Source organism: Notamacropus eugenii, chromosome 1, assembly GCF_028372415.1.
Source record: "Notamacropus eugenii isolate mMacEug1 chromosome 1, mMacEug1.pri_v2, whole genome shotgun sequence".
NCBI lineage: Eukaryota > Metazoa > Chordata > Mammalia > Diprotodontia > Macropodidae > Notamacropus > Notamacropus eugenii.
Window position 1 is genome coordinate 123,887,798 of NC_092872.1, and position 144,179 is coordinate 124,031,976.

Sequence of the window (144,179 nt, forward strand, 5' to 3'; positions counted from 1 at the left end):
TGAGGTGGGTGTGAGGAGAATATTCAGAGGTCAAGTCACTGGCTGGGAAAATGCCCAGAAAAGGGAAAAGAAATAAGACTATAGAAGGCTACTTTCTTGGTGAACAGGCATTTCCTCCCTTCCTTTCTGATGAGGAAGAACAATGCTTACCATCAGGCAAAGACACAGAAATCAAGGCTTCTGTGTCCCAGCCCACCCAATGGGCTCAGGCCATGGAAGAGCTCAAAAAGAATTTTGAAAATCAAGTTAGAGAGGTGGAGGAAAAGCTGGGAAGACAAATGAGAGACATGAAGTCAAAGCATGAACAGCAGATCAGCTCCCTGCTAAAGGAGACCCAAAAAAATGTTGAAGAAATTAACACCTTGAAAACTAGCCTAACTCAATTGGCAAAAGAGGTTCAAAAAGCCAATGAGGAGAAGAATGCTTTCAAAAGCAGAATTAGCCAAATGGAAAAGGAGATTCAAAAGCTCACTGAAGAAAATAGTTCTTTCAAAATTAGAATGGCACAGATGGAGGCTAAGGACTTTATGTGAAACCAAGAAATCACAGTACAAAGAGAGAAGAATGGAAAAATGGAAGATAATGTGAAATATCTCATTGGAAAAACAACAGACCTGGAAAATAGATCCAGGAGAGACAATTTAAAAATTATGGGACTACCTGAAAGCCATGATCAAAAGAAGAGCCTAGACATCATCTTTCATGAAATTATCAAGGAAAACTGCCCTGAGATTCTAGAACCAGAGGGCAAAATAAATATTCAAGGAATCCACAGAACACCACCTGAAAGAGATCCAAAAAGAGAAACTCCTAGGAACATTGTGGTCAAATTCCAGAGTTCCCAGGTCAAGGAGAAAATATTGCAAGCAGCTAGAAAGAAACAATTCAAGTATTGTGGAAATACAATCAGGATAACACAAGATCTAGCAGCCTCTACATTAAGGGATCGAAGGGCATGGAATAGGATATTCCAGGAGTCAAAGAAACTAGGACTAAAACCAAGAATCACCTACCCAGCAAAACTGAGTATAATACTTCAGGGGAAAAATTGGTCTTTCAATGAAATAGAGGACTTTCAAGTATTCTTGATGAAAAGACCAGAGCTGAAAAGAAAATTTGACTTTCAAACACAAGAATGAAGAGAACCATAAAAAGGTGAACAGCAAAGAGAAGTCATAAGGGACTTACTAAAGCTGAACTGTTTACATTCCTACATGGAAAGACAATATTTGTAACTCTTGAAACATTTCAGTATCTGGGTACTGGGTGGGATTACACACACACACATGCACACACACACACATACATAGAGACAGAGTGCACAGAGTGAATTGAAGAGGATGGGATCATATCTTAAAAAAAAAATGAAATCAAGCAGTGAGAGAGAAATATATTGGGAGGAGAAAGGGAGAAATTGAATGGGGCAAATTATCTCTCATAAAAGAGGTAAGCAAAAGACTCATTAGTGGAGGGATAAAGAGGGGAGGTGAGAGAAAAACATGAAGTCTACTCTCATCACATTCCACTAAAGGAAAGAATAAAATGCACACTCATTTTGGTATGAAAACGTATCTCACAGTACAGGAAAGTGGAGGATAAGGGGACAAGCAGGGTGGGGGTGATGATAGAAGGGAGGATATGGGGAGGAAAGTGCAATTCGAGGTCAACACTCATGGGGAGGGATAGGATCAAAAGAGAATAGAAGTAATGGGGGACAGGATAGGATGGAGGGAAATATAGTTAGTCCTATACAACACAACTATTATGGAAGTCATTTGCAAAACTACACAGATTTGGCCTATATTGAATTGCTTGCCTTCCAAAGGGAAGGGGTGGAGAGGGAGGGAGGTAAAGAAGTTGGAACTCAAAGTGTTAGGATCAACTGTTGAGTAATGTTCTTGCCACTAGGAAATAAGAAATACAGGTAAAGGGGTATAGAAAGCTATCTGGCCCTACAGGACAAAAGAGAAGACGGAGACAAGGGCAGAGAGGGATGATAGAAGAGAGAGCAGATTGGTCATAGGGGCAATTAGAATGCTTGGTGTTTGGGGGGGGAGGGGATAAAAGGGGAGAAAATTTGTAACCCAAAATTTTGTGAAAATGAATGTTAAAAGTTAAATAAATAAATTTAATAAAAAATAAAAATAATAAAAAATTAAAAAAAAAATCTGTTTTGAGGCTGAATTATCTGACCAGTTGTAAACCTAAACTTCATATAATACAGATTCCCACATCATACTTAAGAAATAGTATTTAGCAAGAGATTGTATCATTTTAATTTACCTAGAATATGAAATTATTTCTATTTTTTTGTTTTGTTTTTTAGCGTGAGATGTAATTACATCAAGATCACAAGGCCATCATTAAGAGTTTTCAAGTGTCTCAGGCTACAGATTTGCTTTTGTACAAATAGTTGAAGCTGAACTTGGGAAACCTGAAAAAAGGAGGTAATGGTATGTTTCTCTACAAACATAGTAATAAGTGGTGGCATTTAAGTAGTGCATACTGTGTGTGCCAATCATTATGCTAAGGACTTTACAAATATTATTTCATTTGATCCTTACAACAACCTTGTGAGGTAGATGCTGTTATTATCTTAATTTTATGGGTGAAGAAACTGAGGCAAAAAAAATTTTAATGACTTGCCTAGGCTCACACAACCAGTAAATATCGTTATCATCATTATTTTTGGACCTGATCCTGTGGTTTATTATTGGGGGAAATTCCTGTTGAAAAAAGTGCTTCTACCAAAGCAAATCAGCTCCTGCTATGGAATTTATAATCTTAAAGAGTTGATTGGAATCACTGAGGGGTTAAATAACTTCTCCAAGTTCACACAGTATGGATGTGTCAGAGGTGAAACTTAAACCCAAGTTTTCCTAACTCTGAGGTAAACTCTAGTATCTACTCTTTTCAGGATAATTCTTATTGTTTATATCAAGGAATGTTGATATAAAATAAAGTGCAAGTATTTTATCCAATTTTGATATAATTCCAGTTTGGAATTTGAATCTTTTTTTCTTCTTATTGTTCTTACTTTTTAGTAGACTAACAAAGCTTTTTGTTTGTTTGTTTGCTTGCTTGTCATTTCCATTTTTAAATTTTAGGTCCATCAAATAATGTCTGTTCTTAGGAATGTGGGACCAGAAGCCGCTGATATCAGAAAAGCTATCTGTTCTCTTTCATGTTCAGTGGTGTTGAAAACCTATAAAAGACATGCTAAATGATGTAGAAACTATTGGGAAACAGGGAAGGCACTGAAATAAAGAGTACAAAGGCAGGGTTTCTATTGATTATTCAATAACCTTTATAAATAATGTTTCATAAACATTTAGTTTTTTTAATAATTTATGCCTAGTTTCACAATGTTCCATTTTTATGAAACATTCTGGAATAGTTCTCCAAATGATGTCAGGACTTCCACAAGATGATAAGAAACTACAACTAGTTATATGGTTGTAGTAACATATGGAGTTAGTCATTCTCATCAAGATCTTCCCTAGATTCAACCTCTACTGACTACTCCCATAAAGACCCTCCCTAGAATCCTCTCCTTCCTCCAGATACCCAGACTACTTGACCACTCCTAGATCCCTCCTGCAATCTTTTTTATTTAACATTCATCTTGTTTCTATGAAAGTGCTCAGATTCTCTAGACTGCTTATATTAACATTACAAAGGCTCAGGTTGAATCTAGCTTGCTGGTATTACGAACACAAATGCTCAGATTCCTTAAGAGTCTACCCAATATGACAAATCTTTAATAATACTTTGTTTTTCTTTAACTGAAAGAAGGCTTGGGTTGAATTCGTTTGGGCAGGACTTGGTGTGTTTCTATTTCAGAGTACCAGAACCCATAAATCTCAATAATCACTATGTTAGAGTCAAGATATAATTCATCTGACTGTAATTCATCAGACCAACACAAACTCAGAATGCTCTACCACAGGCCAGGCACAAATAGTCCATGTGAATATTTGGAGTGTGTTCTCTAGATTTGCGAATTTTAAATTTCTTTTGAACTATTTCAATTCTGCTTTGCTCATAAAGCTCTCTCATGAGAGCATACCATGCTGGGTGGTTCTGTGCCAGTGTCTCCCATTTCACTCAATCAATTCCAAAATTCTTCAAAGAGACCCTGTGTGTTCTTGTATTGTTTCTTCTGACCACCATGTGAGTGCTTGCCCTGTGTGCGTTGTCCATAAAATAGACTTTTAGGCCAGCATGATATATATCCACATACCATCAGTTAAGATACTAGTGGATATTGTGGTCTTCAAGTCAGGAGACCCTGGGTTCAAGTTCCACCTCTAACAGATAACTGATTGTGTGACTTTGAGCAAGTCATTTAAATTCTCAGTGCTCCCTGGAAAATCAGTGTATATGTTATAGTTATAATAAGTATATACGTTATAGTTATCAGTGTATAAGTTATAATCAGTGACAGAGGAGTTGTTGGTTTGCATTGGTGGAGATAAAGACCATTTTCATACTAGGAATGCCTCACACAAATGAATTCATGAGTCTGAAACATCACCACTGTTGAGATTTAGGGGTAATGGAGTTTATTAAAGATCCACCATATTGGATAGACTCAAGGAATCTAAGCATTTGTGACATCTGTATTAACAAATGGGACAGATAGAATCCTAGCCCTTGTGATGAGGGCTGGATTTAATCTGAGCACCTTCATGGAGACAAGATGGATCTTATATACAGAAAGATTGTGGGAGGGATCTAGGGGTAGTCAAGTAGTCTGGGGTGACTAGATGAGGGAATTGAGGAGAGTCTTGATGGCCGTGGTCAGTAGGCTAGGGATGACTAGAGGTCAGATGCCAGGAACCAAGAGAATAGAATTTTGATAGGATAAAGTGTAGGAAGTATCTGGAGGCAATCCGATGGTAACAGAGATTTGCATAGCTATAATGAAAGGCTCAGGCAAACTCAGATCAAGTGGAAAGATTCAAGGAGAGTTCAAGGAAGTTCCTAGAGGCACCACCATTACCCTCAAAATTACCAAAAGTACTATTGATGAAAATGATAAAAAATACTTGTAGTATGGACTATTGTATCATTAGGAAAACAAAGAGGCAGAAATAATACTCTTATTTTCTTTATTTTGTATGCAAGCACAGATTTTAAAACTTCATAAATGTCTAAATCATTTAGACAACTGCTTACTGAAACAAGCGGAAATCAAAATAAATATAAAGAATTTATCTTTATTATGCATGAAAATAGTGAAAACTATTGTATATTTTTTCTTTTTTGCTCTAATTTTTTAAAATTGTATTTTAGATTCAAATGCCAGAACACAAATACAGAATAGAGAGAATCAAAAACATATAAAGAACTTAAGTATTGGAACTTAAAAGTTAAAAAGAAAAAAAAAACATGCCATGTACATAGCAGAGAATGAGAGGATTCAAATTATGTAACAATAAATTTTCATTTCAAGAAAGTCTATATGATAAATAATACTTTTATTGAAAAGTGTCCATCTTTTCTTTGATTCTTCGTGAGTTTTCTTTCGTTCTCTGCTGTGTACTTTTTTTACTTTATTCTTTTTTGCCCTATTCCAGCCCCCTAGAAGGTTACAATAAAGTTGAGATATGTTTCTCTATATCTATAGATATATACATACACATAAATACATACATATGTAGACATATACTTTCCCAAATGTATTCTGCTCCGGATCTTTGTTTTTTATGTTTGTGCATATCTCTTATTTCCTATCCCTCCTGCCTTCTCTACTTTACTTCTACTCACTACCTTGCCCTCCTATTACTTGCCTACTCCCCTCCAAGGATCCCTCCCCTATCCTCCTATTCCCATACATCTAAACACTCCCCTATACCCCCTTTTACCTATTCCCTCTCCATCCCATATAAAGATCCCTCCCTTGTCCTTTTCCCCCTCCATATCCCCCACCATGTTATTTCTTTTGAATTTAGAAGACTTTTATAATCTTCTAAATATATATGTATTGTTCCCTCTTAAACTCATTCCCAAAGAAAATATGTTAGCAGAAATATCAGCCGCCTTTTCCCTATCTAATTCTTCCGTATCCATTCTTCCTCTTGCACCTCATTTATATAAAATAATTAATCTTTCTAGCTGTTTCTAAGTGGTTTTACTTTTTAAATTCATATCCTACTAAGGTTTTCCCCAATCTTACTTATGCTACCCAATTATTAATAAAAATCTTTGATATACGTTTTAAATTATATATACATATATAATATATGAAAAAAATTAACAATCTGTCCTTATGAATCCCTTATAATCAATCGGCCTTTGGTATATACCTTGTATTCTCTTGGTCCCCGTATGTCAAATCTTCTATTAAGTTCACGATTTTTTTAAAGAAAATCTTGAAAGTCTGAGAGTTTAGCAAATGTCCATTTTTTTTTTAAATTTCAGAATAATACTTAACCTTGATATACTTGACCAGAGTCCCAGTTTCTTTGCTCTTTGAACTCTGTATTTTCCAGGATTTTGAACCTGAAGAATTCAGTCATTTCAAAAACAAAATGATAAACATGAAGACAGATGCAAAAAACTATGAACAACCACCTAAGGAGGAAATAATAAACTGGACTCACTCAGACACAGAAGAGGTAGTTAAACTTACTGAAAACTATGTTATAAATAAAATCGAATTATGATGCAAGTCTGATCATATGCTCCAGATTTAGGGGGCAATTTCCCAACAATATACTACTATTTTATTTTCAATAATTTTATTTAGGTGAATCAGTTACCAGACTATTTTAAGCATCAAACCTTTGACATTGCAGAAAGGCAAAAACAACATAAGTTTGCAGACTTTGTTGAGAAACTAAAAGTTTCTTAAACTAAAGTTGATAAGCTGGCTGCAATATTTTTATTTGTAAGTACTGTAATAAAACATAGTTCTTTATCAAACTCTTATTTGTATGTATTTGAAGTCCCTTAAGTTATGAACAAAGATGGAAATGGTATCATTTGTAAGAATATTTGTAGCATCACAAATGTTTTTTTCAAGTATGTTTTTTTTTTTTTTTACAGTTGTGGTCAGGCTTTCTATTAGTCATCCCTACAGCACCATGTGAGATAGAAAGAATAAAACAATCTTGCTAGTCAACACACTTAAATTTTACTTTGTCAATAACTAGGTCATGGGGTGAAAATTATCTCAAACCACATGGCTTTAATCCTATTAATCTATAGTTCAGTTGAAACATTGGAGAATTTAAATTTTTAAATTCCCCCTTTAAGATTAACTAATAAATTACTGTAATAATAAATCTGAATAAATTAATAAATTAAGGTTCTTAAATTCTACAGTTTCTATCTTCATCTAAATTCATTATCTGTTATAGACACAGTTATCAACAGGTTGATGGAAGAATCTTTAAAAATATCTATGAGAGGGAGAGGAGCCAGAACCCACAGCCCATAAAATACCTGTAAAGAAGAACTCCCAACATATTCTGGAGCAGAAGGCACAGAACACAGAGTGGAGGAGATTTCTGTTCCAGAGAGACCTGAAAAACTGACCCGAAAGGTCCGTCGCACACCAGACCCAGAGCAGAGCCCAGCCCTGCCTTGGCCTCGTGGCACCGAGAGGAGCAGATCCAAGCAGGCTTTAGGGACAGATTCTCCAGCAGCCGTGCAGGTCACTCCACCCACAGGCACCAAAGGTCATGAGAGAGTCTTTTTGGCTTGCTGAGAGGGGAGCAGGGTGTCCCCATAACTTAGGCCCCCTCGGGAGGCAGCAGTGGAGGCAGCAGCAGACAGGGGCTCCCAAAGCAGGCAGGAGCTAGGATCCATTGTTGAAGGTCTCCTCATAAACCCCCTGAGGGAACTGAGCCCTGTGTGGTGACCCTTCCCCTACCAGAGCAGCTGAACTTAATCCCACACTGAATAACAGCCCCATCCCTGCCAAAAACCCTGAGGGTGGGAAGCAGCATTTGAATCTCAGCCCTGAAGCACTATCTGGGCCTATCTGGAGGTGAGATGGCAGTGGAAAGGACACTCAGAAGTCAAGTCACTGGCTGGGAAAATGCCCAGAAAAGGGAAAAAAAATAAGACCATAGAAGGCTACTTTCTTGGTGAATAGATATATCCTCCCATCCTTTTTGATGAGGAAGAACAATGCTTACCATCAGGGAAAGACATAAACATCAAGGCTTCTGTATCCCAAACATCCATAATTAATATTCAAAGGACTCAGGCCATGGAAGAGCTCAAAAAGGATTTTGAAAATCAAGTTAGAGAGGAGGAGGAAAAATTGGGAAGAGAAATGAGAAAGATGCAAGAAAAGCATCAAAAACAGGTAAACACCCTGCTAAAGGAGACCCAAAAAAAGGCTGAAGAAAATAACCCCTTGAAAAATAGGCTAACTCAATTGACAAAAGAGGTTCAAAAAGCCAATGAGGACAAGAATGCTTTCAAAAGCAGAATTAGCCAAATGGAAAAGGAGGTTCAAAAGCTCACTGAAGGAAACAGTTCTTTCAAAATTAGAATGGAACAGATGGAGGCTAATGACTTTATGAGAAACCAAGAAATCATAAAATAAAACCAAAAGAATGAAAAAATGGAAGATAATGTGAAATATCTCACTGGAAAAACAACTGAGCTAGAAAATAGATCCAGGAGAGACAATTTAAAAATTATGGGACTACCTGAAAGCCATGATCAAAAAAAGAGCCTAGACATCATCTTTCATGAAATTATCAAGGAAAACTTCCCTGAGATTCTAGAACCAGAGGGCAAAGCAAGTATTCAAGGAATCCACTGATCACCTCCTGAAAGAGATCCAAAAAGAGAAACTCCTAGGAACATTGTGACCAAATTCCAGAGTTCCCTGGTCAAGGAGAAAATATTTCAAGCAGCTAGAAAGAAACAATTCAAGTATTGTGGAAATACAATCAGGATAACACAAGATCTAGCAGCTTCTACATTAAGGGATCCAAGGGCATGGAATATGATATTCCACAATTCAAAGGAACTAGGACTAAAACCAAGAATCACTTACCCAGCAAAACTGAGTATAATACTTCAGGGGAAAAAATGGTCTTTCAATGAAATAGAGGACTTTCAAGCATTCTTGATGAAAAGACCAGAGCTGAAAAGAAAATTTGACTTTCAAACACAAGAATGAAGAGAAGCATGAAAAGGTAAACAGCAAAGAGAAGTCATAAGGGACTTTACTAAAGTTGAACTGTTTACATTCCCACATGGAAAGACAATATTTGTAACTCTTGAAACTTTTCAGTATTTAGGCAGTTGGTGGGATTACACACACACACACACACACACACACACACACACAGAGCACAGAGTGAATTGAATAGGATGGGATCATGCCTTAAAAAATGAAATTAAGCAGTGAGAGAGAACTATATTGGGAGGAGAAAGGGAGAAATGGAATGGGGCAAATTATCTCTCATAAAAGAGGCAAGCAAAAGACTTTTTAGTGGAGGGAAAAAGAGGGGAGGTGAGAGAAAAATATGAAGTTTTCTCATCACATTCGACTAAAAGAAGGAATAAAATGCACGCTCATTTTGGTATGAAAACCTATCTTACAATACAGGAAAGTGGGGGATAAGGGGATAAGCAGGGTGGAGGGTATTATGGAAGGGGGGGCATGGGGAGGAGGGAGCAATTTGAGGTCAACACTCATGGGGAGGGACAGCATCAAAAGAGAGAATAGAGCTTGCCTTCCAAAGGGAAGGGGTGGAGAGGGAGGGAGCTAAAGAAGTTGGAACTCAAAGTGTTAGGATCAACTGTAATGTTCTTACCTCTAGGAAATAAGAAATACAGGTAAAGGGGTATAGAAAGCTATCTGGCCCTACAGGACAAAAGAGAAGACAGAGACAAGGGCAGAGAGGGATGATAGAAGAGAGAGCAGATTGGTCATAGGGGCAATTAGAATGCTTGGCATTTGGGGGGGGAGGGGAGAAAAGGGGAAAAATTTGTAACCCAAAATTTTGTGAAAATGAATGTTAAAAGCTAAATAAAAAGAAAAAAAAAGAGAGAGAATAGAAGCAATGGGGGGCAGGATAGGATGGAGGAAAATACAGTTAGTCTTACACAACATGACTATTATGGAAGTCATTTGCCAAACTACACAGATATGGCCTATATTGAATTGCTTGCCTGCCCAAAGGGAATGGGTGGGGAGGGAGGGATGAAGAAAAGCTGGAACTCAAAGTTGTAGGAACAACTGTCGAATACTGTTCTTGCTACTAGGAAATAAGAAATATAGTAATGGAGTATAGAAAGTTATCTGGCTCTACAGGACAAAAGAAAAGATGGGGACAAGGGAAGGGAGGGATGATAGAAGGGAGGGCAGATTGGTAATAGGGGCAATTAGAATGCTTGGTGTTTTGGGGTGGGGGGGAGAAATGGGGAGAAAATTTGGAACCCAAAATTTTGTGAAAATGAATGTTAAAAGTTAAATCAATTTTAAAAAAGATAACAAAATATCTATGAGGAATATGAGTTGTAAAACGAGCACTTCTGGTTGAAGAATTATTTACCAATGTAGACATGTAAGCAAAGATTAGGAATGATTTTCTAAATTGGCATTAACTCCACTATTATTTAACTTCTTAAGGTTGGTGTTCATTTATTTTATTCTTCCCCTCGAATTCAAACCCCCAAAAGTGGAAAACTCTAGCTTTTTTACCTATAACTGCCTTACAGTGTGTTAGAAAATTGTTATGTTGATATGTTTAAGAAATTTAACCAACAACTGAGAAATAAGAAGTTAACCCTTTTAAATTGCTTGGTTTGTGCAAATGATGAGCCATATAATTGTATATATAAAACCCTGAAGTCAATTTTTAGAACTTTTTCTTCTAATATTCTTAAGGCCAGCATATCCTATTAGAATAATTTACATTTGACATATGTAAAATCATCTGATCTTGTTACTTTCTCAAAATTTCCTATTTTTAATTCTCCCATCAGGAGGATGAATACATTAGGTAGCAATACTCGTTCTAAGTAGGTTATTTCTGTGTCTAGGTTCAATGACTAAACAAATGAATTTAACTAACAGATGCTTATTTTATGCCAGTTATAGCTAAAAGAAATGGAATGGGATGTAAAAATATATTAAGTAATAAATTCCAAATTATAGACAGAGAACAGTGTATATGAAGTGAGTTGTCTATAGTAAAACATGTTTAGTTATTAACCATCTTCAAAAGATGTAGATATTACCCACACACACAGAGCAACGATTTTAAATTCCTTAGGACAGATAGGTGGTGAACTGTATATAATGCTTGGTCTGGAGGCAGGAAGACTCATCCTCCTTAGTTCAAATTTGGTCTCAGATACTTATTACCTATGTAACCCTGGGCAAGTCACTTAACCCTGCTTGTCTCAGTTTCCTCATCTATAAAATGGGGTTGAAAAGTATGTTGCAAATCACTCCAGTATCTTTCCCAAGAAAACCTCAAATAGGATCACAAAAAGTCAGAGCTAATTAAAAAAATGACTAAAAAACAACAAACAGTGGGAACACATGTAAGTATTAACTTGTGTACTTTGCTTGTATTTCAGAGCATGCCTTATATATAGGTTTATCTCAAGGACTTAACCTGACACACATACTACTATGCAGGATATGTATGACAAGCCCCAAACTCATTAACTGAGTAGTTTAGGATATAGAAATGAGTGTAATTTCAGATTAAAAACAGTAAGATTTTACATACTTGCATCTTATTATAGTAACTTAGATATTTCATATTAGTCCCTTAAATAATAGAATAAGTACTGTGTTCAGATCTTTTGCTGACCACTTGTCATGATTATAGAATAAAAGGAAAAATAGGGACAAAATTATAGCAAGGTGAAGATACTCTCCTAGCTCTGTGTTAATTCCAGGCAAGAGTCACACAGACAGTCAATTGTATTGACAGGAACATTTCTTGTATTGGAGACTGAGTCAAGAGGGACTTACCTTAGTCTTCCTAAAGTTATTCCTCCCCTCAACTAATCCCCAGGAACAGATAACCACTGATAGCAGTTCACAAATTTTGCTCCTCTTGAACTGCTGACATTATGTGTCATTAGCTCAAGGACATTTCTGTCAGTTGTACCTGAAATTAAACTCAGAAAAATATTAACTACAGTTTCACAAGATTTAACCTTAAACAACAAAGTGTCACTAATCATAGCTTAAGGCTGATTTTGGTTATTATTCCTCTCGTGTTTTGAGAATAATTATTGTCTATTGTTCCCTTAAGTAAAATTAAATTCCTAAAACTGGAGTCTGTTTAGACTAGATTGGTTCAACATGTAACTTCAATATATGCTATTCCAAGGTATAACTTCGTAATTTTCCTAATTACAAAACCACAAACCATTGCACAAATTGTTATTAATTTAAAAATTTTGTCGAGTGTTATAGAAGAGGGGATCTCATTTTCTCAGTAATCCATTTCATAAGTTTCAGTAAAAATATTAACTCTTGTAGGTCTTACTAGCCTAAGTCTATCCAAGAGTAGAAATCAATAATTTAAAAATGAAAGAGTAACCATTTTCTGGAGTTTCATGAGATACAAGACAAGTTCTTGCAGAAGTTACTTCACGCGGAGTAGTAGTAAGTAGTAAGCCATGTGGAAGAGTCTAAAGGGCTAGGCTGAAATGCCTGAGGCCAGCCATCCTCCCCAATCATTTTTGTGAGGCTGTCTGAGATTGTGTTTGAATTCAGGTTCTCCTGACTATAAATCAATATTTAATTCACGGTACCACATAGCTGCCCCCCTCACCTTTGGTCTTGGTTCTTCTCCTATCTATCAGACCACTCCTTTTCTGTGTCTTTGCTGGATCATTATTCAGGTCATGACCACTAACTATGAGTGTCCTACAATGGTTTGTCTTGAGACCTATTCTCTTCACTCAGTGATCTCATCAGCTCCCATGGATGTAATTTTCATCTCTGTGCTATTGATTCTCCAATTGACCTATCCTGTCTTAATTTCTCAGTTAACTTCCAGTCTCACATCTCCAACTGCTTTTCAGACGTTTTGAACTGAATGTTCAATAGGCATCTTAAACTCAACATATCCAAAATTGAAATATTTGTCTTTCTACCCAAGCCTTACCTTATTCCTAATTCCTCTGTTGCTCTTGAGGGCACCACCATCCTCATAATCCCCCAGCCTTACACTCTAGAAGTTATTCTTGACCTCACTCTTTCCCTTTGGCCCCCCGCTCCCACCCATATCCAATCTACTGTCAAGGCCTATCAATTTCATCTTTGTACCATCTCTTAAAAACTCCCCTTTCTTCCTTCTTTTACTACTACCATTCTAATACAGATGCTTATTGCCTCATACTTGGGCCACTACAATAGCCTACTGATGGGTATTCCTGCTATGAGTCTCTCTCCAATCTAGTATCTCTTCCATTCAGCTGCCAAAGTGACTTTCCTAAAGTGAAAGTCTGACCACGTCACTCCCCAACCCATTAGTCAATAAACTCTAATGGTTCTCTACCACATCTGGGATTGAATTAAAAACAAAAAGCCAAAACCTCTCTATTTGACATTCACAGGACTTTATAACCTACTCTCACACCCCTCTTTTCCAGTATTCTTCTACCTTATTCCCTGCTAAGATGACGGCATAGCACACCGAGAAGAACAAGTCTTATGCCTGACCAGCAGGCTGCTCGTCCTCCTGTGGAGCTCGCGAGTAAAAGAATGAGGCAGGAGAGCGGGTCATAAAGCAACTCCGATTTATTCAAGCAACCACTCTGATTATATAGTCTCTGCCAGTCAGCCCAATGAACCATGGTAACACACACAAACAAACCTGAAACTATAGTAATGAACACAAGCTGGAACTATAGTAACAAAACAAAACAAACAAACAAAAAAAAACCAGGGGTGGGGCCATCCATTCCAGCGCTATCTTGTTCACCCTTCCCTCCACCAGACTCAGTTTACCTGATGTCCATCAGTGTGGCATCCCAGATGGCCTGGAGGTCAGTGCCCCTTACAACTCCCCCTTTTTGTTTTAGATCCGATGACCTTCACTGGTTTGTACATCTCTCAATTTGAATTGAATTTCAGTAAGCGTCCACATAGTATCTTTTACAGTTTTTACGGCACATTTGAGACATGCTGGTATAAGACATATAACAATCAAGAGAACAATACCTCCTGATGATAACGGACTTAACCATTTAAACAATGAGGTGGAACGACCAAACAATTGTATCATGTCCCAAACAAAATTCGCAGGTATTGATTTTTTTGTCCCCTGAGTATTTATATCCAATGTCAATTTTTCCAACAGTTTCATTTCACTTGAAACGTTGGTGAGTGTTAAACCATGCAACTGAGCTCTTATTTCTTCCCAATTAAATTCAGTATCATTATACAATTTGTTCATCATGCAAAAATGATGATATCTGTAATCACATCTTAAAGCCAATTGTGTTTCTATGGCCTGCAATTCATCTCCAATAGCTATTATATCATTTTATAACATTAGAATGGCCTGATAGCATTTGTGATCCCTCCTCAATTGGTCCCTAAATCCCACTGATACATTATTTGTAGAAACACCAAGGATAGCCCTTCACCAGTCCTGTAAAGTTGAAATGTCTACTAATGTGCAAAGGTCCAGTACTGGTCCTCAGCCTGGCTCACTGTTAGAAGCAGTAAGATGCAGCTGACTAATTTCATGGCTCAGGTGTTGTAGTTTCTTCTTCTTTCTCTGGCAGAATCCCTGTGATTTCTTCCTGGTGCTGCATGACCCGTAGTCTTTTCACTGGTACCCAAATCTCCTTGTCTCCTGTAAAGATACAAGCATAACCCTTGCCCCAAGTTAATATGGCATCATGTTCTAGTGGTCAGTCTGAGCTGACCATGTATTTAATGACAGACATAAGGTCATGCTTCTCGAATTTTAAAAAATTGATTGAGTAAAGTGCTAATTTCAATTGATTAAAAAATTAAATGCGTATAGTGCCAGTGCCAATTTCCAAAAATTGATTGTGTGCAGTGGACCTGGCTCCCAAAACTCCCTCTTTTTGTTTTTGGACATATTGTTTTGTGGTGCAGTTCGCACTTTCTACTATGGCTTGTCCTGTGGGGTTATAGGGGATCCCGGTCACACGAGAGATTTTGAATTCTGAAAGGAATTTTTGGAAGGCTGAAGCAGTGTATGCTGGGCCATTGTCTGTCTTTAATAGTCGTGGGACACCATGAGTGGCAAAACATTGAAGCATATGCCTACACACATCCTTAACTGCCTCTCCAGTGTGTAGTGCTTTTCCTATATTTTGGGCACAGTATGGTTGGTCTCCTTCTAAAAGATAGTCTATTTCCCTGGACCTGAAATCTCTTTCTCTCCTCTTTGTTGTTTCTACAATCTCTCTTGTAATGTCCTATTTGTTCACATGGAAAGCATCTCACCTTTGGTCTAGCCAGTTTCAGCCTTAAGCTTAGCAATGTGCTCCTTCAGGGTCCTATTCATCCTTTCTACCTGGCCTGAATTCTGGGGTCCAAGTACATGTACTCAAGCATTCCACCCTGTCTCCCTTTAAGCAGATGGGACCCAACATATTTTGGGATAAGGGATGAAGGTCTCGGCTTCTGAAACTGCTTCTTGCTGAGACTGGACGTAGAGCTGACCCTGCCTCACAGGGTCCCAACATTGGAGGGGTTAGGTCTTTAACCAGTATAAGGAATTTGATGATTCAGAGGGTGATAGGTGATGTTACAATTCTGGAGAAAGGGACATCTCTCCACCTGGTGGAGGGAGGCAACTTACAGACCCTAACGCAGAGAATCTAACTTAATTGCTCATGTGGCTTTAGAAAAGAGTGGAGATTTGAGTAACTTTTGGGTATCTTCTAAGTTTCAGCTACAGCCCACATAAGGGGGGGAAAACCAACTGACCGTCCACAAACCCTGGAAACCTGAAACTCAGGTATCCAAGGAGAGAGACCTTATGGAAGAGAAATTTTATTTAGCCACTAGGCAAGTACTATAACAAATCAAATTCTTAGGTATTACAGATTTCCTAAATATAAAACATCTTTGACTCTGTTTGAATTCAGATAGGAGTGAAATTTTCCAATCATGCAGTATCTGTATTATAGCCAGACTCAGGAACAGTCAGGTGGGAAACATTCCTTTATAAAAGGACACAGTGGGGAAACTGACCAGGAGGATCCCATCCTAGATGGAGTCTAGAATTGACCCCTCAGTGTTTCCTCTCCAGATACAAATTTCACCTGAAAACAGTAAAGGATGAAGGATCGCAGTCTCTCTGAGTAACTTCTGGCATATTCTTTCAGATACTGATTTAATGCAGACGACTATGCCCAAATCCAAACTTAAACAAAAATATTTATGGTCCCAAATGCTTTTACCTTAAACAGCAAATTTCGCTAATCCCAACTTAAAGCCAAATACAGTTATTTGTATTCCCATGGAGTTGAAATAAGCAATGAAGATTAACAGGGCTCACATACATAAGATATTTCATTTCAGATCCTTCCTTCTCAAATTTAAAACTTGTCCTGATATAAAAGCCAATTGTTACAACTTTTGAGCAAGTCACATTCATTATTTATGAATTATACAAGCCAAACAATTTTCTTAGGACTGATGACCATGCCCACATGAAAGGAGCCTTGGCAGTTTTACAAGATAAAAGGAATTGGCATGGATCCCATGCCTGCCAACCCCAAACACATAGGAGGACTGTTCTGAATGGGCAGAACCAGTCTAAATAAATTATTACTCCATTCATTTCTTTCCACACATAGTAGTCAATTAACAATTTAAGGTTTAGCATTAAAACAGCAGCTATTTAGCTGTAACTTTTTTAACAGGCAAAGGTGAAAATACCTGGTTTTCTAAATAACATAACTGACTTTACACAACTTTTCCAACATCTTTTAGTTTCAACAAAATTCAGATTACAAATTGCTTTCTCTAACACCATTTCTGGATTATAGAGTAAAATAAAAATCTTGATGGTTCTAACTTTTACTCAAGAAAATTTCTCATCTGTGGCCACTCCTTAAAAATGTTTTTGAAGGAAAAAGTTGTGAAACTGCAAGTGGAAGTGAGGGAGACTCTGGAACAAAGTCCAATGACTCCTAGTCTCCTCCTTTCCACCTGGGGATTCAAAGCTTTATCTCTTAGGTGTCTTTTTTCTTTCCTCAGTAGGTTTCTCAATGTATCAGTTAGCTCTTTAACACTGTCCCGTAAATCCTGCACCATCTGTCTGTTCTTCCATCTCTCTTCTACGTTTGGATATATGGGTGCTGGCTGCCTTTCTGGGCTATTGTCTATTGTACTACTTTCTGACTCTGACGGGGATGTCTGTGAGGATGTGACAAATGTTCTCATTTGCATTGCCTTGCCACCATCTTCCTCTATGAACACATTCTTCAGCATGTTATATAGAAAGAATGTGTACTGACCCTGACTCAACTTTTGTGAGCTTTGCCCCATTTCAGTCTTACTCATGGTTACACCTCGTCTCACTCGAGCTGAATGCCTGTGTCTTCTCCTGCATCCGCTTCTCGGATTTGCTTCCTGGAGGAACTCGGTGAGGCAGACAGGCTATGGTTTCCTGTTGCGCTCAGGTATCTGCTTTTGACCCTGTCCTGATAGCTCCTGTACACTGGACTCTGTGACCCCTGACTGTCTAGGCTTCTGGAGAGCCTGACTCACTCGGGGGGTTACTGAGGGACATGACTTCCTCAGCTGGGGTTCCTGAGGGACCTGACTCCCTTGGCTGAGCTTCCTGCTCCTTCCCCCTGCTTGTGGCCCCAGTTTGGGTGTCAAGTTGCTATGGTGACGGCATAGCACACCGAGAGGAACAAGTCTTATGCCTGACCAGCAGGTTGCTTGTCCTCCTGTGGAGCTCTCGAGTAAAAGAATGAGGCGGGAGAGTGGATCATGAAGCAACTCTGATTTATTCAAGCAAGCGCTCTGATTATATAGTCTCTGCCAGTCAGCCCAATGAACCATGGTAACACACACAAACAAATCTGAAACTATAGTAATGAACACAAGCTGGAACTATAGTAACAAAAAAAAAAAAAAAAACAGGGGTGGGGCCATTCCTTCCAGTGCCATCTTGTTCACCCTTCCCTGTACCAGACTCAGTTTACCTGATGTTCGTCAGTGTGGCATCCGTGATAGCGTGGCGATCAGTGCCCTTTACAATTCCCTATGATGTACTCTTCAATCCAGTGACACTAATTTTTTTGTTTCATTAACAAAACACTCCATCTCTTGGCCATGGGCATTTTTTCTTGCTATCACTCCCAACTAGACTGTTCTCCCTCCTCATATTTGTATCCTGGCTTCCCTGGATTACTTCAGGTCCCAACTAAAACCTTACTTTCTACACAAAGTCTTTCCCAACCTCTCTTCATTTTAGTATCTTTCCTGTTAATTTCTCCAATTCATCCTATACACATATACATCCATATATACAAATATATCTATCTACATACATACATAGACATAGTGGTTTATTTATTGTCTCCTCCATTAGACTGTAAGCTCCTTAAGGGCAATGACTATCTTTTGCCCATTTTTGTATCCTCATTGCTTGGCGCAGTGGCTGGAATATTAATGGAGCTTAATATATGATAAGTGACTGGCTGACTCCATAGACATTTATATATCAACGAATCTAATATATCTCTATATAAAATCTAATATATCTATACATAAAAAGTTATTTGTCATCCTTTGGACATATAGCTATATCAAAATATTCTTTCTGCTCTACATCTAGATTCAACATTCACATGGTAGATAATATTGATAACCAGAAGGCAAATGAGTGAGAATTGCTGAGAACAGAGTTTTATGAAATACCTATATTTAGAAAACAAGAAAAAGCAAAAAGGGGGATTGAAAAAGACAGTGATAGAGTGGACAGAGAACTGGAGAACAGCCAAGAGAGTTCAGTATTATGGAAGTCAAGAGGGTGTAAGAGTTTTGAGTTTTAAAAATTGATAATGGTCACTGAGTTCAGGTGCTAATGAGAGATGAAAGGGAATTTGTTTTATGATGAGAAACTCTCAAAAGCAATTTCAGTAGAGAAGTGAGGAGGGAGACCAGTCAGCAGGGGATTGAAGAAGGAGGGAGAGATGAGAAAGTGAAGTCAGCAAGTTTAGATCACTCTTATTAAAACTGTGATGTAAAAACAAGATGCTATGGTATCTCATGGAGAAAAGGTGCTCTTAAGAAAGGAAAGACAAGTTTGCTTTAGTCTGGAGGGAAAGGAACCAGTGGAAAGGGAGAAAATAAAGGCAAAAGAGGATACATCTGGTCTAAAACAGGAAAGAAGGGTTGGAATGAAAGGGAAAGGTACAGATTTAGCCTTGGTGATGAGGGAGGATATTTATTTCTGAGTCAAGAGAGAAAGAGGAGATTGTTATAAGATAAACAATGTATATTCTATTTGAACCAGATGGCTGCTATATTGACTGGTTAGTTTAGAATCAGTGTATAGAAGTACTTTCTTCTGTACTTTTCACCATTTTCTCCCCTTAACATGCCATTCTGAATTACAGATGGACTTGGAGTCAGGAAGACCTGAATTCAAATCCTACCTTAGACTCTCTCACTGGCAGTATGACCTTAGCCAAGTCATTTAATGCTCTAAGATTCAGTTTCCTCATCTGCAAAATGGGGATAATCATAATACCTATCTCACAAAGTTGTGATGGTTGAATGGAATAACAAATATAAAGCGTTTTGAAAACAAAGCCATTATCTTGCCTGTGTCAAATAAAAAAATGTTTTCTACTGAGGTATGTGCTGTATGAATACATTTTCTCTTCATACTATTCTGCCAAAGTAGTATAGTAGAGTGATGCAAAATTCTACATAGTTTAAATCATAGATAAAGTTTGAGAATTATGTAACAAGGCAAAATGCCTAGTGTGTGTGTATGAATATGTGTGTTCATCTTTTATTGCTGAAGAAGACCTTGCCCTCAGAGAAATAATGACATGACTTGCACTTGTCTTTGTTCTGAGTGAGGGAGGGCTGCGCAGGTCGCCAGCATCACTTCTCCTCCAGAGCCATCTGAATCCACTGACCAGATGTTCATCAGGATGACTGGAGAAAACCCAGGATGAGGCAACTGGGGTTAAGTGACTTGCCCAAGGTCACGCAGCTAGTGAGTGTCACGTGTCTGAGGTGAGATTTGAACTCAGGTCCTCCTGACTCCTGCACTGGTGCTCTATCCACTGCACCACCTAGCTGCCCCTGAAATGCCTAGTAGGCAAATAATGAATTTTTGTAGAATGGTTTAAATTATATAATTCAGTTTAAATTTTTATCCTATCTTTTCTGATTCTATGAAAAATATTCCATAGAATTGGATCTGGAAGAAACTGAACTAAATTGAGAGGACTGGCCTTTAGGGGCATTGGATATCATTATGGTTCAATGAAATATAAAGAAAGATGAGTTGTAAAGATACTATACAGTCTGGGACATATTAAGGTTGGTGAATTTTCTGGTCCTTCCCCTTTCCCTTCTCTTTTCCCTTCCCTTCCTTTCTCCCTTCTCTTTCCCTTCCTTTTCCCTTTCCCTTACCATTGCCTTCCCTTTTCCATTCCTTTCCCTTTCCCTTCTTCTCCTTTCCTTCTCTTCTTTATCCTTTCTCAGACTTGTATCCTATGATTTGTGATTCCATTGGTGTAGACTGTGGGGTGAAATTTCCTTCACCAATATAGATTTGCTACCTGCTCTATAGCTTAAAGAATTACTTTGAGCACTGAATGAGTAAATTATTTTCTCAATGATCTTTGGATTCAGGAAAGGTAGTAGAGGAAAGAGATTTCCTTTGCTTCTCCTGACTTCTGTGATAAGGGTAGTATTGAATTTAAAATATTTCTCCTCAATTGTATCCTGACTCCTGTGTAATGAGATCTAGAAAACCCTTTAAAGGTCTTCTCTGAGCTGTCTTGTGGGAAACTTTGTTAATAATATACTGTAAAAGATCACAATAATATTACTGCAAATTCCCTAGTTTTCTCTTCCCTTCTTCTTTCACATTGGGTGCTTCAGCTTCTCAAATGCTTCAAAGAACAAACACTGTAGTTTTACTCCTGTAGCCAGAGATAAGGTGGCATTACTCTTCCTCTGTGACAAACCATGGAGGACTCTTTGGTTTTCACATAATATAAGTTGATTATAGGCTAAATGTTATTTAAAGCTAAAACCCAGCTTTTTGGTCCCTGTACCTCCATCTTGTTTTACAGCACTCAGTAATTGTGGAATGATTTGTAGAATGAATTGTATGCTACTGACTTTCGTCATCGTTTATTTATAGCTCATGAGGGCTTGTAATCTGATTGATTTGTGAATTCCCTTCAACAATGAAAATTGCAGTCCATCTCTACCTGCACATCTTTTACTATTCTCATCCATTTTCTCCTAAAAGTTCAGCCCAAGGTGTCCACCCAATGCACTTGAAGACTGTCCTTACTTTCTTTTGACATTTCAAGAGTAGAAATGAAGTAGTTTGATTGTCTATCTACCATCCCTTATTCTTATCATGAGACCATCCCATCTTTATTTTTATACAATTTTTTGATTAGGAAACTTCTGTATTTCTCCTGCTCTTCCTTTCTTTTGTATACTATCCATTCTCCAATGTAAACACAACTCTCCCCACCTTTAATGTTAGCCTTCTTTCGCACTTTTTCTGCCTTCTAGACATTAATAGAAATATGGCTCCTTCTGGTGAATGATGCTTCCCTGGTCACCCTCTTCATTAAGAGCTGCTTACATTCTTTTCCCTAAAGACGCTTGCTTACATTGTCTTACATTATCTCATGCCCTCTGGAGCTCTGGGTCAGCAGAGACTTTGGGAAAATTATTATTTGGTTCAAGACTTATAGATCATGCTTTCTTCCATAAATTTCCCACTGGTCCATAAAGCAGTCAATTCAATTCAATTTAACCAGCATTTAATAAGCCACATAACATATTAAGTGCTAGGAATACAAAGACAAAACTGAAAAAATAATAATCCTTATCTTAGTGGACAAAGCACTGAATTTGGAATTAGGAAAACCTAGACTGAAATTCTACCTGAAACACTAACTCTATGATCCTTGACTTCTCTGTGTCTCAGTATTCTCATGTATAAAATAAGGGGGTTGAACTCAACGGTATTTAGGGTCCCTTATAATTCTAAATCTATAATACCATGAACATGGATTTATTCGTTACTTCATTTTTTAAACCAGCCAGTGTCTTGGGGCCTGGGAATGTAAAAACAAAAATGAAATAGTCCCTCCCCTAGGGGCTGTTACAGTCTACAGAGGGAAACAATGACATGTATTTAAATAAGTCAGTACAAAAGGTACTCTAAGCAAATACAAAGAAATTTGTCTCACAAGAACATCAAAACTAGGGGTATTAGGAAAGACTTTAGGAACATGGCAGAGCTTAAGCTGTATTTTGAAGGGAGCTGGAATTTTATTTTATTTTATATTTTTAATTAATTTATTTATTTGACTTTTAACATTCGTTTTAACAAAATTTTGGGTTCCAAATTTTCGCCCCTTTTGTCTCCACCCCCCCAAACACCAAGCATTCTAATTGCCCCTATGACCAATCTGTTCTCTCTTCTGTCATCCCTCTCTGCCCTTGCCTCCATTATCTCTTTTGTCCTGTAGGGCCAGATAACTTTCTATACCCCTTTACCTGTATTTCTTATTTCCTGGTGGCAAGAACAGTACTCGACAGTTGTTTCTAACACTTTGAGTTCCAACTTCTTTACCTCCCTCCCTCCCCAACCCTTCCCTTTGGAAGGCAAGCAATTCAATATAGGCCAAATCTGTGTAGTTTTGCAAATGACTTCCATAATAGTTGTGTTGTATAAGACTAACTATATTTCCCTCCATCCTATCCTGTCCCCCATTACTTCTATTCTCTTTTGATCCTGACCCTCCCCATGAGTGTCGACCTCAAATTGCTCCCTCCTCCCCATGCCCTCCCTTCCATCATCCCCCCCACCCTGCTTATCCCCTTATCCTCCACTTTCCTGTATTGTAAGATAGGTTTTCATACCAAAATGAGTGTGCATTTTATTCCTTCCTTTAGTGGAATGTGATGAGAGTAAACTTCATGTTTTTCTCTCACCTCCCCTCTTTATCCGTCCACTAATAAGTTTTTTGCTTGCCTCTTTTATGAGAGATAATTTGCCCCATTCCATTTCTCCCTTTCTCCTCCCAATATATTTCTCTCTCACTGCTTGATTTCATTTTTTTAAGATATGATCCCATCCTCTTCAATTCACTCTGTGTACTCTGTCTCTATGTGTGTGTGTGCGTGTGTGTGTGCATGTGAGTGTGTGTAATCCCACCCAGTACCCAGATACTGAAAAGTTTCAAGAGTTACAAATATTGTCTTTCCATGTAGGAATGTAAACAGTTCAACTTTAGTAAGTCCCTTATGTCTTCTCTTTGCTGTTCACCTTTTCATGCTTCTCTTCATTCTTGTGTTTGAAAGTCAAATTTTCTTTTCAGCTCTGGTCTTTTCATCAAGAATGCTTGAAAGTCCTCTATTTCATTGAAAGAACAATTTTTCCACTGAAGTATTATACTCAGTTTTGCTGGGTAGGTGATTCTTGGTTATAGTCCTAGTTCCTTTGACTTCTGGAATATCCTATTCCATGCCCTTCAATCCCTTAATGCAGAAGCTGCTAGATCTTGTGTTATCCTGATTGTATTTCCACCATACTTGAATTGCTTCTTTCTAGCTGCTTGCAATATTTTCTCCTTGACCTGGGAACTCTGGAATTTGGCCACAATGTTCCTAGGAGTTTCTCTTTTTGGATCTCTTTCAGGTGGTGTTCTGTGGATTTCTTGAACATTTATTTTGCCCTCTGGTTCTAGAATCTCAGGGAAGTTTTCCTTGATAATTTCATGAAAGATGATGTCTAGGCTCTTTTTTTGATCATGGCTTTCAGGTATTCCCATAATTTTTAAATTGTCTCTCCTGGATCTATTTTCCAGGTCAGTTGTTTTTCCAATGAGATATTTCACATGATCTTCCATTTTTTCATTCTTTTGGTTTTGTTTTGTGATTTCTTGGTTTCTCATAAAGTCATTAGCCTCCATCTGTTCCATTCTAATTTTTAAAGAACTATTTTCTTCAGTGAGCTTTTGAATCTCCTTTTCCATTTGGCTAATTCTGCTTTTGAAAGCATTCTTCTCCTCATTGGCTTTTTGAACCTGTTTTGCCAATTGAGTTAGCCTATTTTTCAAGGTGTTATTTTCTTCAGCATTTTTTTGGGTCTCCTTTAGCAGGGTGCTGACCTGCTGTTCATGCTTTGACTGCATGTCTCTCATTTCTCTTCCCAGCTTTTCCTCCACCTCTCTAACTTGATTTTCAAAATCCTTTTTGAGCTCTTCCATGGTCTGAGCCCATTAAGTAGGCTGGGATACAGAAGCCTTGACTTCTGCGTTTTTCCCTGATGGTAAGCATTGTTCTTCCTCATCAGAAAGGAAGGGAGGAAATGCCTGTTCACCAAGAAAGTAACCTTCTATAGTCTTATTTCTTTTCCCTTTTCTGGGCATTTTTCCAGCCAGTGACTTGACTTCTGAATATTCTCTTCACACCCACTTCGCCTCCTGATCCTCCCAGGCAGGGCTTGGGGTCTGAGATTCAAATGCTGCTTCCCAGCCTCAGGGCTTTTGGCGGGGGCAGGGCTGCTATTCAGTGTGAGATTAAGCTTAGGTGCTCTGGTGGGGGCGTGTTCAGTTCCTTCAGGGGCTTTATGTAGAGACCTTCAACAATGGATCCAGGCTCCTGCCTGCTTGGGGAGCCCTGGTCTGTCGCTGCCTCCGCTGCTGCCTCCCTAGGAGGCCTGAGTTATGGGGCACCCCACTCCCCTCTCGATCCGCCAAAGAGACCCTCTCACTGACCCTTGTCACCTGTGGGTGGAGGGACCTGCTAGGCTGCTGGAGATTCTGTCCCTGAAGCCCGCTCGGATCTGTTCCTCTTGGTGCCGTGGCTGCAGCAGGGCTGTGCTTGGCTCAGTGTCTGCAGCATGACGGACCTTTTGCGAGAGGTTTGCAGGTCCCTCTGGAACAGAAATCTCCTTCACTCCACTGTTCTGTGGCCTCTGTTGCTCCAGAAGTCGCCGTGAGTTCCTTTTTACAGATGGTCTATGGATTGTGGGTTCGGAGCTATGTGTATGTGCGTCTTTCTACTCCGCCATCTTGGCTCCACACCCCGCTAGGAATTTTAAAAGGCAGACATGAGGGGAAAAGGGCAGTCAGTCCAGGCATGAGGGATACTCAATGCAAAGCCACCAAGGTGGGAGATGAAGAGTCATTTACAGTGGAGAGCAAGCCAAGCAACCTTGGTAGAATAAAGAATGTATGAGGGGAAGTGAATGTGAAATCTGTGAAATCAGTCCCTGAGCAAAATGAAGATTATATGAATATGAAATCAGTCTAAAAGGATAGTTCAGAACCAACTAATCAATTAATAATATATATATATATATATATATATATATATATATATATATATATATATATATATATATATATATATATATATATATATATATATATATATATATATATATTAAGCACCTAGTATGAGCCAAGCATTAGGGATACAAAAAGAAGACAAAAGTCAGTTCTTGCCCTCAAGGAGTTTGCAATCTAATGGAGAAGACAACATGCAAAAAAAGCTTTCTGTATACAGTATAAACAGGAAACTATTAACAGAGAGTGGACACTAGAATTACAAGGAGGGGATGGGGAAAGCTATCAGAAAAAGATGGGATTTTAGGTGGGACTTAAAGGAAGTGAGGTAGGTCAGTAGTTGTAGGGGGAGAAAGTGTTCCCGAGGACATTTCAGAGAAAATGTCTGGAGCCAAGAACTAAAGTGTCTTGTTTGGCAACAGCCAGGAGGCCAGTGTCACAGGATCAAAGAGTTTTAAAAAGTTAGTAAGATTTATACCTTAATGGAAGACTAGAAAAAAAGGAGGAAGGAGACTACATTATGAAAGGCTTTGAATGTAAGACAGAACATTTTAGTTTGATTCTGAAATCAATAGGACGCCACTGGAGTTTTTGAGTATTTATGAATGGTGGTGGTATGCTCAGACTTGCACTTGTAGAAATTGGAGTGGGGAAAGACTCGAGGCAGACAGAGCCACCAGCTGGCTTTTGCTATAGTCTGAGAGTGAGCTGATGAGAGCCTTCCCTAGAGTTGTGATAGTGGCAGAAGAAAGGAGGTATATTTGTAAGATACCTCAAAGGAAAATGACTAACTTTGGCAGTAGATTGGATGTGAGAGATGAGGGACAGAAAGAAGTGTAGGATGACTCTGAGGTTGCAAACTGAATTGTGAAAGATTTAATATGCCAAAGAGGAATTGCTATTTTATCCTAGAGAAGACAGGAAACTAGCTAAACTTCTTGAGTATGGTAGTGAGTCAATAAGGCTTGTGTTTTTGGTAGCTGTATACAGGATAAATGGAAGATCATCAACAGAAAGAAGGCACTTGCACTAAGGGGGGGTGAGTAAAGATATCTTAAAAAGTTTGGGATCAAAAGGAAGGTAGAGATGAAGATAGAGAGAATTCCAGACAGGAGGAAAAGCTAATGAAAATGATATATATTTATTTAATCATGTGTTTATTTCATTTTTCTATAGGTAATAACAGCTACTGAATCACTTGCCCTGGGAATAAATATGCTTTGCAAATCTGTTGTTTTCACAGAGGATTCTGTCTTTCTGGTTGCCTTGAATTTTAGGCAAATATTTTGTTATCCTATATTTCCTCCCTACCTATAATCTGGAATTGTCAATCAGGATGTTGTATGACCAAAATTTGAGGAATTTTTAAATATTTAAAGGCATTAGATCATGAATATCTCAATCTATTGACTATGCATAATGATAACTAAATCAAGACTTTTTACATATGACCATGTAAAAGGTAAGGGGGGGGGGGTCTTAAAAAACAACGCTGCTCTGAAGCAAGAAAAGATGTGTTAAAATTGCATATTGTTTTGGTCTCCTTACCACCACCACCCCTTGTAATTAGTACGGTTAAGTACTTTTATAAATAGCCAATATAAAACAATAGTAGGAAGTAAGACTTCAAAGGGGAACCTAGAAGTCACTTCCAAGCTGCCCCATTGATTAAAGGAACGTAATGGTTACTTGCTAACTGTGTCATAAATTAATTAAAAGTCTTATCCTTAGACAATGTGCTAAATTGAGGAAGTCAGATAGGCCTTATTGTAAGGTCCCCTAAGTTCTGCTAACTACTCATGGTTTGAATATCTTAGATAAGCTCCAGACATATTCAGTAAGTTCAACAGAACACAAGCTTTAAACTGGGTATGCCTGCCCCGCCATGATCCATAGGGATTCCCTTGTGATTTCATTTCCTTGGTCACATTAATAAATTAGCAATTCAGAAAGATTTTAAACCAAAGTTAAAACCAATAGATATTTGCCTATAAATACCAATGACTACTTACCCTTAAAGTATTTTGCACAAACCACCCCCCCCCCCCAAAAAAAACTGATGCGATGATGAAATCACAGATGTAGATAGGGATGATGCATGACCACTAGCCCATGGTAAATGTACTGTTATATGAAGAAAAACAAATCTCTTCAGTTCATCATTTTTTTTTTAATTGAAGGTACCAAGATGTTGGTAAGGATGTTTATGCTGAATTCAACAAATATACTTATCAAGTGCTTGCTTTATCTAAGGCATTGAATATTTACAGCAAAATCTCTTGTTTTGGAGACTCTAGACTTATGATTTCAGTGGTATAGGGAACTACAAATGCCAAAACTCCCTCCATCAATGGAGCTCTGCAGTTGTTTTGTAACTTGTACAGTGAGAAGTTAAATGGTTTTTCCATCATCATAATTAATTATATATCAGAAATGGGGCTTAAATCAAGTCTTTCTTACTCTGAATTCACTCTCTAGCCATTAGAGCATGTTGCCTTCTGCCAATAAAATTGGCAATAATTTCAGCAATTCATCAATATACACAGTGTCAAAACCCAGCTTGCAAAATTTTAAACTGCTTATATATGTATACATATGTGTGTTTGCATGTATGTGTGTATGTATATAGAGTATATGCATAAGTATATATATTTATTTATATGAAAATGACTATCTTATATGTCTAGTCATGCTGGAAGACAAGGTAAGGACTTTACAAGAAGTGTATTTTCTACAACATTCCATTATCTGAAGTCCAGAGGTTTTTAAAATCCAGTGTTCCATGATTAAGAGGCCAGTTCTCTTTGAGTATTTCTTTGGTCTTGAGGCTCATACTTTTAGTGACTAAAACTAATGATAAGGAGGATGCTAAAGACACAATACCAAATTTTCAGTTAAAAATCTGCTCACTCCCTAGGGAAGATTTAACTAGAGTTGCATTTTTAAAGCCAGGTAGTAAAATGGGTTTCTTCCAGTGTGATGTACTGCCATCCATATGGTGATATAAATAGATTTATAACTGCATTTGCTATATACACCCTTCAAAATAAGAATCAATTGAATTCAGTCACCATTATATGATTGTTTACATATTTACCCAATCCAAATGTATGCACTTAAACTCTAAGAAATTTTAGGATGTGGGGATAATAATAGCACCTACCTTCCAGAATTGTCATGAAGACCAAATGAGATAATAAATATAGAAAGGCTTTACAAACCTTAAATCACTATGTAAATGCTAAATATTATTATTAACAAAACTCTTTCCTTCAAGTCTTCCACTGGGTCATTTCTTCTAAGAAAAAATGCCTTTTAATAAGGTCTCCTCAGGAATTGAGTAACTAAATTCCTTTTTATGGAGTCCTAGAGGGACTTGTATACCAGTTTCTACACTATAGTTAATAGTGATATAAAGAGATTTCCGTGTATCATCCATGCTCTGTATGAATATTTATTGGGAAATACTTTCCTATGACTACTATTTTCACTATGAGATTTCAATGTATCATCCATGCTCTGTATATATATTTATAGGGAAATACTTTCTTACTAGTAGTTTCACATATATATGCACATACATATTATATATACATGTACATATATATGTATATATACATATGTTCATATGCATGTATATATTTTCTCTCTTATATGGTCAAGTTTTTGTACCTTAATTTTCATCAATATTAAGTCATTTAAATATTGAAGTAAAGAAAAATAAACAATCATGTGCACACTTTCAGTAAGCACTTATTAAATGTCAATTATATGACACCATAAATTACTCTTATACAAGAATTGTCAAAGAAAGGTATTTCATGCAACCAAGATATATGAAGACTAAATTTCTTAGAAAATATGGACATGTATACATGACACCTTACTTGAGAAGGGCTTATCAGTCTCCTTAGTCAATAAGTTTATTAATGCATCAACCCCCCCCCCCAAAACAAACCACTACCAGATTTTTGATCAATCAGGTTTTTTTTGAATTTTGGTATCTGCCTTTTACCAAAAATATTTGCAAAAGGTTCCTCTAAGCTCCTTTCTGTCTTTTAGTTTCCAACTTTCTGACTTTGAAGAGATACTCAGATCTTACCTGTCCTTCCTGGGTCCTCTGAAGATTTTCTGAATACACCTTAATATTGCAGTCTCTCCTTGTCTTTCCTGTTCCCTCTTCTTAAATATTTTCTTTGAAATGGAGAAAAAAATATCTCAGACCTTTTCACCTCAGAATTCTGAGCATATTTCTTCTTTTACAACCTTGACCTACTGTTTTCCTCAACACTTTCATATAGTTGTTCAAAAGGTTCTTCTCAAGTAAGAAGTCATTTATATTTGCCTATGTCCATATTATTAAGCAAATGAACACTAATTCAAAGAAGGCTACCTTTCATCATGGTGGAGTGGAAAGGGCAGTAGATTTGAAGCCACTTAAACTGGATTTGAATTTTATCCTTTATGTGTATCAACCTTGGCATATCATTTAACCTCTGCAGGCATCAGATTCATTATCTTTAAGATGAATGAGTTGGATCAGATTATCTCTAAGATTTTTTTCACTTCTAGATCTGATGGCTAGGCAATGATGCTTCCTGATAGTTTTCTTTATTATTATCAAAATTAACCATTTTCTTATGAAGTGTTATGAGAAATAACATAGCACTTCAATAAATTTCATGGTAACAATAATGAGCCATTTCATATTTCATTCTAATTAGATTTTTCAGATGAAGAATGTGGAAACTGTGAACTGGTGTCCCATTTGATGCCTAGTACTGAGAAAAGAACTGCTGTGTCACCATTTTCTTGCCTTTCTGAAATATTTGGGCTCTTTTTTTGGTCATGGCTTTCAGGTACTCCAGTAAATTTTAAATTATCTCTCCTGAATCTATTTTCCAAGTCAGTTGTTTTTTCAATGAGATATTTCACATCATCTTCTATTTTTTCATTCTTTTGGTTTTGTTTTATAATTTCTTGAATTCTGATAGAGTCTTTAGCTTCCATTTGCTCCATTCTAATTTTTAAGAAATTATTTTCTTCAGTGAGCTTTTGGACCTCCTTTCTGTTTGTCTGATTTTGTTTTTTAAGGCTTTCTTCTCCTTGTTGGCTTTTCAGAACTCTTTTGGCATTTGGGTTAGTCTATTTTAAAGGTGTTATTTTCTTCAGTAGTTTTTTTGAGGAGGGTCTCCATTAACAAGCTGTTGACTCATTTTTTCATGATTTTTTTGAATCACTCTCATTTCTCTTTCCAATTTCTCCTCTTACTTCTCTTACTTGATTTTCAAAATCCTTTTTGAAGTCTTTCATAGCCTGCAATCAATTCATATTTTTCTTGGAGGCTTTGGATGTAGGAGCTATGACTTCATTGTCTTCTACTTGTATGTTTTGGTCTTCCTTGTCACCAAGTAAGATTCTATAGTCTGATTTTTTTCCCCACTGTTGGCTTATTTCCCCAACTAATTACTTGACTTTTTAAAAATTATTTGTCAGGACTCTGCTTCTGGTGTGGTTGGTGTACTATCCCAAGCTTCATGGATTTTGTGCAGCCCTTTTCAGACAGCAGGGCCCCTGCTGTCCCTTTGTGCCCATACTCACAGCATATGTTTTCTCCTCCTCATTTACAGACATAGCCTGAGACCACATTTGGTCAACTCACCTGGGCCCCATGTTCAGTGCCTGCAATCTTCCCCTGGTCAGCTGTCTGACCCCCACATTCTCCATGGGGTGAACATTTATGAGGCTGAGATGAGTTCCCTACACAGCTGCCCCCAGGGCTTATTTGTTGATTCAGTTGTATCTGCCTGGACATATCTGCACTTCAATCAGGACAAACAACTATCCAGGAGGCAAGGTCTTTACTAACATTCTCCCAATATTTTGTAATATTCTTAGGTTGTACAACTGCTTCAGCAACTTTTAATTATGTCTGTCATAATAAGTGAGACATTATTTTAAATTATTTGTGAGGAAATTTGGGAGAGTCAGGTAATTTCCTGTCTTATTCTGCCATCTTTCCAGAATCTTGCAAGGCAGATATATTTTTTAAAGGACTTTATTAGCATGGAAGGAAAAGAAGTCAAAAGAAAACAAACTTCCACAATATAAATTTATCAAGTTACAGAACATAGAAATGTTATCTGAAAAAAAAAAAACTAATTCAGCCTTCAGACTGGTGCAATGTTTTGCTTATATCTGTTATCATTTATGCCCATCTTTGCTACATTCTCTGCCTCATTCATACTCTCAAAATCTAATACTGCACATATTTTATCCAATTGCTGATTGACCAAATTTCCATCTCCTCATGACATTCAAAGTATGACCTTTCCTTTCAGGCTCACTATGTTTCTGGGGAATTACTTCCAACTGCTATTGACCTATTACTTTGATTAAGCTCTACCCACTCCAGTGAGTTGTAACTCAAGTCCATCCTTCAATGCAAAAGTAACATTCACATATAATTTCCAACAATTGTGAAAAAAAGGACCATCTTAATTAGCTCAAGGATCATGTCTAAGGCAATAATGACAAAATTAAAGGAAACAAAATCAAACAAATGAGAAAAATCTTTATTTTTCATAAAATGTCTATTTTTAGTATGTTTTAAATTATATAACAATTTGTAATTTAAGGAAATTTGTATTAGACAATATATAATCCTCCTTTTTTGGATCTGCTCATAGATACTATTTGTATACTTAATGATTAATCTGTGACATTAAACTGAAATATTTACATGTAAATTGAAGTTAATATAATTATTGTAATTGCTTTTAAAATAAATATAATTTATTTGTTGACATTTCTCTACACTGTTATATATTACATTCCATTTCCTTTGAGTTCTTCTTTCTATTTTTAAAAATAATATTTATTTTTAATTTTCAACATTCATTTCCATAAGATTTTAAATTCCAACTTTTCTTCATATCTCTCCCCTGTAACCATCCATCTATCTGTCTGTCTATCTATCTATCTATCTGTCTACCTATCTATCTACCTACCTACCTACCTAGTTATTGCTGTTTGAGGACCAACAAATAAATTTGATGATGATTTTTTTCCAGCCACAGAAACTTATGAAATTATATTGTAAGGTGAAGAGAAGATGTAGTCTTCAACAGTGTAATGAAAGTCATGATCATTATAAAACCGTTGTTATGAAACCATTTATCCAAGATAAAAGATTGGGTGAGATACAAAGTTAGACATGTTTCTTGGGCTGATAAAGTTTAGAGTAAAAAGAAACTTAACATTGTGGAAAGGAGTTTGTATCCATATTTCCCGCAGAGAACATAGACTCCAATGGCTCTATGACATTATGAGAAGACAAACCTAAATTCCAAAGATGGGAGGTACTGCTTCATTTATGCAGCCAATCTAGGCAGATACTGCCTCCTACTGGTTACATAAGGAAAAAAACATTATATGGTCATTCAGGGAGATGAACCTGGTGTCAGGATTTATGTTGGCATACCCTGTTTTGGGAAACAAGGCAGCTTACATGTAGTGAATTAGACATGCAACCATACTAGAAAAAGGTAAGAACTGTTTCAATCCTTTATAGTCTCATTATAAGTATATGTATATATCTGTATACATAGTATGATTAGAGAGCATAAATATTCAATCAGACATTCCATGCATCTTTGAACTGAATGCAGTCTTTTTTGACTGTTTTTCTCCTTTAAATTCCAATTTCATATTCATTTTAACTTGATTTTTTCTATATAAAATGGTTAGAGGGTAGAGATATAAGCCCATAATCTCTGTCATAGGCCCTGAACCCCATCTTGGGATTGCCCTAAACCAAGGGTCATGAACTTGTGGCTTTGAGGCCACCTATGGCCCTCAAGTGTGTCCTTTTGACTGAATCTGAAGTTTATAGAAGGATTCAGTCAAAGGGCCACACTTGAGCACTTAGAGGGCCACATGTGGCTTTGAGGCCACAGGTTCCCCTTACTAATTTAGTGTTGATAAAATAAGTTCAAATAAATGCATTTGAATCTAATAATTTTTTAATTGCTTCATGATTCATAAATTAGTAAAGTACTGTATTTAGAAAATGCCCCTTAAAGGAAATAAGCATCTACCTTGGCAAATACATATTTTTGGTTCAGTAAGAAAGAAAAAGAAAAAAAAGATATGATGCTAATTTAGAGGAGGATCTTGTGATTTTTCCAGCTTCACTTCAGGGATAATCAATAGTCTACATCTGTGAAGAAATGTCAATATTTGGAGGCATCTTTAAAGAAGGGGATGTAGTTTCCTAAATTCATCTGTTTCTTTTAATAGTCTTCAACATCACCAGCACAGATGGCAAGTAAAGCTTTCTCATAATGTCCTGAAGCGAAATTCTGAAATACAAAGCAAAATGTTTATGGGAGAAAAATGTGGCAATATTCCAAAAAAAATTTAATATTCCATTCCCTTATTTTTTCAAATGTAAGGCCAAGAGAGGTTTCAGTATTCTGGAGTTCTCTGTATAAAATAGCCACAAACAATGCTTTTGTAAAAACTTGGAAGAAGTAATAAATCTTGATGCAAATGACAAATTGGAGCAGGAAACCATCTTATCTCCCTCCCCAATCCCACAACTCTATATGTTACAATGATTGAAATATTTAGGCCAGAAAGTACATGTGAATGCAACTACAACCCCTCTATTCTCCATTATTTGTTCATAAATACAATTATGAAAACTCTACATTTAAAAAGCCATTATAAAAATATTGTCTCTTCTGAACTAGTGTCATCACAACTGACTATTTCTAGATGTATAGATACAGCTGTATTAACTGTATGTAGTTATTAATGCACACTAATGAGTTGCTGGATTACAGTGAATGACTCAGAACTAGTTTTACTCACCAAGGAAATATGCCAGGATATTTATTTTCTAACAAGAAAGTCAAAACATAATAACTGAAGTTCAGCTCAATTTAATACACATTTATTAAATGCCCATCAGGCTAATTTCTGGGCTTAGCAAGACAAAGCAAAACTTCAAGAACTTTTTATTCTAGTGAGGGATGGAAGAACAACATATGTACAGAGGAGTGTGTATATATGTGTGTATATATACAAATATATGTATGTCTATATGTATGTATATATACACATATATACATCACTTAATTAATTATAGGAAGTTGGAGGAGAAAATTGCAATTAGAGGAATTAGCAAAGGTGCTAGCATTTGACCTGAGGTTCAGTTCCTGAGCTTGAGGTGAGGAGAGAGAACATTTCAGGTACAGGGGCCACAATGTGTACAAAGACACAGACTAGAGAGAGAAGGCTCAGAACATTAAATTGACCAATGTAAAAAAAAAAAAGTACATGTGTGATTTTTTTTAAACAAAAGATAAGATTTTAAAGAAAATATCTAGTTTTACAACAAACTAGACAAGATGGAATATTTTACTTGTTAACAACTGAATTCAAACATAAAACGGTCTAATAATTCTATTCAACATACATTTATCAAATGTCCACTGTGTATAAAGTATTGTGCTAGGGTTAAATACTTGAAAACAAAACAACATTCCTTGCTCTTGGGCACCTTAGCCTACTAAAGAGTATATACAGTATCTACAAAGGTAAGTAAATATAAGATTATTTTAGGATCAAAGGAGCAGCAAGAACTAAGTGCCATATCATAATTTAGAACTGCAAGAACAGCTAATGAAATTACTTCTTTTTACAAATAAAGAAAATGAGGCCTAGGAAGATTAAGTGACATGTCTACCTTCAGAGAGGTAGTTAGTAGAAAAGATAAGATCTGAACTCAGGTTCTGGGATTACCAAATCTATCAGTCTTTCCCTATACCATACTTCTTCTTCCTCCTTCTCTGTTCATCCTTTGTTTCCAAAGAAGGCCATGCCATGAGAGAAATGATGACATGACTTGCACTTGACTGTTTTGATTGAGGGAGGGCTGTGCAAGGTCACCAGCCTCACTTTCCCCTCCTGAGCCATGTGGATCCAGTGACCAGATATTCATCAAGGTGATTAAAGCAGGCCCAGAATGTACTGAGAGACCTTAACCTATTCAGGAACTCACTTAGAGTGAGGTAATGCCCATTCAGTGACTAGACCTCTTTAAGAAGTAATCAGGGAATGGCCCCTTTAATAAGCAAAAGACAAAAGATAAGCAAATCAAGCTGAGAGAGAAAGAGCAACAGTTTCTATTGGTAATCACTCAGAAGCCAGGAGGGTCCGGAAAAGAGGCATTAAGTGGAGTTTGGGCAGGGACCCATTGTTGTGCAATGTATGGGCTTCAGAATGCACTGGGTTTAAGGTTTTGGGAAAAACAAGAAAGGAAAAAAGAAAGAGAGAAAGAAAGAAAGAGAGAAAGAAAGAAGGAAAGAACGAAAGAAAGAACAGGAAGAAAGAAAGAAAGAAAGAAAGAAAGAAAGAAAGAAAGAAAGAAAGAAAGAAAGAAAGAAAGAAAGAAAGAAAGAAAGAAAGAAAGAAAGAAAGAAAGGAAGAAAGGAAGAAAGAAAGAAAGAAAGAAAGAAAGAAAGAAAGAAAGAAAGAAAGAAAGAAAGAAAGAAAGAAAGAAAGAAAGAAAGGAAGGAAGAAAGGAAGAAAGGAAGAAAGGAAGAAAGGAAGAAAGGAAGAAAGGAAGAAAGGAAGGAAGGAAGGAAGGAAGGAAGGAAGGAAGGAAGGAAGGAAGGAAGGAAGAAAGAAAAAAGAAAGAAAGAAAGAAAGAAAGAAAAAAGAAAGAAAGAACAGTCAGGAAGAAAGAAAGAAAAAAGAAAGAAAGAACAGTCAGGAAGGAAGAAAGAAAGAAAAAAGAAAGAAAGAACAGTCAGGAAGGAAGAAAGAAAGAAAAAAAGAAAGAAAGAACAGTCAGGAAGGAAGAAAGGAAGGAAGGTAGGGAAGGTAGGAAGAAAGAAAAAAGAAAGAAAAATAGAAAAAAGAAAGAAAGAAATCTGGCCTGTAAAACAGTCTTCAAAGAGGAGGTGGTAACTGAGTTGGGAAATTTGGACAAGTTTTAGATGGTGAAGATAATGAGTTCCATTTTAGACATACTCCATTGGAAATATCTTATTAAAGCCTATCAGAAATTTGACTAAACCACAACATCTAGTAAAAAGGCAAGAGACTTACTTTTATGTCATGAAACAGAGATTTTCCATATCTTTCTTTGTATTTTTTTCGTATATTCATCAGGTCTATTTCACTTCTGGCAATTAGAATCCTGATAATGGTTCTGTTATGGAAACCATATTCCTAAGAGAAAAAAAAAGGAGAACATAAGAAAGCCTAAAGTTTTTTCCCTACCACGGATTTTACTGAAAAAAAAAATCTCATGTTAAAATCTGGACCTTGGAAACTTCCCCTTGCCATGGTGGAGATAGAGGTTTTTGTTTTAATTTTTCTTTAAAAAGATAAATAATATCTGAGGAAAGGAAGAAAGGAAAGACACTTTGGGAAAGGAGACAAATAGAGGTAGAGTTGTAGGAAAGGTTTCCTGCCAACCTAAATTAGCAAAATTCAGTACAACGGGAATTAGCATGAAAACTCCCAGCTGATTTTGCAAAGACCAGTGAAAGAATCTGATAGGAAGAGATTTTAGTCTAGGCTAACGTTGGTGAAATTAACCTCAAATGTCCAAGACAAAAGAGATAGGGTAGTGTTGTGAATATCTGAGAGCTGGCCTTGGAACCACAAAGACAATAACCAGGTGGGTTCATATTCCACGTTTCAAACACTATATGAGGAACTCCCCTTCCCTACCCCACCCTCCACCGCAGTCTTCTAGGAAGCACTTAAAAACATTTGAGTTGCAGAGAAGGTGTCGACCTGCATTGATATAGCAGACTCCTCACCAGAACCCTTCAACATCCATGAAACCCCAGCTCGTCCCTATCTCTATCCTTATAAGGAATAAAGACCAAAATGGCCCAATTTAAACCAGGTTCCAATTTTTAACTTAGTAGGGCAATGCTGACATCTAGTGGCCGGAGTCCCTAATCTCAGCTTGAGAATGTGAGGTCTGAAAATGCTAGTGATTTTTACTAATCAATTGTGCGTGTTTTAGGAAGATGAAGGAAAGCCTATTTTCTAAAGTTTTGCCATTGAGAGTCCTACATCATCTGTTGAAATTTACTGGTAGATTTTCTTTAATCCCATGGCAATAGGTACCATTTAAAAAATGTTTCTGCTTTTCAACTTAGTGGAAGAAGTATTTATTAAGCACCTATTGTATGCCAGGCCCTATACTAGATGCAGGAGATACTGAGGCAAAAATGAAATAAATGAAATAACCCTTGACTTTAAAGAACTTTAATTCACCTGAGTGTAGCTATTTGAGTCAGGCATTTATTCTACTTTTCTGCCAAAAAATTAGCAGAAGTCACTTTCCTCATCCTAACTTAACTGAAAATTCTCTTCTTTTCTTCTCTAGGCTCTCTGAAACTCTCTTTTTCTCTGCTCTCTTTTCTTCCCTCTCCCTTTTTCTCTCCTCTCTGTTTCTTCTTTCACTCTTTCTTCTTTTTCTGCCTCTCTTTCTTTGCTTTGTCTTTCTGTTTCTGTTTTGTTTCTTACTCTATCTTTCTTTTCTCTCTTTATTTCCTAGATGTCTGTTACTGTCTCTCCTTTTCCTCTTTGTCTCTGTCTTTTTCTTTCTCCTTTCTCTTACTCTCACCCTCTTTTCTTTGTTTTTCCAACTTTCTATCTCTCTGTCTTTTTCTGTATTCTTTGCCACTCTCATTCTCTGTCTCTCTCTGTTTTTCTCTGTCTCTGTCTCTTCTCTCTCATTCTCAATCCCTAATTCTGTCTTTCTGTCCCTCTGTTTCTGTCTTTCTCTGTATGTCTCTATCACTCAGTCCCTCTCATCAGGTCTTGGAAATTCAGTAGTGTATAGCATTCTCAGTGAGGAAACTCCCTCCACCAGTACAGAGCATTGCCTTGCTTGTAGCTTACAGTGTGGAACTGGGGGTCTAGATGACTAGTCCCACAGCTAGTTAGTGTCATACATATGAGTTGAACTTACATCTTCCTGACTCTAAGGTCCTCTCTGTATCATTCAGACTCAGCACACACTCATCCAGAATCACAAGCAGTCACATATTTATAAGAACACACTACTTCTTAGGATGACCTACCCTGCAGTTCTGCAGTCAATTTAACTCTCAAAACTGGCATGTCTGGGGTTAAGCAACACCAACAAGTGAAGTTTTCTCTTGCTGCAGTGGCTTGTTCTGTGATAGGATTGTTAGAAGTGAGCCTGTCTAAGAAGCCCCCAACAGTGAGAAATACATTCACCTTAAACAAAGAACAATGCCTGTTGTGAAATCAGGAAATCTTTTATTAATCTTTTCATCCATTCCCCCTGAATGGATGGGTAGCCTCCCCTGTAAGGTTACAGGAAGACTACAACACATGCAGAAAGGTGGGGTTTCTTATAATGTTTTCCTAACTATGGATCTTCCACAATACTGCCCCTGGCCATGTGACTCCATATTCTCCTCTCTGATAGGTGGTTTCTCACACAGCTCCTTGGGTCTGCAGATTAGTTTCTGACCTCTAACCTGTCCATGCTATGTCACAACCCTTATCATCTAAGAATGTTGAAAACAGAACTTTCTTGCCTCCCACAAAATCCCCCCTTTTTTCTTTCTTTAGTTTTAGTTTTCCACATTCATTTCAACAAAATTTGAGTTCCAAATTTTCTCCCCATCTTTCCTCTCCTCCCACCTCAAACATCATGCATTCTGATTACCCCTTCCCACAATCTGCCCTCCCTTCTATCACATCCTTCCCTTCCCTTAATCCTTCTTCTCTCTTTTTTTGTAGAGCAAGATGGATTTCTATACCCCATTACCTGTATTTCTTATTTCCCAGTTGTATGCAAAAGCAATTGTCAACATTCATTCCTAATACTTTGAATTCCAACTTCTCTCCCTCCCTCCCTCCCCCCCCCTCCCCAATGACAAGGCAAGCAATTCAATATAGGCTATATATGTGTAGTTTTGCAAAAGACTTCCATAATAGTTATGTTATGGAAGACTAACTATATTTCCTTCCATCCTATCCTGCCCCTCATTTATTCTATTCTCTCTTTTGACCTTGTCCCTCCCCAAAAGTGTTTACTTCTAATTACTCCTTTCTCACATTTGCTCTCCCTTCTATCATCCTTCTCACCCTACTTGTGCCCTTCTCCCCTACTTTCCTATAATGTAAGATAGATTTTCATACCAAATTGAGTGAGCATGTTATTCCTTCTTTAAGCCAAATGTGAAGAGTAAACTTTCCTTTTTCCCCTCTCACCTCCTTCCTTTTCTCTTCCACTGGAAAAACTTTTTCTTGCCTCTTTTATGAGTGATAATTTGCCCCATTCCAATTCTCCCTTTTTTCTTCCAATATACTCTTCTCTCACCACTTAATTTTATTTTTTTAGATATCATCCCTCCTTATTCAACTCACCCTGTGCTCTCTGTCTATGTGTGTGTGTGTGTGTGTGTGTGTGTGTGTGTGTGTGTGTGTATAATCCCTCCAACTACCAAAATACTGAGAAAAATCTCAAGAGTTACAAATATTATCTTTTCATGTAGGAATGTAAACAGTTCACTTTAGGAAGTCCTTTATGATTTCTCTTTTCCTGTTTGCCTTTTCATGCTTCTCTTGATTCTTGTGTTTGAAAGTCAAATTTTCTATTCAGTTCTGGTCTTTTCATCAAGAATGCTTGAAAGTCCTCTATTTCATTGAAAGACCATTTTTTTCACCTGAAGTATTATACTCAGTTTTGCTAGGTAGGTGATTCTTGGTTTTAATCCTACTTCCTTTGACTTCTGGAAAATCACATTCCAAGTCATTCTGTCCCTTAATGTAGAAGTTGCCAGATGCTGTTATCCTTATTGTATTTCCACAGTACTCAAATTTTTTCTTTCTAACTGCTTGCAATATTTTCTTCTTGACCTGGGAACTCTGGAATTTGGCTACAATGTTCCTAGGAGTTTCTCCTTTTGGGTCTTTTTCAGGAGGTGATTGGTGGATTCTTACAGTATTTATTTTGTCCTCTGGTTCTAGAATATCAGGGTAAGTTTTCTTGATAATTTCATGAAAGATGAAGTCTAGCATCTTTTTTTGATCATGACTTTCAGGTAGTCCCATAATTTTTAAATTGGCTCTCTTGAATTTACTTTCCAGGTCAGTTGTTTTCCCAATGAGACATTTTACATTGTCTTTTATTTTTTCATTCTTTTGGTTTTGTTTTGTAATTTCTTGGTTTCTCAAAAAGTCATTAGCTTCTATCTGCTCTATTCTAATTTTTAAAGAACTATTTTCTTCAGTGAGCTTTTGAACCTTCTTTTCCATTTGGCTAATTCTGCTTTTGAAAGCATTCTTCTCTTCATTGGCTTTTTGGACCTCTTTTGCCAATTGAGGTAGCCTATTTTTAAAGGTGTTATTTTCTTCAGCATCTCCTTTATCAAACTGTTGACTCACTTTTCATGATTTTCTTATATCACTCTCATCTCTCTTCCCAATTTTTCCTCCACCTCTCTTACTTGATTTTCAAAATCCTTTTAGAGCTCTTCCATTGCCTGAGACTATTGCATATTTATTTTGGAGGTTTTGGATACAGAAGCCTTGATTTCTTCTGATGTTATGCTTCATTCTTCCTCCTCTGAAAGGATGGAAGGAAATACCTGTTCACCAAGAAAGTAACCTTCTATAGTCTTATTTCTTCTCCCTGGCATCTTCCCAACTTGACTCTTGAATCCTTTGTCAAGAGAAGGGTATACTCTGGGGATCTGTAAGTTCTCAGTTCCTCCAAGGTGGCACAATAATGGCAGCAGAGCTTACTCCTCTCCTGGCCTGCACATTGGCCTGGAAGCAAACAAAAACTTTTCTGCCCAGAATCTGCAATTAGAATTTCCTTACCCCAGTTGCCTCCAGCTCCACCACACCAAAGGTCCTCCTCACCCCAGGGCTGAGCTCAAGGCTGAGATTTAGATCAGTGGCTCAATTCTCCCAGGGGCTTTAGGCAGAAGTCTCCCAAGGCTGCCACTCAGAGCTGAGATTAAGATCACCTGCTCAATTCTCCCAGGGTCTCTAGGTGAAGGGCTCCAAAAATTGAAGGTTGCTGCTAGCAGTCCAAACTGTACTCCTCTCTCCTGGCTGAAGGAGCCCTCCCACTGACCTTTGAAGGTATCTGTGGTGTTTATGGATTGAACAATTTAGGAACTGCTTCTGCCGGTGGTTCCCTGAATCCTGTTCCGGGCCATGTCCCTGCTGGACTGTGCTCTGTGCTGGACTGTGTCTCACACTGGGCTGTGCTGCACTCCTCTTTTTTTCTTTATTAACATTTCTGTTTTCACACCTAAATCCAACCAATACCTCCTCGAATTCTTTCCCCTATGAATTCTTCCCTTCATCTATCTCCTTTCTACATGAATATGGAAAGAGAGCAAAGTTGACCAATGCATTGAGAAATTATAATGGGGCATTCCCCTTTCACAAGTACAGATACAGAGATTCAAAGAAAAAGGGTAAATTCATGAATAGTCTATTTAGAGGTTCCATCTCATACAGCCATCTAGGAAGGAACATCAGTTACATCAGTTTTCTGTTCTGGATGCTCATTCAAGTATCTTTAGGACAGCATCTCAACATCTTCTTTCCTTTATTTTCTTGTAGAAATCTAGATATCCACTCTCTTACAGAACTGACCTTAATACCATTTTAGATGACCATTTCTAAGCTTTATACACTTATCACTCTTACAAAATCAAAATTGGAACTTTGGCCAATGGGTTGTTTAAGAAATTCACATTGGAACCCAGTTTTTACATTTTACATTAATTTACTATTCATTTCTCTCATCAGGAAGATGGAATTTCACTAAGGAGTCAATAACAGGCTCCAATATTTACATAAATACAATAACTGATTATTTTTAACACAGTACATATCACATCATAAAACAATTCCAACTTCTGGTCATGTGATGCTTCTTTTAAAGCATTTACAATATAGACCACAAACTATCTTTCTTTTAACTTTTAGCTTATATGCTAACCTCACAAGCCCTTGACCTGATTGTCTCCATGCTATTACTAATAATTAAAGGAACCTGACTTTTTGCTGTTAAGTCTGAAATTCTAAGCATGATAGTGTAATTTTAGACTTAGCCTCAAATGTTCCCCTACCAACAATCTATTATTTAATAGATCCAGTATTATGCTTACCAAACTTTTGATTATAGGAAATTGCCACTAAGAGCAGGGATACTTCAGGGAAACAGCATCTCCCTAACTTCATTTCAATTCCAGGCAGGAGCAGATTGTCAACTGGCATTCAGCCAGGGTTAAAGTCTGTTAGGTGGCACTGGGGAAATTGAGTCAGGAGAATCCCACCTCAGCCCAGGCTGAACTGCCGCTCTCCCAACTTCCCATGAGATCACCTTTTTGCAGTGCATACCAGCATCTCACAGGCTTACTGGCATCATGTATCAGTGTCTCAGACTACCTTTTTTACTATCCACACCTGGAGTTAGACTCAGAAGAGCAGTCAGTTAATAGTCCCATAAAATCTTAAAATAGCAAGCTCCAATAATCAGTCTCAGATGTGACTATGACTTCACATTGGCTGAGAAACATCATTTGAAGCAAGTATTAAGTAGCTTACATGCTTTTCTATACCTTTTCTAGTTCCTGGTTAAATAACAATCATCATGTTATTGCTCTATTGCATCTGTTTCCCAAGCTTCCCTATAGCTTTCTAACCTTGCTCAATCTAAAAAGAATGAGCTACATGTATAAGTTCAAACACTAACTTCAACTTATTTCATTAAATGAATCCAAATCAAAATAGACATTCAACTTTTCCATCATTGCCAAATATTACCAGAGTATACCTGCCTCTAAGAAGCTTAGACTGAAATTCTTTTCCTCAAAATTAAGATGTCTCTGATTTAGTCTCAGGAACTTCATTCAGTCAATTGTATTTACCCAATTGGTCTTACATCATTTTGTAACAGGTAAAGATTTGATTCCAAGTTGGGACCTTTGTCCTTCACCCCAAAAGAGTTTTAGTCATATTTTTCTAAAAGGGCCCTGGAAAACCTCACTTTGTCCCACGTGAACTGTCCCTCTAGAGGCTCATAAACTTTTCCCTGTCACTATGCCCTGTCAATCCAGTTTTTCAGGTTACTGGCTACTCCCATCAAGACCATTCCTGAAACCCCCAGATGACTGGGGCAAACCTGGACACCTTCCCCAGAGGCCCTCTGTAGATAAAACACACCTTGTTTTAGTGTTACAAATGCTCAGATTCCCTAAAAGTCCACCCAACATTGAGAAATCTCAATAAACTTTGACCTTCTTTGGTTGAAATAAGGCTTGACTTGAATTCATTTGAGCAGGACTCAGCAAGTTGCTATTTTTGGGTCCTCAACAATTCCATACCATTACACTTAACCTTAAATCCCAATTTCGTTTTATGGCACAATGATACAACATCACATTTATACTTTGGTTTCCTTTCTTTACCTAATTATTCCCATTTCATTGAGAAAGAATGTTCCTGGGGATTTTATCTTTTGCAAGGCCATACCAGAGTACCCAGTTAATTGAAAACAGCAGATTCCACTACTTGTATTTTGCTTACATTTTAAATTATCTGCTTTGATTATAGAAACATGCCATGAACATAAAAGCAAGGACTTAATTAGATATCATCTCCACCTTATAACCAGACTCAGAAATAGCCAAGGGGGAAAACATTCCTTTTCAAAGGAACACAATGGGAAACTGAGACACAATTGTCCCCTGAGGCTTGTACATTACATGGCAGGTTTCACTAATCAAAAATTTTGCCAGGACTCACATCTTAAACTTGTCCTAAAAACCACTCACTAGAGATTATTTATCACCAACACAAATGCCTTGTTTAGGAACTCCATATACAAACAGTTTAAACTTTAAATAAGAGATTACAGCTTTAACAAAGTGAGGGGCTACACCACTTGCGTGATCATTTTAGACTCTTCCAAATCTTAGGGGCTATGGGTGGGACTGGCACCACTCCTCTCCTTGACAGTAGGAAATAGTTAACATCTCTTCTCTGAGTATCTGCAGTTCAGATTAGATCTTAAGAAGTCCTTCTGTGATGACTAGACTTCAAAAGGAAAGGAGGATGGGACCAGGAGGCTTTTTGTCTTAAAATTATCACAGAGCTTCCTAGAGCCATAAAATTCCTGGTCGCCCTTATCTTGTCCCTTATCTTCTAACTCCTCGTAAAACCTGAAATTATTACAAATTAATTTACAAATATAAATTAGGTTCATAGGCCTTTCAAAACTCATACAAAAGATTTTACAAAACATTTCTTCACACAACAATTATTTTCCTCTTCTAAGAACAGTTTACAATTTATCATAAAACTCTCATGAACCTAATTGGCAAAAATTACAAGATCTAAAACCAAGGTCTTTTCACATTTGCCCATAAACTTCATTTTACAAACATACTTTTGTAAATGCTCGATTCATAGCAAAAACAATTTTAGTTAAAATTTCCTTTTTAACAGCAGAAATAATCTTTAGATGGAATAGGCTTGAAAATCACACCTATATATCAAAATATATATATATTTTTCCCCAGGATTCTCATTTTCTCAATAGCAATTCTACAACACAGAAACTTACACAGAATTTATGACAACTTTTAAACCAATTCATTATTAATTTAACAATGCAATTCCTAATATGACAACATTTAGATTTACTTAAAAATTTAAAGCTATTTATGTTTACTTAAAACTTTAAATAAGCTATTACCCATTCAGTTCAATATATTTCCACATCACCTTGCACAGTTATTCATCTCCTTAGTACCACCTGGCCATGTTCTATCACCATGATTAAAGTCATCTCAGATTTGATTGAGCTACTAATTATCCAATCAAGTTACATGATTTTTCTGTCTTCTTAAAATACTTCCTCACATCCTCACTACTTACTGAAACCATCTGAAACTGACCCATTCAGAACTATTCAAACCTTATTCATCTTTTCAAGTCTCTCAATCCCATTACTCAAATTATCCAGTTCCTTCATATCTTAACTATAATTGTCTGTACTGGAATCCCTTTCTAGCTTAAGCAAAGAAGTTAACTCTACCATTATATAGCAAACATCAGCATTTTCACTGCTTATTTATAACCAAATATAAATTTCAAATTATCAAATTTCTATCACATCCTTTTAAAACCCCAATCTATATACAACAAACTCCAAATTTAAAAACTGTGTAGTACTGAATCTAACACATACCCATCCTTATACCCATCTTTGTGTTAAGCACTTTACAATCATAAATGCTGAATGGCAATATTTTTCTGCTTAATCCTGACAGGAAGAGCATTCTCAGAGGCTGCTCTGTATTCTTTTAGGTCAGATTTTAACTTGAAATCATATCAAACCTGCATTTGTAATCACTAATGATAAACATTTTTAGCCCTCCTTTTTTCCCCAAATACTCTTGGTACTGAAAGAAAACTTTATTTATAACTTCCCATAATCTCTTCTTACTCTACTTCCTTGACAAGGAAGTAATCTTCCCCTTGTCAACACGGTCTGGGTGCATGGACAGAGTTAATGCTTCTAAAAGAAATCACTGAAATTCTAAAATGAATTTGCAATTTTAAACACATTGTCTTCTGGTATCAGACATATTTGCTTAATTTAAACATAAGGTACAGATTTTAGCTTTGAGATCTCATTAAATCAAAACTTAACTTTTCACACCAGATTGCCAGTCTTTTACTCTGACAATTTCCATTACAAAAGAGATCTTCCTTTAGGTGAGGTCTGCTGCTACCCAGAGGAGGAAAGACCTTCCCAGATTCAAAAAAAAGTTTTGAATCAGAGTAATTAAAGAACCTCCTTGCCCAGGCAAAAGCACCTAAATAATTTAACACTGACAAAGTGTGACTTCCAAGCATGAAGCTTGGGAACTTAATAACTAATAGTAATAATTACAAAGCACAGTAAACAATTTTTAAATCCAATTATCTTCCATAACTTTGTCTATTTGTTTCCCAATCAGGCTAAACATTTTCTTAAGTGAGATATGGGGAAGGAGAACATGTTCTGAGCACATGGATACTCCATCATCTTACCCATAACCTCCCCTCCTTTTATATCTCAAATAAGCCAAATACTCAGCATTTCTTCCAGCTTCTTTGTTCCTTAAAAAGAAACTTAAGAGGTTAAGAGCCTAACAATTTAACTTATCAATAGAGTCACATGTTTTTAAATTGAATAATCTGCAAAGAGCAAAAATCTTTCTTTTCAAAAGTTTTCTAACTCTCTATTAACACCATTTTCAAGCCAAACTGTAAAGCATTTTTTCTCTCTCTCCAGCCCACTCACTCCTCTGAGGCTGCTGTAATCAGCGAGAGAAAGAGTAGGGAAGATTAAGAGATAGCAGAATTTCAAGGGAAAGTCCAGCTACAACCCTAGCTAGTCTGGCTAGATGCATGGCTGTATTTACAATTTAATAAAACACTTCATAAACACATGGACATACACAGAACAGATAGAGCAATACAGTTCCTCTCTTTTTAGGAAATAAACTAATTTCAGATTAGACCCATCAAAATTCAACTATTCATGTCGATTTTTTCTGATCCCAAGCCAAATTCAAAAGAATCCTTCCCAGAATCTAGATTCTCCCTCTCCCCTCTTTCTCTCTGCTCTCTCTCCAGAGCAGACAGTGCAAAGAATATAGCCAGCATTCCTTCAAATGGGCTTCTGAAGGAATACCCAGAGGATTCTTAAGAGTGCTCACTTCCCATCTGAAGACTTATGATAGGAAGGTCCCTGAAGGACTGGTCGTGCATAAGATCCCGAAACAGACAAGGCAGTGCTTAGCCACCGATTTTCAAGCCTTTGCTCAGATCCCTGACTTAATGCTGCTTCTGGCCATTCAGTTCATTGTTTCAGTAGCATTCCTGAGTTCACAACAATCCCAAACAATCCTGGAGAAGTTCGCAGTCAGAAGAGGAGAACTGGATGTTTGGGCCACTGAAAAATCAGTGGGAGTGCTCCCATCCTCCACAAGCAAGATTCCATCCTAACCTTTCTGATGCTAAAGATTCTGCAATGATCCCCCCAAAATTGTTAGAAGTGAGCCCATCTAAAAACCCCCAACAGTGAGAAACATGCTCACCTTAAACAAAGAAAAATGCCTATTGTGAAATCAGGAAAGCTTTTATTAATCTTTACATCCATTCTCTTTGAATGGACAGGTAGCCTCCCCTGAAAGGTTACAGAAAGACTACAACATGTGCAGAAAGATGAGGTTTCTTATACTGTTTTCCTAGCTTTGTATGTCCCATGATACCATCCATGTTCTCATCTCTGATAGGCTGTTCCTCACACAGCTCCTTGGGCCTGCACGTTAGTTTCTGACCTCTAACTTGTCCATGCTAGATCACAACCCTTATCACCTAGGACCGTGGAAAACAGAACTTTCTTGCCTCCCACAGGATCATGAGGATGGACATATTATTCCCTACCCAAGCATCATCTACTGGGTTCTAAATCCAAAGTAAATAGATTTTGCCTTGAGAAGACACTGGGATCTTGGATTTAAAACTTGGAGAGAGAGAGAGCACAAATACCTACTATTTACTAGGCACTGGGCTAAGTGTTTTTACAAATATTATCTCATTTGATCCTCATCACAGCCCTGAAAAGTAGAAGATATTATCTTATATTATGAATGAGCTAACTGAGGCAGGCAGAGGTCAAATAACTTGCCCAGGGTCGTATAGCTAGCAAGTGTCTGAGGCTGTATTTGAACTCTTATTTTCTTGATCTAAGGACTAAAGCTTTATCTGCTGAGACATTATCTAAAGCCAATGTATTATCACGAAAAGAGCACCAGATTTAGAGTGATGAGTCTGGTTCAAATCCTGCATTATAATTATTAGTTGTGTTACCTTGAATAAGCTCCCTAATGGTAAGTTTTCTCATATTTTAAAATTAGGATTTGGAATACTTAAAGTAGCTCTGTGCCTGATAGAGCTATTGTGAGAGAAGCATATTTTACACATTTAAATCACTTTGAAAATCTTAAGGAACATCAGAAATTTGAGTTATTATTATTGTTTTGACTTATTCAAGGTCACACAGTTAGTATCTGTCAAAGACAGAATTTAAAACATCCTTCTGGTTAGCTGTCTATCTACAAGTATCTGGGTAGCTTGACGCATAAAGCAATGGATCTGGAATGAAGAGGATTTAAGTTCCAATATTGCCTCAGATACTTATTAGATGTGTGACCCAGGGCAAGTTATTTAAACTTTTTCTGCCTCAGTTTCCTCATCTGTAAAAAAGAAGACAATAATAGCTCTTACCCCATTGGGTTATTGTGAGGATAAAATGAGATAACATTTGTAAGGTGGTTTGCAGAACTTAAAATGCTTTATAATTCCTAGCTATAATTATTATTTTGAAATTCTGCCTTTTACCCTCATTACTTCAATTATAGCACAGATATGAGCCTATTTCAGTTCTTTGGGTGAAGGGAAGCATCTGTTCTAGTGGGTGAATAATAATTTATATGACCCTTTAGGATTTGTAATATGCTTTTCCCATAGCATCACTCTAGCATTTACATAGAACCTCAAGATTTGCAAAGCACCTTATACATATTTTCCAATTTTAACCTCATATCAACCTGGGAGGGTGGTATTATCATTCTCTCAGATGAAGAAACTGAGGTAGACAGAGGTTAATGACTTACCAGGGGCCATGCAGCAAATAAGTGCCTGAAGCTGAATTTGAACTCAGGTCTTTCTCAATTCTTTATCCACTAAACCACCTTTATCATAAGGTGGAAGTATTAGTCTTCCCATTTGACAGATGAGAAGCCTGAAGTTCAGACATGTTAACCAACTCACTTAACAGTTATATTCAACTTGAATCTGGCTTTTCTAACTCCAAGTCCAGGTGCTATCTATTGCACTACAATGCATTCTGTAGAAAAATAATGCTCATGGGGGCGGAGACAAGATGGCGGAGTGAAAGCAACGACTCACCTAAGCTCCTGGAAAAACTCCTCTGGATATCTCTGGGGGGAGAGTCTGACCAGACTTTGGAGGTGTAAAATCCAGTGGGTGACAGACTTTGACGGATTCGGAGCCCAGGCTGGACCGGAGGGTCCACGGGAGGGATCTGTTCCGCGGGGGTAAGACCCCGGCGCACAGCGCAGCGCGGTCGGCGCGGCAGGGCGGAGGGGACCAGAGGAGCCCGAGAGTGGCGGGTGAGACCAGCGGAGCAGGAGATAAGCCAGGCCGAGCCGGTGAGAGCCGCTGAGTGCCAGACATCACCACAGCAGCCCTTGAAATATTCAGCCTGAAGACGGACTTCGGTGGGTCACTACTTGAACTTCCAGGAACTGGGATGGCAGAGTGATCAGTAAGTGCTCTCTCCTCCCCCCTGATGACCGTGAGGGAACCATAAAATTCTTCCCCAGATTAATCCTGGATCAGCGGGAACAGCAGAAGGGGGAGGGTGGTCTCATAACACCAGAGGCTGGAAAAGTGGCAAAGGGGGATTCTTCCTACTGTGGTGGAGGCGATCTGGAGGGACAGACGACCCAGGGCAGAGAAAATTCGCACTGAGACCCAGGCAAGCCTCAGAGCCAGGAGACGAGCCCCAGGAGGGGCGGGAACACGCGTTAGCTTCTAGGCGTGCCCCAGCTCTCCAGGGGAAAAGGGAAGACAATAGGGAAGCTGGGATTACCATCCCCTGACCTTGCCTTTGCCTCAAGTCAGCTGAGGAGATAGCCTGAGACCAGACCACACCTCCCACACACCTAACAAGCTAACCCCAGGGTTGATCGGGGAAACAAAAAACAAAAGCCTGCTTTTAGCCCAGACACACATCAGCTCAACCTAAAGATCTGTACCTTCTGACTGAAAGAACCAAAAGCTACAACACTCAGCCAACATCATGAATCGGAAAAAGCAGATGAAAAGTGAAAAAACCATAGAATCTTTCTATGGGGATAAGGACCAAAACACAAACACCAAAGAGGTTAGGGCTGAGACTGTACTTCCATCTGAAACCTCAGATGGGACTATGAATTTCTCGCAAGCACAACTAGATTACCTGGAACGTCTGAAGAAGGATATAAAAGAAAAACTGGCCAATGATTTTAAAACTATAAAAAAAGAATTCACTGATGAGAACATCACCCTGAAAAAGAAAATTGAAGAAATGGAAAAGGAAGTTCAAAAATTAACTGGAGAGAATAATTCCCTAAAAGGAAGAGCTAATCAAATGGAAAAGGAAACCCAAAACCTAATTGGGAAAATTGATCAGATGGAAAAGGAAACCCAAAACCTAACTGGGAAAATTGGTCGATTGGAAAAAGAAGTACAAAAATTAAATGGAGAAAATAGCTCCCTAAAGGGAAAAATTGGTCAGATGGAAAAGGAGATGGAAAAGCTAACTGAAGAAAACACTACGATGAAGATTAGAATTGGGCAAGTAGAAACTAATGACTCAATGAGGCAACAAGAATCAGTCAAACAAAATCTAACGAATGAAAAGATAGAAGAAAATGTAAAATATTTAATTGGAAAAACAACTGACCTGGAAAATAGATCCAGGAGAGAAAATCTAAGAATTATTGGCCTGCCAGAAACCCATGATGAAGAAAAGAGTCTGGACAATATCTTCCAGGAAATCATCAAGGAAAACTGTCCAGAAGTACTAGACTCAGAGGGCAAAATAGTCATCAAAAGAATCCACCGTTCCCCTCCCGAAAGGGATCCCAAACTCAAAACCCCAAGAAATATAGTTGCCAAATTCCAGAGCTATCAAGTGAAGGAGAAAATACTACAAGCAGCCAGAAAGAAACAATTCAAATATCAAGGACACACAGTCAGGATCACACAGGACCTTGCAGCTTCTACATTAAAAGATCGAAAGAATTGGAACCCAATATTCCGTAAGGCAAAGGAGTTGGGACTTCAACCAAGGATCAACTACCCAGCAAAGTTCAGCATAACATTTCAGGCAAGGAGAAAGTCATTCAACGAAATAAGGGATTTCCAGAGCTTCCTGACCAAAACACCAGAACTCAATAGACAATTTGATCTTCAAATGCAGGTCTCCAGAGAATCATAAAAAGGTAAACAGAGGGGAAAAAACAAAAACAAAAACTTGCTACTCAATTAGGGCAAACTGTTTACCTCCCTATAAGGGAAGATGATACCTGTTAATCTTGAGAACTGTGCAGCTATTATGATAAAAGGGATATAGGTAGAGGGAACGGGCATAAAGTAAATGATGTCATGTCAAAAATATGATTTAAGTATGAGAAGGGAATGTAATAGGAGGTGTGGAAAGGGGGAAGCAGAAAATGGCAAATTATATCACAGGAAGAAGTACAAAACTATAGTAGAGGGAAGGAGGGGAGGGAGATGAGCATTGTTTGAGAGGTACTCTCATCTGATTTGTTCAAAGGAGGGAACAATAATCTTAAGTAGATAAGCCTAACTAGCTCTATAGGTAGTAGGAGGGGAAGGGGGAAGAAAGGGGAGGGTGGCTAAAAGGGAGGAAAGAAGCAATAAGAGTAAAGGGAACTAAAAGGGAGGGGGGTCAAAAGAAGGAGGGGAAGGCTGCAGGAGGAGGGGGAGAAAAGTGAATACTATTGAGGAGGGGAAGGGAGACGGGAGAGCTAAAAGCACAAATGGTGGGAAAGAGGTTGGAGGGAAATGCACAGATTGTAATCATAACTGTGAATGTGAATGGAATGAACTCTCCCATAAAACGGAGACGGATAGCAGAATGGATTAAAAGCCATAATCCAACAATATGCTGCTTACAAGAAATACATTTGCAACGGGGGGATACACATAGGATAAAGGTCAAAGGATGGAGCAGAATATATTGTGCTTCAGCTCATGTAAGAAAGGCAGGAGTAGCAATCCTAATCTCAGACAAAGTGAAAGCAGAAATAGATCTAATCAAAAGGGATAAAGATGGAAACTATATCCTGCTAAAAGCCACCATAGACAATGAAGCAATATCATTACTAAACATGTATGCTCCAAGTGGTATAGCATCCAGATTCTTAGAGGAGAGGTTGGGGGAGTTGAAGGAAGAAATTGATAGCAAAACTATACTAGTGGGGGACCTCAACCTCCCCCTCTCTGACCTCGATAAATCCAACCTCAAAATAAACAAGAAAGAGGTTAAGGAGGTAAATAAAACTCTGGATAAGGTAGATATGATAGATCTTTGGAGAAAATTAAATGGGAATAGAAAGGAATATACCCTTTTCTCAACGGTACATGGAACATTTACAAAAATTGACCATGTACTAGGACATAAAAATCTCACAATCCAGTGCAGAAAGGTAGAGATAATCAATGCATCCTTTTCAGATCATAATGCATTAAAAATTACATGTAATAAAAGGCCATGGAAAGAGAAACCAAAAATCAATTGGAAACTAAATAATCTAATTCTAAAGAAGGGTTGGGTTAAAGAAGAAATCATAGAAACAATCAACAATTTCATTCGAGAGAATGACAATAGTGAGATAATGGGATACTGCAAAAGCAGTTATTAGGGGAAGTTTTATATCTCTGAATGCTTACATAAATAAAATAGAGAAAGAGGAGATCAATGACTTAGGCTTGCAGTCGAAAAAGCTAGAAAAAGAACAAATTGAAAATCCCCAAGTAAATACCAAATTAGAAATACTGAAAACCAAAGGAGAGATTAATAAAATTGAAATTAAGAAAACTATTGAATTAATAAATAAAACCAATAGTTGGTTTTATGAAAAAACTAATAAAATTGATAAGCCTTTGATCAATCTGATTAAAAAAAAGAAAGAAGAAAACCAAATTACTAATATTAAAAATTAAAGGGGTGAACTCACCTCCAATGAGGAGGAAATTAAAACAATAATTAGAAACTACTTTGCCCAACTTTATGCCCACAAATTCGATAATCTAAATGAGATGGATGAATACTTTAAAAAATACAAATTGCCCAGATTAACAGAAGAGGAAGTTGAATACTTAAACAACCCCATCTCAGAAAAAGAAATTGAACAAGCCATCAATGAACTCCCTAGGAAAAAATCTCCAGGGCCAGATGGATTCACAAGTGAATTCTATGAAACATTTAAAGAACAGTTAATTCCAATACTACATACACTATTCTTGAAAATTGGGGAAGAAGGAGTCCTCCCAAATTCTTTCTATGATACAAATATGGTTTTGATACCCAAACCAGGAAGAGACAAAACAGAGAAAGAAAATTATAGACCAATTTCCCTAATGAATATAGATGCAAAAATTTTAAATAAGATTCTAGCAAAACGAATACAGCATCTTATCATGAGATTAATACATTATGATCAGGTAGGATTCATACCAGGACTACAGGGCTGGTTCAATATTAGGAAAACTATTAGCATTATCGATCACATCAACAACAAAGCTAACAAAAACCACATGATTATCTCAATAGATGCAGAAAAAGCTTTTGACAAAATACAACATCCATTCCTACTAAAAACGTTGGAGAATGTAGGAATAAAGGGAACTTTCCATAAAATAATAAGCAGTATCTATCTAAAACCTTCAGCAAGCATTATATGCAATGGGGATAAGCTAGATGCATTCCCAATAAGATCAGGGGTGAAACAAGGTTGTCCATTATCACCACTATTATTTAATATGGTACTAGAAATGTTAGCTGTAGCAATTAGACAAGATAAAGATTTCCAAGGAATTAAAATAGCCAAAGAAGAAACTAAGTTATCACTCTTTGCAGATGATATGATGATTTACCTAGAGAATCCCAGAGATTCAAGTAAAAAATTACTAGAATTAATAAACAACTTTGGCAAAGTTGCAGGGTACAAAATAAACCCACACAAATCTTCTGCATTCCTATATATTAGCAACAAAGTCCAACAGCAAGAGATAGAAAGAGAAATCCCATTTAAAGTTAGGGTAGACAGTATAAAATACTTAGGAGTCTATCTGCCAAAACAAACCCAGGGATTATATGAACACAATTACAAGACACTTTTTGCACAAATAAAGTCAGATTTAAGTAAATGGAAAAACATTAGTTGCTCATGGGTAGGCCGGGCTAATATAATAAAAATGACAATTCTACCCAAATTAATATACCTATTTAGTGCCATACCAATTAAACTATCAGACAATTACTTTCTAGAGCTGGACAAAATAATATCAAAATTCATTTGGAAAAACAAAAGGTCCAGAATATCAAAGGGACTAATGAAAAGAAATGCTTGGGAAGGTGGCCTAGCGCTACCAGACCTCAAACTGTACTATAAAGCAGCAATTATCAAAACCACTTGGTATTGGCTAAGAAACAGAGAGGCAGACAAGTGGAATAGACTTGGCACTCAAGATGCAATAGGCAAAAAATATAGCAACCTTCTGTTTGATAAACCCAAGGACCCCAGCTTCTGGGATAAGAACTCATTGTTTAACAAAAATTGCTGGGAAAACTGGATAACAGTGTGGCGGAAATTAGGCATAGACCCATACCTGACACCGTACACAAGAATAAAGTCCAAATGGGTACATGATTTAGGTATAAACACTGATACCATGAATAAACTGGAGAAGCAAGGAATAGTGTATTTATCAGATCTATGGAGAAGGGAAGAATTCTTTACTAAAGGAGAGATAGAATGCATTATGAAATGCAAAATGGATAACTTTGATTACATTAAACTGAGAAGTTTTTGCACAACCAAACCCAATGCAACCAAAATCCGGAGGGATGTAGTAAATTGGGAAAGAATTTTTACAGCTAAGCTCGGGGATAAAGGCCTCATTTCTAGAATATATAGAGAACTGATCCAAATGTATAATCATACAAGTCATTCCCCAATTGATAAATGGTCAAAGGATATGAACAGGCAATTTTCAGAGGAAGAAATTAAAGCTATCTATAATCATATGAAAAAATGCTCTAAATCACTATTGATTAGAGAGATGCAAATCAAAACAACTCTGAGGTACCACATCACACCTATAAGATTGGCAAACATGACAGAACAAGAAAATGATAAATGCTGGAGAGGATGTGGGAAAGTTGGAACACTAATTCATTGTTGGTGGAGCTCCGAGCGCATCCAACCATTCTGGAGAGCAATTTGGAACTATGCCCAAAGGGCTACAAAAATGTGCATACCCTTTGACCCAGCAATATCGTTACTAGGACTATATCCCCAAGAGATCATAAAAATGGGAAAGGGTCCCACATGTACAAAAATATTTATAGCAGCACTCTATGTAGTTGCCAAAAACTGGAAGTCAAGGGGATGTCCATCAATTGGGGAATGGCTGAATAAATTATGGTATATGAATGTAATGGAGTACTATTGTGCCATAAGAAATGATGAACAAGAAGACTTCAGAGAGGCCTGGAAGGACTTATATGACCTGATGCTGAGTGAAAGGAGCAGAACCAGGAGAACTTTATGCACAGCAACAACCACAGTGTGTGAGAGTTTTTTCTGGTAGACTTAGATTTGTGTAATAACACAAGAACTTCTTACCAAAAAAAAAAAAAAAATCCCAATGGAGGATCTCAAGGCAAAATGCCTGCCACACTCAGAGAGAGAAATATGGAAGTCACTCACATATTGTAGCAGATCATGTTTGTGTATGTGTATGTGTTTGTGTATCATGTTCTGATTTGTTATACGATTTCTTTCATTTATCTTAGTCTGACTACGTAGCATGACTATAGTGAAAATATACTCAATAGGAAAGTATATGTAGAATCTATACAGAATTGTATGCAGTCGTGGGGAGGGAGGGGGGGAGTGGGGGGTAGGTGGGGGGATAAAATCACAATTGTATGGCAGTGATTGTTAAACATTACAAAATAAAAAAAAATAAATAAAAAATAAATAAATAAAAAAAATAAAAATAAAAAATAAAAATAAAAAAAATAAAAAAAAAATAATGCTCATTATGTTAGCATAAAAATTTGATTCTCAAGATAGATGGGCATGCTGGAAGTTTAATCACTACTTAGGAAGAGTTGATGGCTTGTGAAAAATGACTTCTATTTCAATACAAGCTTTAATCTCTTGAGAACACTAATAGATTTACTCTCCATGTTTTTCTTGTTCTTGAGCCTGTGACACTTGTACAACAGAAAACAGGATGACATGCAGCATTTCCACTTGCATTTAAAAGCCTTGTTACTATTAACCCTGTTTCACCAAGCAGATACTGTTCAAAACATGAGTAGCATAACTCCATATAATTTGACAATGCTTTTTGAGGCTTTGCTTTAGAAGACAGAAAGCTGGCTCAATCAACGAAGTGTTAGACTTGAGGGTAAAAAGACTTCAAATCCATCCTCACTTATGTGACCCTGGAAGAGTTGCTTAAACTGTGCTTGCCTCAATTACCTCATCTGTAAAATGCGAATAATACTAACACCTACTTCCTAGGCTTCTTATAAGGATAAAATGAGATAATATTTACAAAGCACTTTGTAAACTTTAAAAAGCTATGTAAATACTAGTTATTAATTTTATTAAGACAAGATTAAACTAGCATGTGGTTTCATAAAAAGGAGAGGGAAACATTTCAGAAATTGGATAAGCTTCACATTTATCAAGAGAATTCTCATTGTGTCTAATGTTGGAGGGATATCTAGAAAGATATTATTGCTTTGAAGTAAGCATATTAGTGAGCAGCCAAGACTGAACTGACTGATGGCTATGAGTTCCTCATCAATTTACAATGTGTTATGTTCTTTATGGGACAGCTAGGTGAATGCAGTGGATAGAAGGCTGGGCTATGTCAGGAAGATCTGAGTTCAAATCAGGCCTCAGACACTTACTAGCTGTGTGACCCTAGGCACGTAACTTAACTCCTATTTTCCTGTTTCTCATCTGTAAAATGGGAAAAAACTGGAGAAGGAAGTGGCAAACCACTCTAGTATCTTTGCCAAGAAAATCACATGAAAAAGTCCATGGGTCACACAGAAAAACATTCTTTATGTCATGTCTTATGTTTGATCAATTTTCTTTTGATGTGAAGGTTTGGACCATCAAAATCAAGAAGGTAGTTAGAGGCCTACCAACACTACAGCTGTAGATTAGCTTTAAAACATCTGAGGTCAATCCAGTCCTCAGAAAATACTACTTCTGCAATATGATATTGTAAACAGATGTGAAACGAGAAAGATTTTTGTATTAAATTTGGGATTTTTCAGCATCAAGAAGTCCTTCAGGGATGGGGTGTTATGATCTTTGAAACTGATATGATTTCATAGATGATCTATTACAGATGAATATCATTTTAATTAAGGAGAATTGCTAGCTAGTTCTTTGGAGATGGGGACTTGGTTCATGTAGATAACTACTTAAGTACATAGAGAATAGTACTTACATGGATTGCACTGTACAGCTTATAAGCAAAGTAGGCAGGCTTGTCCCGGACACAGAGAACTATAGGAAACAAAAGAAGAAACGCTTTGTTTGATATTTGCGAAAGATACTTGTATTCATTTTCTTCCACATTTCTGATGGGTGGATGATCAATTTATGGATAAAGTCCTGGCATAGTTGAGCCTGATTATCATTAGAGAGTACTGATGAGTGATGTTCTTTGAAGACATATTTATTTTGAAAATTTTAAGCAAGCCTATAGAGGTGGTCAAGCTAAGACCCACTGAAACTCGCACAAGGGTGGGAGAGTCAATCCCTTGGCGATGTCCTCACTGAGTTTCTCTTCCAAAATTGCACTCAAAGTTCTGTGTATAGAATGGTTAAAGTTGAAAGAAAACTGAGATTCCCCCTTTCTCTTCTCATCCTTAAGATAACCCTCATTTCAGCTCTGAAGTCTTTCACCTCTACAAATGCAAGAATTATGGAAATCAAAATGAACCTGAGCAAACACAAGAGGTCACCACTGTTACAGAAATGAACTTAAAAATACACATGGCAGTGCTCCATGTGCATATTGAGACTACTGTCTCACATTCCAGTCAGTTCTAGGCTTGTCTCACCTCCATCTTTCCACCTGACATAGTGAATAGAAAGTTAGCTTTGGAATCAGGAAGGTTACATTTAAAGTCTACTTTTGACATACTCTTGTGAGTTATCCTTACCAAGTTATTTAAGCTTTTTGTGTCCCAGGCAACTTTCTAAGACTGTGAGTGGCAGAGAGTACAAATTCACGTTGTTAGAGGAATTTAACTCATCCTGAAGATCTCTAAATCAATAGAATCACAAACCGAGTCCAAAAAAATAAACTTTATCATGTATCTCACAAATAGACCTTGAAATTGAGAGAAGTTACTGACCTCTGCTTCTTCATCAATAAATTGAGGGCCCTGGATTAGATTATCTCTAAATTGTCTTCAGTCTCTACACCGCTGATTCTATGAATGGTCACAAACTAGTTATGTAGCAGATAGTATAGTCTAGACCTCAAGTTATAGGATAAACTATTCATATAGCTAAACCTCTCAGACTCTAGAAACTACACCATTTTGAGCACCAAATTCTTGTCATTGCTATTGAATACTTGTGTATTTGGAAAAGGAAAAAAAAGTATTGTGTTTCTGCTTTTTCTCCCCTAAGGGTCAGATTCAATAAAATCTTTGGGACAATAAAACCTTTCCATTTCACCTTACTTAACTTTTGGACTACAGTTTGGGGCAGGGATGGAGAGGTGGGAGGGGTGGAGGGAGAGAGAAAATTAAATTATAAGATCAGGCTACATAATATTAGAACAATTTCAGTACTCATTAAGATATACAGTTTTCTGGGTGTTGCATTATCTATTTGTGTGTGTGTGTGTGTACGTGCTTATGTGAGTGTGCTGATGTATATGGTAAGTTAGCCTGTGTGTCACATAATATTTCAAGTATGGTGGCATAATGAACATTTTCACCCATTTTTTTTCTCTTGAAAGTGGAAATAACTTCAATATTTAAGATGATCTATTCTGATTTTTTTTAATGGATAGAGTAATAAATTGTATTTTGATAAAGCTTCTAATTCTTCCCCCTTCCTCACACCTGTGAGTTCATTAGAATGAAGCTGTAAGTCCACTGGAGTGACAAATTTCCAGTGTGGAAAATTCCCTCCAATAATGCTGATTGTGCATTCATCTATCACTTATAGTTTTAAAGATCTGACTGGGGCTCTAAGAGTGTAAATGACTTGCCTTGGTAATACCACTTGTGTGTATCAGAGATAAGACTTTAACCCAAGTTTTTTTTCTGATTGCAAGACTTGCTGTCTCTTCATTCTGCCATATTGTTTCTTATACAGAGTTTTATGTTTTACAAAGTGCTTTTCTCTGGACAGTTGTTTAAGGTAGTCATTGAAAGAATGATTATATTCATTTTACAGATGAAGAAATGAGACTCAGAGACTTCTTTAAGATCACATAACTATTGTTAGAGCTGAGGCTTGAACTCAGGTCTCTCTTGTCACCAAATTCAGTGCTAGTTCCACTCAACCTCATACTCAGAGGTATGTTGGTAAATATTTAACAACCGTCTCTTCAAAAAAAAAAAAGAACATAGGTCACACTTTTAAGTATAATTTGTGTTATTAATAAGCTTGATTTGTATTATTAATGTTTTTCTATTACTTTATGAAGTCTAGACAATGAACAGAACAGTAATTCAAGCCTCAATTTATCATATTTGTAAATTACTGAGATGTAAATACTCAAACGGAAAACTTGACAATCAGCTCTTGGGAGCCATTCCAAACTGACTACAGCATACCTCCATGCCGTGCTGATTACATGATAAACAAAATTTTACCCTCCTGGGACCTTCTTCCATTTGAAAAATCTAGTTGGCCTTCTGGCATATAACAGTTCTTTGAAACTGAGGCTAGAAATGTTTGTTTTGTCTTCTGGAAGAAAAGGAGTGCATTGGGAGTGAATGACCCTGGGTTCTTACTCTATCATTCACATTATCTATCCAGTTCTGAGGTGCTGAGTAAAGAACTAATGTTTTTAGCTATAAAATGAGCAGCTTGGGCTCTTCAACCCCTAACATTCTATGACTATGCCATTCTACTCATAGCAATGTACATTTGACTAATTATGTCTATTTAATTAATAATTAATTAATTAATATTGTATATTTATTTATACATTTTAGCGATTCATTCATCAGATCAACACGTATTGTCTTCAATATACCTACTAATTGCATTTTGAGAATCTCTCATAGTCTTACTTCAAATTATGTGGGTATCTTGACCTTTCCAATGTAAATATGAGGCAAGTCCCAAAATAATATAAGGATGAATTAGGCCATTTTGTAGTTTTAAATGCACAGCAGCTGTGTGTCCATAGCTGCTTTATTTTTGTTGTACTTGAATGGAGTAGTTATGTTCCCTGGGATATGGTAATGAATATTTCTCTTTTTCCAAGCAGGCTATTTGGAACATGGCTAGGGACTGTTTGATGACTATTTTCTTTTAATTCCAGCAGCACTTCCCAGGATAAAGACAAAGTTTTAAGAGAGAAGCTGAAAAGAGCTCTTGGCTTAATTAAATGAGGTCATATTAGAAGCATTTTTCTGCCCTTGAATGGATTAAAAGAGTATGAAAATAAGCTGAATAGGATAGTGGGTATAATTACCTATGACAGAGGTTTCAGTGGTTAATATTCATCCTTGTGAAGATGAGCTAAGTGCATTAACTGTTTGAGGTCATAAAACTAATTTTGTATATCCTTGTTACACATAGCCACAAAATTTAAGAGTTGACTATGACTGCAGTAGACATTTATACTAAGCATCAAAAAATTAGAGTTGTAAGGGACTCTTGAGGTCACCTAATCCAGTGCCTTCACTTTGCAAAAGAAAATTGCAGTCCATAGTAGTGAATAATTTCTCTAATATCACAAGTAGTGATTGGCAGAGCCAGAATTTGAACTCAGTTCCCATGGCTCCAAATTCAATTTTCTTACACTTGTACATGGACTGGTATCCCCTCTACAATGTCTTGCATGAACAGTCATGTATCACTACTATCCTATACTTAACGATTTTCCACTTACCTATTGCCACGAGTAGCTCCCGAAAGTATCCATCATAGCATTCATTAATGGCATCTACCATATCTTGTCCAGAAATATTTTGAAATTCCTGAAAAACTTCAAAAAAATTTGAATACTTTACATATAAGTTTGGAAAAACTGAATATATCAAAATTAATATTAGTGGAAGGATTTTGGTGATATACATATTTTCTTTAAAAGAACCTTTAAAATTTATTTAATATTGGCATTGATCCATACTCTCATTATAGGTGGGTGTTCTCCTAATTGTTGTAGATACCAATTCTCTGTGCCCTGTTATTCTATATAATTCTTACATGTATTCTCTCATAGATCCTCAACAGTGGATTTATCTTTTGTGCTAGAGGTCTTTTTCTAAGTATTTTTACTTTTTTCTATGTACCACCAGAGAAAGTCCTGGAGCTGTCCATCTGTTATCCCTCATTCTTGTCACATACTTGTAATTATTCTGCTCTCTATTTGTTCTCACTGTGTATCCAGCCTTATTGAGTAACGCCACTGTCTTTCCCTCCTGAAACAGTCCTTTCCATTTTTTGGACAGCCCCAGTGATAGGAAAGATGAGTCAACTACAAATCTAATTCTTTGGAGATTGTACTATTCTAAGGTTAAGAATTCTATAGATTCACTGGAAGAATATTTGAGTCAATTTTAAAAAAAGATGAATTTTTGTGTCAGGGAGTCTCTTGGAATCATTAAAAGCACAGGATAATTTCAAACACAATCCTACCAGCTTTTTATTTCTCCTATTCATTTCTGGGTTTGTCTCACTATTCATTTTCATCACCTTTTAAGACATATATGCTAATGTAATAACTCAGCATCTTGCCCATCAAAGTATATGTCATAGTCTTGATCACAGGTATTTTCCATAAATTGATTTTTTTCTTTTTATTGTTAGGCTGGCTGCTTTTAAGTGATTACCATTAAATAAGCTCTGTAGAATATTACAGACCTTGATTATTGTAGACCTTGATTCTAACAACACAACATAATCTACACATGGAAGCATCTGTAGGACCTCACCACCTATACAGAATTCCTTTTCTATTTAGATCTTGTTTGGACATTCTGCTCAAGAATGTAGAATACATTTGGAAAGCAAGTATTTCCTCCTGCTTTATGTCTCACTTGGCAATAATAGCCAGAGGACGAGTGAGCAGTATCCTTCTATCAAAATATCTTAGTTTCACCTTAACATATCCATAAGATACACCTTGTTGAGAGCCTTCTAAGGTTGTTTTTTGCTTTCCTGAATAATTTTCTTCTTATTAGGAAATAACTAATGTAGCACGATATTATATTCCCTAGTTGCTAGTCAATTGCAACAATAAAAGCATGATTTACTATGAAAAATAATTGATCAAAATATGTGTACTTCATATTTTCATGTATTAATTCTATAATGATCTTTTTAAAATGAGAAAGCAGGCTTATAGATGAGCAATTATTGATCTCATGATTCTGGATAGTAATATCTTTCATGATTTTCCCTCATTCTTTTGATATCTTCCCCTGAAATAGTTTATAAAGTGATTCCTTGGTGTTTTCATTATTGTGTCACTTTCAACACAAATTTTCCTCCATCTATATTTGGTCGTTCCATTCAATCTTCTTAATGGAATCCTATTAAGTATCATTTCTACTTTGTCATGTATCATATGGTAGGTGTAGAGTGGCTTATATATTAGAGTCACAACGTGGTAGTTTTACCATTATTGAAGATAAACTAGAAATGTGGACACAATCTACTTTCTAATATTTAACCTATGGTTTACATTTATGAATGTTCTTAAGATTCATTTCAAGTTGTCTGCAGAATTTTCACTGGCCTGGTTTTTTCTGTCTTCTATGAGGCAAAACTTCTAATATACCATCTTAATGTTTTACAAATATTTGTATTTTAAACTGGCACTTCCTTCACCTGATATGTGTCTCTTCAGTAAAGAGATCAAATGTGCATCATTAAAACAATTTTGGGGTTCTTTTGATCTACCTGTGATGGTGGATGACTTTTGCTGGCTAAACTTTTGTAGAAAGTGGTGATTTTCAAGGTCAATATCTTCAATTTTTTCCATTTCTCATTTTAAGGACATAGAAAGTTTGTTTGAATATGGCATCTTAAATTTTTCCTAATTGTATACAATATCTGCTTGCTGTTATCCTTCTAATTCCACATTGGTTTTGACCTTAGCTAGCTGATCATCTATAGTTAATTATACCATGGCTTCCAAATCAGTAATCAATCATTTTCTATCTGTCAAAGTAGAGAATAAATTTCAATTTGGGGGATGATTTCTTATATTCAGTATATTTAGAACCTTCCAATTGTCTTTTGGAAGATGATAATATAGTGGGGTGGAGGTGATCCTGACCTCTCAAAGAGTATGCCTGGGGAAAGGGGTGAAAAACAAAACAAAAGTAAACAAAATTCTGGCATATCCTAACACCCTAGGAAGATATTGGTCATGGACCAGGTGATGGTCTGCATACCTGGTCTCTGAGGACTATGGTAGCTTTGTACAAAATGAGGTTCTTTGACAGAAGGGTGACCACTAGGTCATGAAAATTTTGGGACAATAAAATTCATTAAAATCATTCACTAAGCCTTGGAAAAATTTCAATCTTTATTAGTAGAGGGTGTGCACAGAATGATCAAGTCACAAAACTTTTAAAGTATAGGAATAGCAAATGGAACTGAGATTTCTTTGGTATGGGCAACTCCCGCATGAGGAAACTCTGTCTTCTAATACAAGTCTGCAACTTCTCTACAAATAAAAGTCTTAGTTGCTCAAAACACTGAGAAGTTAAATGACTTGTCTAGGGTCACACAGTCAGTATATATCAGCAGTGAGACATGAACACAAATATCCTGCTTTTAAGAATACCTCTCTATTCACTATTCCAAGTTGCCTTTCATTTGAACTATATTCTTTTTAAAAAGGCAAGAAGGGTTTTTAATGGATTGTTTAAAAATTCCCACCAGAAATATTTAAAGCTTTTAAACAAAAAATATTTTTAATGCCTTTATCAATCAAAGTAATCTAATCAATAAACATTTGTTAAGTGTCTATTATGTATCAGGAACTGTACTAGGCACTGTATACATTTCTAGGAGTTGAACTATAGAGTTTAGTTTCAGTTTATCTGAAATATTCACTGACATGAAAGATCGTCTCTGCTGGTGCTGGAAAAATAAGGCTTGCGACATATAAATAAGTTAAATTGATTTATTGCCTCAGGGTTAAGTGGTGACTACCCTTTTTATGTTTTCCGTTCATATTTTCTTGTTTTTTCAATTAGCATCTGTTCTTTTATTACACACTTGGATAAGGAGCAAGAAATAAAAATGATTAATAATTACCCATCCACAACTGCTGGTAGCTCTTGTTACAGAGGATCATTTGTAGCATAGTTTTATGTTCTCCTGTCTTTTGTTGACAAGCTTCCCACAGAACCTGGAACATTATGAGACCAGAAAGGGTCTTCAGAACAATCCCAAACCACAAGGAAAGATATCCCCAAGGAAAAAGCTAGTTTGGAATTTTGGCATTTCAACTGCTTGATTAGACTTACCATTGCATCTTGGGCAACCATAGCAGGATTGGTATAACCTTCCTCCCTGGTTCCCTGTAAAGAGAAACACAACGTTTGTCTCTTTGTTGTTGTTCTAACTATACTTACCATAAACTAAATGACAGGAATACCTCATAAGATGGAGTATTAGAAGCACTGGTAATTCCCATGAATACTCCCACAGCACTGTGAGAGACTGATGTCTTTAAAGCACAGATCCAATCATGTTACTCATTTGTTTAAGACACTTCAGAGGCTACCTACTGCCTCTATGATAAAATGTCAGTTCTTCAATTTGGCCTTTAAAGACCATCACAATCTGAGTTCAAGCTATCTTTTTGGTCTGATTAAATATTACTCTCCCCTCCCTCCCACGTTCTCCATCTTCTAGATGAACTAGATTTCTGGAAGTTGCCCATAGATAGCAATCCAATTCCCACATTTGCACTTTCCATTCTTGGAATCCTTTTATTCCTCATTTCCATCTTTTGGAACTTTTAGGTCATGGTAATGTGCCGCTCAAGTGCTACACATTGAAAAAAAAAGTCTGAATTTAAAATCCAAACAACTCTGACTCACTTCTCACACACAGAGCAAGGCTGAAATTTGATAAATGGTTCATCTGACCATGAATGAATGAGATTTGATTTGATAGTTAGAAAAAAAGCTTGGTTATAAGCTGGTATAGTAGAGAAAACATTAGGAGATCTGAACTTGTTCCAGTTCAGTACACAAACTAACCGTCCATGGAGTATAGGGGTTATGTTTTATTTGGAGTTTATACCCAGCCCTACAAGGGCCCATAGAGTACGTTGTACAAAGTTGAGGATTCAAAACTGTTTGTCAAATGAATGAATTGATAATGGGTAACCTAGGCTCTTTGTAATATGTAAGCTAATTCATATGTTTTTATGTTTTAGGTAGGAATGTTATAAATTATAATGGTGAATTAAGTAAAATGACTTTTAAATTCTTTTAAATAAAGAGCTTGCTATTACTCTACCTTTACTTTGAAGATTCCTATAATGAACCCATAATGATTATAGCTGAAAGATGACAAAAAATATTTTGTCAAAAAAAAAGTTTGTAATGCTTCAAAGATAAAATGTTCAAACTAGAGGGAAACTGAACTTAGGGAGAAACATTTTGTTCTGTTGAATTTCAGACATCAACTAATGGTGAAAAAATGAGAGGTTTAAGTGGTAGAAGTGTTGACATTACTAAAGCATGTGGATTAAATATTGTATATAATTCTTTGGAAAATCATTAATTGGTGAGAAAGGAACACCAATGAAAATAGGATTACTTACCCCTACTGAATCTAGGAAAACAGTTCTTGTACTAAAGTAAAACTTGTCATTGTGAGTTATAATTTTTAAAAAGATCTCTTTTTTCTAATTCTTTCCTTCTTTTTTCTTCTACTTCTTCCCTCTCTCTCCCCCTTGACTTCCTTCCTTTCATCTTTTCTTCCTTCCATCTTTTTTCTCCTCCCTCCTTCTGAGAAAAATATACAGAGACATAATATACAGAGATTTAAAAAAAAATCAACTTCTGACCTTAAACTTTTAGAGGACAATCTGCTGATCCATTTAGAGTTGAGTTAGTTTTGCAAGGACACTAAGGAGCCATTTCTATCTGATCTCATCCAGTTCACTAAATGACTTTCTGTTGCCTTGGGAGAATTTGACTGAATTAAACTCAAGCATAAAAACAACAAAACTAATGAAGCAGCTTAACAATAAAATATGAAAAACAAACCCAAGCATGAGGACCTTATATTGTCCTTTGGTAGGAGATTAGAGGATGAGAAAGTATAGTGAATATTATAGTAATAGAAATTTGACTGGAAACTAAATCTAGTGGCCTAATAATAAGTGATTTTTAAGAAATAATTAGAAATTAATAAAGGATATAATTATAGATTTAAGTTGGAAAGGTCCTCAGATCTCCTTGAGTCCATCTCTCATTTTATAGATAGTGAAACTGAACCCAGGGGGAGTTGACTCAAGGTTATAAGTGTAACCTTGCATCAGTGACATGGAGTGAACTCACATCTTCTGGTTTGTGTGATAGTGGTTTTTCCACTTTGGCACATTTTCTTCTAAGTATGTGGTTTACCATGAAAAAAAAATGAGATTAGCTTGTGGTCATACAGCAAAAGTGAAGGACAGCCATTAGATAGCCCAAGTACTTCACTTTGATCCATGGAATATTTGAAGACTGAGAGAAATGCCTCCAACTTTTTGGGCAGAGCCTTTTTGAAACATTTATGAGAAGATAAAGGCTAGAATTCCTTGGAATGAATGGGCATGGATGGGCTGTGATTAGAACAGGTGTAGGTAGTACCACATTGATAGGATCTTAGCTCCATTGAGGACTGAAGTTTGTTAGAAGGTGAAGCAAACTTTAATTTGCTTCCTTTGTTCAGGTCCCAGGAACTTTCAGAGTGTGTAGTTGGGAGAAATCACATTTAATTCCTACAGTTGTAGACATTTCGTAGTCTAGCCATCAGTGGACATTAATTACATGTAGCTGAATGCTAGGGAAGCAATAGATTGTTAAAGATGAAGATAATGATAATAGCTAGCAATTATTTAACAGTTTAGTTTGCAAAACACTGCAAATATTATGTCATTTAATCCCCTCAACAATCTTGGGAAGTAGGTGAAATTATTATTCCCATTTTACTGATGAGGAAGTTGAGTTAAATGGAGGTTAAATGAGTTGCTCTTGCTCACATAGTGAAGCTGAATTCGAACTCAAGTCTTCCTGATTCCAGGTCCAGTGCTCAATCCATTGCACCACTCAAGTGTGTGGATTTGTCGAGAGGAATAACAAGTTGTACCTAAAAGATTTGCAGTTTCATGTTCAAACATTTTAAAAAATTATGCTGTCATAGAATTGCTTATTTTATTCCATAAATTAAAAATGAAATAAATTTAAAAAAGACATCCTATAGGATATGATGCTTGTACATCAAGAACATTGTCTTAGGCATTGGTATTCTCTTAACATTTATCATTAGACATTTATCATTAATTTAGAGTGACTTATTACATGAATGATTTTTATTGGCATTGTGGGATAGAGGAAGGCATGTGATTTTATGGCTGACAGAAAAGTTATGTTGTCATTTAATGTTGAGCTTATTCAAAAAAAAGCTATATCCAAATGGTATAATATTGTGTATAATTTGTTGCTTTAGTAGATTCATGACATCAATCAGTGAAGATACTCCTATCTTTCATGGGTACCATTCTTTTTCATCTTGTGGCTCCTCATCTCATTCTGTTCTATGTGCCAAGGATTGAGGAATTTCATCACTGACATTTTTCACCTTCTTAGAGAATTGCCTGAGGATCTGAAAGGTTAGGTGCTTGGTCAGTGGTCACACAGAAAGTAAGTGCCAGAAGTGACATCTGAACCCAGGTCTTTATGACTTTGCATCCATTGCTTAAAGTAACACTGACTATCTAGGTTCTTGTCCATGTTATCCCTTATATCCTCCCTTTAAATGCCATCCAATGTGTTAGAGGCCTTCCTTTTTGTCTTTAACATCTCATGAGTACCAGATAGGCCTTGTATTTCCAGTGATTCTTAATTCTTTCTACTTGATTAACCCTCCTTCTTTTCTAAGCATAAGATTGTAGAATCATGATCCAAGAATTGTAAAGGAACTCAGAAGCCATTGGATCCAATCCCATAATTTTACAGATGAGGAAACCAAGGCCTAGGGAAATTAAATGACTTGCTCAAGTCAAAGAAAAGACGGATACTTCAAAGGAACTATGGTGGTAGACATGTTCTATGGTTCCTGGGATGATATATATTTGCCCACCATTTCTTGCACATCTTTGGTAACATGTTGCAGCTTACTTCTTGGACTTACGATCAATCTCTCCATTGCCTTTCTGATCACCCACAATCTTGATCCTTCAGCTATTGATTTGATATGATAATTTTAAAGTTTAGTTATGTCCTGAATCATAACTCTAGGAAATAGATGATTCAGGACCCTAATCTCTACTTGTGATTTTAAATAGTTTCTTTCTACCTTTGTAGCTTCCTTATAGCAAACTCAAGTTAATCTGTGAAATATATACTTGTCTTAAAAAAATAGTTTTGATATCCTTAATAATTAAGTTTCCTGGATTCAAAACCAGGGGACAGGTTAGAGGATATAGAATGAAGTGTTCCACTAACTTTCCACACAGTTCCAAAAAACATAAGTTTGCTTATAAACTGACAAGATCTGATTTGGGAGCATTACATGAAAATATGGGCATTAATATTTTTTCTTTCCACCATCAATGATGCCTGAAAGATTCCAATCAACCCAATCATTAGACCCTCCTCAATCTCATGAGACATTTAATAATTGGCTACCTCAGCAGTATATTTTTAAAAGGCTGTTTATCTTTAGTTGACAATTATTTTGACATAAAAATGAAAGAAAGAATTAAAAGTAAATATTGCTTGGCAAATGCTAGAATAATTAGTTTGCTTTTCCTGTTGAGAAAATATGTTAATTCCCACCTTAGTTGTATTCTCAAGAATTTGTGTCAAGTATGAAGGTTTTAGTCACAACATTCCTACTTCAGGGGGACCTGCTCTGAAATATCTGTGGCTGACCGAATGGGAATCTCTGTCAAATGAGAAAAATGGAAAATGGAAGGATAATAATCTGCTTTAAATTTGTAATAGGCTATTCCAAGAAAAATAATTTATTGTTTTATTCCCTTTCCCACTCTAAGTTCCTGCTACTGACTCATTTTTTTTTTCTCAACACACCAAGAGTACCCTGGTTGATCTTCTTTCTCTCCTATGTAAAAATACAATTTTTTCCTCTTCATTTTTTAGAGATATAGTTTTCCATTTAAAGGAAATTTAATTGATACAAGGAGAACAAAAATAGATTTTGAGGGAAAAAAAACAAAATTCTTTCTAGTTGGCCTCAGGAATATTTCTTATAGCTAAAGGGTTTTAATTTTCCACCTTAAAGTCAGGAGAAAACATACAATTAACTCCCATCTACAAAAAATGGCTGGGGAATCTACCACCTCAATACTTCATATTATGTTTCATGAAGCCACAATTATCATGCACAAAGCTGATGGTTTAATGAGAAGATTGGTCATTTGTAGGGCACATTAGGATTTTGCTGTATCTTGGTCATCATCACAGTTCTAGAGCAGGGAGGAGTCTCAGAAGTTATCTATTCAAATATGCAGATGAGAAAATTAAGTTTTCAGTCTTTAAGGGAAGTGCTTGTTTCACCATACTGTTACTTCATTGAGGTAGAGAGATGCCATGCCTTTGACCCTTCTACTCACTACTATTATAACTCCAACATCTTTACCTTTAAATTTTCCTTCCCAAGTACAATCATCTGACCTTACCACCATTTGCTCATGTCTATTCCTATGGAACTTGTTTTGTTTTTTGTTCTCTTCACCTTTTGTCCCATAATCTTTGTGAATTCCTTTAATCCATTATTCCTATTGTAGCTTCATTTGCCCTTCTACCTAGTCTTGAACTTCTCTTCCACTCCTAATGAAATAATTTCAGGAACACTTGGAATTTTGCCTTTAAGATCTGTCCTTTGACCTTCCATTGTTTCTACCCCAGTCCTGTTGAGTAACTACATCTTTTCTTTCCATTTCTACTCTTCCTTAGCCAAGTACAGCTAGAGAAAGTCATAAACCTTTTTGATTGGTATCTGCTATAAGTTTATTCTATTTCAACTCACTTTGACTTTCACTGTTGCATGGTAATACATTTAATAATCTTTTAATGACATCCTATTGCCTCCTCTAGGGAATTAAACCTCTTTCTCTACTCCTCCTGCAGTGATACCAGTGGATAATATCATATCCTATTTTCCTAAGAAACTTGAAGATGCCAAATGGCAGGGTTTCATTTGCTTCACCTCCAAGCTTCGCAGCTTCCTATTCATTCAATCTCTCCTCACTTTCATTGCAGAGGAAAGGGTAGATATTGCCAAAGGCAAATCCTTCCCTGAAATCTTTTATACTATTGTTTCCTATGTGACTTTGTTTAACCAGTCCCACTCTTTCTTGAATCTTTAGATGTATTTGATTCATTCCCTTTTTCCCCTCCTATATCAAACACTTTGAGATTTCCTTTACCTGAATCTAAAAGAAAAACAAACAACAAAAACTCCAAAGACCAGTCCTTGGAATCTGCTATCCCTGTCAAATTGTTATCATATATTGCTCCTTTCATTATTAAATTTTTAGGAGACTTGGAGACTCTCCTTAATCATCCTCTTACTACTCTTCAATTCTTTGCAGCCTAATTTCTACTCTATTTGTCCATTTCCAAATAGTCAACAAATCTTATAGAATTGTAGTACTTAGAATTGGATGGAGATTTAAAGATCATCTAATTCAACTCCCCTCCCCCATTTTATAAATGAAGAAACCAAGGCCTATGGGAGTGAAGTGACTTGCCCAAGGTCATATAACTAGTAATGTGGTTATGATTATAGTCACATTATAGTTATAGAACTAATATAATCGTTATTGTTATAGTAGCTAATATAGAAGTGACTAGCTGCGTATTAATTATATCACATTATATTAGTATTAAATTATATATAGTATACTAATTATATACATTGCATAATATAGTTAATATATATTATATAATTATTTACATGTAGATACATGATAAATATATTAGTACATAGTTTATAATATATAACTACATGTAGAGTTTATAATTGTATACACAATTAATAAATAACACTAAACATACTCATTATATATTTAGTAATATAACTAATTGTAACTAATAAAAGTGAAGATTTAAGCCCAGATTCACTGAATTCAAATTCAGTACCTTTTCCACTTCTCTACATTGCCTCTTTTTTTTTTAATCTCAGTTCTAATGCTCCTTGTCCTCTCTGGAGCACTTGACACCACTGATTACCCTGTTCCTTAATATTCTTTGTCCTCGGGGATGGAGCCAAGGTGGCAGAGTACAAAGACACACATACGGAGGCTCTCCCCACACAGCCCATAGAATACCTGTAGAGAGGTTCTCTCAACAAATTTTGGAGCAGCAGAAGTGGAGAACAACAGAGTGGAGGAGATTTCCAGCCTAGGGTGACCTGAAAGGTCCATGGGAAACATCGGTTGCATGGGACCTGGAGCAGAGCCCAGTTCAGCCTTGGCCACGGCGCACCATGACTCTGGGAGGAGGACACATCAGCGGTGGAATCTCCAGTTGTGGAATCTCCAGTTGCAGCAGCAGCAGTTCTCAGATCCCTCAACCTACAGGCACCAAAGGTCAATGACGGGGTTTTTTCAGCTGTCTGGGAAGGGAGAAAGGCTTTCCCATAGCTCCGGCTGCCTAGTGGCCACAGAGGCTACACAGCAGCCTGTACAGCTACCCACATCCATTGTTGGAGCATAAAAACCCCTGGGGGCACTGGGGAGCTAAATATTACCTCAGTCCTGTGTAGAGGTCCTGAGGGAGCTGGTCTTTGTCTCTCACTGAATGGTGGCCCTGCCGCCACAGCTTAACTGAAAATCAGCCCCCAGTGCTGACTTGGTGAAACTGGAGACCAGGTGGCTGTGGAGAGGTAACTGCTAAGTTTCTGGGCACAAAAATCTCTTGCTGCCCCCAGACCAATGTACACACTTGATTGTGCCACCTTGGAGGAACTGAGATCTTACAGATTCCCAGAGTATACCCTACTCTTGACAAAGGACCCAAAAGTCAAGTAACTGGTTGAGAAAATGCCCCAAAAAGGAAAAAAAAAAATAAGGTTACTTTCTGGTGAACAGATATCTTCTCCCATCCTTTCAGAGGAGGAAGAACAATGCTTACCATCAGGGAAAGACATGAAAGTCAAGGCTTCTGTATCCCAAACATCCAAAATAAATATTCAATGGTCTCAGGCCATGGAAGAGATCAAAAAGGATTTTGAAAATCAAGTAAGAGAGCTAGAGAAAAAACTGGGAAAAGAAATGAGAGAAATGGAAGAAAAGCATGAAAAGCTGGTCAACATCTTACTAAAGGAGACCCCAAAAAATGCTGAAGAAAATAACACCTTTAAAAATAGGCTTACTCAATTGGCAAAAGAGATTCAAAAAGCCAATGAGGAGAAGAATGCTTTCAAAAGCAGAATTAGCCAAATGGAAAAGGAGGTTCAAAAGCTCACTGAAGAGAATAGTTCTTTAAAAATTAGAATGGAACAGATGGAGGCTAATGACTTTATGAGAAACCAAGAAATCACAAAACAAAACCAAAAGAATGAAAAAATGGAAGATAATGTGAAATATCTCATGGGAAAAACAACTGACCTGGAAAATAGATCCAGGAGAGACAACTTAAAATTTATGGGAATACCTGAAAGCCATGATCAAAAATAAAGCCTAGACATCATCTTTTGTGAAATTATCAAGGAAAACTGGATAATTTTTCTAGAAAAAACAGATATTCTAGAACCAGGGGGCAAAATAAATATTGAAAGGATCCACTGATCACCTCCTGAAAAAGATCCAAAAAAAGAAACTCCTAGGAACATTGTAGACAAATTCCATAATTCCCAGGTCAAGGACAAAATATTGCAAACAGCTAGAAAGAAACAATTCAAGTATTTTGGAAATACAATCAGGATAACACAAGATCTAGCAGCTTCTACATTAAGGGATCAAAGGGCATGGAATATGATATTCCAGAAGTCAAAGGAACTAGAACTAAAACCAAGAATCACTTACCCAGCAAAACTGAGTATAATACTTCAGAGGAAAAAATGGTCTTTTAATGAAATAGAAGACTTTCAAGCATTGTTGATGAAAAAACCAAAGCTGAAAAGAAAATTTGACTTTCAAACACAAGAATCAAGAGAAGCATGAAAAGGTAAACAGCAAAGAGAAAGCATAAGGGACTTTTATAAGACAATCCTTGATTGCAGTAAGCTTTCCCATGTACACAGCCATCATCTCTCATAAAAAAGGGACAAGTAAAAGACTTTTCAATGGAGGGAAAAGGGGGAGAGGTAAGAGAAAAAACATACAGCTTACTCTCATCACGTTCAACTAAAGGAAGGAATAAAATGCACACTGATTGTGGTGTGAAAACCTATCTTACAATACAGGAGAGTGAGGGAGAAGTGGATAAGCACGGTGGGGGGGGGGGATGATGGAAAGAAGGGCAATGGGAGAAGGGAGCAATTAGAAGTCAACACTCTTGGGGAGGGACAGGGTCAAAAGAGAGAGCAGAAGAAATGGGGGGCAGGATAGGATGGAGGGAAATATAGTTAGTCTTACACAACATGACTATTATGGAAGTCATTTGCAAAACTACACAGATATGGCCTATATGGAATTGCTTGCCTTCCCAAAGGGAATGGGTGGGGAGGGAGGGAGGGAGGAAGAGAAGTTGAAACTCAAAGTTTTAGAAACAATTGTTGAGTATTATTCTTGCAACTAGGAAATAAGGAATACAGATAATGGGGTATAGAAAATTATCTTACCCTACAGGACAAAAGACAAGATGAGAATAAGGGAAGGGAGGGATGTTAGAAGGGAGGGCAGGTTTGTGATAGGGGCAATTAGAATGGGATGATAGAGGGGAGAAATGGGGAGAAAATTTGGAACCCAAAATTTTGTGGAAATGAAAGTTGAAAACTTAAATAAATTAATTTTAAAAAAAGACTTAAAGAAAGTTGAAAAAAATCAAAGGAATAAATCGGAATAAAGGAAGTTTTCTATTTCCTTTTAAATTAAAAAAAAATATATTCTCTCTCCTCTTAGTTTATAGTACTCTTTCCTAGTTCTCCTTCTACCACAATTATATAGCTTCTATTATGACTGTTTTGCTGATTCCTCTTCTGTCTCTGACTCCCTTTTTCTAAGAGAAAAAAAGACTTTTTGATCTTTCTCTTTCTCCCTTCCCCCCTTTTCCTCTATGCTCCCTCTCTCCTTCTCTCTCTGCCTCTTTCTCTCTCTCTCTCCCCCTCACTCTTTCTCCTTCTCTCTCTTTTTTTGTCTCCCTCTCTCTTTTTCTCTCTTTCCCTCTCTGACTGCTTTCTTTTTCCCTTTCTCCTCTCGCCTTTAGCACTCAAATACCTTAAAAAAAGTTTAAACTTGCTTTTTAAAATATGTCTAACATTGTACCCTCCATGCGCTTTGGGTGCACACACAAAATGGTATCACTCAATATTCCCTGATTATGTCCCACCACTTTCTGTCTCCACATGTTTTTCTTATATGGCTGGAATGGTTTCCTCAGGCCCAAGAATGTATAAGTACTTATACATACCGAGTGTTTAATAACAGCTTGGTGAATTGATAGCATATATATATATTTAAGGTGCTTTATAGGATATGGAGGTGGAAGGAACTTTAAATATCATTTCATGTACTTTTTAAAGAAAGAAAACTAGAGACTCAGACACCAGATGGCAAGCAGCAAAGCTATGATGGGAACCCAGTTTTTCTAAGGCCAAATATACATGGATCCTATTATATATGCTAGAGATGGGCTTAACACACAAAAAGATATCAAGGAAAATTTATAAAGGTAGAGTTCAGAGTAATTGAACACTTTGGTGAAAGCTGACTCCATCACTCTTTGGGAAGAGAGAGTACCTTCTACTTTCATTATGAACAGGTAGCTTCCAAGTAAGGCTACAGGAAGACTACAACTTGTTCAGACCGATTTAAGCCCCTTGATACTTTTCTGAATTTTGCACTCCACATCCCACCATCCACTGACCATGTGACTTCATGATTTCCTCTCTGATAGGCTTTCTCTCAAACAGTTCATCAAACTTATGCACAAGTTTCTGACCTCTAACCTGACTGTGCTAGGTCACAACTCTGTGGAAACAGAATTTTTTCCTAATTTCCCACATATATGATATATTTTATAAGTTATAGCTATTTACATAAAGGAACAAATACATATCAATATGGTTGTGTGACCAACAATAAGTCATTTAACCCCAAAGTATCCCAGGCAGCTCTCTAAGACCAGAAATTATTGAACATGTGCAGATCTGCTTTGGTAGAGGGAGATTCCTCTTTGGGAGTTCATTTTACAAATGGATTCTTGCGTTCAGCTAAGAAAAAAAAATCTGACAAATATAGTCAAAACTTGACTTAATTATGGAATATATTTCTAGTGCAGCCCATTTCCTTTTTTCTAATTCTGTCCGTATTTTAAAGCAATTATTTTTCTTAGATCACTCTTACTCCTTCTTAATTCTGGAATCTTGGATTATATGTCTCATTTCTTTCTTTTACTTTGTAATGTAACAAAAAGATGGGTACAGCAGTATGACTTTGATGGAGTTATGGCACCTGGACCCTAAAAGGAAAAGACCATGTCTCTAGAAACAACCTAATTTCTGAATTTTCCCACACATTTCAGCAGCCCAGATCACTGGCCCACCCTATTTGATCACTTACTTAGCTTGCTTGACATTCCTTTCGCTATCATAGTTGGCCCATTCCAGACTTTTTGAACTCCTTAATCTCACTGAGATCATCTAATTAGCCTACTTGATATTCCTTTGACTGTTGTACTTGGCCCACCCTAGATTACTTGCCATCCAGATACTATCACTGTCTCTTTTGTATATTGTAATAGTAATTTAAATGGAAAGATCTTTCTCATTCATTGATAGGTCCATATAAATCATATTAACCTTAAATCACTTGGAAGCCCAAGTCACATGTGGTGGGAAGAACTTGCTGAATAGGGGGAACAGAAAGTGTGGAGGAAGTGAGTGAGTATGCTAGCTTGGGGTAGGGGAGAGAGGACACAGGCAGGCACATGCTGCAGGGCTCAGGTTCATGAGTGTTTATTTGTGAGAAGGTCCTGGCTGAGGGGGGAGACTTGGGAATGGCTTTGCCCTTGCAGCGATAATGTTTATTAACTTCTTGGTCACCATGACAGATTTTGCTTTCTGGTTCTGAGATTTGACTTCCTGGTGCCTAAATAAATGTTTTTCTTCTGCCTTCTATACTAAAGAGTCTTTTATATTTAGTGATTGAGAACTATGCTGACATATACATAGTCAACATTAGTGCTATGAATACATATACATATATTCATAAATATGAATACATATATAAGTTGTAGTTTCCCTAAGAAGTTTGTCTGCTTTATTGGCATTACAATAAACCTTGTCACTGGACTGGAAGATGATTTGAGTGTCTGAATTCATTTCAAGGGGATGCCACCCTGTACCCTGACATTTCATGGTCCTCAGCAATCCCAAACTGAGTCAACTTGATTATTAAAAGCCCAATTAGAAATAGGAAACTGCCTCAATATCCCAGGTTAGAGGACAAAAAAGAGACCAGCAAGAAGAAATGAGCTTTGGATAAAATCTTTTGTGCTATTTTTGTTGACAGGGTGGAAAGATGTGCAGTAGGTGATTGTTAAGTTAGGTAGGTTTATAATTCATTGAATAACTGGGCCCAATGTATAACTAATGATTCAATGTCAGCTTCTAGGAAGGTGATGAGTTCTAAATTCACCTAACTGAACTATTGTCAAGCCTATATCTTTTCACCTTGTCCACAAAAATAACTTGAAATACTTGGTCAGATACTTTGCTGAAAGCTGTCTATAGCATGCTCCTGTTAACAGTGTCTATAGTATACCCTTGATCTAATAGTTTAATAGCCCCATTCAAAAAAAGAAAGGAAGGAAGTAAAAAAGAAAGAAAAGAAGTAAAGAAGCATAAAATAAAATGATATTCTATTCTAAAATGGTATTGGGCACGTAGAGGGATGGATTAAAAGTGCAATGATTCTTTATTTGTTGAAAGTAATGATTCTAAATGCAAAATTTTAAAAGCAACTAATGGGGTATAAGCTCTGGGAATCTCCTTGAACTCTACTTCCCACTTGATTTGGGAGCTTGCCTGAGGCTGTAAGTCTTTTATTATCCTTAACTGAGCCTAGCCCTCCATTGTCTGTTACCTTCTATTGCCTTCCCACCCTTGATCTCATTAAAATTCCACTCTCTTGGTTCTGACTTCAAGTCATCCCAGTCCCATTAAGTTTCTCCTTAGAGCTCTCCTCAAGACTACTAGACCAGCCCTAAATCTCTCCCACAGTCCTTCTGTATATAAACTCAAATTAGCTTAGATTCTATCTGATTTGCTTTCAATACAAACCTCACAAATGATGTGACTTCTTAAGAGTCAAACCAATATGAAGGATCTTAAATAAACCTTGTTTTTCTTTGTCTAAAAGAAGGCTTGAGTTTTATTCATTCTGGCAGCACTCAGAGAGTTGCTATTTTGGGGTCCTGAGCACCCCAAACTTCAATGCAACTACAATAATAATTGCTAGCATTCATTTGCTCCTTTAAGGTTTGCAAAACATTTTATAAACATTGTCTCATTTAAACCTCATAATAACTCTGGGAAGTAGGTACTATACTTCCTTTTTCCATTTTTTTTTTTTTTTTACAAATGTGGAAGTTGAAACATATAAAAGTTAAGGAACTTGCCAAAACTGTACAATTAATAAGTGTCTCATCTCAGATTTAAACTCAGGTCTTCCTGATTCCAGGCCCAGAACTCTATCTGTTGCATCACCTACAAACTGTAGCTTGTATTAATGTTTAATTTAGAATTTCCAATAAAACTAGTAATCTAAAAAACTATTCATAATTGAAAATAAGAACTGTACAGAGCATTAATTTCAAATCTCTTAATCCTTTTAGGAAATTATCTTACTCTCTATACCAAACAATTCCTCTGAGTGTGATTGAGTGTTGAATAGTAAGTTAGAAGCCAGTGCTTCCTACTTTAATTGTGAACATAAGTTTGACTCATGTTTCTGAACAGTGTGCTTCATGTTTGAGTTTGGGATTATAGTACCTGGACCAGATTCATAAGTGTGTCTCTGAAGTGTCCAGAAGTCTCTGAATAAATGTCTTGCTGAAGGTCACTATTGTATTCTGCAGAAGAAAAAGGCTATGTTAAAAGGAATGATTTATTATAGGCCTATACATGTGATGTGCTTGGAATACTCTAGTGATAATTCTCTAGAAGTAATAGGTTCAAAGCTCAGAAAATACATCCTGGCAGTTGACATTTATGTCTTTTAACACCTTCTCCTCAGAAGTCATCATTAAGGATCACAAAAAAGAAACAACCAGTTTGCTTTTCCTGCTCACTCATAAACACTGATAAACACCACTGGCAGCTATTTTGTAATGGCTTATTTCATAATTAAATTTCATAATTAAAAAGGAACTTAGATCCTTGAGATATAAAGAAAGAGAGATGCCGTTGCCTCCCAGAGGACCTCCCTGAAAATATTTGGAATGCTTTGTATTATTTTAAATTTTCCAAGTGATGGTGCCTCCTAGAAATTTCAAGGATGATACAGCAGGTTCCACAGCATTCAAGCTTGTTGGAAAGAAAAGATAGCTTATATTTTTATGTTGAAATTTTGTAGAAAATCTGATTTTTGGGTGAATTGGGGTGACATATAGATTATTGATGTATAAATAAATCAAAATGATGAGTTGAGGCAATTGTGCAGATAATTATTAGAGATATCAAAAGGAAAAGCATTCACTGATGTGAATTATTTTATTGGTTGTCTATCACTGTAGTGAATTCCACTAGGTAAATTGTTAAATTTCCCTTTATTTTGTCTATGCAGGAAACATCCCTTTTCCCTTTGGTTAGCATGTGAACACATGCCTGTAAGATTTAAAGTTGAAGGGATCTTAGATACTATCTAGTCTATGATCTCTACTTTGCAAATGACTAAAATAAGGCTTAAAAGATAAAGTGACTTGCCCATTGTCACAGTTAGTAAGTAGCAGAATCAGATTTTTAACTCAGTTTCCAAATCCATTGTACTACTCTGCCTCCCAAGGATAAAGTGTCTCAGGGTATCATAAACTGTCTGATAAGTTTCCTGACTTGGGAAGAATTTGCCTATCAGGCACTAGCTATTCCCAGAGAATCTTTTATTTAGCCTACTTCTCCATGGAACCAAGTCAGGTTCATGTCATCACCATACCTTAATACTGATTGAGAGGCCACTTTCAAAGACATTTAAAGGAGCAGAGTATTTTCATGGTATACTCTATGTACTTAGCACATAGTAGGTGCTTAATAAATTCTTGTTGGCTAGACCTAAACTGGAGGTTCTGTTTGCTTTATTCATAGCAAAGTCTGACATGCACATGTGATTATACATACATGTGTATATATACACACATATACATATATGTATATGTGTGTATATCTATCTATAAATATATAATAAGCATTATGCAAGTAGTATGCTTCTTTCATCTGGAAAATTTCTCCATTTGTTCTTGATGCTAATATATCAATGAGGCAATTCTCTTCTGTGCCTGCTCCCTAGAAAGAAAACAAAACAAAACAGAAGGAGACACATACCACATACTGTGGATTAATGGTTCAGAAGGTATTTAAATAAGGAGATATTTACATAGAATTGAATGACAAATATTTATCACTACAACTACATTACAAGAATTCTTCTTGACTGATGCTGGAAGAGGCATGCTGAGATCACTGAGACACTAAAACTGTAGGATATTTTACAGTGTGGAAATAAAGGTAAATCAATATTAGTAGCTGAATAAATTTAATTTATAGGGGTGGGATTTTGGGAACCAGCTCCTAGAGAGAGATTAAGTAGTTTCTGATTCAGTGTCTGGGTGACCTCTAAGGTTATGTGTATTTGTCTGGTGGATTCAATTCAATATAATTCAATTCTACAAACATTTATTCAGCTCTGCCAGATTCCATGTGAAAGAAAATGTAGTTGGTGGTGTGCATTCAAAGGAAAAATACATAAATAAATGAAAAAATTCAATAAAACTTGAATAGTCATAGGATCAAAAATTTAGAATTGGAAGGGACTTAGAGGTCATTAAGTCCTAACTTCCTTATCTTATGTGTAAGGAACTGAGTCCCAGAGAGTTTAAGTAGCTTTCCTACTCCAGGTCATTCAGCTATTAAGTGTCTGAGGCAAGATTCAAACTCAGGACTCCCAAGTTCAGCACTTTACCACTACATCTGTCTGTCTCAATGAGCTTACATCTTATTGTGACTTTGACAGAGCCCAGATCATTTTATCTATGATTCAATGATTAGCACTAGAAGACAGAAAATTCACTGTCACTTCCTTTACATGGGCTTGTCAGGACACCTGGCACTGATTCTTTACAAAGGATTTAATGAGTGTCCATAGGGACAGAAACATTTGCATTTTTCAGGGGGTTGTTTTCTCTTCGCTTCTCACTTGGAGGTGGACACCATTTCTTAGATAGCCAAGCTGAAGTAGAAGAATCTACTGGGTCAGAAAACAATATAAAAACACACAATCTTATAGAATTGTAGAATTCAAAGCAGTAAGGGGCAGCATTAGAGAATATCTAGCCCAATGGCTAGATGATCAAATAGAAATAGTGTCATTCATCCATACATAAAGGCACATATTGATTTAGTTTGAAAATCTGGTATTTTCCATGTCTTATTATATTTTTGCTCACTGTGCTAAATATTTTCTAATTATATTTTAATCTTGTTAAGGCTTGACACTTGTGGGTTGTGTGTCTGACACCTCTCATCTAGCTGAATTCCTTTCTTTTTTTTAAACATTTTAACAAATTGACCCCCAGAGAAATTTTAACTTGCCTAAGATCATGCAAGTAGTAAGAAGCACAGAGGGAATTCAAACCCGGTTCTCTTGTTCTAAAGCAGCAACCTGCAATAGAACAGCAGGTAACAGTTACTAAAACTAGGATCTGATTGTATTTTGGTTGCAGGGAGTAACTGAGCATAATTCTAACCAAGGCCATCTGCAGGTGTTTAGATCAAAGAAAATGGAATAATGCTCCTTGGGCTAAGTGAAGAATTTAATCCTATGGAAGAAATCATAAGTTTTATCTTCTTCAGTGGTCTGCTAGATCTTAAGATAAATAGCTTTCTTTCTTTTTTTTTAATTTATTTGACATTCATTTTAACAAAATTTGGGGTTAGAAATGTTCTCCCATTTTATCCCCTCCCCCCCCCAAACACCAAGCATTCTAATTGCCCCTATCACCAATCTGCTCTCTCTTCTATCATCCCTCTCTGCCCTTGTCTCCATCTTCTCTTTTGTCCTGTAGGGCCAGATAACTTTCTATACCCCTTTACCTGTATTTCTTATCTCCTAGTGGCAAGAACAGTACTCGACAGTTGTTCCTAACACTTTGAGTTCCAACTTCTTTACCTCCCTCCCTCCCCAACCCTTCCCTTTGGAAGGCAAGCAATGCAATATAGACCAAATCTGTGTAGGTTTGCAAATGACTTCCATAATAGTTGTGTTGTATAAGACTAACTATATTTCCCTCCATCCTATCCTGTCCTCCATTACTTCTATTCTCTTTTGATCCTGTCCCTCCCCATGAGTGTCGACCTCAAATTGCTCCCTCCTCCCCATGCCCTCCCTTCCATCATCCCCCCCACCCTGCTTATCCCCTTATCCTCCACTTTCCTGTATTGTAAGATAGGTTTTCATACCAAAATGAGTGTGCATTTTATTCCTTCCTTTAGTGGAATGTGATGAGAGTAAACTTCATGTTTTTCTCTCACCTCCCCTCTTTATCCCTCCACTAATAAGTCTTTTGCTTCCCTCTTTTATGAGGGATAATTTGCCCCATTCCATTTCTCCCTTTCTCCTCCCAATATATTTCTCTCTCAATGCTTGATTTCATTTTTTTAAGATATGATCCCATCCTCTTCAATTCACTCTGTGCACTCTGTCTCTATGTGTGTGTGCATGTGTGTGTGCATGTGAGTGTGTGTAATCCCACCCAGTACCCAGATACTGAAAAGTTTCAAGAGTTACAAATATTGTCTTTCCATGTAGGAATGTAAACAGTTCAACTTTAGTAAGTCCCTTATGACTTCTCTTTGCTGTTTACCTTTTCATGCTTCTCTTCATTCTTGTGTTTGAAAGTCAAATTTTCTTTTCAGCTCTGGTCTTTTCATCAAGAATGCTTGAAAGTCCTCTATTTCATTGAAAGACCAATTTTTCCCCTGAAGTATTATACTCAGTTTTGCTGGGTAGGTGATTCTTGGTTTTAGTGCTAGTTCCTTTGACTTCTGGAATATCCTATTCCATGCCCTTCAATCCCTTAATGTAGAAGCTGCTAGATCTTGTGTTATCCTGATTGTATTTCCACCATACTTGAATTGTTTCTTTCTAGCTGCTTGCAATATTTTCTCCTTGACCTGGGAACTCTGGAATTTGGCCACAATGTTCCTAGGAGTTTCTCTTTTTGGATCTCTTTCAGGCGGTGTTCTGTGGATTCCTTGAATATTTATTTTGCCCTCTGGTTCTAGAATCTCAGGGCAGTTTTCCTTGATAATTTCATGAAAGATGATGTCTAGGCTCTTTTTTTGATCATGGCTTTCAGGTATTCCCATAATTTTTAAATTGTCTCTCCTGGATCTATTTTCCAGGTCAGTTGTTTTCCCAATGAGATATTTCACATGATCTTCCATTTTTTCATTCTTTTGGTTTTGTTTTGTGATTTCTTGGTTTCTCATAAAGTCATTAGCCTCCATCTGTTCCATTCTAATTTTGAAAGAACTATTTTCTTCAGTGAGCTTTTGAATCTCCTTTTCCATTTGGCTAATTCTGCTTTTAAAAGCATTCTTCTCCTCATTGGCTTTTTGAACCTCTTTTGCCAATTGAGTTAGCCTATTTTTCAAGGGGTTATTTTCTTCAGCATTTTTTTGGGTCTCCTTTAGCAGGGTGCTGACCTGCTGTTCATGCTTTGACTTCATGTCTCTCATTTCTCTTCCCAGCTTTTCCTCCACCTCTCTAACTTGATTTTCAAAATTCTTTTTGAGCTCTTCCATGGCGGGCTGGGATACAGAAGCCTTAACTTCTGTGTCTGTGCCTGATGGTAAGCATTGCTCTTCCTCATCAGAAAGGAAGGGAGGAAATGCCTGTTCACCAAGAAAGTAACTTTCTATAGTTTTATTTCTTTTCCCTTTTCTGGGCATTTTCCCAGCCAGTGACTTGACCTCTGAATATTCTCCTCACACCCACCTCACCTCCTGATCCTCCCAGCCAGTTCTTGGGGTCTGAGATTCAAATGCTGCTTCCCAGCCTCAGGGCTTCTGCAGTGGTGAGGCTGCTATTCAGTGTGAGATTAAGCTTAGGTGCTCAGGTGGGGGCAGGGCTGCCTCACAGGCTCAGTTCCCTCAGGGGGTTTATGCAGAGACCTTCAACAATGGATCCAGGCTCCTGCCTGCTTGGGGAGCCCTGGTCTGACGCTGCCTCAGCTGCTGCCTCCCGAGGGGGCCTGAGTTATGGGGGCACCCCACTCCCCTCTCGACCCACCAAAGAGACCCTCTCACCGCCCCCCATCACCTGTGGGTGGAGGGACCCGCGCCGCCGCTGGAGATCCCGTCCCTGAAGCCTGCTCGGATCTGTTCCTCTTGGTGCCGCGGGCGCGGCAGGGCCGTACTCTGCTCCCAGTCCCGGCGCCCAGTCCACGGTGCGAAGGACCTTTTATGAGAAGTTTGCAGGTCCCTCTGGAACAGAAATCTCCTTCACTCCACTGTTCTGTAGCCTCTACTGCTCCAGAATTCGCCGTGAGTTCCTTTTTACAGATGTTCTATGGCTTGTGGGTTCAGAGCTATGTGTATGTGCGTCTTTCTACTCCGCCATCTTGGCTCCACCCCCCAATAAATAACTTTCTTGTATCGAGGTGAGTAATTTCCTTTTCATATTATCACTGAGGCCTAGATAGTTTATCTTAAAATAAAATGGATTTGAACAGCAATATTTCCTACAAAAAGTCTTTCCATATTTGCCATTGAAAGTTTGGTACATAGAAATCCATCTTTAAAAAATAGTAATCAGAACTATAACCAATGTCTCTGGCACTGGGTGTTAAAAAAGTCAGTCCTAGCCATATTTTTTCTGCTAATTCTTTATGATCAATCTTTGATGCTAATAATAATGATACTAATAATAATAGCAATTATATAGGATTTTTAAAATGTCAAAATCTGAAGGTTTCTTCCTTATAAAATGAATGGGTTCATTTTGTGTACCTACAGTATTTGAATGGCTCTGTATTATCCCCCTTTTAGGTCTAAGAGTTTTTGACAGTGTTTTTTAAATGTGACCACAGGAGGATCTGAGTTCTTATTTTTGTAGGAAATTCGTTCTTTTCATGCAGCTCATTAAAAAAATATAACCCAAGTAGTCATCTGAGGTTCTCAGGACTTGACTTGCCCAGGGTTACAGTTAGTAATAAATAGTATAAGAAGTGGAGATTTGAACTCAGAGTTTCTTATCTAGCAATCTAACCACAACTCATTGTCTTTCCATTTTGTTTAACTATCTAATTTTTAAAGAAAACAGCTAGCAATATTTTCTGTTCCTTGGAATTCATTTCTCAGAATTACAGTGCATTAAACTGTGAGCTCCTGGAGGGCAGGGACTTTTTGCCTTTTTTTTTTTTAATCCCCAGAGCTATGTGCCATTGCCTGGTACATAGTAGGTACTTAATAAATGTTTATTGACTGACTGATTGGAATAGTGATCAATAAAAAGTTATGATTATAAATCAATGGTAAGCTTTGAGTTCGCTGATTATCTTTGATTCCAGATGTATTTTATAGGTCTTAGTCAAATCCCTGAGATAGATAGAATTGACATGTATTTTAATAAAACAAAAGTAGTTCCAAATATAGGAAAGACTTTAGTGATGTTTATTCTGGCTCTAAATAATAACTACCAACTGGTCTTGCCCCCATGCCCTCTGTTCACAGACTGTGATAATCTTCTCTGCCAACTAATTTTGGAAAGATTTCAAAAAGTCCTGCTGGTGTTTGAGTAGAGGCATTAAAAGTAAGAAGGAATGTACCAATCTCCAAGCAACAGCAACAGCAAAAAAAACCTTAACACAATCTATAATTATTTCAGTTTTAGGAAATGAGTTTTTTGTAAGAAAAAAATCATCTTTTTTTTCAAAATGGAAATTCAACTACATGGGAGAGGATATTATTTCATAAAGGAGAAACTTAAGGTCTTATCAAAATAAATAGAAAAAATAGTACAAACATTTCATCTCTGATTCTATTTCTTATTTGTACTTGATGTGCTAAAGTGATTACCGACTTTTTAAAGAGCAGAATTGCCCTCCTTAATATGACAACAAATATAAATCACATTGCACAATGTAATTATCATTTCTCATTAAGGATCACTTAGAAATGGCCTTTACCACATTTGAGAATCCTGTTGAATGTCAGAAAGCAAGAGAAATAAATAGGCAAAACAGTATCTGAGAATAGTTCCTAGGGTTTAGGGGATTGGAGAAGTACCTTCATGGCATGCCAGAGCTCATGAGCATCATAAGATGGTGGTGGATACATCAGACCAACCATAACATCCTTAAAATGTCCTGAAAGATTCTCCTTCAGGTCTGCAATCAAATCCTACAAAGAAAAACAAATCAGCAAATCCATATGGTATCCATATCATGACATATCTACATCAGAGGTACCTACATAAGAGGTTCAGAAGACATAGGTCTAAGTCCTGCCTCTGATTTTGTGTGACTTTAGGTATTTAATTATATAACAATTATAATCTCTCAGAGCATCAAGAAAGTCCCTAAGACTATAAATTGCAGAAAAAATGCTGGTATACACTAAGCATGTATCTTACATTGATTGACACATAGGTTTAGAGCTAGAAGGGACTTAATATACCAATTAGTCTAACTCACTCATTTTACAGATGAGGAAACTGAGATCCAAAGAAGTCCAGTACAGGATTTAAAATAAGTCCTCTCTCTCTAAATACAAAGTCTTTCCACTGTAGCATGCACTCTCTGTATTAGACCAAAATTTTGTGACCTTAACTCTACCTGTACAAATCATGGAATAGTAGAAGATGCATTTTATAGCCTGAAATAGTACCTCATCTCCAATCCTTCCACAAAGTAGGTACCTTCCTGTTAAAAAGCATGAGTGATTTGGGAACAAACAAATTTTACCCCATTTCTCTATGAAAAAATATTTTAGCATATGCAGCAATATATAGACAGGATGACATTGTACCTTCCTCTATCCAACCCTCCAAACACACACACTGCTTTTGTCTTACTGTAAATATGAATAACAGTTGAAAACTAGGCACACTTTACTTGGACTTGTTTACCCAGTGTCCTTAAAACTTGTTGGTGGGGGCTATGTTTCATTCTTTCTTTGTATCTCTGATGAATAATATTAAGCATAACACTGGTTTTTAGTTGTGTTTTGTCCTTTGTTTTTCAAAAAGGATCATGACATCAGGGAAATGATAAGATGACTTGCAGTTGACTTTGATTTGAGAGAGGGAGGGCTGTGCAAGGTCACCAGCCTCACTTTGTTCTAGGCTCTCAAAGAAGCTCCATCTTATGTACAACTTGTATACAAGTAAGTAAATGCATACATAAGATGCACAAGGAAATAAGAAATAATATCAGGTGGCACTAGCCACCAGGGAGATCAAGAAAAGTTTCATATAAGGGATGTTACAAAAACTATACCTGGAAGGAAATCAGAGATTCTATCATTTTGAAGCAAGATAGGAAGGTTATTTCAGATGCCAATGTGAGAAATTTACCAGGGGAGATAGCTGAGAATAACATCTTTGAGGGGCTCAGGCAATAAACACAAAATGCCAGTGGTTTGGTTGTGGGGAGGAATGTTGAATTGGGTATAGTAGCTGTGTTGGAAATACATCTCCATTTAGGGGAGAGTAAAGAAAAAAGGTAGGAAGTGGCCCATTTTTCCACCCCTCCACTCCCTTGAGGGACCATTGTTATTGGGACCAAGTACTCATATTGGAGACCACTGCATTAGAAGAATCACATCTCTCCTACAGTCTCCAGCACCCCCAGAACCTTCTCTAAGACAGGAAGCAGCTCACATCTCTGTCTTTATTCAATCATACCAGGGATTCTCCCTAACCAAGACACAGGCCAGGCTTTGCTCCAGGAGAACCATTCGAGCTCTTCGTTGGATTTGCTCATTGGTACTTGATTGAGGTGCTATTTCCACTTCCTACCTATTCTTCACTGATGAAATTGTGCCTCAAAATCCTTTCTTGCTTATCTTGAGACTCTGGACCTACATTCCAAATCTTACCTATTTTCTCCAATTTGGTCAATTGATCTTAACTTTGATCTCAGCTTTGTCTTTAGGATTCACAAGCTAGCATATCTCCTTGGCCATAATTCCTACCTTTTATGCTCCTCTAGTCATTTTCTCTGATATCATGTTCCAGCTCCCTGTCCTGACCCCTCATAGTCCCAGAGTCAGTCTTTTCCCAAGGCCGAAAGTTTAGTAGTTTATGTGGTACGCATCATAAATAGCTCCTCAACTACAATTTGTATTTTGAGTTTGATTGTGAATTAGGGAAAGTTTCATTTCAATGAAAGACCACAGCAAATGGAAATAAACTTATAAACTCAACAAGAGTTCAGTTTCAATAAAAACCTGATTCCCTGAAGGAGAAAAAAAAAGTAATTGAATTTATCCACAGGATACTGAGTATAATTAACATGGTAGATGAAACAGCAACAAAGGAGAAGCCTTAGAAGTTTTGTAAAAAAGGAATTTTATGGTCAAGAAGCAATTAGCAATGTTCACTGAAATCACATTAGCTACTTCTGACAACTACTAAATCGCAAATGGAAAGGAAATAAATTCATTAACACATTTCAGTACTGACACAATGCCAGTGGGAAAATGGATTAATAGTTGGAATGAAGACTAATTAAAAATTGCCCCCTGTGATCTGAAACAGGATTAATGGAGAGTATTGAGAGACAAAAAGCTAAATTGTCACTGTTAATTGTGTTTTTTTCTAATTGCTCCATGATATAATTGGAAGAAGGCATTTTAGACTCCTTGCATGTCTAACCAACTTAATAGGAATTTACTTGAGTTCTTTCTTTTCCCCAAATCTTTATTTTTTTTTTCTTTCTACACTCATATCCAATTTGATATTCCTACAAAAGCCAGGCTAAGCATGTTTCTGAGTTAAAATTTATTTTTTCTTTTACATTTACACTACCACAGTATACTCTACCTGGATCAGGACTAAAGGTTTCATATTACTACAGTATAGTAATTTAGTGTTAACTTAAGTAGTAACTTTTTTGTGTGATAAGGATCACAAAAGATTTCACCTCAAAATATGCATACATTATTCTGTTCTGTGATTTGCCTAAATTGTCAAAGGTGCTGGTCTTTTATATCCTTAAATCTGAAATTAAATACTGCTATAATTTTGGGTTACTCCTGAAGCAGCTAAAAAACTGTATTTATTATAAATTAAAAATAGATTGATGCCAGTGCCTTAGAGTTGCTATAATTTGTGCTGCAATGATTTTAGGATGGCTGTGGACATGGGAAAGCTTACAGCAATCAAAGATTGTCTTATAAAAGTCCATTTTCTCTTTCACCTGATCCTTGTGTTTTTCTTTCCACCAACATTACATCTTTTCTGATGGTGAGGATGAGTTAATTTTCAGTCTGGACAAGAGCATGCCATATACATTCACTCACAAGCTGTCCTGATAAGCAAGTGAATTTTTTCTCCTTATTGGGACTTCAGCATTACCTGTACTAAAGATTTTCTTTTTTTTGCATACTGATTACTTTGATGTCAATCAACTTGCTTTCTGATGTTTCTAAGCTGAAGTTTATTCAGTTTTTAAACCAACAAAATGGGGGACCCAATTCCCTAAACAGAATATTGATGTGCATCTACGGCATCTACTGATGCTGAGAACTGAACTTTTGCCACATTAAGGTAGCTCACCATCACTGTTTCACCTATGAAGCCTGAGGTATTTGGTGAACTTGTGATGCTATTAATGAATACTTCCTAAAAGCTGGTTTTATAAACCACTTATTAACTGTGTGACTCTAGGCAAGTCACTTAACCTCTTCATGTCTCAGTTTCCTCAAGTGTAAAATGAGGATAATAATAGCACCCTTCTCCCAGGGTTGTTGAGTGGATTAAGTGAGATAACATGCTTAGCATGATATCTGACACATAGTAGTTGCTTAGTAAATGTTTATTTCCTTTTCCCTAATTTTAGAATTTTGCTTATTGATTTTGTTTTCTTTTATTAAATGATTACCAATTCTTTCCTTCTGCTTTCTTTTAACCCTGTTGGTTGTAGTAAATTCAAACTCCACTCCCTTCTCCTACACTCCAATTTATTTTGTTTCCTTGTCTTTAAAAATCTTTTATCTTTACACTTTCTTAAAACAGATTTCTTTACCTTTGATTTCTTCATTAATTTTCTTCCAAACCTGTCTAGTTTATTCAGAAAATTTATTCTTTATTTTTTATTCTTTCATTCCTGGTAGGTATACTTATTTATTCCTTCTTTTTCTTCATGGTATTCCTCATAAAATAAAAGCTTCCAAAATGTTTGAGTTACCTTTTATAACCAACTTCTATTGTTATTGCCTTCATAATCTACCCCCTCATCTAAAGGTCCTCTACCTTTGTTGCATAATTCCTCCTTTTTCTTTTGAGAATTATTGGGAATTGGATAAAATGTCTAGTCTTTCTCTTGTTGGTTACATTAGCCAGAAGTAACAATTGCTTGCTATTTTTTATTTGAATGAAATCAATTGCTCGGAGATATTGCTCACAGCATAGAATATAGCATCTGTTACCACATTGCTGTCTGAGGGAATTGTTTAGATGACTGATTTATGGAAAGTATAGTAAAGAATGAAATCTTGAACGGAGCATGCCTAGTGACCAAATAGATTGACCATTCATAATTGTCTCAGACAATATTAAAGAAGCAACATGGAAGGAATGAAAAGATCTTGGAGCCAGGAAGATCAGAATTTAAATCTTGCTATGGTTACTGGCCAGATGACTCTTGACAATCAATTCATTCTTCATAATTCAAACAATTCTATAAGAATGAAGAAATGGGTTAATAAAGCATTTCTTAGGCACTAACTATGTGCAAAACTGTGCTTAGGGCTAAGTGTTCAAATTAGGACTAAAAGAAAAACACTTTCTGTCCACAAAGAGCTTACAATATAATGAGGAAGAATGATTATAAACTATAGAAGCAAAAACTAGGACTAATGTTAGGGGAAAATATTCTAATAACTAGAGTTTATTGTATAATGAACTGCTTCAAGAGTTGATGGGCTCCCCTTCCTCTTCAACCAAAACCTGGGTGGCTCTTTGTTGGAGAGTGTACCATATTTTTATTGTTGTTCAACTATGACTTGATGGCCTCTTTCTATTCTAACTTAAAGATTCTGTGACTCTGAATATTTGTTCTATTAGGAGAAAGAGTGTCTTGATGAGACTGTGAGATTCATAAGCCAACAGAATAAACCCATGAGCTATTAAAACAAGTTGCATCACTTGACTTCAGATAATCTTGATTTACTGCTTCCAGAAGATAGTGAAATCTGGGAGTTAAATCATTTCCTAAAGGCTTCATGAGAAGATTCTTCAAAAATTGCAGTATTTACTGTGAACCTCATAAGACCCCATGAATTTAAGTATGAGACCATGGAAATTGACTGTGGTTCTGATATATTAATAATTGATAAATGTATCTTCCACAATATATCTTTACTTCAGAAGGGGACTCAAACAAGACAATTTTATTACCATATTTTTGAATATGCATATAAAAATTTGTTCATAATAGAAATTCAGACTTCATATAGAATCTTTTTTTGTTTTTTGTATATTGAATTTTTGCATATTGCTTTCCAAAAAGACCACTGAGAATCATTACTTCTCCAACAGTATGTATGCTTATATCCCCAGGCCTCACCAACAATAAATTTTTTCATTTATGACTATTTTCAATTCAATAGGCATAAGGTGATCTCTAATAGTTTTAACTGCATTCGTTTGACCATTAGAAGACTTGGGATAATTTGTGAGTTACCTTTTGTTTGTTTTTCTTTTGAAACTTGCCTATTCATGTTCTCTAGCACTTCCTCTTTGATAGTAGGTTGATTTTACTCTTCAAAATTTGAGGTAATTCCAAGTAGACTTTGGAATGTCAGATTTTTATCAAGACTTTTCTCCTCAATCTTATTTCTTTCTTTTTCGGATAAACTTTTTTCTTTTAACAAAATTATTTTTCTATAAATTAACCACTCTACTTTGTCTCCCATAATTTCGTTGATCTTTCACAAGGTGTTCTTTAGTGAAATATAAATTCCTTAAGAGCAGGGACTGTTTGTCTTTTTTGTCTTTGTATCCTCAGGACCTACGTAGAGGCTAGAACATAGTAGGTGCTTGGCATATCTTAACTGTACCGAATAATTTTCACCGTTGATGTTGATGAATTACAGATTGCAAAAGCACAGAATGACTTTTTCATGGAGAAACTTGAATGTTTGAAGTTACTCTGCTCATCTTTTACAATAGAAATTAGTCTATGTTAGGTCAATGTTGGACTGTGATGGATACCTGTCACTGAAGTAAGTCACTAAACCAATGTAGCAAACTCTAAAATTCAAATCAGCCTGTGTAGCATTGGTATGTCAATTAACGATGAAATGATCTCTACCAGAATAACTCAACAGTAATAAAATCATTAGAAGCAGATATTCTTGAGGTGGCTATGTTTTTTTTTTTTTTTTTTTTTTGGCTATTACCACCTGAAAGTTTTCCAGGATTACAAGTAAAGTCAGCAATTCTTTACTATACGTTGCAACTTCTGATGTTTTTATATCCATATATATGTGTGTGTGTGTGTGTGTGTGTATACACACATAATGTACATATATTTGTATTTATCAACTTTGTATTTGTTCTACATGTATTTGATATATATGTGTGTGTGTGTGTGTGTGCGTATAGGTATGTGCATGTGTGTGTATACATACTTGTCTCTTCTATTAGAATATGAGTTCCTTTTGAATGAAAATTGTTTTCTTCTTTGTACTTGTATCCCTAGAGCTTAGCTCAGCGTCTGGCACATAACAAATACTTATTAAATACTTGTGGATTGAGCAATTGTTATCTATTTATTTAGTGGCATATCATAGAAAGAGACTTAGCAAAGTACTCTTCCAGACTCTCTTTCTTGAATTGAAAAAAATGTTTTTAAGGGGAAAAAGATGTGGTGTATGTCAGGGAGTCCTATGGTGTAACATTAGTGTTTTTATTTGTTTTAGTTCTTGCTAATGACATATGATTATTGAATTACCTTTGTTGTGGTTAATGATCACTTCTTTTTAATTTCTGAGGCAATCAGGGGTAAGTCACTTGCCTAGGGTCACACAGATAACAAGTTTTAAGTGTCTGAGACCAAATTTGAACTCAGGTCCTCCTGACTCTAAGTCTGATGCTCTATCCACTCTGCCACCTAGTTGTGCCGCCTGGTAATGATCACTTCTAAGATGGAGAATTTACCCAGAAATTTTGAAATAGTCAAAGGACTGTCAAATGAAGCCTGGATGTGCCTAGCCTTTTTGCAGATACCTGATGGATGTCAGTTCCTTGGGGTAGGAGGCTGCAATTTTTTACCTTTCTATCACCAATACTTTGAGTTTATTTGGTTCTGGGTATTTAACTATTTGCTAAATGAATGAATGAGCCCAATGCAAGATTCAGACTGTTACTAGAAATGGATTTGGTGATGGGCCATGAATAATGATGAAGATATTTGATTTATTTCTCATGGGCTAATGGTAATATGTGTTTATCAGTAGTTTGTTAAACTGAACAATTTAAAGCAAAAAATATACTAAATTCCTTCTATAAGAAAACACAGTATTATCTTTAATAGAACTATTCAAAGTAGATCATCATCTACATCTAAATTCAAATGGCTATTATTTCTACAAATGTAGGATTTAAAATATTATGGAAGGTTTATTTTCACAATTCAATAAATTACATAATGCATAAAGATTTTACAGTATCTTTATTTCTTAATGTGAATTATCTGTCTTTGAAAAACAAGAGAATGAGTTGGAAAAAAGTTTGCTTTCAGAGGAAAACAACTTTCAAGGGTATTGCCCTTTGGTAAATAAAATGCATTTCAACACTTGAAAAGAAAGTTGTCTGTAGTTTTATAAAGGAATGTACTTCTGGATTAAAAAGAATTTTAAATGGTTATACTCCTGGATGAGTCCTAGTAAACTGTCTATACTTGCTATGGTGTTTAAAGTAGATAATACACTAATACTATTTAAATTACATCTAATCATCATTTGTAACATTGCTTCTATGGAAAAAATTGAGGGCATTAAAAGTACTTAGCAATTTCCCAAATTCAGTCCAGTCTGTTTTCCTTCTGTTCAATTTGGGGCCCAATTCAGTGTTTCCAATATGCATAAACTGATATGCTAAATATATAGTTACACATGCAAATATATATTGTAATTTGGACAGTAGATTTTTTTTTCATCTGCTTGGTTTGTCTTGTGTGGATAGTTAAGCCAAAGTTCTTATATTATTACAGATTTCCTTAGAAGTCTCTTTCATGACTTGATGAAAAGAACACAATGCCATCCACAAACAGGAACACTTGACAGATCTCTGGATTGGATTAAGGAATTTGCAGTGTTTTCAACCATTCTAAACTTTTCCATGAAAGATATGTAAAATTCTCCTATCTGTTTCTGTAGGGGTCTTCATAGTTTGAGTATTTTCTTATTGATTGGTGCTTGAGTGTATGTGTTTGTACCCCAAGCACATGTTTCTCTCTAAAAATCATATTTCTCCCTAGCCTCAAAGCACAATCCCAGGCAGTTTCTCCCCAGTCCAAGGATACAGCCTGCCCCAGCAACAACCATTATCTCCCTTCCTTCTACAGTAACAAGCTGCACCTATAGAACTTATTAGTCTGAACCAGCTGTGTACTGGCTGAATGGCCTATGTACTGGGTCATAACAACATTTACTACTCACTGACCAATCATATGTAGCCTACATATTTACATATTTACATATTTAGATGTACATATATTCCCTTACATTTATCTTGTCTACCAAGACATTGATGAGAGCATCCTGGTATTTCTTAGTTGACTTAGTGACATTTTAGCAATGAACTCTGGCAGTGGATACCAAAAGTGCATGTTCCTTTAAGAACTAATCACTCCTTAAGTACTCCCTAATCTCTCCCAGAATCACCTAGTTAGCATATTTGGCACATGTTTTACTATAGAATATCCTATATAAACTTTGCCTGTACCCCTGTAAGGTTGCAGGTTTCTCAAGAACTCTTGCCCACTGAAAAGTGTAATAAATCTTTACCTTGACCTCAAAAATGCTTGAGTCCATAAATTCATTTCAGGTGACCTGCCCCTGTACTCTGGACTTTCTGGGGCTTTCACCCACCCCTCTTTCCAGCCCTCATCAGTATAAGAGATTGTCTTTATTACATTCAGTCAATGTGTCAAAAAACATTATATGCTTATATTAAATAAAGGCAAAGAATGGTCCCTTTTCTGAAGGAACTCAGTTAATGGGAGAATAATAGGTAGTATTTCAATAACATTTGAAAGTTCACAAAATAAATATTTTCTCATTTTATCCTCAAACTTCTAGGAAAGGGTAGATGTGATTATTACCTTCCTTTTACAGATGAGGAAAAGGAACCAAACAGAGGCTAAATAACTTGCCCAAGGTCACACAACTAGTAATTTTGAGGCTGGAATTAGAGTTTTTGATTCTAGGTTCAGCACTCTATCCACTTCACCAATTAGCTGCCTTTACGTAGAGCAATATTGAGAAGGAGCATGGAAAATTAAATCACGAGCCTTGATGCCAGGAAAACTTGAGTTTAAGTCCTGTCTTTGACATATACCCCATGACCCTGTTCAAATTAACATTTCGGTTATTTAGTGGTGTGACTCTTTGTAACTCTGTGCACCATAGGACACCAATACTGTCTATGTGGTTTTATTGGCAAAGAAACTACAATGTTTTGCTATGTCCTTCTCTAGTTGATTTAGGCAAACAGAGGTTAAGTGGGTTGCCCGGGGTTATACAGCTAAATAAGTGTCTGAGGCCACATTTGAACTCAGGCCTTCTTGACTCCAGGTCCAGTGTTCTGTCTACTGAGCCACTTGGCTGCTAACATTTCAATATTCTGGGCAACTCTGCAAGACCATAAATTGCAGGAAATCTGGCAACCTGTATTTGTAGAGGGAATTTACTTAGGAGTTTGCTATAATAATAAAGTTATAGGCTCAGTCTCTATTCCTTATCTCAAAATAAATGTTCATTCCTGGGCATTAGGCCAATGACAGATCCTAGAATTTTAGATAAGAAAATAGTTTACTATGTTGTTAAAACTTGATCTCTTCTTAGCGAAATGATATCTGATTGACAAGTGTTGTGTATTAACCTCCAGAGGCATCTTGATGATATATTAATTTCACCATAAAATAAATAGTGCTATACTTATGTTAGGTAGAAGATCCAGAGTGATTTCATAATTAAAAGGTCAGAACATGTCAATTATAAGATCTCCAAAATGCTTTGTGGTTTATTTTTCACTTCTTTACCACTCACTAATTCCCTGCATAACTCCCCATGCTACTTTAGAAGTTTATCAATGACCTTATTCTCCAAAACTCATTGTTATTTTTTGAGTCTTTATCTTGTTTTATCTTTCTAAAACATCTGAGATGGTGGATCACTTAGTACATCTTAACCTTGGAAAAGAGGCCAACGATGAATAGAGAGATTTGGTAATGATGGTTGGAATCATAGAAATGAATGTAGATCACCAAGGGAATGAGTACATAGAGAAAAGAGAAACAGATTATGGACATAGTTAGGAAAAGGACAAATTAAAGAAAAAGCAGTTAGAAAGAGTTTGAATATCCTTAAATTATATCAGCCTAAGATACTGGTCAATTTCTAAAATGAACAATTTAGTTGCATATATTTACATTCCCATTTAAGTTAAAACAACACAAAGACCTCTTTGTAAACTTTATCTGTATTTCAAATTCATGGGTTCTCTTTGGCACCCATAACTCAGTTTTGAGAATCCTTCCCTTGCAGAGACTGTTTTACGACTTAGGACTTAGACAAGGTCCTTTATTTCAATCCTTGTCCTCCCTGACTACTTTGAAGCAATTGGCATTGTGGATCAACCCATTCTGACTCAGTTATACAACTAATCTTCTTAAAGAGCAGATCTGACCATGTCACTCCTGTCTATTTAATAAATTTTAGTAGCTTCCTATTCACTCCAAGATCAAATAGAACAACTTCTGTTTGGTTTTGAAAGTCTTTTTTTAAACTAGACCCCTCCGACCTTTCTAGACCTTACTTTTCCCACTCACCCAACATGCTCTGTATCTAACTATGGGTGTTGTCACTGGCTACTCTCCATGCTGAAATTTCCTTCATTCTTCTTCCATCACCTGACTTCCCTGGCTTCCTTCTTTGGTTTCTTGTTAATGCTCTGTCTTCTACAAGAAACCTTTGCAGATTCATTGTTAGTGCCTTACATCTATTGATTATCTCCAATTTATCCTGTATATATTTTGTCTGTGACATTTTCATATCACTCCCTTTAGATAGTGGACTGCTTGAGAACAGGGATTATCTTTTGTCTTTTTTTTTTTTTTTTTTTTTGCATCCTAAGCAGTTATCACAGTATCTTGCACATAGTAGCTATTTAATAAATTCTTGTTGACTTGACAAGGGATTGTAATAATAGTTACAGTAATAATGGTAATGATAATAATAATACCATTCAATATAGCAAAGATTGCAAAGCACTATACTGTACTATACATTTCTATTCTCAATTATTGGCTTAGATTAATTACAAAATAGACTATTTGGTAAGGCATATTTTGAATGCTTAATGTAATTGTTTTAAAATGTTATTAATAATATATCTAGAGCAATTTTTAAGCTGCAGATTAGCTTCTACTTCTTAATGGTTTTTAATAATACTAAATACTAAATATAAATAAATAAATAATAAAACATAAGGAGAAAGGCAGGAAGGAGTTTACTTTGGCTAAGAATGAGGTAAGGATGGCAGAGATGGGGATAGTACTAAAACAAAAATAATCACTATTTCTCAACCATGTAGTTATTACTGCTGTTCTACACCTCCCCAAACTCTACATTTCTAGTATAATAGTTTTTAATTTAATTTTTTATTTAAATTTAAATACTAAGACTTAAATACACAATAAGAAAAAAACCAGCCATGTGCACAGCAGAACGTAAGAGAGGATTTAAAATATACAGCAATATATTTCCATTTCAAGAAAGCCTATGTAATGCATACTAAGCATTTTGTTCAGAGCTGTCCATTTCTTCTTTGCTTCCTTGTAATTTTCTTTTATTTTCTGCTGTGTACTTTGCTCTTTTTTCCCCTTTTCTTCCCCTCTTCCCTCACACACATATACACACACATATACATATATTCCCATACATACATGTAAGTATGCATATGTAAATATATACAAATATATACATAAATACACATACATACATACATATACATATATACACTTATATATCTATAATCATACTCATATGTGGACATATGCATTCGTATGCATCTATGTAAGAACGTATTATAGTTATTTGTCCTCTGTTTCTCTGATAGTGGATAACCTCTTCCTTCATAAGTCCAAGTCTTTCCATAATTTTCTAAGTCCACCAACTTGTCATTTCCCAACACTGCAGCAATATTAAAACCTTTACTGCTTAGATATTTTAAATAGTCTAAAACAATAGTAATATGACTGACACATAGTGTAGTTTCTTTATTTTCTTTTTATGATTAAATCTATTTTAACTTTAACTTGGTTTAAGATCATGATTGCTACTTCTACTTTTTTGTCTAATAAATTCTACTCCTGATCTTTATCTTACATTTGTATATTTCTTATTTCTTATCCTTCCTGACTCCTCTACTTAACTTCTATCCACTACCTGCCCTCTTGCCTACCCCCTCGAAGGATCCTTCCCTTATCTTCCATTATTCCAAATACCCTTCTGTAGCCCCCTATAACTGATTCCCTTACACTCCCCTCTAGAGATCCCTCCCCTGTTCTCTTCCCCCCATTCCCTTACCATTTTATTTCTTCTGAATTTAGAAGACTTTTATACTCTTCTAGATATATACATGTTGTTCCTTTTTAAACCCATTCCCCATGAAAGTAAGTTGCCAGAACTTCCAACCTTCCTCCCTTGTCTAATTCCTCTGTATTGATTCTCCCTCTTATACCTCTTTTGTATAAAATAATTACTCTTTTTACTTGTTCCTAAAACTGTCCTTTAAGAGAATTGCTTTACTTTTTAAAGCCATATCAGTCTGCCCCAATCTTTCCTATGATAATCTTAGACATATGTTTTACATTTTACATATTGTAATGGTAATTTAGATGGGAAAATTTTTCCCATTCATTAATGGGTCCATGTGACCTGCTTAAACCACATGGAAGCCTAAGTCACATGTGGTAGGAGGAGCTTACTGAACAGGTGGAACAGGAAAGGCAGAGTAAAGATAGGAGGAAGTTGGTCAGGCTGGTCAGATCCGGGAAGGACACAAGCAAGCAGTCTAGGCTTGGTTGTTGACTGTTTGTTTGTGGGAAGGCCCCAGCAGTGGGGGAGGCTTGGAAATGCCTTTCTCTCCTACAATGATAATCTGTATTGACTTCTTGGTTACTATGACTGATTTGGCTTTGTGGTTTTGAGATTTGGCTTTCTGGTATAATCCTTTCTGAATAAATGCTTTTTTTTCTGCCTTCTATATAGAAAATCTGTTCTACTTTGTGACTGAGCATTATGCTGGCATATTCATAGTCACCACCAAATGGCCTGTCCTAATTGAATCCTTTGTAATCAGTTTTTGGTAAGTACCTTATGTTGCTCCTGGCTCTTGTATGTCAAATCTTCTATTAAGTTCATGTTTTTTTTTTTTTTTAGCAAAATTTGAAATTCTGACAGTTGATGAAATGTCCTTTTTTGAAAATTCAGTATTATACTTAACTTTGCTGGGTATGATATTTCTGGCTTGAGCCCCCATTCTTTTGCTCTAAAGAACCTGTGGTTCTTTAGTATCATTGTTCCTAGGTCTTGTGTGATTCTAACTGTGGCACTATCATGTTTAAATTGATTTTTTCTTGTTGCTTTTGATATTTTATCCTTGAGTTGGGTGTATCTAAATTTGACTATAATATTGTTATAAGTTTTTCTTATAGGATCTCTGTCAAGTGATGTTTGATGGATGTTTTTTTCTATTTCTACTTTCCCTCCTTGTTTTAATGCTTCAGGACAATTTTCTTTAATTATTTATTGTATTATATCAAGATTCTTTTTTTTGAATAGTGGCCAAGATGGCGTAGTAGAAAGACGCACATACACATAGCTCCGAACCCACAACCCATAGAACAACTACAAAGAAGTAACTCACGGCGAAGTCTGCACCCAGAGGCCACAGAACATTGGAGCGAGGGAGATTTCTGTTCCGGAGAGACCTGCAAACCTCTCGTAAAAGGTCCTTCGTGCTGCGGACTGGGCTCCGGGACTGAGAGCTGAGTACAGCCCTGCCGTGGCCGCGGCACCGAGAGGAACAGATCCGAGCGGGCTTCAGGGACGGGATCTCCAGCGGCCGCACAAGTACCTCCACCCACAGGTGACGGGGGTCGGTGAGAGAGTCCCTTTGGCGGTCGAGGGGGGAGTGGGGTGCCCCCATGGCTCGGGTCCCCTCGGGAGACAGAAGCTGAGGGGCAGCGGCAGACCAGGGCTCTCCAAGCAGGCAGGAGCCTGGATCCATTGTTGAAGGTCTGTGCATAAACTCCCTGAGGGAACTGAGCCTGAGAGGCAGCCCTGCCCTCACCTGAGCATCTGAATTTAATCTCACACTGAATAGCAGCCCTGCCCCCGCCCAAAGCCCTGAGGCTGGAAGCAGCATTTGAATCTCAGACCCCAAACACTGGCTGGGAGGATCAGGAGGTGAGGTGGGTGTGAGGAAAATATTCAGAGGTCAAGTCACTGGCTGGGAAAATGCCCAGAAAAGGGAAAAGAAATAAGACTATAGAAGGTTACTTTCTTGGGGAACAGGCATTTCCTCCCTTCCTTTCTGATGAGGAAGAACAATGTTTACCATCAGGCAAAGACACAGAAATCAAGGCTTCTGTGTCCCAGCCCACTCAATGGGCTCAGGCCATGGAAGAGCTCAAAAAGAATTTTGAAAATGAAGTTAGAGAGGTGGAGGAAAAGCTGGGAAGAGAAATGAGAGACATGAAGTCAAAGCATGAACAGCAAATCAGCTCCCTGCTAAAGGAGACCCAAAAAAATGTTGAAGAAAATAACACCTTGAAAACTAGCCTAACTCAATTGGCAAAAGAGGTTCAAAAAGCCAATGAGGAGAAGAATGCTTTCAAAATCAGAATTAGCCAAATGGAAAAGGAGATTCAAAAGCTCACTGAAGAAAATAGTTCTTTCAAAATTAGAATGGCACAGATGGAGGCTAAGGACTTTATGAGAAAGCAAGAAATCACAGAACAAAGCCAGAGGAATGGAAAAATGGATGATAATGTGAAATATCTCATTGGAAAAACAACTGACCTTGAAAATAGATCCAGGAGAGACAATTTAAAAATTATGGGACTATCTGAAAGCCATGATCAAAAGAAGAGCCTAGACATCATCTTTCATGAAATTATCAATGAAAACTGCCCTGAGATTCTAGAACCAGAGGGCAAAATAAATATTCAAGGAATCCACAGAACACCTCCTGAAAGAGATCCAAAAAGAGAAACTCCTAGGAACATTGTGGCCAAATTCCAGAACTCCCAGGTGAAAGAGAAAATATTGCAAGCAGCTAGAAAGAAACAATTCAAGTATTGTGGAAATACAATCAGGATAACACAAGATCTAGCAGCTTCTACATTAAGGGATCGAAGGGCATGGAATAGGATATTCCAGAAGTCAAAGGAACTAGGACTAAAACCAAGAATCACCTACCCAGCAAAACTGAGTATAATACCTCAGGGGAAAAATTGGTCTTTCAATGAAATAGAGGATTTTCAAGCATTCTTGATGAAAAGACCAGAGCTGAAAAGAAAATTTGACTTCCAAACACAAGAATGAAGAGAACCATGAAAAGGTGAACAGCAAAGAGAAGTCATAAGGGACTTACTAAAGTTGAACTGTTTACATTCCTACATGGAAAGACAATATTTGTAACTCTTGAAACATTTCAGTATCTGGGTACTGGGTGGGATTTCACACACACACATGCACACACGCACACACACATAGAGACAGAGTGCACAGAGTGAATTGAAGAGGATGGGATCATATCTTAAAAAAAAAATGAAATCAAGCAGTGAGAGAGAAAGATATTGGGAGGAGAAAGGGAGAATTGAATGGGGCAAATTATCTCTCATAAAAGAGGCAAGCAAAAGACTCATTAGTGGAGGGATAAAGAGGGGAGGTGAGAGAAAAACATGAAGTCTACTCTCATCACATTCCACTAAAGGAAAGAATAAAATGCCTACTCATTTTGGCATGAAAACTTATCTTACAATACAGGAAAGTGGAGGATAAGGGGATAAGCAGAGTGGGGGGGGATGATAGAAAGGAGGGCATGGGGAGGAGAGTGCAATTTGAGGTCAACACTCATGGGGAGGGCTTCCCCTTGTCTCCCCGATCCTGGTGGCGGTCTCTGTCTTTCTGTCTCACATGTATGTATCAGTTTCTCTTTCCTGCTGTTTCCCTCTCTCTTCCTCTGTCTCCTTTTTTCTGGATCTCTTTCTCTCGGTGACTGTCCCTCTCTGTCTGCCCCCTCCTCTCTCCCAGGCGCTCCGGAGAGCTCAGAATTCCCAAAGGCTGTACCAGGACAAACTCCCAGATGCCTTGGAAGAAGGCCTCAAGGCCCAGGAGGGCAGCAGCGTCGGGATGTACAAAGAGTCTGTGTATTCGGGCTACAATCTGCTGGTGCACTACCCGGCCAACGGAGTAAGTGCAGGAGCTGGAGCCGGAGCTGGAGCTGGAGCCGGGACAGGAACCGGAGCCGGGAATGGAGCTGGAGCGGTCTCTGGAGCTGGGCAGCAGCTGCACACCAAGCCTGGCCAGCCCTCGCATGGAGTTCCCCAGCTCACACCCCTCTATGAACATTTCAGCTCCCACCAGACACATGTCTCTGCTGACATCAACCAGAAGCAAGGTGTCCACCGCCCACTACAGACCACCGACATCTCCAGTTTCTACTCTTTATCTCCAGGTGGTGTTGGACAGATTTCCCACACCATGGGCTGGTTCACCCATCTGTCTTTGATGCTGGCTCAGGTATGCACACCACTGGCATCCCTCACCCAGCCATTGTGCCCCATTCAGGAAAGCAGGAGCTACAGCACTACGACCGGGGCCTGAAACCTCCATCAGAAGCTAAGCAGGAGAAAGAAGCTAAGAAGCCCACCATTAAAAAGCCCTTGAACGCATTCATGCTTTACATGAAGGAGATGCGGGCCAAGGTCATCGCAGAATGCACACTCAAAGAGAGCGCGCCATTAATCAGATCCTAGGGAGGAGGTGGCATGCGCTATCTCGAGAGGAGCAGGCCAAGTACTACGAACTGGCCCGAAAGGAACGGCAGCTCCACATGCAGCTCTATCCTGGCTGGTCAGCCCGAGACAATTATGGGAAGAAGAAGAGGAGGTCACGAGAAAAGCACCAAGAATCAAACACAGGGGAGAAGGTGAAAGGGCTGGAGGAATGCCTCTCTACACTCCAGGTTACCAGGGAGAATGAAGTGTTCCTTGAAAGCCTAGAAGAAGGGCTACAAGACCCTGGCTCTCCTAAGAAATGTCGAGCTCGCTTTGGCCTCAACCAGCAGACGGACTGGTGCGGTCCGTGCAGGAGGAAAAAGAAATGCATTCGGTACTTACAAGGAGAAGGAGAAGGACGCACTAGCACCAGCCCAGTTTCTTCAGATGGCAGTGCTATAGACTCCCCTCCATCCCCTCTGGATTCCCTCCAATACATTCGCCCTGCTTTTACCCCAGACCAGCTCACCAGTCCCACTTGATTTCACCCAAAGGCCACCAAGCTGCCCCTTCTCCCTCTCTCTCCATCTCAAGCCTACTCCTCACGGGGCTGGACTCCCAGCAAGGTGATCCTCAGCCCTCGGCTCCCCAGCAGCCTTTTCAATGAACAGTCTGAACAGTCAGCAGCATACGAGCATCATGGCAACAGGAACATAAAGGTCCACCCTCTTCCATTAGGCATATGTCAAAGGCATAAGGACACTTTGCTTTCTCCACAGGTGGTCAAGAACCAGTCAGACAATCAAACACTCATGGGGAGGGATAGGATCAAAAGAGAATAGAAGTAATGGGGGACAGGATAGGATGGAGAGAAATATAGTTAGTCCTATACAACACAACTATTATGGAAGTCATTTGCAAAACTACACAGATTTGGCCTATATTGAATTGCTTGCCTTCCAAAGGGAAGGGGTGGAGAGGGAGGGAGCTAAAGAAGTTGGAACTCAAAGTGTTACGATCAACTGTAATGTTCTTACCACTAGGAAATAAGAAATACAGGTAAAGGGGTATAGAAAGCTATCTGGCCCTACAGGACAAAAGAGAAGACAGAGTCAAGGGCAGAAAGGGATGATAGAAGAGAGAGCAGATTGGTCATAGGGGCAATTAGAATGCTTGGCATTTGGGGGGGGGAGGGGGAGAAAAGGGGAGAAAATTTGTAACCCAAAATTTTGTGAAAATGAATGTTAAAAGCTAAATAAAAAAAAAAAAAAGAAGAAGATTAGACTCAGAAAAGCTAGAAATAACAAGCACCCCGCAAACTTCCAAACCTTATCCTTCAGGGACTGTGTTGGTTGCTTTAGGAAATGCAGCTTCACCCCTTCAGGTCCTACTGATTCACAGTCCACTCAGCAGGAGGAGTTACAGGACCCTTTACTCTAGTGTGGTGGGTCTATCCAAGCTCCTGGGTTCTCACAGCAGTGTCTGAAGTCAGGAGTATCTTGAAGTGTCCCTCCCAAGAAGGGGTGAGTTTTTCTTCCTTCCACGTACCCGCCAGCACCCAATCACCAAGTTGGAACCAACGTACAGGAAATCCGAGGGGAGGCATTTGGGCTATTAGGCCTCGAGTCTGCAAGATATGAATATGCTTTTCCAGGACAGATATGTATTCTCTAAGGAACCTATCTTTGCTTTTAAATATTGGGTACCAACTCCCTCCACTTCCCATTCCTGGATAAGGATGACCATATAAAAGTTCATGCGGTGACAGACCAGTGTCTCTCCTACGTTTGGTTCTTATCTTGATCAGAGCTAGGGGTAAACACTTACTCCAAGGTAACTGAGTTTTGAGTTATCAGTTTGGTGAGCTGTCTTTTAATTTCCCAATTCATCCTTTCAACCTTGCCAGAGGAGGGGGAGTGCCATGGAGTATGAAACTCCTATGAAATATCTAGAGCTTGTATGAGAGACTGGAGAACTTTAGCCATGAAATGTGTTCCCTGATCTGAGTCTATTCTCTCAACCATTCCATATCTTGAAATTATTTGTTCAATCAATACTTTGCTAACTGCTTGAGCATTTGCCCGAGCTAGGGGATAAGTCTCCACCTATGAGATCAAGTGGTCCACTACCAGCAGATATTTGAGATGGTCCACTGGGAGCAACTCAGTAAAGTTCATCTGTATGTTCTGGAAGGGTCTGATACCCAGAGGTCGTCCTCCCAGGGGCATTTGGTGTTGAGAAGTCTTCACTAACTTCATCCCATTCACCATCAATTGGGGAATGGCTGAACAACTTGTGGTATATGAATATAATGGAATACTTTTGTTCCGTAAGAAATGGTGAGCAGGTGTAATTCAAAAAAACCTGGAAATACTTATATGAGCTGATGTTGAAGGAATGAGTTGAACCAGGTGAACATTGTATACAGCAAGATTAAACATTGTATAATTAATTGTTATTAATTTTGCTAGACTTATCTCTTCTTAGCCATGCAATGATCTAAGAGAATTCCAAACGATTCATGATGGAAAATGTCAACTACATCCAGAGAAAAAAATAGCTATAGAGACTGAATGCAAATTGAAGTATAATACCTTTACGTTTTTTTTGTTTTTTTCTTTCTCATGTTTTTTCCCATTTTATAATTCCTGCTTCACAATCTGACTAAAGTGGAAATATGTTTAAATTGATTGCACATGTAAAATATTCAATATATTAAAATTTGATTCAAGGGTAAAGAATTAAGGAACATGTGGCAAAATATTGTGAATTAAATTTCAAGTCACATAAAACAAGTCATTACAGAAACAACCTTTGCATATTAAAATATTTTAAAAGTGAAAAAATATATAAACTTTATCATATGTTAACATATTTAACTATTTTACTTTGTACCAAGTAATTTGTAGACTGCTATAAGATCTTACAAGCAATGTTTGGAACCTTATTCTTTCATTTAGCCTTTGCATGAATAAACTCTCTGGCTCTTAATTTACTTATTTATAAAGTGAAGGCACTGTGCTTGATGAACTCTAAACCTTCAGTCCATCTCTGAATCTATTACTGCAAAATGAGAGATTGGTTATTTTTACGTAAGTCCCCTCTTTCAAATTCTAGAGAGCTTCTGAGTTGCATTGAAGTACTTGGGTATTTAAAAACTATTAAATGCATGTCATAGTTTCAGGTTACATGAAATACTAGTTCAGAGTTGTAAATTAGGGGCATATAAAAAATTAACCTTTCTTTTCTTCCTGTTCTTTAAAGATATTTTAGGCAGCCATAGTTGCTTATTGGTTATTTAATACAACCACATCCAAAGAAAAACTTTTTATAAGTGGATACTCAAATTAAGACATGATTATACTTAGTGAAATAGTACATAAAACAAGCCCACAGACGAAAATAAGAGGGATGAAAGCAGTGGTATAGATATTCATACCAGATTGATTTTTCTGCTTTTCAAAGGTGGTTGTCTAGTGTCTACCATTTCTGCTTTCCATTTTCGACTATCTCAAATGTAATCATATCTGTTTGCCATTAAACAAGCATTTTAGGTTCAATCACTGGTGACAGTCTTATTGTCAATGCTCAGCAATCATTTCAGTTGAAAGCTATTGTTAATATTCTGGGCAGCTAAAGATAAAATCTTTAGATCTTTAGCCTTAGCTGGTTGAAGTGACAGGAACTCTAGAAAGGAGATGGCTTTGTTTTTCTTTAGCTTCAATAGAAATATTCACAGAGTCACAGAATTTCAGAGTTGGAAGGCCTCTCAGCAACCATTCTAGTCCAAATCCTATCAGAAAAAAAATTTCCACTATAATACCCAAGTAGACATCTGACCTTTGCTTAAAAGGGAGACCTACTATCCTCAATGAAGGGAAACTTACTACTATCTGAAGTATTCGGCTTTTCAATTCTTCCATTCTACCTTCCCACTGCTATCATTTTAGGAGATTTTTTTTTCTTCTTTTTCTCTTTCTGATACCAAGTATAAATTGGCTTCTTTGCAACCTCCAGTTCCTAGTTCAGCCCTTTAAGGCGAAATAGAGCAAATTGAATGCTTCTCCTACTTGATGGTCTTTCTAATATTTGAAAATAGCTATCACATTCCCCCTATTTCTCCAGTATTAGTATCCTCAGTTTTTTGAACTGCTCCTCCTATAAAATCACTTCATCCCCATCCTGTTGTCCTCCTCTGCCCTTCTCCAGCTAAACACTATCATTAAATAACAGTGTCCAGAACTGATCATAGTGGAATAGATGTAGTTGATAAGAAGAGTACAGAGATACTCATTTCCATGGTCCTTGGAGTTATATCTATTTTAATGCATCCCAAGATCACATTCATTTTTTTTAAATGTATATTTAACTTTCAGTCAAGTAAAAAACCCCACAACTTTATCATGTGAATAGTTAACTGTGACTGTGGTCATTACTTGTAATATATTTTCCAGAACAGGATATAGATTATTACAACAATTTAAATGAGACTTTCTCTCAGACTCTCTGTTTCCATCTCTGTCTCTCCATTTCTGTCTCTCTATCTCCATGTCTCTGTCTCTGAATCTCTGTCTCTGTCTCTGTCTCTGTCTCTCCGTTCCTGTCTGTCTGTGTCTGTCTTTCCATTTCTCTCTCTCTCTCTCTCTCTCTCTCTCTCTCTCTCTCTCTCTCTCTCTCTCTCTCTCTCTCTCTCTCTTTCCCTCTCTCTCTCTCTCTCTTTCCCTCTCTCTCTCTCTCTCTCTTCTCTGTTTCTTCTCTTTGTCTTCTGTCTGTCTCTGCCTCTACTTTTCTCTATTTCTGTCTCTCTATGTCTCTGTTTGTCTCTCTCTGTTTCTATCTCTTTTTCACACACTGATACAGAGAAACCAGAATTCAGTCAGATACAGTGATTAACTGAGAACTGGTCATGAAGCACAATTTCTTCCTTTTAGTAGAAAACTGGTAAACTATGGCAATAGAATGATATGTATTTTTCTATCCAGAAATGCTTGTGTTTTTGATAGGTTTTGCATAACTGTTTTTGTTGTTGTTGTTGTAAAGGAGAGTTTTGTCAGTGACTAGGGCTATAGGGAAAAGACTTTGATATTTATAAAAAGAATAAAAATAAGATTAACAAAAAAAGAATAAAATAAAGAAAAAGTGTAGAAGTAGGATAGAATTAATTAAATGAAGGTTTGGTTTCTATTTAATTTTTAAAAGAACACTAATGCCATTGTTGCTTGTAATACCCCATGTATTTTTCTTTTCTTCTCTGATTCATTTAGTCTTAAAAACATCAAGATTCAGTTGTTTCTGCTAAGAAAAATCAAATTCCTAAGATGAAAATTACTCCCAGTGAATTGTAGGAAGACTTTTTAGCTGTAACTTCTCATATGCCATAGTTGACAAATCAATAAACAGCATAGAAATGTAGCAGGACCCATGTTGGGTCACCAAAGATTCATCTGAGCTCATTTTATTTCTCTTCTTGCTGACTAAACAAGGAACAAAGAAGAGAAGCAGCTGCTTTCTGGTGATTCTCTAATCTAGATATAGCCAAATGCTACATTATCTACCTTTTATATTAGAGGTGAACAATAAGTTAAACTTGGCTGAAAGACTGAGGGAAACAAAATAAGTCTGGGCAAGGATAGGTTCAGCTTTAGGGAGGTGGCATGTGGTATGGTATGTATCTGGGTTCAAATCCTTGCTCCATTTCTAGTTGTAGTGGGCACATCTTGAGCACATCACTGGAATTCTTTGTAATTTAGTATCTTCATTTATAAAGTGAGGGATTTGGTCTAGACAATCTCAAAGGTCCCTTCTGACTCTCTATTTTAGTATCTAACTAGAAAAACTGGAAAAATGTTTTGTTAATGTGTATTGTGATACTCCCCTCTTACTAGGCTTAGGAACAAATTTTCTGATTTAGGAATAGCCCAGGTTATCTTATGCTCCAGTAGATGTGCAAACTAATCACTAACAGTCACCTCAGAAGACATGTGTTCCTTGGTACCATTTCTTCTCCCAGTGCTACCCCAGTTGACAATGATTTATATATGAAACATATACTGCTAGGAGGAATATGCATAATCACTGTGAATGCTTGCAATCACTGTTTTTAAATGCGTGTTGCTTTTCACAATCTATTCATTTCTCAATCTTTTGCAGTCTTTGCAAGGATCAGTCAACTGAAACTGGTCTCTCCAAGGTGACCAACTTATTTATTAAATCTGATGATCTTTATTACTCATTATCTTCCTGGCTTTCTATAGCATTTGCCACTATTAACTACTCCAATCTTTCTTTTTCTTATTTGAATTGGTTTTCTCCTCGTTTTCCTGTCTGACAGCTTCTCTTCAGACTTCTTCAATAACTCATGATCTTCCTTTCACTTCTTAAGTGTAGACACGCTCTTAGGTTTGACCGTTATCCCTTTTCTTTTTTCTGTCTTACTCTATTTCCCTTAGTGATCTAATCTACTCTTATAGATTCAGTCATGCTACTATTATATTAAGTAGACATGGATCTCTTCCCTGAACTCCAATCCCAAATATCTAGATGCCTATTGGATAGCTCCATTTGAATGTTTCATTGGCATTTCAATCATCACATGTTCAAGGAGAACAAATCTTACCCACATCAAATTTATCCCCTGTTCTAAATTTATCTCTTTGGTTCGTGTTAACTTGCCACATAAAATAAAATCCTTCAAAGTTACTTTTATTTCTTCTCTCAGACTCATGAGAGAATGGTCTACATTGAAAATTTCAATCACTGATGAGCAAGCAGACTTTAGAAAAACCGGGAAAGACTTCTATTAGCTGATGCTAAGTGAGTGGAGCAGAACCAGGAGAATATTGTACACACACATCCATACTGTGTGATGAATAACTTTGATAGACTTAGCTCTTCTTAGCAATGCAAAGTTCTAAGGCAATTTCAAAAGACTCATGATATAAAGTGCTATCCATATTCCAGAGAAAGAATTATGGAGTCTGAACGCAGATTAAAGGATACCATTTACTCTCTCTTTTTTTGTTTGGTTTCATTTCTTCTTTCTTGTGATTCATTCCATTGGTTATAATTTTTCTTTACAACATGACTAATGTGAACATAAATTTAATATGAATATATATGTAGAGAAACTATATCAGATTGCATGCTGTCCTGGGGAGGTGAAGGGGAAAAGGCAGGAAACTCAAAAACTTGTGGAACTGAATGCTGAAAACTAAAAATAAATTAAAAAGACAGGAAATTTAAATCATTGCTTTTAGTTGTGCCCAAAGGGACTAAGCAGAATATTCTTATCTTTCTTCTGCAGTTTCAGCCTTTTGAGTACTCGAGCACAACTGTCCTGTGTACCATGCTCCTTCTGTCAAGTCATGCCAATTCTATCTCTGCATTTTCTTTCTATATTGGTCTATTTATTACCACTCATACTATAACCATCTAGGAGGCCTTCTATCCTGAAAGTAGTTGCCACTTTGAAGATCTATTTGACTCCATCTCTCTCCTTTCCAATTTATAATCTTTACACAGATGCTGACTGGATAATGTTTTTCATACATAAATTATTTTCATCATTTTTCTACTTAAAAAAACACTTCAGTCTGACTGTTGGCTATCGGATAAGATACATATCCATTACTTTGAAATTTAAAGTGATCCATGTCCAATCCATCTTTCTAGACGAGTTTCAAATTATTTTTTTCATTAACTCTACATTGCCACAGTAGTGATCTATTAGTTGGTTCTGAATTTAATCCAATATTTCCTGCTTTTGTGCTTCCATGAAGGCTCTCTTCAATGTCTGAGATTTGACAGGTCCCCATATTCCCTTTTAACCATCAAATTATTTTCTTTATTCAAGGCTCCATTAAGGGGGCACCTCTTTTATGACACTCTCCCCAACCTCTCCACCTGAACGTGTCCCCTCCCTTCGAAAATGCATCTTTTATTCACACTTAGGATGGAATTTACTAAAATCTCCAGATCTTTTTCAGATAAGATGATATTTAACTATGCCTCCTCCATCTTATATTTGTGATAGTGATTGTTTGAACTCAAGTTCCACTTTTATTTTCATGCTCCCAGATTGTCATACAGTTCCGGGCACATGTGCAGTACTTAATAAATATTGGCTAATTGATTAATTGTATTTGGGTGTTTCCTATGCATCCACTAGTCTCTTCAAACAATTTTTCTTTTGTCCTTTTCATTATAATTGTTTTACTTTGTCTTGGTAAAATTAGTTGTACCACCTCGATGAGCCACATTAAGTCATAAGATACCAATTTTTCATTTGGATTTAAGTTTATCACCTAGTTATAGAAGCAATCTGAAGAGTAGAATTTTATTCTTGAGATCAGATGGCTACATTAAATTTTACAGAGGAGGTTACACAGAAAATTAATTGTGAAATTAGATCTAGCATTCAACTTTCTGGACTCCTACTTTGGTGTTCTTTGCAGTTTACTCCACTGCTTCTCCAACCCCACTATGCATTTCTACTGTAAGAACATTTTATATACATCCTTGTGTTCTAGCTTCTCCATAAATCTCTTTCCAACTGGCAATTGCATTTTCCCTGTCACTCTTTCCTCTTTAAACCTGAAAATCTTACACCCTGCTCCTCAGTCCATTCTGTAAGAAGTATCTTACTTATACCTTGCACTACAGTGAAAAGGCTGTAAAATTCCATTGAAGGGAATACAGCCCCTCTTTTATTGTGATATATACACATTAAATGCTAACATGTAGGAAAAAGTAACATTGTATAGGTGCAATGTGAGTGCAAATTATGGAATACTAAGTGTCTTGAGAATGAAAATTGAGAACTATCCAAAGAGCAATCATGGCTCATGATGGACGCAGACAGGCGACAGTTTGCTGAACTAGCATCTGTTCACTTATTTATTTATCTGTATTTATTTTTATTATAGTTGAGATATTTTTACAATACTTTAGTGTTTACAAAATATTTCTCATGTTTAATCTCACTCAATTGCCACAAGAACTCTGGAAGATAGGTGCTATTATCATCTTATTATTTCAGATGAGAAATCCAAGGCACTGAGAGGATGAGTAACTTGTGTGCAGTCATACAACTAGCTAATTTCTAAGGCAGGATTTCATCTTAATTCTTTCTCATTTCAAGTACAGCTCCCTACTCAATAAGATACCTAGCAATAAAGATTTCCCCAGGAGAAGAGGCAGAAAGAATGTCATTCGAAAACTATATGAAGAGGGGGAGTAAAAAATTATGCTCTCTATAAAGAATACAGAGTGAATATGAAAAAAAAAAACAATGCATAGTCTGAACATGCCATGTCAAAGAACTAGAAGATGGCCCCTAGTATGCTGTGTGGACTATTCATGGCTGGTTTGTGGAGGAGAGGAGCATGGATAAGAATTCAGTTACATAGAAGGAAAGGCATGTGTGAATTGTAGCCTGGATTGTTCAAATAGGTACCCACACAGAAGAAATCAAACATTCATTAAGTAATCCATTTGGGGGCATACAGAGGCATCTTCATGGAGAATTTTGCTGTATTCATTTAATCAGTATATTTGTTAAAGTTTTTGGTAGTTGTCAGCATAGCTGGATTTATATGGAGTCAGTAAATAACGACAGTGCAGATGATCAGTTATAGATTTTGCTGCCAGTCTTCACAGCTACTAATGATGATTGTGACCACATCAGCCATGCAGCTTTCTTAGGTATTACAGTGGTCCAGATGAAAGTCACTTGTCAGTAGTTCATTTTTCCCATATTCACACAATCATCCTTTATGTATGTACGTACTCTTAATATAGTCACCTTCATCACTTATCTGTTTTGCCTATGCTTTTAAGTTCAGGGACTGTATCTATTTAACTTTTACAAAACAGCTATGTAAGTATCATATTCAGCTGATCTTAGTAGTAATGAAAGGTTAAGGAAAAAGAGACCTGCAACTGGGTGGAAGGAAGTATAGGGATATTTTTATATAGCACCTACTATGAGTCAGACACTGTGATAAGGATTTTACAAATATCTCATTTGATCCTCACACCTATCCTATAAGGTAGGTAATGTTAGTATCCCCATTTTAATAGTTGAGTAAACTGAGGCAAACAGAGATTAAGTGACTTGGTTCAGATCATACAATATCTGATATCACATTTGACTAATGCTCTAACTGCTTTGCCACCTAGCTGTTTATGCTTGTGACTTTTTGTTGTAGTTGTTCAGTCTTTTCAGTCATGTTCAAATTTTTGTGATCCCATTTTGGGTTTTATTCAGACTAAGGTAGTTTTCTATTTCCTTCTCCAGCTCATTTTATAGATGAGGAAACTAAGGCAAACAAGGCTAAATTACTTGCCCAGGATCACACAGCTAGTAAGTGTCTGAAGAGGCCAAATTTGAACTCATGAACATGAGTCTTTCTGACTATAGGACTGGCACTATATGGATTATGGCACCACCTAGCTGCCTCACTTATTATTTTATTTACTACTTATTGATGACAATTAAAAACATTTTTAATAATATTTTACTTCCCCAATTATATGTAAAAATAATTTTAACAGTTATTAAAATCTTTTTGGAGTTACAAATTCTTTCCTTCCCTCCTTGCTCCCTGAGACGGTAAGTAACTTGATAATTATACATGTACAATCATGCAAAACATGTTTTTGTATTAGTTATGTCAAATCATTTTTAATCTCCTTAGAAATACCTTAATACTGTGCATTTCCTTTGAAAGGTATCAGAATATTTTTTTAAAAATTTATTATCATAATATTTTTATCCCCCAAATTTAATTTATTAGATCTTGATTTAAGCCAAAGACCAAGTCATAGTAAGATTGAAAACTGAAAAAGATCTTAAAGATCATCTAATAATTGAACTCCTCCTTTTACAGATGAGTAAACTGGGATCAAAAGAAATTATATAATTTGCCCAAGACTACACAGAGGTAGAATTAGAAATTAAGTTCAAGCCCTCTTGACTCCTAGGTCAGTGCTTTTTTTCATTACATTATGCTGTTCACAGGGAATAAATACTTGAAGGATTTGCGACTTTGACTATGTTAAGATTTATGATTCCTTCAACTGCCCGGTGTGTGGAATCTCTCTACCAATTGAAATCACAATCAGCTATGACTTAATAAACAAGTTCTAGGAAGTTGGTGAGGTAAATGGAAATTTGGTGACTTGTCCAGAGTGATACAGCTAACTAGTAAGTACTGGAGATTGAATGTGAACCAAGGTCTACCCAATTCTATACCCTTAACTCTATTGACAAAGCTATGAAACTTCTTATAGCATAGTCATACTCTTTGGAAATAACTCTAGTAGATTTTATCTGATACGTTGAAAGAGTAACAATACTATAATTTTTGTGCTCCTATCAATAGTGTTTTCATTACTGATGAGGAACTAAATGCTGTATTAGAAAGAAAAATTTGGCATTTGAATTCAGAACATTTTGTATTTCAAGTTGTTAAACTGGCCGTCTTGTGGCTTTTATTTATTCCAGGTGATGACAGTAAAGGACCTTTGGTCAGGTAACATGTAAAGATTGGTTAAAATCTGAAACTCTTAAAGTAAACCTAATAGTAGGAAATATGCTAGCACATACCAAGAGGAATGTACTACCTTCCCCTCTGCTGATAAACATCCACCACATCTAGTGGTATGCACAATAAAACTAGAAATTGGTAAAATTCTTTGTCATCTTTAACAAGTAATAAATAAATCTTCTTTTCTTTTTTCTTTTTTAATTAATTTATTCATTCCACATTCACTTCCACAAGATTTTGAGTTCCAAATTTTCTTCCCATCTCTCCCCTCCCCTTAACCCAAGATGACATGGATTCTGATTACTCCTTTACCCAATCTACCCTCCATTCTATCACTCACCCCCTCCTTTTCTTATCCCTTTCCCCTTCTGTTTTCCTGTAGGGCAAGATAGATTTCTGTATCAGATTGCTTGTATATCTTATTTCCTTGTTGCATGTAAAAACAATTTTTAACATTTGTTTTTAAAACTTTGAGTTCCAAATTCTCTTCTTCCCTTCCTCCCCACTAAACCTCATCAAGAAGGCAACAAATTCAATATAGGTTATGCTTATGTAGTCATGCACAACACTTCCAATAATCGTGTCATGACAGACTATCATAACCTGTCCCTTATTTATTCTGTTCTCTCCTTTGACCCTGCCTCTCATCAAATGTGTTTGCTTCTGATTACCCCATCACCTCATTTGCCCTACCTTCTACCGTCATGTTCTCTTATTTCTCTCCTCCCCCACTGTAGGGTAAGATAGATTTCCTTACCCAATTGAGTATAGATGTTTTTGCCTCCTTAAGCCAAATCCTGTGAGAGTAAGGTTCAGTCATTCTCACTAACCACCCTTTTCTTCCCCTCCACTGTAAAAGCCTTTACTTTCCTCTTTTATCTGAGATAATTTATCCCATTCTACCTCTCCCTTTCTCCTTCTCCCAGTACATTCCTCCAACTACCCTAATACTGATAAAAGGTCTCATGGGTTACAAATATAATCTTTCCATGTAGAATGCAAAGAGTTCAACTTTAATAAGTTCCTTATGATTTTTACTTTGTGTTTACCTTATATGCTTCTCTTGAGTCTTGTATTTAGAAGTCAAACTTTCTATTCAGCTTTGATCTTTTTTTGGTCAAGATGCTTGAAAGTTCTCTAGCTCATTGAATAGCCATTTCTTGACTCTCTGAAGGAGTATACTCAGTTTTGGTGGGTAGGTAATTCTTGGTTTTAATCCTAGCTCCTTTGACCTCTACAATATCATATAACAAAAACTTTGATTCCTTATTGCAAAGGCTGCTAAGTCTTGTGTTATCCTGCTTGTTTTTCTACAATAGTTGAATTGTTTTTTTCTGTTTGCAAGTTTTTATCATTGAACTGGGAACTCTGAAATTTGGTGACAATATTCCTAGGACTATTCTTTTTGAGACCTCTTTCAGGAGGTGATTAGTGAATTCTTTCAATTTCTATTTTACCCTCCGGTTTTAGAATATCAGGGCAGTTTTCCTTGATACTTTCATGGAAGACAGTATCTAAGATCTTTTTCATTATAACTTTCAGGTAGTCCAGCAATTTTAAAATTATCTCTCCTGTACCTATTTTCTAGCTCAGTTGTTTTTCTTTCCTTCTTTCTTTCTTTTTCTTTCTTTCTTTTTCCTTCCTTCCTTCCTTCCTTCCTTCCTTCCTTCCTTCCTTTCTTTCTTTCTTTCTTTCTTTCTTTCTTTCTTTCTTTCTTTCTTCCTTTCTTTCACTTTTAACATTCATTTTCACAACATTTTGGGTTCCAAATTTTCTCCCCTTTTGTCCCCTCCTCCCACCCCAAAACACCAAGCATTCTAGTTACCCTTATCACCAATCTGCTCTCTCCTCTATCATCCCTCTCTGCCCTTGTCTCCATCTTCTCTTTTGTCCTGTAGGGCCAGATAACTTTCTATACCCCGTTACCTGCATTTCCCATTTTCCAGTGGCAAGAACAGTACTCGACAGTTGTTCCTAAAACTTTGAGCTCCAGCTTCTCCCCCTCCCTCCTTCCCCACCCCTTCCCCTTGAAAGGCAAGCAATTCAATACAGGCCAAATCTGTGCAGTTTTGCAAATGACTTCCATAATAGTCGTGCTGTATAAGACTAACTATATTTCCCTCCATCCTATCCTGTCCCCCATTACTTCTATTCTCTCTTTTGATCCTGTTCCTTCTCATGAGTGTTGACCTCAAATTGCTCCCTCCTCCCCATGCCCTCCCTTCCATCATCCCCCCCCACCCTGCTTATCCCCTTCTCCCCCACTTTCCTGTATTGTAAGATAGGTTTTCATACCAAAATGACTGTGCATTTTATTCCTTCCTTTAGTGGAATGTGATGAGAGTAAACTTCATGTTTTTCTCTCACCTCCCCTCTTTATCCCTCCACTAATAAGTCTTTTGCTTGCCTCTTGTATGAGAGATCATTTGCCCCATTCCATTTCTCCCTTTCTCCTCCCAATATATTTCTCTCTCACTGCTTGATTTCATTTTTTTTAAGATATGATCCCATCCTCTTCAATTCACTCTGTGCACTCTGTCTCTATGTGTGTGTGTGTGTGTGTGTGTGTGTGTGTGTATGTGTGTGTGTAATCCCACCCAGTATCCAGATACTGAATAGTTTCAAGAGTTACAAATATTGTCTTTCCATGTAGGAATGTAAACAGTTCAGCTTTAATAAGTCCCTTATGACTTCTCTTTGCTGTTTACCTTTTCATGCTTCTCTTCATTCTTGTGTTTGAAAGTCAAATTTTCTTTTCAGCTCTGGTCTTTTCATCAAGAATGCTTGAAAGTCCTCTATTTCATTGAAAGACCAATTTTTCCCCTGAAGTATTATACTCAGTTTTGCTGGGTAGGTGATTCTTGGTTTTGGTCCTAGTTCCTTTGACTTCTGGAATATCCTATTCCATGCCCTTCAGTCCCTTAATGTAGAAGCTGCTAGATCTTGTGCTATCCTGATTGTATTTCCACACTACTCGAATTGTTTCTTTCTAGCTGCTTGCAATATTTTCTCCTTGACCTGGGAACTCTGGAATTTGGCCACAATGTTCCTAGGAGTTTCTCTTTTTGGATCTCTTTCAGGCGGTGATCTGTGGATTCCTTGAATACTTATTTTGCCCTCTGGTTCTAGAATTTCAGGGCAGTTTTCCTTGATAATTTCATGAAAGATGATGTCTAGGCTCTTTTTTTGATCATGGCTTTCAGGTAGTCCCATAATTTTTAAACTGTCTCTCCTGGATCTATTTTCCAGGTCAGTTGTTTTTCCAATGAGATATTTCACATGATCTTCCATTTTTTCATTCTTTTGGTTTTGTTTTGTGATTTCTTGGTTTCTCATAAAGTCATGAGCCTCCATCTGTTCCATTCTAATTTTGAAAGAACTATTTTCTTCAGTGAGCTTTTGAACTTCCTTTTCCATTTGGCTAATTCTGCTTTTGAAAGCATTCTTCTCCTCATTGGCTTTTTGAACCTCTTTTGCCAATTGCGTTAGCCTATTTTTCAAGGTGTTATTTTCTACAGCATTTTTTTGGGTCTCCTTTAGCAGGGTGTTTACTTGTTTTTCATGCTTTACTTGCATTTCTCTCATTTCTCTTCCCAGCTTTTCCTCCACCTCTCTAACTTGATTTTCAAAATCCTTTTTGAGCTCTTCCATGGCCTGAGACCACTGAATATTTATTTTGGATGTTTGGGATACAGAAGCCTTGACTTTTATGTCTTTGGCCCTGATGGTAAACATTGTTCTTCCTCATCCAAAAAAATGGGAGAAGATATCTGTTCACCAAGAAAGTAACCTTCCATAGTCTTATTTTTTCCTTTTTGAGGGCATTTTCCCAACCAGCTTCTTGACTTTTGGGTTCTTTGTCAAGAGTAAGGTATACTCCGAGGATCTTTAAGATCTTAGATCCTTCTAAATGGCTCAATTCAAGCATATACAGTGATCTAGAAGCAACTAGAAAGTTTTGTGGCCAGAATCTGTGAATAGTAGTTTCCTCTCCACAACCACCTGGCCTCCAGTTCCACCAAGACAGCACTGGGGGCTGAGATTCAGATAAGCTGCTTGATTCCCCCAGTAACTTTTGGCAGGGCCAGGGCTGCCATTCAGTGTGAGATAAGGGTCAGCTGCTCAACTCCTACAGGAGCATTGGGTTGTGGCAGGGTCTCCATGCAGGGCTGAGGTAAGGAGCAGCTGCTTTGTGTCCCCAGGGTTTTTAAGATCCAACAATGGATGCAGGCTGTGTGGGCTACTGTGGGAGCTGCAGCCACTGGATGTGGCCTCTGCTGCTACTGCTGCCTGAGGCTAGAGCTATGGGAAGACGCTGCTCCTTTTTCAGGCAGCTGAAAAAAAACCCTCTCACTCACCTGTGGCGGGTTGAGGGACCTGCAAACTGCTGCTGCTACCACTGTGAATTCCACCCCCAAAGCCTGCTCTAGTCCTCCTCCTAGAGTGGTGCCTGTGCCTCTTGGCCAAGACTGGGTTGGGCTCAGCTCCCTGTCTGGTGGGACAGACCTTTCCATTGGTCTTTCAGGTCACCCTGGGCTGGAAGTCCCCTCCACTCCATTGTTCTGTGACTTCTGCTACTCTAGAATTTGTTGAGAGTCTTTCTTTACAGGTGTTTTATGGGCTGTGGGAGAAGAGGTAGTGTATGTGCATCTTTCTACTCTGTCATCTTGGCTCTGCCCTTTTTACCAATTTTTAACATGTATATGCTCACACTGAAAATTTAACAGTCAGCTCTCAAGAGCCAGTGAAATTTGGTTGCAGCACATTACTGTCTACCACCCAGATCTGTTGTGTGAATGAAATGAGATAATATATGCAAAATAATCAGCATACTATATAAAAATTAACTGTTGTTATTAAACATTATAAATGATGAATTCTTCACCTTTTCCTATTCCCTACCAACTTTATGTAAGGGCCTCTAAATCTTCAGGTTCTCTTTTGTCCCTTGTCTCATTTCTTACAAAAAGAGCTGTGTTCCTAGGAACAACCACAAGAAAGGGAAAGAACTACCATTATAAATAATTTTGAAATATCTTGCCCTCATAGTCTAAAAGAAATACTGAATTTACTCTTAGATGATTGGATCTAGCATATCAAACATTTTGACAGTTATCCAATTAATGATATAACACAAGAAAACTTGTCTATCTGAGGAACAGATTTAATGGTACAATATGGACACTGAATCATGCAACAGAAAGGGTTCTTAATTGTTGCCAAGGTTAAGGAATACAGAAGAAAAGATTGAGAAACATTGTTATTATATAAGAAGATAATTCTTATGAACATAATAGTAAAACATCCCATCTAATTGTACTTTTAAAAAGATGATTATAATAATAACACATATCACTTTAGTGTTTATGAAGAGCTTTACATATATATTTTACATTGCAATAGAATTTTTAGCCATATGCTACCGTTTCCTCAGCTAGGTGATACCATTGTAGGGTGTTAGGCCTGGAGTCAAGAAGAATTATTTTTCTGGGTTCAAATATGGCCTCAGACAAATTAGCTGTATGAACCTGGGCTATTTTTGCCCTCTCATAATCCTCACCTGTAAACTGAGTTGGACAAGGAAATAGAAAATCACTCCAGTATCTTTGCCAGAAAATTGCAAATGGGCTCATGAACAGACAAGACCAAAAAGCAACTGAACAACAATGTGTTAAGGCTAACCATTCTAACCATTAAGAAGACAGTGATTACAGTGAGTATGAATGTTCATACCTTCAACTAGCAACTTGGAAATCCCATGCAACCAGAAGGGACTACTCCTTTAAATCAACTTTGTAATTCATGATATGAAAAGAATAGATAAATAATTAAGATACTTACATCTAAGTGAGAAAGAATTAGCTGCTACAGTCATTTAAAATGTTGAAGGAGTATTGTATTTAACTGCCAAGGGCTTTCTAAATTTTGGTGCTGCCCTGAACAATGACCCTATTGCCATGCCATAATTCCACAATTGTTATTTTATTTTTACATTATTGCAATGATTCCTAATACGGGAAAGAAGCATTATACTCTAAGTTAGAAAATTTGATTAAGTTCAAAAATGGGACTGAAAACTATATAACACATGTTTTTTTATCACAGACCTAGTAATGAAATGGTTCTTGGAAAGTCATTTAGTCTAACTCTCTCATTTTATAGATAAAGAACCTGATACTCAGAGAAGGGAAGTGACTCTCCCAAGGCCATATAGGCAGTGAATGGGAGAATGAGATATAAGCTCAAGTCATTTGACGCTAAATCATTTTTAGGGTACAAAGCAACATATTCAATACTGGAGTACTTTTTAAGCATTTTAAGGTCTTTATGTAGATGAGACAGAAGACCATAACAATGAAATTATAGATCTTTGAAGTCTTAACGTATGTCGTACTTACTGATGATGAAAGGTAGTGGTAAAAGATGGGTTACTTTAATGAATGAGTTCTTATCATTCTATTCCCATTTATACATTGTATAAATTATATAGTCAGTTGAAAGGAATTCATGTCTTAAATAAGAGTAGATCATTCCAAAATAATAAATCACATTTATAGCAGCTAATAATAATGATAATAACTACTATTTTGCTACTAGTATATAGTACTTTGAATTTTGCAAAATGTTTTACATATATTATACATGGGCAAATAATATATAACATTATATCTTTAATTGGCATTTAACATTAATAAAGTATTGATTAGATTAATGTATTAATTAGCATGCTCATATTACACGTATTATATCATTCGAATTTTACAATGATACCACAACATAAGCTCTATTATTTTTCCCACTTTACAGATGAAGAAGCAAGTAAGTTAAATGATTGGCCACTGGACTTTGATGACTCTAGAAGAGCGAGTGAGGCTGACAACTTCTTGCATCTCTGCCTCACTTAAATCGAATTCACATTCACTTTATTCCATGATGATGTTCGTCTTCCTTAAAAATGAAGGACAAACAACAAGACGCATCTTAAGAAGGATTTGAAGACAAGTCTTCCAACACACTACTTATTATGCCACCTGTCATTTTAAGATTTAGAAAGCTTGATCTCTGATCGTATAAAAGGATGTGGTCATACAGTTTTCTATTTATTTGAAGTTGTTAAAGGAAGCATTCTACTGCAAAAGCCCACTATTTGTCTTAAATTTTTCTATTTCCTTAATGTCTAAATACAGAGAAAACTGTTCAATTTGCTAAAGGAAGGTCCAATGTGTAGGATGTTGAAATTTCGAATGCGAGTACAAGCACAATTACTCATGCAAGGAACTCAGATAATTTGGAAAACGTATATTATTTTTGTTTGCAAGGTGAATTAAGTTTTCTTTTCTTGTAGTTTCCCCGCTTACTTTAGCTATGTTATGCTAATGATATTCACAGACAGTAAGACAGCATGAAAACCAGTTTATGCAACTGGGAAACATACACAGTAGAGCCATAGGGAAGATCAATCCCATTGAACAAGGGGATAATTAAGTGTACACATGTGGCAAGTGCCTCTTTAGACAGTGTGGTTTACTCCTCTCTAAAGCTCTCCAAAACCCTTTGAAGAGAGTTATAAAACTACATCTATAAAATAAATGTGAGTTGCGCTGTACTACTGAATATAAAATTCAGGAGAGAACAACTGGCTGCTCTTCATGAAACACTAGGAGTATGCATATCCCAGAAAGGAACATAGAAGGAGAGAGCTAGAAGAGAATGAAGAAATAATTTAGTTCAGCAACCTCCAACCCTCCCTCTCATTCTGCACACACACATATACAACACACACACACACACACACACACACACACACACATAATTTTAAAGATGTGGAGACCAAGACCCAAAAGTGGGAAAGTACCACAAAAGTCACAGTGGGTGAGTCTTTATGACAGAACTTGTTGATGCTGTTCAGTCATTTTTTAGTTGTGTTTACCTCTTCAAGATTCCATTTGGAGATTTTCTTGGTATTTTGGGAAAAGATACTAGTGTGGTTTGCCGTATCTTTCTCCAGTTCATTTTATGGATGAGGAAACTAAGACAAAGAGGTCTGAGTGACTTACTCAGAGCCACATAACTAGTAAGTGTCTGAGGCCAGTTTTTACTCAAGAAGATTAGTCTTACTGACTCCAGTCCTATCACTTTATCCACTAACTTTCCAATGGCATAACTAAGCAATCCAATACAAATCAATCCAATTTATTTCAATACAATAAATATTTATTACATTCTGACAATGTGCAAATCTGGAGAGAGAGAGTGGGGCATTGAAGATAGAGAACTGGCTTCCTGTTTGAGAAGAACTGGCATCAATTCCTATCTCTGACACATAATGATTATGGGAATCTTAGGCCAGTCACTAAACCTTGTCTCTGTGACCTAGAAAAAATTTTTAAGATTAAATTGCCCTGAATGATCTTATTTGAAATGACTGAGTTTTCTCACCAGATATTTCCTATATCAGTAAAATTATGAGTCTGCCCTAAAGAGCACCAAATTGTGCAAGATGGAATGCTAAGAATCTAGGATAAATTGCAATATTCCTTATAGTCTGGGTGCTGTGGTAAGAATTTCTCAGTTTAATTTGTATAAGGAAGGAATTAAGCACATGATATTTAAGCACTGGGTAAATCCTTTGTGAGGGATTTGTGGAAAGATATGAACCAAAGACAAGGTGGAGCAGTTGAGGGCAGCATAATATTTGGTATCAGAAGAACTGAATTCAGATCCCAGTTCTGCTCCTTACTGTGTGACATTGGAAAAGTGAGATGATTACCCTGAACCTCAATTTTTTTCTTTTATAGAATGGAAGGAGCTTCCAGAGCTCTCACGTGCAGAAAGTGGGGGAACTAAGTGGCTGATTAGAGAGGGATTGCAGAGATCTCTTTCCTGGTGTTAGGCAGGATTAGCTTGCTTTACCCAATGCCTGGATCTGGATCACATAATGATTACTGGTGCTGGGGCAAAAAGGAGTGCTGGCATGGTGGAGATTTTGTGGTGGTGGAGAGTGAGTCCTCTCACAGTTCCAAGGTGGAAAAGACCACTTACGGTCATTCACAGACCAGAGCACAGGCCAAGAGAGGAGTAAACACCTCTCCTTTGATCATACCACCTTGGTAGAACTAAAGTATCTCTAAAAGTATCTCTGAAAACAGGTCTACAAAATCCGTGAAGCAGAGGTGGAGTCAAGATGGCAGAGTAGATGCATGTACATGCGTGAGCTCTCTCCCCAAAGCCCTTAAAATAACTGTAAAAAATCACTCTAAACAAATTCTAGAGAAACAGAAGCCATAAAATGGCAGAGTGAAACAGATTTCCAGGTCAAAACAACCTGGAAGGCCAACAAGAAAGGCTTGTTGCATCGGACTTGGAGCAGAGCACAGCCCAGTATAGTCCATAGAGTAGAAAACGGGACTGGAGCAGGATTCAGGACACTAAATTATGGGCAGTTGCTACAGTTTTCAGATTTCTCAACCCACAAACACCAAAGACAGCTTCAAAGGTCAGTAAGAAAGCCTTTTTACTTGAGTGAGAGAGGAATTTGGTCAGGTCCCAGTCCCACTCCCAGCCCCAAAACAAGCCCCAGTCCCAGCCCCAGGGTGGTTGCAGCCACTGCCTCAGAAACAATTGCTTTTGGAGCTCTCAGCCTATAGACAGTGGGGGAATCCAGTGGCTGATCTGGGTCTTAGTCCTGAGTGGTGGTCGTGGGGTGAGGAGGAATACTGATGTGGCAGAACTTGTGGTGGCTGTGGAGAGGGAATCCTACTGGCAGTTCCAGGACAGAAAAGAATGATTGTGGTTGCTCACAGACCAGAGCACAGACCAGGAGAGGAGCAAACCTTGATTATGCCACCTTAGAGGAACTGAGAACTTACAGGTCTCTAGAGATATCTTGGGGAACAACTACACAAAACCTCTGAAGCTGGGAGGAGTATACCCTCCACCTGACAAAGGGCTCAAAAGTCAAGTAATTGGCTGATAAAATGCCCCAAAAAGAAAAAAAATACTATAGAAGCTTACTTTATTGGTGAAAAGGTACTTTCTCCCATCCTTTCAGATGATGATGATCAAAGCATACAACCAGAGAAAGACCAAAGCACACAACTGGAGGAAGATAGCAAGACTCCTACATCCAAAGTCCCTCAAAAAATATGATATGGTTTCAGGCCATGGAATAGTTCAAAAAGAACTTTGAAAATCAAGTAAGAGAGGTGGAGGAAAAATTTGGAAGAGAAATGAGAGCAATGCACAAAAATCATGAAAAACTAGTCAAGAGCTTGCTAAAGGAGGTTCCCAAAAAATGCTGAAGAAAATAAAAATAGACCAGTCCAAATGGCAAAAGAGGTTCAAAAAGCCTGATCAGGAAAAGTGTACCTTAAAAAGCCAAATTGGCTAAATGGAAAAGGAGGTCCAAAAATTCACTGAAGACAATAATTCATTAAAAATTGGAATGGAGCAGATGGAAGCTAACAACTTCATGAAAAATCAAGAAATTAAAAACAAAACCAAAAGAGCAAAAAAATGGAAGACAATGTGAAGTATCTTATTGGAAAACAACTGATCTGGAAAATAGATCCAGAACACATAATTTCAAAATTATTGGTCTACCTGAAAACCATGATAAAAAACATCATCTTCCAACAAATTATCAAGGAAAACAGCCCTGATATTCTAGAACCAGAGAGTGAAATAGAAATGGAGAGAATTGACTTATGACCTCCTGAAAGAGATCATAAAAGGAAAACTTCTAGGGATATTGTAGCCAAATTCCAGAGTCCTCAGGTCAAGGAGAAAATATCACAAGCAGTTAGAAACAATTCAAGTATTGTGGAAATACGATTAGCATAACAGAATTTAGCAGCTTCTATACTAAAGGACTGAAGGACTTGGAAAATGATATTCCAGAGGATGAAGGAAGTATGATTATAACCAGCAAAACTGAGTATAATATTTCATGGAAAAAATGGAATTTCAATGAATAGAGGACCTCCAAGCATTCTTTTTGAAAAGACCACAACTGAAGAGGAAATTTATCTTTCAAATACAAAAATCAAGAGAAAAATGAAAAGGTAAATAGTAAAGAGAAGCCATAAGGAACTCAGTAAAGTTGAACTGTTTACATTCCTACATGGAAAGGTGATATTTGTGACTCATGAGACCTTTTTCAGTATTAGGGTAATTAGAGGGAAAGTATATATATATATATATATATATATATATATATATATATATATATATATATATACATACACATATGCATGTATATTGTGTATATGTATACATACATATATATATATATACATACACATATGCATGTATATTGTGTATATGTATACATACATATATATATATATAATGGGTGTTTATGGGTATGTATGTATGTGTACATCACATATGTGTACATATAGGTAGGTATATGCATTTATGTGTAAGTGTGTATGTGTTTTTTGGTTGATTGGCTGTTGTCTTTCATTTATAAGAGGACCAAAATGACATCATCATGATAAAGTGAAGTTTGAGTGTGTTTGACTATGACTACTCAGACCAATACGAGCTCAGAATGCTCTACCATAGGTTGGTAATCCATGTGATAATCCATGTGAATATCTGGGGTAGATACTACAAATTTGTGCATCCTACATTTAACTTGTGCTGTTTCAATTCTGCCTTACTCACAGAGCACAGGATTCTTTCTGATGTGGACATACCACACTGAGGAGTCCTGTGCCAGTGTCTCCCATGTAGCACAGTCAAATTCAAAGTTCTTGAGAGAGGCCTTGAGAGTGTCTTTGTATCACTTCTTCTGACCAACATGTGATCGTCTGCCCATGTGAGTTCTCCATAAAGTAGTCTTTTTGACAAGTGTACATTTGAACAATGTGATCAGCCCATCGAAGTTGCACTTTCTGAAGCATAATTTGAATGCTTGGCAGTTCAGCTCGAGCAACGACTTCAGCGTCTGGTACCTTATCCTGCCAGGTGATCCTCAGAATCTTCTTAGACAGTTCAAATGGAAGCGATTAATTTTCCTGGCATGGTGCATGTTTCACGGACATACAACAATGAGAACAGCACAGTGGCTCTGCAGACCTTCAATTTGGTAGTCAGTCTAATACATCTTCTCTCACAAACTTGTCTTTGGAGCCTCTCAAATACTGAGCTAGCTCTGGGAATGTATGCAGCAACTTCATTGTCATGCATACATCCCTGGAAAGTACACTTTCCAGTGTGTATGTGTATATATACTTGCATACATGTATACATATACTTACATATGCACACAAACATATACGTATAAATATAAATAAATAAACCTACAATTAAATAAATATGTGTATATGTATAAATATACACACACACAAATACACACACATATATATATATATATATATATATATATACACACACACACACACACACATATTTATATGTATACACACACACACACACACACACACACACACACACACACACACACATAGACAGAGGGAACAGGGTGAGCTGAATATGAAGGAAAAATACCTTAAAAAAATTTAGTGTTGAGTTCAGTGTACTAGGAGTAAGAGAATATAGCAAATCTCACATAAAGTGTCAAGAAAGAACTTTTACAATGAAGGGGAAGAGGGGGGAGATGGAAGGAAATAAGAGCCCTACTCTCAAGGGATTTGTCTTAAGGAGGAAACATCACACACTCAACTGGGTATGGAAATCTATTTCACATTGCAAGAAGGCAAGGGGTAAAGGAATAGGTGAGAAAAGATAGTAGAAGGAACAGTAAATTGGGAAAGAGATAATGAGATGCAAACACCATTGTGGGAGTACAGGTCAAGAGATACAATGGAATAAATACAGGGGAGGATAGAACAGAGTAAAATGTGGTTAGTCTTTCACAACATAACTGTTATAGAAGTGTTTTGTATGGCTATTCAAGTATGAACTATATCGAAGTGCTTGCTTTCTCAATGAGGGTGGGTGTGGAGGGAGGAAGGGAGAGAATAAGGAACTCAAAGCTTTAAAAATGAATGTCAAAAATTGTTTTTGCATGCAACTGTGAAATAAGATATGCAGGCGATTGGGTATAGAAATCTTCTTTGCCCTACAGGGAAATAGAACAGAGGAGTATTGAAGAAGGGGGGTGATAGAAAGGAGGATGGATTGGGGGAAGGGGAGAATGATGTGCACGCTATCCTGGGTTTCAGTGGGAGAGATGGGGAGAAAATTTGGAATTCAAATTCTTGTGGAAGTGAATGTTGAAAACTAAAAAATAAACAAATTATATACTTAAAAAAAAATAATTCTAAAGCTTGGGACAGTACACACTCCACACTGGAAGCAAAGTCCTTCCTTAATAAGGATTTAAAAAGTCAAGCCAAGTAATTGGTTGGCAAAATGAGCATGCAGTGGGAAAAATATCAGAATATAGAATCTTACTTTCGTGCCAAGGAAGGTCAAAACATACTTACAGAAGAAAAGAACAAAATCAAAGATCCTGCATCCAAAGCCTCCAAGAAAAATATGAATTGATCTCAGGCCATGAAAGAGCTCAAAACACATTGGAGAATCAACTAAGAGAAGTAGAGGGAAAATTAGGAAGAGAAATGAGAGTGATGCAAGAAAATCACAAAAAAATTAAGTCAACACTTTGCTAAAGGAGACCAAAAAATTATTGAAGAAAATAACACCTTAAAAAGTAGACTAACTCAAGTGGCAAAGGTTGTCCAAAAAGCCCATGAGGAGAAGAATTTCTTTAAAAGCAGAATAGTCAAATGGAAAAAGAGGTCCAGAATCTCACTGAAGAAACTAATTCCTTAAAAATTAGAATGGAAGAAATAGAAGCTAATTACTTTCTAAGAAACCAAGAATTGTAGATCAAATCAAAAAGAATGAACAAAAAGAGAAGAAAATGTGAAATTTCTCATTGGACAAATAACTGACCAGGAAAATATATCTTAGAGATATAATCTAAAAATTATTGGACTACCTAAAACCATGATCATAAAAGGTCCTTAGACATCATCTTTCATGAAATTTTAAGGAAAACTTCCCTGATATTCTAAAACCAGAGGATGAAATAGAAGTTGAAAGAGTTCACTGATCACCTCCTGAAAGAGACCACAAAAGTAAAACTCCTAGGAATATTGTAGCCAAATTCCAGAGTTCTTAGGTCAAGGAGAAAATATTTCAAGGAGCCAGAAAGAAACAATTCAAGTATTGTGGAAACACAATCAGGAGAACACAAGATCTAGCAGTTTCTACTTTAAGGGACTGCAGAGCTTGGAATATGATATTCCAGAGGTCAAAGGAACTTGGGTTAAAACCAAGAATCACCTACCCAACAAAACTGAGTAAAATCCTTCGGAGGAAAAATGGCTATTCAATGGACTACAGGACTTTTAAGCATTCTTGATGAAAAGATAGAACTGAATAGAAAATTTGACTTTTAAACACAAGATTCAAGAGAAGTATGAAAAGGTAAATAGGAAAGAGAAAGACTTATTAAAGTTGAACTGTTTACATTGTTACATGGAAAGATGATTTTTGTAGCTCATGAGACCTTTCTCAGTATTAGGGTATTTGCAATATGTGTGTGTGTTTATGTATATGTATCTATTTATACCTATTTATCTATACATAGAGGGCTCAGAGTGCATTGAATATGAAGGAATGATGTCTAAAAATAAAAATAAGAAAGTAATTTACTGGGAGAAGAAGAAAGGGAGAGGTAAAATAGGGTAAACTATCTCATATAAAAGAGGTGAGAAAAAGCTTTTACATTGGAGGTGAAGAGGGCAGAGGTGATAGGGAATGGTGAACCTTATTTTCATCAGATTTGGCTTAAGGAGGGAATAACATAGGCACTTAATTGTGTATGGAAACCTATCTTACTCTACAGGAAAGTATGGGAGATGAGGATGAAAGAGGGCATTTATAGAAAGGATGGCACTTTGGGGGAGAGGGTAGTAAGAAATAAACACTTTTGAGGAGGGACAGGGTGAAATGAGAGAATGGAATGAATGGAAAGTAGGGTAGGATAGAGGGAAATAGAGTTAGTCTTTAGCAACATAAATATTATGGAAATCTTGTGCATGACTACACTTGTATAGCCTATATTGAATTGATTGTATTCTCAGTGAAGGTGGGTGTGGAGAAAGGGAGAGAATTTAGAGCTCAGAGTTTTAAAAACAAATGTTGAAAATTTGTTTTTCCATGCAACTGGGAAATATGACATACAGGCAATGTGGTTTAGAAATCTACCTTGTCCTATGCGAAAATAAAAAAAAGTAAGATAAATAAAATATTAGAGCTAGACAGGGGAGAGGGTTAATATAAGGGAGGACAGAGTGAGGAAAGGAGTAATCAGAATACATGCTGTTTTGAGGTATAAGAAGGGTGATATGGGCAGAAAATTTGTGAAATTAACTGTTGAAAATTAAAAATGTATTAATTAATAGAATGGTGTTGTTGAACCAGATGACCTAGATCTCTGATGCTAAGAATTGCATGAGTGACATAGAAGAATCATAACTGCCCAGATGAAGAGAACATCCACACCAAGATGGTCCTTGAAGTACTCACAAAGTTGCCTGGATGATGAAATTAAATGTATAGATAGAATTGCCTATTAGCTGCTTATTTTTGTAGCAATCAGATTTCTGTTCAGAAGTCAAAATTGACTTCCAGGAACAGGTAACATGCTACATGGCAGTAGATGAAATGTCACTCTGTCCCTGGCTCTCAGCAACACCAGGCCAAAGGAGTAAGTGGTTGCCACAGCAGCTGTGAAATAAGGTGTTCCTTTTGTTAAATTAAAGAGAAACCATGAGTAACTGCCATTTTTCTTTCAAGCTGTCTTTTTAGCAGCTCTGTGATGAATAAATTATAATTATATGTGGATATTCCCTTCTGTGATCCCTGACTCTTCACATTATGTGACTACTATCCCTGTTCTCCTGTAAATTCACTCCAGGGATCTATCCTTGTTACTCTTTTGAGGTCCAATTCATTGTTTATTTGCAGTGTCTGTCAAAGATGAAATATCTGATGGATAAATTTTGCAACTTGCCCATCTTACAGTATATGCACAATGGGCATTCTTTATCCATTTGACTTTTCTCATGTGATAGGGTGAACTCTTTATAGCAGTTAGTGCATTTGCTAACACAGTCCCTAGAACACAATAAGTTCTTAACAAATTTTTTGTTTCCTGTCTGACTGCAGAACTCACTGAGTGGGTTCTGAAGTGTTCTTGGATTTGATGCCGTATGCCTTATGCCTTTTCACAATGGCTGCTTGTGGAACCTAGGTTACACTGGCAGGGCCTTTGAAAGATTGGGGTCACTTTCACAATATGATGAGGTCTTGGAATGAAACATTGTGCTCTACTGAATTAATGCTCCAAATGACTTTTTAGCATAATGTAATATTGCTGATACATTACAAGACTGATATTGAACTTAGAGATATGGAACCAATATCAACATAATCTAAACTTCTATGACAACATTGATCAATCTCTCACCCCATATGTCGGAAACTGTCCGTGTTGGTGCTCATGGACAAATTGACTAAATGAATGCAAAAATGTCATTGAGTTTGGTGGCACCCAGCTTGTTAAGAGAAATAGAATAATTCTCTACATCACTGGTGACAAAATCAAATAGAAATGATTTCCTGATGGCCACATATTGACTTAGAAAACCACAATATTATCTATGTATTATTATATTTTTATTTTCCCCAATTACATTTTAATCAGATTTGGGTCCACTTGGGTGTTTTGCTGACTAATGAATAAATCAATAGTATTTATTAGGCAACCACTTTGTGGCAGGTATAGAGGATAAGAAGATTAAAATTAAGTAATCCCTACACTCAGAGAAATACACATTATGCTTGAGTGTATAAATGTAAGTAAAAAAAATGCACATACGGAAAGCTATAAAATACATGTGAAATAATTGCACCATATATGTATGTGCATGTGCGTCATGCACTCACATACACACAAATGGGTGGAGATTCTGGCAGCTAGAAGGGAACAAACAAAAGGGCCTCATATGAAAAGTGATACTGATATGAAAATTGGAAAAAAGAAATGGATATTTAGAGTAGAGATGAGGAGTGAAGGCATTCTTCCTACATGGGACAGCTTGTATAAATGCATGAAGATGGAAGAAGAAATATCATTTATGACAAGTAGCAGAGTTTTGCTATTCTCCCCATGAAGGGAAGGAATGCACAAACAAGCTTGGAAAGATAGGCTGGAACTGTATTTGTGAAGAACTTTAAATGCCAAACAAAGAAAGAAGCATTTTATGCTAGAGCCAAATTGTTACTGGAGCTTTTTGAGTCACTGGAGCAGTTACATGTGTTTTAGGAATATCACTTAGTCAGATGTATGGAGGATGGACTGATGAGGGGAGAAACTTGAGGCAGTGAGAACATTTATAATATGGATTTCTTGTAAAAGTCCAGTTGAAATTAAACCTAACTAGGCAGAATTGAACTAGTATGGTGGTTGTGTGAGTAGAGTAAAAGGAGCAGCTATGAAAACTGTTGTATAAGTGGAATGAACAAAACTTGGCAAATGTTTGGAAATGTGAGAAAAAGAAGAGTAAGAAGGCAATGATGACTGAGGTCACAATCTAAGTGACTGGAGGAATGATGATATACTCATCAAAAATTTAAAGAGTAAAAGAAATAGGTTTGGGGGAAATAGTGTGTTCTGTTTGAGGCATGTTGAGTTCAAGATAAATACAGAATGTACAATTGGAATATCTAGTAGTTAGTGATATAGAACTTTCACTCAGTAGAAATGCTGGGGCTGGATATATAGATCTGGGAGTCATCTGCATATGGATGATAACTGAACTCATAGGAGCTGATAAGATCACCGATAAAGAGAATTTAGAGCAGGGGTGGGGAATCTGCAGCATCAAGGCCACATGTGCCCCTCTAGATCCTCAAGTGCAGTCATTTGTCTGAATATATAATACATATATATATATATATGTATATAAATACACACACATTGAGATGAAATATACAAAGACATATATAAGATCTTCTCGTACAAGACTGATATTTTTGTGAGGGCAAATTGAGCTGTCTTTTGTCTCAATTCTTACATAGGCCTTCATCATTAAATAATTACATTAGTTGCTAGCAAGCTGTGGAATCCTCTGAAAAACCAAGTGGTGAGTTCCTTCTTTGCAGAATCTATTCCTACTGTTGATCATAATGAATTGGGCTTCCAGTTTTGTAAGAACAGGTTCCTTAGCTGTCTTTTGTTGCTCTATGATCCAATCCCTTCCTGGAGCTGGAAGAGAGATTTTGGCAACAGGAGAGATTGCCTCCTTTTCCATTTCCTTCATTTATTTCTATTTTCCAAATTGTTACGATCATAGCAACTTCATTCATTCATTTATCCACTCATCCATTCATTCAACAAGAACTCATATTCTGAACCCCAGTTCATTGTTTTCAGTGCCAAGTCACTAAATGAAAATTATAAGATTGAGACAAGGTGTTTCATTGCCACAGGCTCAATAAAATAGACCTCTCTGACCTATATGCCAAGGGTTTTTTCTTCCCTGTCCTGCTCTTATGCTTTAAAGGCACAAATTTTCTCCTGAATTCTATTTTCCCATTTGAGAATAAAGAGTCTGGATAAAAACACTCGATCAGTTGACAGGATAATAGAAACCTAAGGCTCTATTTTCGTTCACTGCAATCTTTTTTTGAGGGAGGTAGAGGTTTACAGCTAAGTAGAGCTAGGCTTATCAGCAAATTCTGTGCTATACTAACTAGGGTATTTGTTATTTTATTTACTGTTAACTATTTATTGTATTTTCAAAAGACTCACTAGTTACTTAGTGTACTTTGTTAGTTATTTTTTGTATTTTCCAAAGATTCCCTTGGTGGTGCCCATTTGAAGGTTACTACACAAAATAACTCGGGTTCTTTTGGTCCAATTTTATTTTTTTCCAGGTAAAGCTGGTCATACGTGTCTTTTTTTTCACAGACATCTTGAATTTGAATTATTTCATGAATGGCTTACGTTTCATTTCTTTTGTTTTCCATTGAAAGTTTTCCTTTTATTGAAAATGTTCTTCTTTTATATTTTTGTACATATTTGATATAGCAAATGTATTATGATATATGTTTTCAATTATGAGAATTTGATTTGATTTCATATTGCAATAAGATGCATCATAAAACAAGGTGCACTTGACATAATTTGCTTTTTTGAACAAGAGTATAAAAATTTGGTCACGCTCCGTTAGGAAAAGATTGTTCTCTAGGAGAAAGGTGCATATTTCAGAACAAATTAGAACTTTTGAGCCATCATGCTGGTAATAACTTTCTAAAGCGGTTCATTTAGATCTTAGACTTGAAAGAGTCATGGGCTTATGTATTCAGAGCTGGAAGAAACCTTAAAGGCCCCTAGCCCAAATTTCTCATTTTTTTCAATGAGGGCACTAAGAAAAAGAGTAACAAAATGATCCTTTCAAGTTAACACAAAAATGGGAAAGCTCTTTGTCCATCGGATCTAGTGCTCTTTTCCTAACATGGCACTATGTCACCATCACCATCACCATCACCATCATAATCATTATCATCAACATTTATATAGTTTACAAATTATCTCTCTCTCCTCCCTCCCTTCCTCTCTCTCTCTCTCTCTCTCTCTCTCTCTCTCTCTCTCTCTCTCTCTCTCTCTCTCTCTCTCTCTCTCTCTTTCTATCTAATGGCATTTGATGCTTACAACACTGGTGTAAAGAAGGTACTGGGATTATCCTTATTTTACAGATGAGGAACTGGGAATGAGAAAATGTAAGTGATTTACCCAAGCTCACACACCTTGTAGATAACTGACACGGTATTCAAACCCAGTCTTCTTGCTTCAATGTCCAATGACTCTATACGTTGCATGACAGGTGACTCATGGGTGCCCTGATGAGATGAAAGAGTCAACTCTTTTCTCTCTGAATCTCTGTGTTTCTCTGTCTCTCTGTCACATATAGCACTTCTTCAGTAATATTTTTCTCTGAGAATAGACTACATGCCATAAAAACGTATTATCAATCTTTGCATATATATGATTTAAAATACTTATGAGGCCACAAATAGTACAATTTTCCTTTTTGGTCTGGCACCATGATTTCACCAGTATAGAGAATTACTAGTATAGAAATTCCCTCCACTAATTCATACTGGCCAGTTTTCTATACCATGATATTTATTATAACAATACCTGCAAAAGAAGGAAGTTGCATGTTGCCTATGGTTGGTTAGGTCACTCCATTCAGCAAACACCAAAGTCTCGGGTTCCTTACTCTACACCCGGGGCAGTCGGAGAAGAAGGCCTAGACTGGTAAATCTGAGCAGAAGTGCTCTTCTCAGAATTCTATTTTGAGTAGTCTCTGGAGGGTCTTTCAGTTCCAGGCCCATGCACCAATTGTTATTAATAGAGCCCATCCCCAAACCACCTCCCCATCTAGAACAAGGCTTACATTCAAGTCAGATAACAAAATTAAAGTCCTGAGTGAAAGAAGAATCTTTAATTGCAATTCTTGCAAGAAAAAGGCACATTCCCTGTTGTGCAAGAAGTACTCACTTTAAACAAAGAACAATATTTGTGAAATCAGGAAAGGTTTCATTAATTTTTGAAGTCATTCCTCCTGAATGAATGGTAGCTCCCCAAAAAAGCCACAAGAAGACTACCAAGCCTACTCTTTCCAAGAAGGATTATTCTCTGTAACGTCTTCTAAATATTGTTCATTACTTAAAAGCAAACAAGACCAAGGACCCACATTTGAGAAAATTCATTCTATTTCTTGGTCCCTGGTTTGACCCTAACCTTCCACCAATTATCTTACATGCATGCTATTGATAACAAGTAGCACTGAGTTTATGAATGTGAATGGATCTGTCTTAACACATCATTACTGCTGTGTTCATTCTACTGGTGACACTACCATTTACTCATTTTCCCATCTTCAAAACCATAATGCTATTGAGAAGCAGAATGTGCTGTAAATAGTACTGCACCTGTAGTCAAGAGATCTGGGTTTGAATCTTCATTCCAACACTCACTACGTGTGTGAATTTCAACAGGACTCAACCTTACTTCCCCTCGATTTTAATTTTTTTGTCCTGACTTACTATTTCATTGTTATAGAATATTCTGAGTGGGAGAATATCCTTTAGCAAAGGAGACTGGCAAGTGTTTTGCAATTTTTATTATTCAAGTATTGTCTGGAGAACTTGAGTCTACTTCTTTTGCTAATATTGGGATAAAAATACTTTTACTAATTACTTCACAGCGTTGTCATGAGGAAAACATTTTGTAACTTAGACATTCTATAGAAATGTAACTTCAATCCTCTTTCACTCTTTCCCTCGCTTCTTATATTCAGTTACCAAGTGTTCTGGAATCTTCATCATCTGAATATCATCCATGATTCCCCCCCTTAACATTCCCATGGCCACCACTCTAATTCTAATCCTCATTTCTATGTAACCACAATGGCCTCCTGACTCACTTCTCATCCCAAATTATCCTTCATTCTGCTGTCACATATTTTATTCCTTATGAATTGATCACTGTCAGTCAATGCATTTTTATGAGATATGTTATTAATGTTGAAGTAATATAAAATATTATAAGCAATGGCCAAGAGAGAAGGTGAATCAATCAGGTATTGAAAAAGCAAGATGAAAAGTAGATCATTTCAGTGACTATTTGGTGCCATTAGAGAATCTGCGATAGTCCTACATTATAGACTCACAGTGGGTAGAAAGCTATGATTGATAATTACAGAGGGTTAAAATTTTCAGGGTGTGTAGGTGCTACAAGTACTCAGAGGTAAAACTAAAAGCAGAAAAAAATCCCTGTGCAAATATGGACTAAACGACTATCACTCTTCTTTCTTCAATAAAGATGCTACTATTTATCCAGCAGCAGTAGATAATGTCACTTGAGTTTTTCCAGTAGTTGGCAATGACTTTAAAATATTCTGTTGATTCTTCTGTCCAAAATGAACATCTTCACGATACTTGAATAAGATTATACACACAGAAGTTGCAAATTTGAAATTCATGATCATCTAATTATTAACCCATATGCTGTTAATCAAAGGATTTGCTAAGGAAATAGAAAATAATTTAGTTTCTACTGAAGCTAATGTATCTTTGATGGAAAATAAAAAGTCAATATGATGAATGAAAATATTCATACTTTCTAAATAAGCAATCTTTGCGCTTAAATAAGTGCTGTTGTTGAAATGTTTTCATCTGAGATTCAAGGGGAAATTTTAACTTATTAAACAAGCAATATTAATGCAAAATACAAATAAATTTTATATATTCTTTAAAGCAGCTTTGGTGCTCTGCACCTCTTTGTGAAAAACTTTGAAAGAATTTGGAAGAAATAACATTCTCTGAAAATACTTTATATTTCAAACAATTTTCTATTCATATTGGCTTTGTTAACTAAACTAAAAAGATGCTCTATTAAGTCCATCCTTTGTAAGTAGAAAGGGGATTTTGAAATTTAAGAGTTCTAAGAATATAGTAATAAGTTCTTAGTAGAGAGGATGATGGGGAAAGGATGGGCAAAGTTAGCTCATTTAAAGGACTAATAGCATTGGTGGGGTTTGACCTGTGATTTCATAAAATGCTTTTTAATTGGTTTATTGACTGGAAAATGCTTTCCCTGAAACTTACTGTCTGGGGTAGTGTGAGTTTAAGAAAGCTGTGACAACACAGGTAGCATGTGCCAAAAGCTGTACTTGAACCTAAGTCTTTTATTTTTATCTTATGTCACACTTCCTCTCCAGAATCAATTATGAGCTTAAAATAAAAGATGAAGTAAATCACTTGTGACAAATATTTCTCTGGGAGAATAAGGAGTTAATGAGTCATGTTAGCAGGAAAAGTCCTACACAAGAATATGTGAAGAATAGGGTCAGGGTTAGGGTCAGGGTCAGGGTCAGGTCAGGGTCAGGGTCAGGATTAGGGTCAGGGTCAGGGTCAGGGTTAGGGTTAGGATTAGGGTTAGGGTTATGGTTAGGGTTAGAGTTAGGGTTAGGGTTAGGGTTAGGGTTAGGGTTAGGGTTAGGATTAGGATTAGGGTTAGGGTTATGGTTAGGGTTAGAGTTAGGGTTAGGGTTAGGGTCAGGGTTAGGCTTAGGCTTAGGGTGCATTTTAGGGGTAGTGTTAGAGTTATAATAGGTAGAAAGGAGTTATGGTTAGGTATAGAATTGCGTTAGGTTTAGGGTTAGAATGCAGGCATTTGATGGTTAGGCTTAGGTTTAGGGTTGCAGTTAGGGTTACAAACGAATTTGGGGTTAGGGTTAGGGTTAGGGTTTAGGGTTAGGGTTAGTGTTAAGGTTTAAGGTTACGGTTAGTGTTAGGTTTAGGGTTAGGGTTAAGGTTAGGGTTAGGGTTAGGGTTAGGGTTACGTTTCATTTTAGGATTAGGGTTAGGGTTAGGGAAAGGGTTAAGGTTAGGCTTAGGGTGAGGGTTAGGGTTAGGGTTAGGGTTAGGGTTAGTGCTGGGGTTAGGGTTGCGGTTAGGGTTAGCGTTCGGGTCAGGGTTAGGCTTAAGGTGCATTTTAGGGGTACGTTTAGGATTAGAAGTTGTAGAATGGAGCTAGGGTTAGGTGTAGAATCATGTTAGGGTTATGGTTAGGGTTAGGGTTATGGTTAGGGTTAGGGATAGGGTTAGGACAGGGTTAGGCTTAGGGTCCATTTTAGGGCTAGGGTTAGAATTAGAAGAGGTAGAATGGAGTTCTGGTTAAGGTAGGGTTAGGGTTAGGGTTAGTGATAGGCTTAGGGTTAGGGTTATGGTTATGGTTAGGGTTAGGGTTAGGGTTAGGGTTAGAGTTAGGGTTAGGGTTAGGGTTAGGGTTAGAATCAAGGGTTAGAATCGAGTGCATTTTAGGGTTAGGGTTAGGGTTAGGATTAGTGTTAGGGTTTGTCGTTAAGGGTTAGGTTAAGGGTTAGGGTTAGTGGTAGGATTAGGTTTAAAGTGCATTTAGAGTAGGGTTAGGGTTAGGGTTAAGGTTAGTGTTAGGGTTAGAGTTATGGTTATGGTTAGGTTTAGGGTTTAGGGTTAGGTTTCAGGTTAGTGTTAAGGTTTGGGTTAGGGTTAGGGATAGGGTTAGGGTTAGGGTTAGTGTCAGGGATTGGGTTAGAGTGCATTTAGGGTTAGGGTTAGGTTTAGGGTGCCTTTATTATTAGGGTTAGGATTATGGTTACGTTTAGGTTTAGGGTTAGAGTGCATTTAGCGTTAGGGTTAGGGTTAAGGTTAAAGTTAGGGTTACGGTTATGGTTACCCTCGAGGGTTAGGTTTAGGGTTAAGATTATGGTCAGGTTTAGGGTTAGGGTTAGAATCGAGGGTGAGAATCGAGTGCATTTTAGGGTTAGGGTTAGGGTTACGGTTAGGGTTAGGGTTAGGGTGAGGGTTTTCATTTAGGGTTAGGATTAGGGTTAGAATTAGCATTAGGGTTATTGTTAGGGTTAGTGTTAGGGTTAGAGTTAGGGTTAGGTTTAGTGTTAGGTTTAGGTTTAGGGTTACGGTTAGGTTTAAGGTTAGGGCATTTTAGGGTTAGAGTTTGGGTGATGGTTAAGGTTAGGATTAGGGTTAGTATTAGGCTTAGAGTTAGTGTTAGGTTTAAGGTTAAAGTTCATTTTAGGATTGGTGTTAGTGTCAGGGTCACGGTTAGGGTTAGGGTGCATTTTAGGGGTAGGGTTAGAGTTAGAATAGGTAGAATGTAGTTCTGGTCAGGTTTAGAATCGCATTAGGTTTAGGTTTAGAATGAAGGCATTTTAGAGTTAGGCTTAGGTTTAGGGTTGCAGTTAGTGTTACAAATCGAATTTAGGGTTAGGGTTAGGATTAGGGTTAGGGTTAAGGTATGTTTAGGGTGAGGGTTAGGTTCAGGGTTAGGGTTAGGGTTAGGGTAAGGGTTAGGGTTAGGGTTAAAATTAACGTTGGGGTTAGGTTTAGGGTTAGGGTAAGGTTTATGATTAGTGTTAGGCTTAGGGTGCATTTTAGGGGTAGGGTTTGGATTATTAGAAGTAGAATGGAGTTATAGTTAGGTGTAGAATCACGTGAGGGTTAGGGCTAGGTTTAGGATTAGGGTTAGGGTTAGGGTTAGGGTTAGGTTTAGGGTTAGGGTTAGGGTTAGGGTTAGGGTTAGGGTTAGGTTTCGGATTAGGGTTAGGTTAAGAGTGCATTTAGTGTTAGAGTTAGGGTTTGGGTTAGGGTTAGGTTTAATGTACGTTTAGTGTTAGGGTTAATGTTAGGGTTAGGGTTAGGTTTAGAGTGCATTTAGTGTTAGAGTTAGGGTTAGGTTTAGAGTGCATTTAGTGTTAGGGTTAAGGTTAGGGTTAGGGTTAGGGTTACGGTTAAGGTTAAGGTGAGGTTAGAATCAAGGGTTAGAATCGAGTGAATTTTTGGGTTAGGGTTAGGGTTAGGGTTAGGATTAGGGTTAGGGTTGTCGTTTAGGGTTAGGGTTTGGGTTAGGGTTAGAGTTAGGGTTAGTTTTAGGGTTAGTTTTAGGGTTAACGTTAGGTTTAGGGTTAGGTTTAGGTTCAGGTTCAGGATTAGGGTCTGGGTTAAAGTTCGGTTCAGTGCTGTGTTTAGGGTCAGAGTTAGGGTTAGCTTCAGGGTTAGGCTCAGGGTTAGGGTCAGGGTCAGAGTCAGGTTCAGGGTCAGGGTCAGGGTCGGGATTAGGGTTAAGGTTAGGGTAAGGTTTAGGGTTAGAGTTAGGGTCAGATTTCGGTTAGGGTTAGTCTTGGGTTTCATTTTATGATTAGAGTTAGCGTTAGGGTCAGGTTTAGGCTTAGGGTGCATTTTAGGGGTAGGGTTAGGATTAGAAGAGGTTGAATGGAGTTATGGTTAGGGTTACGGATAGGGTTAGTTTGAGGGTTAGGGTTAGGGTTAGTGTTAGGGTCAAGGTAAATGTTAGGATTAGAGTTAGGGTAATAATCGAGGGTTAAAATTGAGTGCATTTGGGGTTTAGGGTTAGGGTTAAGTTTAGGGTTAGGGTTAGTGTTAGGATTGTCGTTTAATGTTAGGTTTAGTGTTAGGGTTAGTGATAGGGTTAGGGTTAGAGTGCATTTAGGGTTAGGATTAGGGTTAGTGTTAGTGTTAGGGTTAGGGTTAGGGTTTAGGGTTAGGTTTCAGGTTAGTGTTAGGGTTTGGATTAGGGTTAGGGATAGGGTTAGGCTTAGGGTTAGTGTCAGGGTTAGAGTTCGGATCAGTGTTAGGATTAGGGTCAGGGTTAGGGTTAGGGTTAGGGTTAGGGTGAGGGTTAGGGTTTAGTGTTATGGTTAGGTTTAGGTTTAGGGTTAGCATGAGAATCGAGTGCATTTTAGTGTTAGGGTTAGGGTTAGGGTTAGGTCAGGGTCAGGATTAGGGTCAGGGTTAGAATTTCGATCAGGGTTAGGTTTAGGATCAAACTTAGGGTTAGGCTCAGGGTCAGGGTTAGGGTCAGGGACAGGGTCAGGGTCAGGTCAGGGTCAGAGTTAGGGTTAAGTCAGGGTTTGGGTTAGGGTCAGGGTTAGAGTTCGAATCAGGGTTAGGGTTAGGGTCAGAGTTAGCGTTATGGTCAGGGTCAGGGTTAGGGTAAGTGTCAGGGTCAGGTACAGAGACAGGGTTAGAGTCAGGGTTAGGCTGAGGGTTAGGGTTAGGGTTTGGGTTAGTGTTCATTTTAGGATTGGGGTTAGTGTTTGGGATAGGGTTAGGGTTAGGGTAAGAGTTAGGGTTAGGGTTAGGGTAAGAGTTAGGGTGAGGGTCAGGGTTAGGGTTAAGGTCAGGGTCGGGGTTAGGGTGAGGGTCAGGGATAGGGTCATGGTCACGGTTAGGGTCAGGGTCAGGGTTAGGGTTATGATTATGGAGAGCATTTAGGGTTAGGATTAGTGTTAGAGTTAGGGTTAGGGTTAGGGTTAGGGTTAGATTGCATTTACGGTTAGGGTTAGGGTTAGGGTTAGGGTTAGGGTTAGGGCTAGGGTTAGGGTTAGGGTTGTCGTTTAGGGTTAGGTTAAGGTTAGGGTTCGGGTTAGGGTCAGGGTTAGGCTTAGGGTGCATTTTAGGTGTATTTAGGGTTAGGTTTAGGGTTAGAGTGCATTTAGGCTTAGAGTTAGAGTTAGGGTTAGGGTTAGGGTTACGGTTAGGGTTAGGGTTAGCTTTAGGTTAGGGTTAGGCTTAAGGTTCATTTTAGGATTAGGGTTAGCGTTAGGGTCAGGGTTAGGCTTAGGGTGCATTTTAGGGTTAAGGTTAGAGTTAGAAGAGGTAGAATGGAGTTAGTGTTAGGTATAGAATCATGTTATGGTTAGGGTTAGAGTGAGGGCTAGTGTTAGTGTTAGGGTTAAGGTTAGGGTTAGACTGCATTTTACATTCAGGGTTAGGGTTGGTGTTAGGGTTAGGGATAGGGTTAGGGTTAGGGATAGTGTTAGGTATAGGGTTAGGCTTAGGGTAAGGGTTAAGGTTAGGGTTAGAATGGAGTGCATTTAGGGTTAGAATCGAGTGCATGTAGGGTTAGGGTTAGGATTAGGGCTAGGGTTAGATTGCATTTAGGGTTAGGGTTAGAGTTAGGGTTTGGGTTAGGGTTCGGTTTACGTTTAGGGTTCGGGATAGGGTTAGGGTTAGGGTTAGGGTAAGGGTTGGGGTTAGGGTTAGGGTTGGGATAATGGTTAGGGTAAGGGTTAGTTTCAGGATTAGAGTTAGGTTTTATTTTTGATTCGAGTTAGGATTAGGGGCAGGCTTAGGGCTAGGGTTAGAGTGCATTTTGCATTTAGGGTTAGGGTTATAGTTAGGGTTAGGGTTAGTGTTCATTTTAGGATTAGGGTTAGTGTTAGGGTCAGGGTTAGGCTTAGGATGCATTTTAGGTGTAGGGTTAGAGTTATAATACAGAGAATGGAATTATGGTTAGGTTTAGAATCACGTTAGGTTTAGGGGTACAATGGAGGCCCTTTAGGGTTAGGCTTAGGTTCAGGGTTGCAGTTATGGTTACAATCAAATTTAGGGTTAGGGTTAGTGATAGGGTTAGAGTTAGGGATAGGGTTAGAGTTAGAGTACATTTAAGGTTAGAGTTAGGATTAGGGTTAGGATTAAGGTTAGGGTTAGGATTAGGGTAGGGTTTAGGGTTGTCTTAGGGTTAGGTTTAGGTTTCATTTTAGGATTAGGGTTACCATTAGGGACAGGGTTAGGGTTAGGGTTAGGGTTAGGGTTAGGTTTAGGGTTGTGTTAGGGTTAAGTTTAAGTTTCATTTTAGAATTAGGGTTAGCGTTAGGGTCAGGGTGAGGGTTAGGGTTATGGTTAGGGTTACGGTTAGGTTTAGGGTTAGGGTTAGTGTTATGGTTAGTGCTAGGGTTAGGGTTTAGGGTTAGGTTTAGGGTAAGGGTTAGGTTTAGTGTTAGGGTTAAGGTTAGGTTTAGGTTTAGGGTTAGGGTTACTATCGAATCCATTTAGGGTTAAGGTTAGGGTTAGGGTTTGGGTTAGGTTTAGAGTGCCTTTAGTGTTAGCGTTAGGGTTAGGGTTGTTGATTGCATTTAGGGTCAGGGTTAGGGTTAGGGTTAGGGTTAGGGTTATCGTTTATGGTTAGGTTTAGGGTTAGAGTTAGGGTTAGGGTTAGGGTTAGGGTCAGCGTTAGGGTTATTTTTATGGTTAGATTTAGGGTTTAGGGTAAGGTTTCAGGTTAGTGTTAGGGTTTCAGGTAGGGTTAGGGATAGGATAAGGGTTAGGGTTAGGGTCAGGGTTAGGGTTAGGGTCAGGGTTAGAGTTCGAATCAGTGTTAGGATTAGGGTCAGGGTTAGTGTTAGGGTCAGGATCAGGGT

At 37.2% G+C, this 144,179-nt stretch overlaps 1 protein-coding gene and 1 pseudogene across 1 annotated transcript; one reads left to right on the forward strand and one right to left on the reverse strand.

The window, feature by feature from the left end:
* Positions 1-33,229: 33,229 nt before the first annotated feature.
* LOC140507771 (annexin A10-like) lies at positions 33,230-88,286 on the reverse strand. Its single transcript, XM_072615709.1, has 10 exons — positions 88,251-88,286; positions 86,616-86,729; positions 80,522-80,612; positions 79,107-79,186; positions 65,228-65,281; positions 65,016-65,109; positions 61,633-61,728; positions 57,988-58,046; positions 36,649-36,771; positions 33,230-33,890 (listed from the first exon to the last, which is right to left on the reverse strand). The coding sequence occupies exons 1-10, from the start codon at positions 88,284-88,286 to the stop codon at positions 33,822-33,824; spliced, it is 816 nt and encodes a 271-aa protein (XP_072471810.1). The 3' UTR covers positions 33,230-33,821.
* Positions 88,287-102,923: 14,637 nt separating this feature from the next.
* Positions 102,924-104,346, forward strand: LOC140506090 (transcription factor 7 pseudogene; annotated as a pseudogene).
* Positions 104,347-144,179: the final 39,833 nt, after the last annotated feature.

Bases quoted from the DNA above. Each gene is read 5' to 3' on its own strand.
- LOC140507771 (XM_072615709.1), bottom strand. From the start codon at position 88,286: ATGGTTCTCCTGGAGCAAAGCCTGGCCTGTGTCTTG. The intron at 58,047-61,632 runs GTAAGTGGAAAA...TGTTTCCTATAG, and splicing joins GGAGCTACTCGTGGCAATAG to TTCTCTGTGTCCGGGACAAG. The intron at 36,772-57,987 runs GTAAGTACTATT...TTTTTCTCTTAG, and splicing joins AGCTGTACAGTGCAATCCAT to GAATATGGTTTCCATAACAG.